Source organism: Salmo salar, chromosome 19 (genome assembly GCF_965601325.2).
Source record: "Salmo salar chromosome 19, fSalSal1, whole genome shotgun sequence".
In the NCBI taxonomy this organism is placed as follows: domain Eukaryota; kingdom Metazoa; phylum Chordata; class Actinopteri; order Salmoniformes; family Salmonidae; genus Salmo; species Salmo salar.
In genome coordinates this window covers 73,888,550-73,992,683 of record NC_138309.1, presented here as the reverse complement: position 1 = coordinate 73,992,683, position 104,134 = coordinate 73,888,550, and the positions used below count along the sequence as shown (strand labels likewise).

The 104,134-nt window shown below is 45.0% G+C and overlaps 2 protein-coding genes across 2 annotated transcripts; one reads left to right on the top strand and one right to left on the bottom strand.

Annotated features, from left to right (window-relative positions):
- Positions 1-4,797: 4,797 nt before the first annotated feature.
- On the bottom strand, positions 4,798-35,811 carry ccdc191 (coiled-coil domain containing 191). Its single transcript, XM_014159357.3, has 18 exons — positions 35,545-35,811; positions 34,419-34,457; positions 34,093-34,228; positions 33,851-33,997; positions 33,485-33,666; positions 33,062-33,279; positions 32,327-32,483; positions 31,797-31,987; positions 22,249-22,498; positions 21,513-21,645; positions 20,857-21,151; positions 12,998-13,089; positions 11,771-11,853; positions 11,419-11,520; positions 10,632-10,775; positions 8,045-8,197; positions 7,635-7,789; positions 4,798-5,299 (listed from the first exon to the last, which is right to left on the bottom strand). The coding sequence occupies exons 1-18, from the start codon at positions 35,617-35,619 to the stop codon at positions 5,131-5,133; spliced, it is 2,721 nt and encodes a 906-aa protein (XP_014014832.2). The 5' UTR covers positions 35,620-35,811; the 3' UTR covers positions 4,798-5,130.
- A 1,527-nt stretch (positions 35,812-37,338) lies between these two features.
- On the top strand, positions 37,339-95,061 carry qtrt2 (queuine tRNA-ribosyltransferase accessory subunit 2). The gene is given in 8 exon segments (XM_045701937.1): positions 37,339-37,529; positions 37,630-37,677; positions 70,526-70,610; positions 71,766-71,975; positions 72,133-72,329; positions 88,971-89,149; positions 94,479-94,596; positions 94,824-95,061. Coding segments are annotated over 8 exon segments (1,266 nt in total).
- Positions 95,062-104,134: the final 9,073 nt, after the last annotated feature.

Genomic DNA, 104,134 nt, shown 5'->3' with positions numbered 1-104,134 from the left:
TCTCTCGCCTTTCTAATTTTCCTCCCACAATTTTTTTCCAGGGTCCTTCCTTTTATTTCCATGACTGATCAAAACTCGTTTTCTCATTGCTCTCTCTTGTCCCTCTGAAGCAGATGAGCAATTTGATGAGGAATTTGTTTGGAACATCGAATCGCAACACATATCGTATCTGTACCTAAGTATCGTGATAATATAATATCGTGATGTCCCTGGCAATTCCCAGCCCTACTTAGTAGAGAAAACTACTCAAAGATAGGACCCATATGACCACTGCTAAGTTTTTCTTCTTTCTATCGCGCATTGGCAGTGCATTATTACATTCATAAACCATGTCCTGGGCCTTTCTAAAACTACTTGCGGTCCGCTAACCATTGTTTACAACTTGTTCAGTTAGCAAGCTAATAGACAGAAATAGTAATGCCGTCTTTTTGTAGGCAGTAATTCCACCATGGTTCGTAATCGCACTCCACACTGCCCTTTCTCACCTGGACAAAAGGAACACCTATGTGAGAATGCTGTTCATTGACTACAGCTCAGCGTTCAACACCATAGTGCCCACGAAGCTCATCACTAAGCTAAGGACTCTGGGACTAAACACCTCCCACTGCAACTTGATCCTGGACTTCCTGATGAGCCGCCCTCAGCTGGTAAGAGTAGGCAACAACACGTCTGCCATGCTGATCCTTAACACTGGGGCCCCTCAGGGGTGTGTACTTAGTCCCCTCCTGTATTCCCTGTTCACCCAACGACTGCATGGCCAAACACAACTCCAACACCATCATTAAGTTTTCTGACGACACAACAGTGGCAGGCCTGATCACCAACAACGATGAGATGGCCTATAGGGAGGAGGTCAGAGACCTGGCAGTGCGGTGCCAGGACAACAACCTCTCCCTCAATGTGAGCAAGACAAAGGAGCTGATCGTGGACTACAGGAAAAGGTGGGCCAAACAGTCCTCCATTAACATCGACGGGGCTGTAGTGGAGCAGGCCGAGAATTTCAAGTTCCTTGGTGTCCACATCACCAACGAACTATCATGGTCCAAACATACCAAGACAGTCGTGAAGAGGGCACAACAAAACCTTTTCCCCCTCTTGAGACTGAAAAGATTTGTCATGGGTCCCCAAATCCTCAAAAGGTTCTACAGCTGCACCATCGAGAGCATCCTGACCGGTTGCATCACCGCCTGGTATGATAACTGCTCGGCATCTGACTGTAAGGCGCTACAGAGGGTAGTGCGAACGGCCCAGTACATCACTGGGGCCAAGCTTCCTGCCATCCAGGACCTATAAAATAGGCAGTGTCAGAGGTAAGCAAAGAAATTTGTCAGAGACTCCAGTCACCCAAGTTATAGACTGTTTTCTCTGCTACTGCACGGCAAGCGGTACCGGAGCGCCAAGTTTAGGACCAAAAGGCTCCTCAACAGCTTCTACCCCCAAACCATTAGACTGCTGAACAATTCATAAAAATCGCCAGCGGACAATTTACATTAACTGTGTTAACCTCAGACATTATTTCAACGTTTATTCCAAAACCCTATTCCTTCCCCATAGGGATGGCTGAAGAAACCTGAGATAACTAATTTCCCGGTTTTAGGACTACAAGCTGCTGAGCTCTATAACCTGGTAACTTTACCAGAGTATCCAAAAATATGGGTGCACAGAATTAAATGAAAAGGGATAGCTTCTTCAGGAGATCAATGATCATATGAATAACTGATCTCTTGCATGCTGTTACTCACAAACATTATGTTCTTAAAGAGACAGCTCACACCTGACCGTGTTCAATTTTCAATGTAATGCATCTCAATAAGAAAATTGTTGTAAAAACGGCCAGCTCATCTCTTTTCCAAGACTCCAACTTTCTTTTAGTTTTCCTATTGGAATAAGGTCACGCCAATCATCATAATTATATTAGCCAATCAGCAGCCTTTTTCCCAGGGACTTACCGTAATACCAGTCTGTAGTTTTCATTCTGATGACCAAAATGTTTTTCTCTCCTGCTAGTTCTACCTTAGAAGAAAGGGCTTTTCTTTCTGATGTTTATTGTACGTGCAGGTAAATGTAAGTGGCAAAAAATCCTGATGTCTTGTTGTTTGGAGCTAAATAGTGTCTGTTGTAAATACAGTTGAAGTCAGAAGTTTACATACACTTAGAATCATTAAAACTTGTTTTTCAACCACTCCACAAATTTCTTGTTAACAAACTATAGTTTTGGCAAGTCGGTTAGGACATCTACTTTGTGCATGACACAAGTCATTTTTCCAACAATTGTTTACAGACAGATTATTTCAGTTATAATTCACTGTATCACAATTCCAGTGGGTCAGAAGTTTACATACACTAAGTTGACTGTGCCTTTAAACAGCTTGGAAAATTCCAGAAAATGATGTCATGGCTTTAGAAGCTTCTGATAGGCTAACTGACATAATTTGAGTCAGTTGGAGGTGTACCTGTGGATGTATTTCTAATTTCCAAACAATAGTATGCAAGTATAAACACCATGGGACCACGCAGCCATCATACCGCTCAGGAAGGAGACGCGTTCTGTCTCCTAGTCTTTAGACTATTGTCTGTACATATTGGTCCTAGCATTGTTGCTTCTGTCTGTAATAGTATGGGTTTAGTATGGGTTTATTCGCAACACTCCTACACAGCGTAGGAGAATAAACCCATACTAACCCATACTATTACAGACAGAAGCAACAATGCTAGGACCAATATGTACAGACAATAGTCTACTGCACATACTTTGGTGCGAAAAGTGCAAATCAATCCCAGAACAACAGCAAAGGACCTTGTGAAGATGCTGGAGGAAACAGGTACAAAAGTATCTATATCCACAGTAAAACGAGTCCTATATCGACATAACCTGAAAGGCCGCTCAGCAAGGAAGAAGCCACCGTTCCAAAACCGCCATAAAAAAGCCAGACTACGGTTTGCAACTGCACATGGGGACAAAGATCGTACTTTTTGGAGAAATGTCCTCTGGTCTGATGAAACAAAAATAGAACTGTTTGGCCATAAAGACCATCGTTAATTTTGGAGGAAAAAGGGGGAGGCTTGTAAGCCAAAGAACACCATCCCAATTGTGAAGCACGGGGGTTTCAGCATCATGTTGTGGGGGTGCTTTGCTGCAGGAGGGACTGGTGCACTTCACAAAATAGATGGCATCATGAGGTAGGAAAATTATGTGGATATATTAAAGCAACATCTCAAGACATCAGTCAGGAAGTTAAAGCTTGGTCGCAAATGGGTCTTCCAAATGGACAATGACCCCAAGCATACTTCCAAAGTTGTGGCAAAATGGCTTAAGGACAACAAAGTCAAGGTATTGGAGTGGCCATCACAAAGCCCTGACCTCAATCCTATAGAAAATTTGTGGGCAGAACTGAAAAAGCGTGTGCGAGCAAGGATGCCTACAAACCTGACTCAGTTACACCAGCTCTGTCAGGAGGAATGGGCCAAAATTCACCCAACTTATTGTGGGAAGCTTGTGGAAGGCTACCCGAAACGTTTGACCCAAGTTAAACAATTGAAAGGCAATGCTACCAAATACTAATTGAGTAAACTTCTGACCCACTGGGAATGCGATGAAAGAAATAAAAGCTAATAAATCATTCTCTTAACTATTATTCTGACATTTCACATTCTTAAAATGAAGTAGTGATCCTAACTGACCTAAAACAGGGAATTTCTTACTAGGATTAAATGTCAGGAATTGTGAAAAACTGAGTTTAAATGTATTTGGCTAAGGTGTATGTAAACTTCCGACTTTGCATGTACCATTTGTGTTAAACTTGCTAGCTAGCTCGTGTACTCCTGCAAGTGTTGTCAGCATTAGCATCATCATACGAAATGTATTACTATTTAGCGATTAGCATTTGTCTGTGGCGCTAATGTATTTTCGGTTGTAGAACGCTCATGCTTATTGTTTTATGTGTAGATATTTCGACATTGCTCTATTGTCCTTTGTGCATCTTGCATGTGTTTGGGTCCACACAGCCTGTTTAGTTGCTGACGTGGAAATATGCATTTTTTTCCCCATACTGTGCGATAGCCTAAGTTCTTTTTTCTTTACAGGACCACAATTAGGATCAGAGAGAGTGGTGTTGTATGTGTGTGCGGAGCTTAATTAAACCCTTGAACTGGAACTGCTGCTTCCTCGTGTTCCGAAGGACACCTTGTCGCCACCGGCCTAAAATCCAGCACCTCTAAGTTTATCCCTTTTTATTGGTCCTTTGAATTCATAAACAACCCATATTTTTCAATAGTGCACAATGTAAAAACATAATTCCACAAATGACAGGTAATGTATCAACATTTTTGCTTTTTATAATAAACAATGTCTTTAAAGGGTCATTCATTTCTAGGGCACAGCATGTGCTTCATAACTGGCTAGAATTCATAGAGGCTTTATCTCAATCCATTAAAACATATATTTTCTGGTGCTCCTACATTTTATTGTGCTACCCTGGTTGTAGTGCCTTTCTTTGCTGGGAGTGTGACAGCAAACAAACCACTTGACCCCAAAAAACCTAGGCCCCAGCCCAGATGTTCCTTTCAACACTGATTAACACTCCTGTAGAAAGGAACAGCTGTTGTCAATAGATGTTCTTTTTATGTGTAACTGTTCCTGTGAGCTTCAGAAATAGGCCATGGGTTTTTATTAAACAGCATCATGTTGATACATCTCTGTAGACTGAGGCTGGTCAGGATCAGGATCATTCGTGTTGTTGCATTAAGTGTAGTAAGCAACAAAAACAACTCTGACACACAAACCACAGTGCAACTTGCTTATGGTGATATGAATAACAGAATGCTTTTTATCCTTATTGATGCCTTAAAGCTTTGTCAAATTACATCAAACTGTGACTTCAATGATACACAAAATAAAACAAATTCAATAACCTGAACATACGCTTCAGTTTTAAACGAGTCAATGGTTTTACAAAAGTTTTACAAACGGTCTTCATTAAAAGTTATATCCAGCTCTCTGGTCATTAAGGATGACAAACAGCCTGTGTGTGTGTGCTTGTTACACCAGCAACAAGCCACATTTATTGGCTCCCATCTCCTGGATTATCGTGTATTGAAGTATTCCGTCTGTCTGCCTGTGTGCCCTGTAAGTCACAGCAGGGCTTGTCCCCATTGACAGTTCAGAGGAGAGGAGCGGAAGTCAGGTAGGACCTCTGCCACTCTGCGTCTAAGCTTCTCCCTCCTGGTTTCCCTCTCTCTCTCCTCACGCAGCCACCCTGGATACCGTCTCCAGGCCTGGAAACAGCTCCGCACCGCCCGCCTGGGACAGGGATGGAGAAGAGAGGAACAGACACACACACACACACACACACACACACACACACACACACACACACACACACAGAGGGAAGCAGACAGAACAACTTAGAAAAAGCCCTTACAACAACCAGCGGTTATACAGTAACAAAGTGAGCTAGTACATATGGAGCATGTCTGCATCTTATACAGCAGGTGTAAGGCTGAGACAGGGGTGAGGGCTGAGACAGGGGTAGGGGCTGAGACAGGGGTAGGGGCTGAGACAGGGGTAGGGGCTGAGACAGGGGTAGGGGCTGAGACAGGGGTAGGGGCTGAGACAGGGGTAGGGGCTGAGACAGGGGTAAAGGCTGAGACAGGGGTAAAGGCTGAGACAGGGGTAAAGGCTGAGACAGGGGTGAGGCCTGAGACAGGGGTAAAGGCTGAGACAGGGGTAGGGGCTGAGACAGGGGTGAGGGCTGAGACAGGGGTAGGGGCTGAGACAGGGGTGAGGGCTGAGACAGGGGTGAGGGCTGAGACAGGGCTGAGGGCTGAGACAGGGGTGAGGGCTGAGACAGGGGTGAGGGCTGAGACAGGGGTAGGGGCTGAGACAGGGCTGAGGGCTGAGACAGGGGTGAGGGCTGAGACAGGGCTGAGGGCTGAGACAGGGGTGAGGGCTGAGACAGGGGTGAGGGCTGAGACAGGGGTAGGGGCTGAGACAGGGCTGAGGGCTGAGACAGGGGTGAGGGCTGAGACAGGGGTGAGGGCTGAGACAGGGGTAGGGGCTGAGACAGGGGTGAGGGCTGAGACAGGGGTGAGGGCTGAGACAGGGGTAGGGGCTGAGACGGGTTGGGGCTGAGACAGGGGTAGGGGCTGAGACAGGGGTAGGGGCTGAGACAGGGGTGAGGGCTGAGACAGGGGTAGGGGCTGAGACAGGGGTAGGGGCTGAGACAGGGGTAGGGGCTGAGACAGGGGTGAAGGCTGAGACAGGGGTAGGGGCTGAAACAGGGGTGAGGGCTGAGACAGGGGTGAGGGCTGAGACAGGGGTGAGGCCTGAGACAGGGGTGAGGGCTGAGACAGGGGTGAGGGCTGAGACAGGGGTGAGGGCTGAGACAGGGGTGAGGGCTGAGACAGGGGTGAGGGCTGAGACAGGGGTGAGGGCTGAGACAGGTGTAAAGGCTGAGACAGGGGTGAGGGCTGAGACAGGTGTAAAGGCTGAGACAGGGGTGAGGCCTGAGACAGGGGTAGGGGCTGAGACAGGGGTGACGGCTGAGACAGGGGTGACGGCTGAGACAGGGGTGACGGCTGAGACAGGGGTGAGGGCTGAGACAGGGGTGAGGGCTGAGACAGGGGTGACGGCTGAGACAGGGGTGACGGCTGAAACAGGGGTGAGGGCTGAGACAGGGGTGAGGGCTGAGACAGGGGTAGGGGCTGAGACAGGGGTAGGGGCTGAGACAGGGGTGAAGGCTGAGACAGGGGTAGGGGCTGAAACAGGGGTGAGGGCTGAGACAGGGGTGAGGGCTGAGACAGGGGTGAGGCCTGAGACAGGGGTGAGGGCTGAGACAGGGGTGAGGGCTGAGACAGGGGTGAGGGCTGAGACAGGGGTGAGGGCTGAGACAGGGGTGAGGGCTGAGACAGGGGTGAGGGCTGAGACAGGTGTAAAGGCTGAGACAGGGGTGAGGGCTGAGACAGGTGTAAAGGCTGAGACAGGGGTGAGGCCTGAGACAGGGGTAGGGGCTGAGACAGGGGTGACGGCTGAGACAGGGGTGACGGCTGAGACAGGGGTGACGGCTGAGACAGGGGTGAGGGCTGAGACAGGGGTGAGGGCTGAGACAGGGGTGACGGCTGAGACAGGGGTGACGGCTGAAACAGGGGTGAGGGCTGAGACAGGGGTGAGGGCTGAGACAGGGGTGAGGGCTGAGACAGGGGTGAGGGCTGAGACAGGGGTGAGGGCTGAGACAGGGGTGAGGGCTGAGACAGGGCTTCTCAGACAGGTGAGAGGCTTCTAGGACAGGTAGAGGCTTCTAGGACAGGTAGAGGCTTCTAGGACAGGTGAGAGGCTTCTAGGACAGGTGAGAGGCTTCTAGGTCAGGTGAGAGGCTTCTATGACAGGTGAGAGGCTTCTAGGACAGGTGAGAGGCTTCTATGACAGGTGAGAGGCTTCTATGACAGGTGAGGACAGGTGTGAGGCTTCTTGGACAGGTGAAGGCTTCTAGGACAGGCGAGAGGCTTCTAGGACAGGTGGAGGCTTCTAGGACAGGCGAGAGGCTTCTAGGACAGGCGAGAGGCTTCTAGGACAGGCAAGAGGCTTCTAGGACAGGTATTATTGGTAAAGGAAGTAAGGCCCAGGTAAACACACCCACCTATCACTGTGTCCCTGAGCCTGCTGCTCCCGGTCCCACTCCACCATCCTCTCCTGGGTCACGTGATCTAGTAGCACGATCAGAGTCCTCCTCAGAGTGTGCGTGCGCCAGAACTGGTCGGCCCGCCCCTCCAGAACCATGTGGTGGTCCTTCAGCTGAGACAGAACGGGTCAAACAGAACGAGTCAGGTTTGGATACAGTACACATCATGGACAGACTGTCCATCTCATTGAACCAAATATACAAAAGACTATCCACTGCATCACTATTAAACTGTAATCAGTATTCAAATGTTTTGTGTGTTGGAAAAAAGACAGTGGCCATTCGTATGAGTTTCTACTTGTGCATGTGAGAGTTTGTGTTTGTGTGTGTTTATGACTGTGTGTGTATGTACATGTTCATGCACTAACCCTTTTCCAGTTGCCCAGGCTCCTCCGTAGCAGGATGTGTTGATGCAGTTGTTTGGCAGAGGCCCGTTTCTGAGCCAGGGACTCGCCTGTTACCTGCTGCCAGGACAGGGTGCACCGTTTCAGGAGAGACTGCCTGTGATGAGCCCTGGCCAGCTGGAGGGGAATTAAAATAATACTGTGTGTGCATCCACACCTATTCACATGTGCCAGGTAACACACAATGGCATGGTATAAAGGGATAAGGTGTCTTCTCACCATTGAGGCTGACAAGTGGTGAAAATATATTTAAGCAATAAGGCCAGAGGGGGTGTGGTATATGCCCAATATGTCACAGCTAAAGGTGTTCTAGGATACAGCTCTTAGCCGTGGTATATTGGCCATATATCACAAACCCTGAGGTGCCTTATTGATATTATAAACTGGTTACCAGCATAATTAGAGCAGTAAAACTAAATGTTTTGTCATACCCATGGTATACGGTCTGATATACCACGGCTGTCAGCCAATCAGCATTCAGGGCTCGAACCACCCAGTTTATAATATAAATTTGACCCTAGATGCTATACTGCATTCTTTTCTACCTTCATTTCAACCTCATGGTCTTTAAAGAAGTTAGGACTTTGACCACTACTAAATAAAGATAGTTGTCACGGTATGCTCAGGGAGTCAACGTATGCTGTTGGGAGTCAAGGTAAACCAGTAGCAGAATATAACATGAGATATTGAACGAGCTGTTCAGCTGCTCAAGGTTGCATACAGTAAATTGGAACATGCTGCTGAGATGTCACACCATCTATTTTCACTTCTACTTCACTTCCCTGTCCATCATTAATCTGTCCAATCATTCCTCTCCTGCAACCCCTCTCATCTCACTCTCTCTCTTCCTGTAGCCCTCTACTTTAGCCTCTCACTTCCTCTCTACCCCTCTAGCCTCTCACATCCTCTCTCCTCCTTTAGCCTCTCACATCCTCTCTCTTCCTCTAGCCTCTCCCTCAGCCTCTCTCCTCCTCTAGCGCCTCTCTCCTCTAGCCTCTCACTTACTCTCTCTAGCCTCTCACTCTCTCCGCCTCTCTCCTCCTCTAGCCTCTCTCCTCCTCTAGCCTCTCTCCTCCTCTAGCCTCTCTCCTCCTCTCCTCCTCTAGCCTCTCTCCTCCTCTAGCCTCTCTCACTTCCTCTAGCCTCGCACTTCCTCTAGCCTCGCACTTCCTCTAGCCTCGCACTTCCTCTCTCCTCCAATAGCCTCTCTCCTCCAATAGCCTCTCTCCTCCAATAGCCTCTCTCCTCCAATAGCCTCTCTCCTCCTCTAGACTCTAGTCCTCTAGCCTCTCACTTCCTCTCCTCCTCCTCTAGCCTCTCACTTCCGAGCCTCTCTCTCTAGCCTCTCACTTCCTCTCTACCCTCTCACTTCCTCTCTACCCTCTCACTTCCTCTCTACCCTCTCACTTCCTCTCTACCCTCTCACTTCCTCTCACTTCCTCTCTACCCTCTCACTTCCTCTCTACCCTCTCACTTCCTCTCTCCTCTAGCCTCTCACTTCCGAGCCTCTCTCTCTAGCCTCTCACTTCCTAGCCTCTCTCTCTAGCCTCTCACTTCCTAGCCTCTCTCTCTAGCCTCTCCTCCTCTAGCATCTCACCCTCTAGACTCTCACTTCCTCTCTCCTCCTCTAGCCTCTCTCTATCCTCTCACTTCCTCTTCTCCTCCAGCCTCACTTTCGCTCTCCTCCTGTAGCCTCTCATTTCCTCTCTCCTCCTCTAGCCTCTCATTTCCTCTCTCCTCCTCTAGCCTCTCTCTCTCTCTCTCGCTAGGCTCTCACTTCCTCCTCTCCTCTAGCCTCTCACTTCCTCTAGGCTCTCTCTAGCCTCACTTCCTCTAGTCTCTCACATCCTCTCTCCTCCTCTTGCCTCTCTTCCTCTAGCCTCCCACTTCCTCTCTCCCCCTTCAGACTCTCACCTCCTCTAGCCTCTCACCTCCTCTAGCCCTCTCCTCTAGCCTCTCACTTCCTCTCTGCCTCTCCTCTAGGCTCTGACACCCTCTCACTTCCCCTCTCCTCTAGCCTCTCACTTCCTCTAGCCTCTCACTTCCTTTCTCTTCCTCTAGCCTCTCACTTCCTCTTTCCTCCTCTAGCCTCTCTCTCTCTCTAGCATCATTCCATCTCTCTGCCTGTACAATTTGTCCTGCGGGTTCTAACAGACAGGTGGTCAAGCAGGTGCTCATACCAACAGCATCCTGTAAACATCATTACAGCTCTGACCGTGATGTCTGGGATTAGGGTGTGTGTCTAGGTGTTTGTGTGCTCGGTTTACGCTTTAGATACAGAGTGTGTGTGTGTGTGTGTCATATTTCCATTGGGAATTATGAGGGTGTTGGTTGGTAACTGAGTAAGATGACACCTTAAAGCATGTAGTTGTTTGAGGGAAAGAGTATTTTCCTTCTGTCTGTGTATTAGAGTGTAGCTGTGCATACATTAGTTCTGCTGTGTATGATTGGCTGTCCTGAGCTGTGTGACTCTACAGGAGAGAGTGTGAGTGTGTTGACAGTCTCTCTGTGCAGACTCTGATTGGCCAAGGCTGATGGCACTGGTGATTACCTGAGTGTTGGCTTGGCTCATGGCCACTCTGCGTTTCCATGGCGCCAGGCCTCGCCGTAGTAACAGAGTTCTATGGTAGTGTTGCTGGGCTTGGGTCTGGAGCTGCTGCTCTCGCTCAAACCTCCTCTGGTTCTCCTGCTCCCTCTGAATACATACACATCGTTATAGACACACACACACAACTTGTATTTATTGTTTTAATCTATAGCTATTGTTTTATGTTTGTACTTCAGCTGTTCTAAGATCAGAGCTAGGAGCCACATTTCAAAAGCTTCTCCCGTCTAAATTAGATGTGACCACCATGCCTTGACAGTGCGACGCAAGGCGAACATTATCACCCACGGCATTGAACAACCATTGCATCATTGCCTTGAACAGCTGCCATCAAAACATCACTTGTACAGATGTAAGAGAGTCTATTTTGAGAAATTCCAACTGCAATAAACCTGGACAGGAAAGAATGGACTGGGTATACGGTATGTATATTACATATAGAATTCTGTTTTGTATAGGTGATGATGACATCTATTATTCTGTATGGTCCCTGTGATGGAAATCTGGGTCTGTGGGTATCAGGTGTCAGAGTAGGAGGGGTGATCTAGGATCAGCTTCCCCCTGTCCATGTAATCATATTAATTGATCCCAAGTCAGCACTCCTACTCTAAAATGCTTGATACATATGGCCCCTGAAGTCCTAAATATACACTCTTAGTGAACTGACAGAGTTTCTTTCAAATATGAAATGAAAGTTGTCCCCAGGACAGTTTTCCTGTAAACATTGCATCACCTCTCTCTCTTGTCTCTTCTCCTCCCTTCTCCTTTCAGCTGCTCTACGTTTCTGTTCCTCCGCCTCCCTCTGCCTCTCCTCCTCTGCTGCTTTCAGCTGGGCCTGAGAAAATAAAAAGTTTCTTGATTTAATGCCTCCTGCACACTATCACACTTCCCCAAACTTGCTTCATTCGACCGCACACACTCTCCTATAAACCCTGTATACCTCTGCAAACACATTTTAATTGTACCCAATAACTTCATACAAAGTTGAATAGCCTCTTTAATTCCCCCCATCTGAAGACCTATACATATTTTTGAACACCAAACTATTCCACATCCCCCACTGGCCTAAACACTCCATTCCTCACTATTCTCTCCTCTTCCTTCTTTGTCTTCAGCTCCTCCACCTCCCTTCTGCGTTCTGCTCGCTGACGAGCACGTTCCTCCATGGCTGTTGAAGGGGGAGAGAGAGACAACGAGGAAGGGAGATAAACAGAAAAAAACAGGGGTAAAGGCTAGGTACTTACATTTGTGTTGTTCTGTGTCAAAATAGAGTGTTCTAAAGTATTGTGTGTGCGTTTGTCAGTATGTGTGTGTGTGTGTATCCGCAGGCCCTCTCCACCTTTCTCAAATCCCCCCTTCCTATTCCTCCCACGTAGAGGAAATTTTAGCCAAACAGTTTGAGTGAAACTGTATTCCTCCATGTAAGCTACCGTAAGTATGGCTCTATACAGCTACGGCTCTATAGGGGAGAGTGGGGTAAGTTGAGCCATTTTTTACATTCAGCATCACTCCGTCAAGGGAAATATAGTATCTTCATATTTCAGGACGTTGTGTCTCCCTGGAAATAATCTGAATTCATTTCAACTTACCCCGTACTGGATGAAATATTACCACTACCACTTTATTTCCCAAACACAATTCAACAGTGAATCACTTTTTTTTCTTGTAATAATTTAAAAAATGCTTTAACACATAAACACTTTGTACTTAAAAAAAAAAAAAAAACACTTTTAACATAGTCCAGGCCCTGTTGTTACCTCATATCCCAGCGATAATGCCTTACATTTTCTCATCTTGCCATTGGCTCAAGTTACCCCATTGGCTCAACTTACCCCAAGGCAAACATTTTGACTATATAATCCCACACAGCTACAAGGATGCATGTTCCTGCTAGGTTGAGGACCCAATATTGAAGCTCATAGAGACCAACTGATGAATAGAACAATTTTAAAATGACCAACTTTGGTTTAGATACAAGCATCATGAAACCTCTAACACAATACATTCATTTGAGTGGTGAAAATCTGTTTTTGTACTTAACTTGCTTAGCATTTTTTCCATGTGGTTTCTTCCAGACTATATGATATATTTGGTAAATGTTTTAATTTTGGGTATGATTTTCTAATAAATAAGGGTGGCTCAACTTACCCCACTCTCCCCTACATTTGACTCACAGCAATGAAATACATTTTATACTCTTTTCTATTATACTTCATAACAAGACCATTGTAAGATCAACCATCTGGAATGGATGCCTGTGTGTGTGGTTTAGCTCGTCAGAGCTAAACATGGAGGTGAAGGTGCTGACTGACCCATGACAGTGGGATGACAACATGGCAGACGGACGGCTAGTTTCCTGGAGGCCGAGGAGCGGCCATCGTTCCCCTGAGAGACACTCCCAGCCCTGGAACACAGAACATCACCCAGAAACACACATCCATTTTTACCCCTTTTTCTCCCCAATTTCATGGTATTCAATTGGTAGTTACAGTCTTGTCTCATCGCTGCAATCCCATACGGACTCGGGAGAGGCGAAGGTCGAGAGTCCCCCAAAACACCCAACCAAGCCCCACTGCTTCTTGACACAATGCCCACTTAACCCGGAAGCCAGCCGTATACCTGGCTACCGTGTCAGCGTGCACTGCGCCCGGCCCGCCACAGGAGTCGCTAATGCGCGATGGGACAAGCACATCCCTCCCCTAACCCGGACGACGCTGGGCCAATCCCCATGGGTCTCCCGGTTGCGAAAGAGCATGGACTCGAACCCAGAATCTCTAGTGGCACAGCTAGCCAGTCTCTCCAGGACTTCGCGATTCTGAGATCACATAATTCAATGCAAAAATCAACCAATCAGCGCATATTATGCGAGTGCTCGTAATTTTGACCAATTACTGCACTGTTACCGTGGAAAATGGCCCAATCAAACCACACGTCGACAAAGCGTATTCACGTGCGAAGATGATGGGTGATTGTTGATGGCTGACAGGCAGTACAAATGAACAGAAATCAATCTCATTTGCCAACAAAAATAACAGCTCAAGACCGTGTGAAACAATTTCCAAATGTTTTTGGAAACTAGAGAAAGTCGACATTCAAATCAGAGAATCAAATCAAAGAAATATGAGAACATTTCCCACAGCAGCGGCAGATCACCATGACTGAAGTGGTAGCAGGGAAGACTGACAAGCGCTGGAAGAATCAAGGTGAGTGGTCTTTTACTCCGCTAACCTTGGCTTTAGTAGGGTGGTCGGCACTCTGCTCTCCCCAGTCTGTCTATGGAGAGCGCTGCTCAAAGCACTGAGTGCAATATGTCAGCATTGCCGTTTTAAACTCTCTGTAAAACTTAATACGGATCACGAAAGCACAATCTTTCTGTATTTTTTTTAGAAATGGAATAATAATCAACCACAACTCTATTTTTCCGTGTTCTGTTCTTTATCTCCCTTACGACCCTTTCAGGAGAAAAAAAAATCACAATCAAGAATTTTAAAACAACTTATTAGAAAGAAATATCGATCCTGAAATTGAAAGTGATTGATCAGCTTTGAATCTATTTGGGTTTTTTTAAGAGCGTGAGAGAGAGTAGGAATTGGAGGTGCATCTCGTGTTGATAGCAAGCCACAAGCCTGATGGAGAGGAGAGGTGTGAGTGAGTGAATGTGTGAGTGGATTAAGACAGGGCTGTTTGTTCAGGAAAATAAACTAAATTGAGCACTTTAGATGTTTCTAATTGTTTGTGTATTATGTATTCTGCTTAAAATCCTCCTAAAACTGAGCACATACGACTTTTATTGCTTTACATGAAATTAAAGTTAAAAAAAAACATTGCAAAATGTGTCACAGAATTTCAGAAAAGCTGCAGCAAAAATCAAGCAATTTTGTCCGCAGAAATCACACAAAAATGTCACGAAATCCTGGAGGGACTGGCTAGCACTGCGATCCAGTGCCTTAGACCACTCTGCCACTCAGGAGGCCCGTAGAAACACACATCATTAGATATTCACTCTCTAATATAGATCTACTCAAATCCCAATTTCCCAGACTGACCCAACTAGCCCTGCACACAGGGGACATTCTAAGGACTTGTTTTTGTTTAAAGGGAGAGTACAAGAAGAGGATATCTCAGTAGTGATCAATGGATCAACTTTTAATGATTGAATCCTTCAGAAGACACATTGTCACACCTGGAATAATATGCAGGGAGAAGAACCCTTTTCTTATCATAGTACATTTTAAATTAGCCTGGGTTTTATTCTGAGGGAGGTGTGATACGTCATTTCCCGGTCACAACTTGTGGATTTGTTTACGTGCTGCTGTGGGTTTGTTGCTAACGTTACTTTGCTGCTGTGGGTTTGTTGCTAACGTTACTTTGCTGCTGTGGGTTTGTTGCTAACGTTACTTTGCTGCTGTGGGTTTGTTGCTAACGTTACTTTGCTGCTGTGGGTTTGTTGCTAACGTTACTTTGCTGCTGTGGGTTTGTTGCTAACGTTACTTTGCTGCTGTGGGTTTGTTGCTAACGTTACTTTGCTGCTGTGGGTTTGTTGCTAACGTTACTTTGCTGCTGTGTGGTTTGTTGCTAACGTTACTTTGCTGCTGTGTGGTTTGTTGCTAACGTTACTTTGCTGCTGTGTGGTTTGTTGCTAACGTTACTTTGCTGCTGTGTGGTTTGTTGCTAACGTTACTTTGCTGCTGTGTGGTTTGTTGCTAATGTTACTTTGCTGCTGTGTGGTTTGTTGCTAATGTTACTTTGCTGCTGTGTGGTTTGTTGCTAACGTTACTTTGCTGCTGTGGGTTTGTTGCTAACGTTACTTTGCTGCTGTGGGTTTGTTGCTAACGTTACCTGCCAACTTTACGGTTTTTACTTTTTAATTACCGTTTTATATATTTTTTTAAATTCCCCTTTCTTGACTTTTTCCATTCAACTTTTTCCCCCCGGACGCTTTATCTGGACATGGTTCGTCAGGACCTCCACATGCTGAAGCTAAGTAGTAACATTAACATTATGCCTTCTAATTGCGGTCACTGTACTCATAATATACAGGAGAACGACCGCCTTATTTTGAGGATATCCGTACCGCAAGCCCAGCTTCAGACGCAATCGTTAGGCAAGGGTCATTTCAGTGTAGGAAAGGATGAAACAGCGTCTGTGCCACCAATAAGTACAGATAGTAGTATAAATCCCTTCGCACGGTCCCCGCAGCTGGACAATTTTCTCATGGCTTCTGGAAGGAAATGCTGTAGGAATGCTCAACCGCAGTATTAGACTTAAAAATAGTTATCCTGCGATCCAACACTGTTTACCAGGGGGCAGGTCTACCGACGCTAATCTGAAGATGGTGCTGGCTAAAGTTAAAACTGGCGAGTGTAGAAAGTATAGGAATATTGTTATCCACATCGGCACCAACGATGTTAGGATGAAACCCTCTTTCTCTTGGTCCTCTTTCTGGGACTCACCCGCAAACAGGACCAAGCCTGGCCTGCTGAGGAGTGACGGGCTCCATCCTAGCTGGAGGGATGCTCTCATCTTATCTATGAACATGGACAGGGCTCTAACTCCCCTTGCTCCACAATGAGATAGCCAGCCTGCCATCTTAGTGGAGTCTGCCACTAGCACAGTCAGTGTAGTCAGCTCAGCTATCCCCAATGGAGACCTTGTCTGTGCCTCGACCTAGGTTGGGAAAAACTAAACATGGCGGAGTTCACTTTAACAATCTCACTGGAGTAAAGACCTCCATTCCTGTCATTATTGAAAGAGATTGTGATAATATCTCACATCCCAAAATATAACTACTTCATGTTAGATCCCTCACTTCCAAGGCAGTCATAGTCAATGAACTAATCACTGATCATAATCTTGATGTGATTGGCCTGACTGAAACATGGCTTAAGCCTGATGAATTTACTGTGTTAAATGAGGCCTCACCTCCTGGTTACACTAGTGACCATATCTCCCCACGCATCCTGCAAAGGCAGAGGTGTTGCTAACATTCACGATAGCAAATTTCAATTAAAAAAAAGACTGCGTTTTCGTCTTTTGAGCTTCTAGTCATGAACTCTGTGCAGCTACTCAATCACTCTTTATAGCTACTGTTTACAGGCCTCCTGGGCCGTATACACTAAGTTCCCTGAATGTTTATCGGACCTTGTAGTCATGGCAGATAATATTCACATTTTTGGTGACTTTAATATTCACATGGAAAAGTCCACAGACCCACTCCAGAAGGCTTTCGGAGCCATCATCGACACAATGGTTTGTCCAACCTGTCTCCGGACCTACTCACTGCCACAATCACACTCTGGACCTAGTTTTGTCGCGTGGAATAAATGTTGTGGATCTTAATGTTTTTCCTCATAATCCTGGACTATCGGACCACCATTATTACGTTTGCAATCGCGACAAATAATCTGCTCAGACCCCAACCAAGGATCATCAAAAGTTGTGCTATAAATTCTTGAATATCCCAACGATTCGTAGATGCCCTTCCAAACTCCCTCCACCTACCCAAGGACGTCAGAGTACAAAAATCAGTTAACCACCTAACTGAGGAACAAAATGTAACCTTGCGTAATACCCAAGATGCAGCATCACCCCTAAAAACAAACATTTGTCATAAGAAACTAGCTCCCTGGTATACAGAAAATACCCGAGCCCTGAAGCAAGCTTCCAGAAAATTTTAACGGAAAAGGCGCCATACCAAACTGGAAGTCTTCTGACAAGCTTGTAAAGACAGTACAGTGCAGTATCGAAGAGCTCTCACTGCTGCTCGATCATGCTATTTTTCCAACTTAATTGAGGAGAATAAGTACAATCCCAAATGTATTTGATACTGTCGCAAAGCTAACTAAAAAGCAGCATTCCCCAAGAGAGGATGGCTTTCACTTCAGCAGTGATAAATTCAAGAACTTCTTTGACGAAAAGATCATGATCATTAGAAAGCAAATTACGGACTCCTCTTTAAATCTGGGTAATTCTCAAAAGCTCAGTTGTCCTGAGTCTGCACAACACTGCCAGGACCTAGGATCAAGGGAGACACTCACATTTTTTTAATACTATATCTCTTGACACATTGATGAAAATAGTCATGGCATCTAAACCTTCAAACTGCATACTGGACCCTATAGCAACTAAACTACTGAAAGAGCTGCTTCCTGTGCTTGGCCCTCCTATGTTGAACATAATAAATGGCTCCCTATCCACTGGATGTGTACCAAACTCACTAAAAGTGGCAGTAATAAAGTCTCGAAAAAGTCAAACCTTGACCAGGAAAATATATATTAAAAAAACAAAAAAAACATTCGGCCAATATCGAATTTTCCATTCCTCTCAAAACACTTTGAAAAAGCTGTTGCACAGCAACTCACTGCCTTCCTGAAGACAAACAATGTATACGAAATGCTTCAGTCTGGTTTTAGACCCCATTATAGCACTGAGACTGCACTCGTGAAGGTGGTAAATTATATTTAATGGCGTCAGACCAAGGCTATGCATCTGTCCTCGTGCTCCTAGAGCTTAGTACTGCTTTTGATACCGTTGATCACCACATTCTTTTGGAGAGATTGGAAACCCAAATTGGTCTACACTGACAAGTTCTGGCCTGGTTTAGATCTCATCTGTTGGAAAGATATCAGATTGTCTCTGTGGATGGTTTGTCCTCTGAAAAATCAACTGTAAATTTCGGTGTTCCTCAAGGTTCCGTTTTAGGACCACTATTGTTTTCACTATATATTTACATCTTGGTGATGTCATTCGGAAACATAATGTTAACTTTCACTGCTATGCGGACGATACACAGCTGTACATTTCAATGAAACATGGTGAAGCCCTAAAATTGCCCTCCCTGGAAGCCTGTGTTTCAGACATAAGGAAGTAAATCGCGTCAAATGTTTTTTACTTTTAAACTCGGACAAAACAGAGACTCTGGACCCTGATCTCTCTGATGACGAACATATCAAGACTGTTTCAAGGACATATTTTTTCCATCTATGTAACATTGCAAAAATCAGAAACTTTCTGTCCAGAAATCATGCAGAAAAATGTATCCATGCTTTTGTCACTTCTAGATTAGACTACTGCAATGCTCTACTTTCCGGCTACCCGGATAAAGCACAAAATAAACTTCAGTTAGTGCTAAACATGGCTGCTAGAATCTTGACTAGAACCAAAAAATGTGATTAAATTACTCCAGTGCTAGCCTCTCTACACTGGCTTCCTGTTAAGGCTAGGGCTGATTTCAAGGTTTTATTGCTAACCTACAAAGCATTACATGGCTTGCGCCTACCTATCTTTCCGATTTGGTCCTGCCGTACATACCTACACGTACGCTACGGTCACAAGACGCAGGCCTCCTTATTGTCCCTAGAATTTCTAAGTAAACTGGAGGCAGAGCTTTCTCCTATAGAGCTCCATTTTTATGGAATGGTCTGCCTATCCATATGAGAGACGCAGACTTGGTCTCAACCTTTAAGTCTTTATTGAAGACTCATCTCTTCAGTAGTTCCTATGATTGAGTGTAGGCTGGCCCAGGGGTGTGAAGGTGATTGGAAAGGCACTGGAGCGACGGACCGCCCTGCTGTCTCTGCCCTGGCTGGTTCCCCTCTCTCCACTGGGATTCTCTGCCTCTAACCCTATTACGGGGGCTGAGTCACTGGCTTACAGTTGCTCTTCCATGCCGTCCCAAGGAGGGATGCATCACTGACGTGATCTTCCTGTCTGGGTTGGCGCCGCCCTCCGGTTCGTGCGGTGAGGGAGATCTTCGTGGGCTATACTCTGCCTTGTCTCAGGATGGTAAGTTGGTGGTAGAAGATATCCCTCTAGTGGTGTGGGGGCTGTGCTTTGGCAAAGTGGGTGGGGTTATATCCTGGTTGGCCCTGTCCGGAGGTATCGTCGGATGGGGCCACAGTGTCTCCCGACCCCGCCTCCAGTATTTGTGCTGCAATAGTTTGTGTCGGGGTCTAGGGTCAGTCTGTTATATCTGGAGTATTTCTCCTGTCTTATCCGGTGTCCTGTGTGAATTTAAGTATGCACCCTCTAATTCTATCTTTCTCTCTCTTTTTCTCTTAAGACCTGAGCCCTAGGACCATGCCTCAGGACTACCTGGCCTGATGACTCCTTGCTGTCCCCAGTCCACCTGGTCGTGCTGCTGCTCCAGTTTCAACTGTTCTGCCTGCGGCTATGGAACACTGACCTGTTCACCGGAAGTGCTACCTTGTCCCGGACCTGCTGTTTTCGACTCTCTCTCTACCGCACCTGCTGTCTCTAACTCTGAATGATCGGCTTTGAAAAGCCAACTGACATTTACTCCTGAGGTGCTGACCTGTTGCCCCTCTACAACCACTGATTATTATTACTTGATCCTGCTGGTCATCTATGAATGTTTGAACATCTTGGCAATGTACTGTTATAATCTCCACCCAGCACAGCCAGAAGAGGACTGGCCACCCCTCAGAGCCTGGTTCCTCTCTAGGTTTCTTCCTACGTTCCTATCTTTCTAGGGAGTTTTGCCATCATGCTTCTACATCTGCATTGCTTGCTGTTTGGAGTTTTAGGCTGGATTTCTGCATAGCACTTTGTGACATTGGCTGATGTAAAAAGGGCTTTATAAATACATTTGATTGATATTCTCTTAGCAGAAGTGGTGTGTTGCTTTAATTAAACAACTCCTATATATTCTCCACTGATGGCTCCCCCACCTCAATTAAGGGGACTACTTGAGTTAGTGTTTTTTATTTTTTTTATTTTATGATCCTAAAACCAAACCTGAGCCTTCACCAGGATAATGACTTGTATTCAGACCTGAGCACAAATTGAAAGCCTCTTAGACTCCAAAATGAGAAAATGCTTAGCTGCCTGCTTCAAGTCATGGATGAGTGTCCACAAGTCATGAGCTTTCGTACCAACTTGCGTTCACTGCATACTAAATGTTGCACTACCAATAAAAGTGTGCTGATCCCCTTGGGTCCTATGTAGACCTCTGACTGAAGTCAGCCACTTTCATCCACAATCACGTCATTCTGTCCAAGCGGAACCGTAATTTCTATGCAGTCCCACATGGTATCGATTGGCTTGGGTCTTGAGAAGACTCCAGAGGACCGTGCGTGAACACACCACACCCCCACACAGGCATCCTGTGGGCCTCTCCTAAGTTCCCATGGTAATGTGAAGAGGGGCCTACCTGGGTTCTTTGTGGTCAGAGGTCATCCCTCTGGGCCCTGGGGCTGCTGGGACAGCAAGCTGCGCAATCTGTGCCTCCTGCTTCAATCCCATCATGCCCCTACCCTCCTGCAGGCGTGCGATCTGCTCCTGCTGTTCCCGGAGGAGCCTCCTCTGCTCTGCGATGGTCTGCTGCTGGCTGGCGTGGCGACGCTCAAACCGCCCTCCACGCAACTCTGCACTACGAGAACGGGGGACAGCACCTACACCGCCGTCCCCACCTCCCTCACCCCTCTGCCGTGCTCGCCTCAGCTCATCTATTGAATAGAACAGAACTTTATCATCCATTGTGAAATGTTGCTCATCATTTTTTTTAAATAATTGGTAGAAGTAAAGGGTTTCCCCTAATCACTGATATATTTCAACATCTAGGTAGGAGTTTCCCCTAATCACCAATATATATTTCAGCTACCTTGGTTGGAACAATGGAACGGATCCCCAAAAAATTGTGGTTCTACTCGGAACAAACGATTGGTAAATAATTTAGGTTCAAACCCCTGCTTGATAGAACTAGAGGGTAGACAGAAGTTGCCCTTAACTAAGACACAGATTGAAATTTCCCCTAATCACGGATACAGGGTCATATACAGTATTTCAACTTCTACTTTGATCACTCACCTCCACTCAGTGCCGCGTGACGCCGTGTCACCTGCCAGGGAAGGGTGGGCGGGACCACAGCCCCCAGCTGTACGTTACCTTGACAGGCAGGAGAGGGGGCGGGGCCAGCAGGTCGTGACCCCCCCTGACCTTTCTGCAGAGACAGTTGAGGGTCACATGAAAATAGGATGAAGCTGATCATCTAGCTAGAAGCTGCTGTGCCTTTTCCACCTTTCCTAATTCTCTTTTCCTCTCTCCCTTAAGCTCTATTCAACTCTCTCTTTTTGTTAGCCCCTTCCTCTATCTCTCTCTGAGGAGAAAGCGAACCTTGCAATGCTGTGAATATCTCGTCATGCAGGGAACGTTTCTCTCCCCGGACAATAAACTCACAGTGAGAAAAGTGCGGGCCAACTCATGCGAGGAGAGGAACTCTGAAACAGAACTTGTTTATTCAGGAAATAGTGATAGACTAATATATGACTTCACCAAATGAATACAAAAAGCACATTTGCCTCGCAGATTCATTTGACCCTAAGCAGAATTAGCTAATGTTTATTTCATAATTACACATCGTTACCACCGTCGGGACTTCAGTCTCTAATGTGACACACTCCAGCAAATGTATATCCAATGGGCAGACAACACTGTGTGTGCAAGTATTTATCTGTCATGTTTTGTGTGTCCTCCTATGCATCTATGCCTGTGCTTTGTTTGTGTTCACTTTCCTCAGTGGGAGGGATCTACAAGTGTCACTCACCAGTTCTGTGGTCTGTGATTGGTCAAAAGTCTCAGGAAGGGCTGTAATTTGCTCAGGAGCAGGTGTCTCAGGAGCCTTGAGTTTCCCAGTTGCCACAGCATTGATCAGTGAGGCCATCTTGTACCGCGTCTCTTCCTGCTGTGCAAACAGCTCCCGGAGTCCTCTCTCCGCCCGACACCACAACCGCCAATCACTCAGGCATCGCCTTAGCATACGCCTCCGGTCACTCTCCATCGCCACCTGGCAGCGTCTACGAGGGATTACTACGATAAGCGCACTATTAGAGACAAACACCTGCTGTGACTGTGATGAGCTTGAGGAACAGATTTGCTAATTGTCTTCACCAGGTGTTTGCAGGCACCTATTTATTTGGCACGTTTTCTGTGGGTTCATGAGTCAGATTTGGTGTTATAAATGTAAACATGTAACATATTTGCATTAGTATACGCATCAAAAGTCCCAATGCAAAGTTACCTCACTTTTCTATTTTTCAAGTTATTACATAATACTGATCAGAGTTCAGAAGAATGCTGAAGTCATGCTGGAAAAAACATTTGCGGGCTGTGACGTAATATGGAGGACCCGGCAAGCCAGCCTATTCCCTATAATGTAAACTCCAACATAAATAACTTCAAATTAAACCATATTACACACAAGTGTGTAACCTGTACAAGTGTGAGGTGTGAAATGGAAATGTGTTTCTTGCATATGCCACTTGTTCTCAACTGGCCTGCCTGGTTAAATAAGGGTAAAATTAAAATGAATAAAAAGTTCTGCCTTGATTCCCTGGCTGTGATCCCACTCTCTGAGACTCCATCGGCCAAGATAAAGCTAAGCGACAAAAACAACAGAGTTACACATCAACAAACGTACAGTCAATAACACAAAAAAAATAGAAAAATCGACAGTTAAAGTCGGAGGTTTACATACACCTTTGCCAAATACATTTAATCTCAGTTTTTCACAATTCCTGACATTTAATCCTAATAACAATTCTCTGTCTTAGGTCAGTTAGGATCACCACTTTATTTTAAGAATGTGAAATGTCACTAATAGTAGAGTGATTTATTTCAGCTTTTATTTCTTTCATCACATTCCCAGTGGGTCAGAAGTTTACATACACTCAATTAGTATTTGGTAGCATTTCCTTTAAATTGTTTAACTTGGGTCAAACGTTTCGGGTTGCCTTCCACAAGCTTCCCACAGTAAGTTGGGTGAATTTTGGCCCATTCTTCCTGACAGAGCTGGTGTAACTGAGTCAGGTTTGTAGGCCTCCTTGCCCGCACACACTTTTTTAGTTCTGCCCACAAATTTTCTATAGGATTGAGGTCAGGGCTTTGTGATGGCCACTCCAGTACCTTGACTTTGTTGTCCTTAAGCCATTTTGCCACAACTTTGGAAGTATGCTTGGGGTCATTGTCCATTTGGAAGACCCATTTGCGACCAAGCTTTAACTTCCTGACTGATGTCTTGAGATGTTGCTTCAATATATCCACATAATTTTCCTACCTCATAATGCCATCTATTTTGTGAAGTGCACCAGTCCATCCTGCAGCAAAGCACCCCCACAACATGATGCTGCCACCCCCATGCTTCCCGGTTGGGATGGTGTTCTTTGGCTTGCAAGCATCCGCCTTTTTCCTCCAAACATAACGATGGTCATTATGGCCAAACAGTTCTATTTTTGTTTCATCAGACCAGAGGACATTTCTCCAAAAAGTACAATCTTTGTCCCCATGTGCAGTTACAAACCGTAGTCTGGCTTTTTTTATGGTGGGTTTGGTGCAGTGGCTTCTTCCTTGCTGAGTGGCCTTTCAGGTTATGTCGATATAGGACTCGTTTTATTGTGGATATAGATACTTTTGTACCTGTTTCCTCCAGCATCTTCACAAGGTCCTTTGCTGTTGTTCGGGGATTGATTTGCACCTTTCGCACCAAAGTACGTTCATCTCTAGGAGACAGAACGCATCTCCATCCTGAGAGGTATGACGGCTGTGTGGTCCCATGGTGTTTATACTTGCGTACTATTGTTTGTACAGATGAACGTGGTACCGTCAGGCGTTTGGAAATTGCTCCCAAGGATGAACCAGACTTGTGGAGGTCTACAATATTTTTTCTGAGGTCTTGGCTGATTTCCCCATGATGTCAAGCAAAGTGGCACTGAGTTTGAAGGTAGGCCTTGAAATACATACACCGGTACACATCCAATTGACTCAAATGATGTCAATTAGCCTATCAGAAGCTTCTAAAGCCATGACATCATTTTCTGGAATTTTCCAAGCTGTTTAAATACACAGTCAACTTAGTGTATGTAAACTTCTGACTCATTGGAATTGTGATACAGTGAATTAAGTGAAATAATCTGTCTGTAAACAATTGTTGGAAAAATGACTTGTGTCATGTACAAAGTAGATGTCCTTACCGACTTGCCAAAACTCTAGTTTGTTAACAAGAAATTTGTGGAGTGGTTGGAAAACGAGTTTTGCTCAAGGTCCTTTGGCAGTTCTATCTTGTTGGAAAATGTTATAGTTAGGGGATGGAAATTTCAGGATTTTTGGTGGCCTTCCTAAGCTAGGATTCAGACACGGCTAGGACATCCGAGTTGGCGGAGTGTGCTAAAACAGTGAATAAAACAAACTTTGGAAGGAGGCTTCTAATGTTAACATGCATGAAAGCAACGCTTTTACGGTTACAGAAGTCAACAAATGAGAGCGCCTGGGTAATGGGAGTGATGCTAGGGGCTGCAGGGCCTGGGTTAACCTCTACATCACCAGAGGAACAGAGGAGGAGTAGGATAAGAGTACAGCTAAAAGGCTAAAAGAACTGGTCGTCTAGTGCGTTCGGGAACAGAGTAAAGGGGGCAGGTTTCTGGGCACGGAAGGATAGATTCAAGGCATAATGTACAGACAATGGTATGGTAGGATGTGAGTACAGTGGAGGTTAGCCTAGGCATTGAGTGACGAGGAGAGAGGTTGTGTCTCTAGAGGCACCATTTAAGCCAGGTGCGGTCACCGCATGTGTGGGGGGTGGAACAACAGGGCTAGCTAAGGCATATTGAGCAGGGCTGGAGGCTCTACAGTGAAATAAGACAAAGAAATACTAACCAAAACAGCAATAGACAAGGCATAATGACATTAGGGAGAGGCATGTGTCGCCAAGTATTCATAGGGTCCAGTGAGTAGGTAGGCGAGCTAAGGCACGGAGATTCAGACAGCTAGCAGGCCGGGGCTAGCAGCAGGCTAGCAGATGGGCCTTGGGGACGTCGCAACGGAGAAGCCTGTTGAAACCTCCTCGGATGGTTAGTCGGCAGACCAGTCATGATGGATCGGCGGGGCTCCGTGTCGGCAGCAAAATATCCGGGCCAATTGGCAAAAGAGGTATTGATTCCTAGGGCTTATCTGATGGATTTATTTGGCTAGCCAGGAGATGGGCCAAGCTCGAGGCTAACTCCAGGCTAATTGGTGCTTACTTCGGGACAGAAACCCCCTCGGACGGTTACGTCGGTAGACCAGTCATGATGGATCGGCAGGGCTCCGTGTCGGCAGCAAAGGGTCCAGGCCAGTTGGCAAAAGAGGTAATTGAAGCCCAGGAATTGCTTGATAGATCTCTTCGGCTAGCCGGGAGATTGGCCTAGATTCAAGGCTAGCTCCAGGCTAACTGGTGCTTGCTTCGGGACAGACGTTAGCCAGGAGTAGCCACTCAGATAGCAGCTATCTAACTGCGATGATCCGGAGTAAAGCTTCAGAGCTTGCGGTAGGAATCCGGAGATATGGTGGAGAAAAGCAGGTTATACCTTGTTGGCTCGGGCAATCCATCCAGCAACCTTTCGATTTACAAGCCCAACGCTCCTAACCGCCAAGCTACCTGCTTACAAGTAAATATTTATTGTTACAAATCAACTTGCAAGGTTGCTAGCCAACTAACCTGCTAACGTTAGCCCTAGTAGCCTGGTAATGTTGCATTGGCATTGTGTGAGTCAGCCAGTTGCTATCAACGCTTAGTTTATAGCTACATTAAACTAAACCAAAGTTTTGGAAATAGATAACGCCATCTTACCAGTTATCAAATAATGTTACTGGTATTTGCAGTTATAACAGCCAGCAAGCCAGCCAGCTAAAGTTAATTATTTTAGCCTGCTAGCTAGCCTAGCTAGCTAACCACCACAGTCGACATAGCTAAGTAGCAAGCCTGCCTGTGTTAGAACAACAAGTCTACCACAGGCAGGAACCCACAGAACAACAACAACAAAAAGACAGCAGATATAAAGTAGAGTGCAGAGACTTACCATTTGATGGCTGAGTTAGCTAACAAAGTAAAAAAAAAAGAGCCAAGGAGAGGCTAATCCAATAGTGATATCGTGAGGTAAATCCACATTGAATTTAGCCAGTTTATCTCCATCACTGCTGATAGTTGCGATGCACCGGTAGGAAATAGAGGTTGCAGGCTTCACATTCACACTCGGCACAGCACCTGGTTTCAGTCAGTCTCATTCCGAATCCTGCCTTCCACTGATTATACTAAGTCCTCCAGGGGGGGAAATAAGCAACGCATACAGTAGACGTGTGCACGGTTCCCATATTCTAATCCGCTCGCTTCAACCGGACAACCCAGTCCCACTACAAAGAAAGCTTCTAATTTGAGTCGTAACCCCATCCTTGTGGGTATTACTACACTCGCTCGCTTGACTACCACTACCAAACGCATAGGAAAAGAGGAGATGCAGTTTTGCTCATGAATTTACATGGTTTCTTCTTCGTGGATGTACATAGTAGCTCACCCGCACCAACACTTGGTTTGGAATGGAATTACATACTAGTATGGCTAGTAGCTAATGTTAGCAAGTTGGAACTAGCTAGGTAGCACCGGTCCTCCATATGACGTTGAGAAATAGCGCATTGTGGGTAGTTCTGAAGATATCCGTAAATACAGTACATTCGGAAAGTATTCAGGCCACTTGACATTTTCCATATTTTGTTACAATACATCCTTATTCTAAAATTGATTAAATTGTTTTTTTCCCCTCATCAATCTGCACACAATACCCCATAATGACAAAGCAAAAACAGGTTTTAGAAATGTTTGCAAATGTACTAAAAATAAACTGAAATATCACATTTACATAAGTATTCAGACCTTTAACTCAGTACTTTTTTGGAGCACCTTTGGCAGCGATTACAGGCTTGAGTGTTCTTGGATATGACACTACAAGCTTGGAACACCTATATTTGGGGAGCTTCTCCCATTCTTCTCTGCAGATCCTCTCAAGCTCAGGTTGGATGTGGAGCGTCGCTGCGCAGCTATTTTCAGGTCTCTCCAGAGATGTTTGATGGGATTCAAGTCGGGCTCTGGCTGGGCCACTCAAGGACATTCAGAGACTTGTTCCGAAGCCATTCCTGCATTGTCTTGGCTGTGTGCTTAGGGGTCGTTGTCCCGTTGGAAGGTGAACCTTCGCCCCAGTCTGAGGTCCTGAGTGCTCTGGAGCAGGTTTTCATCAAGGATCTCTGTTCATCTTTCCCTCGATCCTGACTAGTCTCCCAGTCCCTGACACTGAAAAACAACCCCACAGCATGATGCTGCCACCACCATGCTTCACCGTAGGGATGGTGCCAGGTTTCCTCCAGACGTGATGCTTGGCATTCAGGCCAAATTAATATTTTATTTAACTAGGCAAGTCAGTTAAGAACAAATTCTTATTTACAATGATGGCCTACCCCGGCCAAACCTTAACGACGCTGAGACAATTGTGTGCCGCTGCTATGGGACTCCCAATCACGGCTGGTTGTGATACAGCCTGGAATCGAACCAGGGTCTGTAGTGATGCCTCTAGCACTAAGGTGCCATAGACTGCTGCGCCACTCGGGAGCCCAAATAGTTCAATCTTGTTTTCATCAGACCAGAGAATCTTGTTTCTCATGGTCTGAGAGTATTTAAGTGCCTTTTGGCAAACTAAAAGCGGGCTGTCGTGCATTTTACTGAGGACTGGCTTCCGTCTGGCCACTCAAATAAAATGTATTAGTCACATGCGCTGAATACAACAGGTGTAAACCTTACAGTGAAATGCTTACTTACGAGCCCCTAACCGACAGTGCATTTTCCAAAAATACGGGTAAGAAGAGATAAAAGTAACAAGTAATTAAAGAGCAGCAGTAAAAAAATAACAAAATATACAGGGGGGGTGCCGGTACAGAGTCAACGTGCGGGGTCACCGGTTAATTGAGGTAGTATTGTAGGTAGAGTTAGTTAAAGTGACAATGCATAGATGACAACAGAGAAGAGAGTGGTGTGGAGAGGGGAGGGCAATGTGAATAGTCAGGGTAGCCAATTGACTAGATGTTCAGGATAGAGGTCGACTGATTATGATTTTTCAACGCCGATAATGATTATTGGAGGACCTGAAAAAGCCGATACCAATTAATCGGCCGAATTTTTTTATTTTATTTATTTTTTTGCTAAATTTTTTTTATTTTTATTTTTTACAAATGTATTTATTTATTTGTAATAACGACAATTACAACAACACTGAATGAACACTTATTTTAACTTAATATGATACATCAATAAAATCAATTTAGCCTCAAATAAATAACGAAACATGTTCAATTTGGTTTAAATAATGCAAAAACAAAGTGTTGGAGAAGAAAGTAAAAGTGCAATATGTGCCATGTAAAAAAGAAAACGTGAGAACATATGAAAGCTGGTGGTTCCTTTTAACATGAGTCTTCAATATTCCCAGGTAAGAAGTTTTAGGTTGTAGTTATTATAGGACTATTTCTCTCTATAGTATTTGTATTTCATATACCTTTGACTATTGGATGTTCTTATAGGCACTTTAGTATTGCCAGTGTAACAGTATAGCTTCCATCCCTCTCCTCGCTCCTACCTGGGCTCGAACCAGGAACACATCGACAACAACCCTCGAAGCATCGTTACCCATCGCTCCACAAAAGCCGCGGCCCTTGCAGAGCAAGTGGAACAACTACTTCAAGGTCTCAGAGCGAGTGACGTCACCGATTGAAACGCTATTAGCACACACACCGCTAACTAGCTAGCCATTTCACATCGGTTACACCAGCCTAATCTCAGGAGTTGATAGGCTTGATGTCATAAACAGCTCAATGCTTGAAGCACAGCGAAGAGCTGCTGGCAAACGCACGAAAGTGCTGTTTGAATGAACGCTTACGAGCCTGCTGCTGCCTACTACCGCTCTGTCAGACTGCTCTATCAAATATCAAATCATAGACTTAATTATAACATAATAACACACAGAAATACGAGCCTTAGGTCATTAATATGGTCAAATTCGGAAACTATCATTTCGAAAACAAAACGTTTATTCTTTCAGTGAAATACGGAACCGTTCCGTATTTTATCTAACGGGTTGCATCCCTAAGTCTAAATATTGCTGTTACATTGTACAACTTTCAATGTTATGTCATAATTATGTACAATTCTGTCTAATTAATTACGGTCTTTGTTAGAAATAAATGGTCTTCACACAGTTCGCAATGAGCCAGGCGGCCCAAACTGCTGCATATACCCTGACTCCTTGCACGGAACGCAAGAGAAGTGACACAATATTAACTAAATATGCAGGTTTAAAAATATATACTTGCGTATTGATTTTAAAGAAAGGCATTGATGTTTATGGTTTGGTGAACCCGTTTGGCGAAGTAGGCTGTGATTCAATGATAAATTACCAGAAACCGCATCGATTATATGCAACGCAGGACACGCTAAACTAGTAATATCATCAACCATGTGTAGTTAACTAGTGATTATGTTAAGATTGATTGTTTTTTATAAGATAGGTTTAATGCTAGCTAGCAATTTACCTTGGCTTCTTGCTGCACTCGCGTAACAGGTAGTCAGCCTGTCACGCAGGCTCCTCGTGGAGTGCAATGTAAGGCAGGTGGTTAGAGCGTTGGACTAGTAACCGGAAGGTTGCAAGATCGAATCCCCGAGCTGACAAGGTAAAAATCTGTCGTTCTGCCCCTGAACAAGGCAGTTAACCCACCGTTCCTAGGCCGTCATTGAAAATAAGAATGTGTTCTTAACTGACTTGCCTAGTTAAATAAAGGTTAAAAAAAAATGTTTTCATCTTTAATATTTTTTGTATTTTTTAAATCGGCCACAATCCGTGTCCAAAAATGCCGATTACCGATTGTTATGAAAACTTGAAATTGGCCCTAATTAATCGGCCATTCTGATGAATTGGTTGATCTCTAGGTCAGGAGTCTTATGGCTTGGGGGTAGAAGCTGTGTAGAAGCTTCTTGGAACTAAACTTGGCGCTCCGGTACCGCTTGCCGTGTGGTAGCAGAGAGAACAGTCTATGACTAGGGTGGCTGGAGTCTGACAATTCTTTAGGGCCTTCCTCTGACACCGCCTGGTATAGAGGTCCTGGATGGTGGGAAGCTTGGCCCCAGTGATGTACTGGGCCGTTTGCACTACCCTCTGTTGTGCCTTGCGGTCGGAGGACGAGCAGTTCCCATACCAGGCAGTGATGCAACCAGTCAGGATGCTCTCGATGGTGCAGCTGTAGAACCTTTTGAGGATCTGAGGACCCATGACAAATCTTTTCAGTCTCCTGAGGGGGAATAGGTTTTGTCGTTCCCGCTTCACAACTGTCATGGTGTGCTTGGACCATGTTACCATAAAGGCCTGATTGGTGGAGTGCTGCAGATATGGTTGTCCTTCTGGAAGGTTCTCCCATCTCCACAGAGGAACTCTGGAGCTCTGTCAGAGTCACCATTGGGTTCTTGGTCACCTTCCTGACCAAGGCACTTCTCCCCCGATTGCTCAGTTTGGCCGGGGCGGCCAGGTGGTTCCAAATGTCTTCCATTTAAGAATGATGGAGGCCACTGTTTTCTTGGGGACCTTCAATGCTGCAGACATTTTTTTAGTACCCTTACCCAGATCTGTACCTCAACACAATCCTGTCTTGGAACTCTACGGACAATTCCTTCGACCTCATGGCTTGGTTTTTGCTATGACATGCACTGACAACTATGGGACCTTATATAGACAGGTGTGCCTTTCCAAATCATGTCCAATCAATTGAATTTACCACAGGTGGACTCCAATCAAGTTGTAGAAACATCACAAGGATGATAAATGGAAACAGGATGCACCTGAGCTCAATTTCGAGTCTCATAGCAAAGGGTCTGAATACTTATGTAAATATTGTATTTCTGTTTATTAATTTTTAAAAATTTCTAAAAATGTCTAAAACCTGTTTTCGCTTTGTTATTATGTGTAGATTGAGTAAAAAATGTAAGGGTCTGAATACTTTCCGAATGCACTGTAAGTTAATAAATACGTAAAAACACAACTATGTTTGTAGTTATAGGTAACTAGATGGTTACCTTTAACTAAGTTACTAAGTCTGATCACACTTTGTTGTTACTTTGGTGAGTAAAAACTCATACGCACCAGGCAGGTACTGCGTTTTCACGTTTTGAACTAAAGTGCCCTCCAAGCACACCGGGCGAGCTAAATCAAGTGTAATGATTGTATTATTGGGACCAGGCCGAGTCCATTCTGTGCTTACCTGTTCTGGATTTGTAGCTCCTCCTCTGTTCTCTCCGCCTCCCTCTGCTCTCTCCCTGCCCATACCAGCGCCCGCCAGGCTCGCCATGCCCTCAGCTCCCTCTTCCAATCACAGAGCGCCGCCGCCTTGCCCATCCGCACCCTCCTCTCCAACAGCACACAGTACCAGCCAGAGAAGTGCCTCTGTAGACACTGAAAATATACACACACACGTTTGTTTCACTATCCTTGTGGGGACCAAACAACTGATTCCCATTAAAAATCCTATTTTCCCTAACCTAACCCCTACTGTAACTCTAAACATAACCCTAAACCTAACGCATAAGACTAAAATAGGCTCTTTCCTTGTGGGGACCCGCAGTGGTCCGTATTTTTTATGTTTTACTATCCTTGTGAGGATTTCTAGTCCCCACAAGGATAGTAAAAACCAAAAGACACACACACACACGATGCTGTGAATACAAACACTAAGCATACACACACACACCAACCAATAGAACCACGCCCTTCCCCTCCACACAGTCTACTAACCTGCAGGTTGAGCATCGGAGTCCTGGCCTCTGCCTGCTGTAGTCTGTGTGACTGTGGTCTCTCTCTGTCCTGTTGTTTCTGTGTAGTAGAGAGTGAGGGGCCTGGCTGGAGCGCCAGAGAGCTCTTATTAGCTGCAGTCTTCCTGGCAACCCTCTCCCTGTGGGAGAGATCCAGAACGTCAGATCCACAGGACCCTGACCTAGCACTGAAATAGACTGGCTTATTTTAAAGACACAACATTCTAGCACTGAAATAGACTGGCTTATTTTAAAGACACAACATTCTAGCACTGAAATAGACTGGCTTATTTTAAAGACAACATTCTAGCACTGGAAATAGACTGGGCTTATTTTAAAGACACAACATTCTGAATAATAATAATAATAATAAGGTGGGTGCTTATATTTGTCCCATTTCAAAAATGGAAATATGTTTTTTGCATATCCCACTCCCCCTGACACACCCTCGGAGAGTGGGCTCACGGCCAGGGATCAGCCATTATTGACAGCGACCCTGGAGCCATTAGGGTTAAGTGCCTTTCTCAAGGGCACATCAACAGATCTTTCACCTAGTTGACTCAGGGATTAAAACCAGCGACCTTTTCGGTTACTGGCCCAACGCTCTTAACCGCTAGGCTACCTACTGCCCCGAATAAGAGTTTATTGCAGGGGCGTACTACAGGTGATTGTACCAGTGTGTGAAGTTATCCCTTAGTTTCCATGGTTACTCATTTACCTGGTTAGCTGCTCCAGGTTCCTCCTCTCCTCCATCTCGCGGCGCAGTCGCACCATCTCCTGCTGCACCATTTCCTCCTGTCTGCGCGCCTCCTGCCTCCTCCGCCTCTCCCCCTCCTGCTCCCTCCTCTGCGCCTCCTCCCTGGCCTGCCTCCGCGCCTCCCTTTCCCTATGCAGCCTCTCCCGCTCCGCATCCCGCGTTGCACGGTTCTCACGCACCTGGAATGAGAAAAAATAAGGAATTATGTCATAAAAAAGAGCAGGAAGTATGAATGGAAGCCAGCTGTTGTAGCAAACAGTTTCATTCATTTCAATTCACTGGGCGATTTGGCTCCCAATGCAGATACTACAGCCAGTGTAGCTTAAACTTTGTCGGGAATTTTGAGACTGTCCAATCCTGCTTTATGTCAATCTGGTTTTGTACCTGTCGTTGACGCGCCTCCATGGTGAGGCCCATCCCCCTCCTCTTCCTCCTGTCTCGCTCTTCAGAGTCTAGTGCCAGATCCTGCACTATCCCAGAATCCACCACTTCCCACTCCATGAGGTCTTGAAGGAAGTTGTTGACCACTGAGCTCTCCTCCTCCTCAGCCAGGTGGGAATACAGGTCTGAGAGAGAGAGACGGAGGGTATATGACGTATGGTCCCGATGGATCCACTAACTGTAGTATGATGTATTAACTGAACTTTAGAAAACGAGGTATAGCAGCAGGTGTGAGTTCCACTGTTTGCTAGAGAATGTCAGATGGAAGGCAAGAGTTAAGTGTTGTTCTGTAGGTTAATGTCTCTGTACCATCAAAGTTACTGTAGTCCAGGGAGACAGGCTGGGCAGGTGCCATGTCTGCTGGACTGTTCTTCTCAGGGGAGACAATCACATCTTCCTCCATCTCCAGTTCCAGACGCAACTTGCTGTTCATCCAATCACTAAGAAGAGCCTGAGCTACAGGAAAAATGTCCATAACACCATTTGTAAAGGCCTGTGATACTTGTGTGTGTGTGTGTGTGTGTGTGTGTGTGTGTGTGTGAATAGCCTACCTTCCCCGTATGATTCGTCATGATCCAGCAGCTGCTCTGTATTTTTTAGTGCCATTGTCTGGCTGCTTATCCCTGAATGGGGCTTCTTCAGGGAAAACACCTCAGTCAATGCAAAGCCTGAGGCCATTTCCACTGTCTGGGGACACAAAAGTACACGTCATGAATACATATGGCCTTATAGACAGACATAGCACAATAATATCCACTGCACGCACGCACACACACGCAAGCAGACACACACACACAAACACACACATACATACACATACAGTCCATCTCCAGTTTCAGGAGGTACAGTGAGACAAAGTGAAAGAAAGGGCTCTCACCTTCAGCCATGGATCAATATCCCCATTACTGTGCCTCACCTGTTATTGTAGAAAATTTGTGATGATTAGGATTATTAAGATTGTATTTATCAGGCAGAGAGTTCAGAGGAGGAGCAAAGAGGGCCTATCAAAAAAAAAAGTGTGGTGCTTTGTCACTTCATCTTTAGTCATTACTATGCCCAGGCAGGTTCGCAGACTGCGAGCGTGGTAAACAGGTGTCTGCAAAACCAAGAGTCCAGCCAATGCCTAATGTCTGAGGATTATTTTTAAGTAGAGCTCAGACAGTGCCTAATGTCAGCAGATTATTTCAGATGAATTTCCTATAGCAGTTGAAAAAAGTACTTATCTGACTAAGAGTGCTTCAAGTATCCCTGTGTCACCCTGATCACTACTAGTGGGTCTCAGAAAGGCCATTTAAACTTTAAGGGTTCTTCAGCCTTCTCCGGACACTGAGACATATAAATCCATATGTTCTGAAGCACCACTTTATTTCTAAAGATAGCTTTGAGGTCACTTTTATTATGTACATCCTACGTCGTTTTTTCCCAGTAAGGAAGTGTCTGAGCGATGGAGACAGAAAATATATAGAAAAGTTGTTTGCAGTCATAGACCGATGGGGGAACTATATTTTTAATAACCTTTTATTTAACTAGTCAAGTCAAATCCGTATTTACAATGACGGCCTACTGGGGAACACTGCCTGGGGCAGATCGACAGATTTGTACCTTGACGGCCTACCGGGGAACACTGCCTAGTGTTCAGGGGAACTAAGTGCCTTCCCTGTGGCTCAGTTGGCAGAGCATGGTGTTTACAACGCCAGCATGGTGTGTGCAACGCCAGGGTTGTGGGTTTGATTCCCACGGGGGGCCAGTACAAAAAATAAATGCATGAAATGAAATGGATGCATCCACTACTGTAAGTCGTTCTGGATAACAGCGTCTGCTAAATGACTAAAATGTAAAAAAAAAAAAAATTGTTCAGGGGAACTAGGCAAAGCTCTTACCTTTAGGCAATCTGCTGCCCTGTAATCAATGAATGATTTGTGCACCACTTTCTAGGTGACAGTCATCAACATTTTACTTTACCTCACACCTGTCAAAAGTACGCACAATCATTAACACCTTACCTTATTTGCAGTGGGGTTTTTAGTCTTCGTGAATCTTTTCCAGCAAAACATTTCAGGGTTATGCGAGTATGTCATTTTTTAAGCCAATAAATAGCTTGTACCTTTTACCTGGCTAATACAGAAAACCTAATGTATATACCTATATCAAAGTCATATTAACCACAACTTATAACACTAAACTTACAGAAAGAAATCGTAGAAGTCAATTTTTTTAAGCTAATACAAAAGTAATGTATTGCTAGCTGTACAGTTGCTGGTACTGCTACTGCTCAATGCGCTGAAATAGAACGAGGTGCGTGGGTAATGTAGTCAATTAGCCAGGTTCATCAAACGCACTGGCTGCTTGACAGTGGCATTAGTAAACTACAAGTTCCATTTCAACTTTGTGTCAACTGAAGCGTCTGGTAACTATAGTAACTTTGGACCCTTCCCCAAATGTTAAACATTTGAGTGTTGTAAAAAGACGCCAAAGTCAACGTTGAATGTGCGAAGTCCGCACAACAATATCATAGTCCCACAGAAAGGCTTTGCAGATCTTATAAAGTATGCACACACTCTCAGTAATGTTTATTCAACAGCAAATTTGATATTCTAATGATATCTTTGCAAACGCCCGAAATGATAACCTTATATAGAAGTGACCGAGGCGCGTGTTGCTCAATAATCCGCGACGTGCTTTGGTTTCTGTACTTAAGTAAAAAATACTTTAAAGTCGTTTTTTGGGGTATCTGTACTTTACTTTACCATTTATATTTTTGGCAACTTTTACTTCACCACATTCCTAAAGTAAATAATGTACTTTTTACTCCATACATTTTCCCTGACACCCAAAAGAACTCATTACATTTTGACAGGAAAATAGTCAAATTCACACACTTGTCAAGAGAACATCCCTGGTCATCCCTACTGCCTCTGATCTGGCGGACTCACTAAACACAAATGCTTAATTTGTAAATTATGTCTGAGTGTTGTAGTGTGCCACTGGCTATCTGTCAATAAAAATAAACAAATACAATTGTGCTGTCTGGTTTGTTTAATATAAGGAAGTTGAAATGATTTATACTTTTAATTTTGATACTTAAGTACATTTGAGCAATTCCATGTACTTTTGATACTTAAGTATATTTAAAACCAAATACTTTTAGACTTTTACTCAAGTAGTATTTTACTGGGTCACTTTCACTTGAGTCATTTTCTATTAAGGTATATTTACTCTTACTCAAGTATGACAATCGAGTACTTTTTCCACCACTGGTTTCTGGTAAGCAAAAATATGCTGAATGTCCTTAATTTATGTTTTAAAAATATCAAAATGTTATTTTCTGTTGCGCTTTGTCGAGGAATGCTTAAATCAGACAAATAGAAACCTTTGTTAGTCTGCCGGATTCTATAAAACTGCCAATGAATTGAACTAGTGCTAGCAATTGATAACATCCTCAAGCTAGCCAGTAGTTTGGCCATATAACATACGGATAAACATGAACGGAACACCTATTTGTTAACTGGTATATATCCGTTTCTAGCATATGCTATTACATGGTCTTCTGTAACATTTTTGCTTGCACCACAAATATTCTATCCTAAAATTCTTTACACTGACCATGTTTGACAGCATCAAATCCGTGATGCATTGTGGGTCTGACTGATGTACTAGTTAGTTGTTTATGATGCAATGTGATTTGTAGATCAGTCAGCCACCAGTCACGTGCAATGTCAGCTGCAATGTTGAACAAGCCCATTCTCTTTCATCCTCTTTCATCATCACCCTGTTTCCCTTGTCTTTCAGGCAGCAAGATGAAGTTGGAGCTGTCCCTGGTGGTGCATGGCTGTTGGGTGGGTGTGCTAACGGGACTCGGCAGGACAGCACTCCCTGGAGGTGTTTGCTGTATGTACACCCGCTGCTGCACCATGCCACAGCTCACCCATGACACTCTGCACACACTTAACAACCTGCCCTCCGTCATACAGCTCACCTTGGACACACTGTGCAAACCTATTACATTATCACACACCACACTCTCTCTCTTCCTCAATCCTTTAGCAAGAGAGTATTTAATAGACTTGCTTTTTGTGTCCTGCTTTTAGGACAGAACACCAGGAAGCATTGGAGGAGTTCACTGAATATTCCTATTGATAATATGCCGCTACACATACTGACCTATACATTTCTGACTGCACCATTGTATTAGGAAAGTCAAACACCAAAATTATTTTTATTTTTCAAGTCCATTTCTGCTTGATACCTGGTATGTCAAATTGCAGTGTGTTTTTTTGTAAATAAACTATGCAATTTATCTTATCTCCTTGGTGCTTGAGCTTTATTTTCTGAAAATATTTTGGATGTTCAACACTTATAGACCCAGATAATAAACTCAGCAAAAAAAGAAACGTCCTCTCACTGTCAAGCTTAACATGTGTACATATTTGTATGAACATAACAAGATTCAACAACTGAGACATAAACTGAACAAGTTCCACAGGCATGTGACTAACAAAAATTGAATAATGTGCCCCTGAACAAAGGGGGGGGTGTCAAATTCAAAAGTAACAGTCAGTATCTGGTCACCAGCTGCATTAAGTACTGCAATGCATCTCCTCCTCATGGACTACACCAGATTTGCCAGTTCTTGCTGTGAGATGTTACCCCACTCTTCCACCAAGGCACCTGCAAGTTCCCGGTAATCTCTGGGGGAAATGGCCCTAGCACTCAGCAGGTCCCAGACGTGCTCAATGGGATTGAGATCCGGGCTCTTCGCTGGCCATGGCAGAACACTGACATTCCTGTCTTGCAGGAAATCACACACAGAACGAGCAGTATGGCTGGTGGCATTGTCATGCTGGAGAGTCATGTCAGGATGAGCCTGCAGGAAGGGTACCATATGAGGGAGAAGGATGTCTTCCCTGTAACGCACAGCGTTGAGATTGCCTGCGATGACAACAAGTTCAGTCCGATGATGCTGTGACACACCACCCCACCTCCAAATCGATCCCGCTCCAGAGTACAGGCCTCGGTGTAAGGCTCATTCCTTTGACGATAAACACGAATCCGACCATCACCCCTGGTGAGACAAAACCGCGACTCGTCAGTGAAGAGCAATTTTTGCCAGTCCTGTCTGGTCCAGCGACGGTGGGTTTGTGCCCGACATTGTTGCCGGTGATGTCTGGTGAGGACCTGCCTTACAACAGGCCTACAAGCCCTCAGTTCAGCCTCTCTCAGCCTATTGCGGACAGTCCTGTGCAGGTGTTGTTACACGTGGTCTGCCACTGCGAGGACGATCAGCTGTCCGTCCTGTCTCTCTGTAGCACTGTCTTAGGCGTCTCACAGTACGGACATTGCAATTTATTGCCCTAGCCACATCTGCAGTCCTCATTCCTCCATGCAGTAATCCTAAGGCACGTTCACGCAGATGAGCAGGGACCCTGGGCATCTTTCTTTTGGTGTTTTTCAGAGTCAGTAGAAAGCCCTCTTTAGTGTCCTAAGTTTTCATAACTGTGACCTTAATTGCCAACCGTCTGTAAGCTGTTAGTGTCTTAACGACCGTTCCACAGACACATGTGTTTAAACCCTTTACAATGAAGATCTGTGAAGGTATTTGCATTTTTATGAATTATCTTTGAAAGACAGGGTCCTGAAAAAGGGACGTTTCTTTTTTTGCTGAGTTTATATTAATGAAAACAGTGACCCAAGTCTCTCCAGTATGTGAGTACTGTGTGAGTGAGTGAGTGAGTGAGTGAGTCTATTCATATTATGCTAAAGAATTCTAGTGAAGTAGCCCTTTGGACCATTGAAGAACTCTGGGTTAAGTGAATTATCACTTCTACCTCTTATCAGCAATCATAGGATTCATTCATGCTCCTTAGATGCCAGGTTAGGGTTACACACTAATTTTCTGTCACGGTCTATGGACCCCCTGAAGTAGCCTTGGCCCCCCATGTATAAAACTCTAGTTCCGTCACTGGTATAAAGGTCTCAGCGGGACTGATTTGGTCATCGTGCTCCCGCCCGCACACGTAGCTTTTCATACCGCACCCACCCGCTCCCACTGGTTTTCATAGCTGATTTTGAAAAGGCTTTTGATAAAGTACGACTGGAATTTATATATAAATGCCTAGAATATTTGAATTTTGGAGAATCTCTTATAAAATGGGTTAGTTATGTATAGTAACCCTAGGTGTAAAATAGTAAATAACGGCTACATCTCAGATGTTTTAAACTGGAAAACAAGGTTGTCCACTATCAGCATATCTATTTATTATTGCCATCGAAATGTTAACTGTTAAAATTAGATCCAACAAAAATATTAAGGGATTAGAAATCCATGGTTTAAAAACAAAGGTGTCACTGATGATTCATGTTTTCTTTTAAAACCACAATTAGAATCCCTCCACAGCCTCATAGAGTATCTAGATACTTTTGCTAACCTCTCTGGATGAAAACCAAATTATAATAAGTGTACTGTATTACATATTGGATCACAAAAAAAATTATACTTTTATGTTAACGTGTAGTTTACCAATAAAATGGTCTGACGGGGATGTGGACATACTCGGTATACAAATCCCGAAAGAAAGAAATGATCTCACTCCAATACATTTTTATAGAAAGTTAGCAAAAATAGATAAGATCTTGCTACCATGGAAAGGAAAATACCTGTTTATTTGTGGAAAAATCACCCTGATTAACTCTTTAGTCATATCACAGTTTACCTATTTGCTTATGGGTTTGCCTACACCTAGTGACCTGCTTTTTAAATTAAATTAGAGACAAAATTAAAAAGTGCCTATTTATATAACGAATATGAATTCGGAGGGCAGAAATTATTAATTATTAAAGCATTAGATCTCTCACTAAAGGCATCAGTAATACAAACGTTATACTTAAACCCCAAATAGTTCTCTGGTAAATTAATGTCTCACCCCATGTTCAAGAATGGTCTTTCTCCCTTTATTCAGAATACAACTGCTCACTTTTGGTTATTTGAAAACGAAATAATCTCCAAAATATCGTTATTTTTTAAACAAGCCTTAGAACGTTGGTTGCAATTTCAGTTTAATCCACCTGAAAAGACAGAACAAATAATACAACAAATGTTGTGGTTAAACTCAAATATACTTATTGATATAAAACATTTAATTAAATTATATCATAAGTAGGACTGGTGGAGTTATGTCACACATGCAGCTAACACAGACATTGAAATGTCTGCTCTACCCAAAATTACAACCAACTAATTGCAGCGTATCCACAAAAATGGAAGAGGCAAGTGGAATGGGGAAAAAGTAAGGAACTTGTCTGTCGGCCCTGCATTAAAGACCAAAACTGGTTAAAGAAAATAGTGATGAATAAAAATATATACCAATTTCATTGAAGGACCAAAAAAATTGACAGCTGTGCCATATAAATTGCAAAATAGTTGGGAAGAGATTTTCGATGTACCGATTCCATGGCACATGGTTTATGAATTTACACGCAAAACAACACCGGATTCAAAACTTCGAATTTTTCAGTTTAAATTATTATACAAAATTCTTGCAACCAATAGAATGTTATATACAGTTGAAGTCAGACGTTTACATACACTTAGGTTGGAGTCTTAAAACTCATTTTTCAAACACTCCACAAATTTCTTGTTAACAAACTATAGTTTTGGCAAGTCGGTTAGGACATCTGCTTTGTGCATGACACAAGTCATTTTTCCAACAATTGTTTACAGACAGATTATTTCACTTATAATTCACTGTATCACAACTCCAGTGAGTCAGAAGTTTACATGCACTAAGTTGACTGTGCCTTTAAAAAGCTTGGAAAATTCCAGAAAATGATGTCATGGCTTTAGAAGCTTCTGATAGGCTAATTGACATCATTTGAGTCAATTGGAGGTGTACCTGTAGATGTATTACAAGCCTACCTCTTTGCTTGGCATCATGGGAAAATCAAAATAAATCAATTGTGAAAAACAAATTCAAATGTATTTGGCTAAGGTGTACGTAAACTTCTGACTTCAACTGTATGTGTGCATGGGTGTGTATATATATTTACCCCCCAAAATATATGGGGGATTGGAAATGATGCAGACAATTACATTGTAACGGTTGTCTTCTGTAGAAATGGACCAAGGCGCAGCAGGTACGTGAATACTCATCTTTAATTAAAATAAAGGAGTAAAGCATCCACTTAACAATTCAAACAAAGTAACAAGAGCTACAGTTCTGCAGGCTAGAAACGCAGTGCAAAAAACAACCACCCACAACCCCAAAGAAAAACACACACACACCTATATAGGACTTCCAATCAAAGGCAACTATACACACCTGCCTTCAATTGGAAGTCCCAATCATCCACCCAACAATTAACCAATACAAACATGCCACGTCCTGACCCCAAAACTAAAACACTAGCTCCATCTCCCCTCGGGCTGGGCCGGAGAGCAGGAGGGCCCCTCGGGCTGGGCCGGAGGACAGGAGGGCCCCTCGGGCTGGGCCGGAGGACAGGAGGGCCCCTCGGGCTGGGCCGGAGGACAGGAGGGCCACTCTGGCCGATCCTGACAGGCCGGGCACCCTGGCAGATCAGGGCAGTCCGGCCACTCTGGCAGAACAGGGCAGTCCGGCCACTCTGGCAGAACAGGGCAGTCCGGCCACTCTGGCAGAACAGGGCAGTCCGGCCACCCTGGCAGAACAGGGCAGTCCGGCCACCCTGGCAGTTCAGGGCAGTCCGGCCACCCTGGCAGTTCAGGGCAGTCCGGCCACCCTGGCAGTTCAGGGCAGTCCGGCCACCCTGGCAGTTCAGGGCAGTCCGGCCACCCTGGCAGTTCAGGGCAGTCCGGCCACCCTGGCAGTTCAGGGCAGTCCGGCCACTCTGGCAGTTCAGGGCAGTCTGGCCACTCTGGCAGTTCAGGGCAGTCTGGCCACTCTGGCAGTTCAGGGCAGTCTGGCCACTCTGGCAGTTCAGGGCAGTCTGGCCACTCTGGCAGTTCAGGGCAGTCTGGCCACTCTGGCAGTTCAGGGCAGTCTGGCCACTCCGGCAGTTCAGGGCAGTCTGGCCACTCCGGCAGTTCAGGGCAGTCTGGCCACTCTGGCAGTTCAGGGCAGTCTGGCCACTCTGGCAGTTCAGGGCAGTCTGACCTCTCTGGCGACTGTTGACTGGCGGGCAGCTCTGACGACTGTTGACTGGCGGGCAGCTCTGACGACTGTTGACTGGCGGGCAGCTCTGACGACTGTTGACTGGCGGGCAGCTCTGACGACTGTTGACTGGCGGGCAGCTCTGACGACTGTTGACTGGCGGGCAGCTCTGACGACTGTTGACTGGCGGGCAGCTCTGGTGATGGTTGACTGGCGGGCAGCACTGACGACTGTTGACTGGCGGGCAGCTCTGGTGACTGTTGACTGGCGAGGCTGGGTTGACACACTAGACTCCTGATGCATGGGGCTGGTATAGGACGTGCCAGCCTGGAGACACGCACCTCCATGCTAGTGCGTCTGGCGGGAAACACCGGACCGAAAGGGCGCACTGGCGGTCTTGAGTGCAGGGTTGGCATCACCCCTTCCGGCTCGATGCTCCCCTTGCCCTGGCACCTGCGGGGCGCTGGTACTGGGCGAACTGGGCTGTGCGTCCGTATAGGCGAGATGGTGCGCACCTCAGCGTAACATGGCGCCCTCCACCTCGTACGCACCTCCCTGTAGTCACGGGTAGCTGGCTTACGGCTCTTCCCTGGCCTGGCCAAACTACCCGTGTGCCCCCCCCAAAAAAAATCTTGGGGCTGCCTCTCGGGTTTCCTAGCCAACCGTGTTCCAGCGTAACGTTCCCGATGGTTCCTCTGTCCAGCTGCCTCCACTCTCCTGAGTGCCTCCACCTGTTCCCATGGGAGGCGATCCCTTCCGGCCAGGATCACTTCCCAGGTGTAGGCTCCCTTGCCGTCCAGGACGTCCTCCCATGTCCATTGTTCCCTTTTTCTCTCCTGTGGCTTCCTCCTCTTCTGCTGCTTGGTCCTTTGGTGGGTGGTTCTGTAACGGTTGTCTTCTGTAGAAATGGACCAAGGCGCAGCAGGTACGTGAATACTCATCTTTAATAAAAATAAAGGAGTAAAGCATCCACTTAACAATTCAAACAAAGTAACAACAGCTACAGTTCTGCAGGCTAGAAACGCAGTGCAAAAAACAACCACCCACAACCCCAAAGAAAAACACACACACCTATATAGGACTTCCAATCAAAGGCAACTATACACACCTGCCTTCAATTGGAAGTCCCAATCATCCACCCAACAATTAACCAATACAAACATGCCACGTCCTGACCCCAAAACTAAAACACTAGCTCCATCTGCTGGTCAGGACGTGACAGTACCCCCCCCTCAAGGTGCAGACCCCGGAATGCACCTACCAACAAAAAAAAAACAACACAAAACCCATAAACAATAACCCTAAAACAATAAGGGAGGGAAGGGAGGGTGGCTGCCGTCACCGACGGCACTGTGCTACACCCTCCCTCCCCAACCCACCTATCCTGGAGGTGGCTCAGGTGCAGGGCGTGGACCTTGCTCCACCGTCGGCGTAGCCCACTTTGGTGGCGCTGCTAACTGCGCCGGGCAGATGGGCCACTTGGGCTGACCCTGGCAGATGGACCACTCGGGCTGGGCCGGAGGACAGGAGGGCCACTCGGGCTGGGCCGGAGGGCAGGAGGGCCACTCGGGCTGGGCCGGAGGGCAGGAGGGCCCCTCGGGCTGGGCCGGAGAGCAGGAGGGCCCCTCGGGCTGGGCCGGAGAGCAGGAGGGCCCCTCGGGCTGGGCCGGAGGACAGGAGGGCCCCTCGGGCTGGGCCGGAGGACAGGAGGGCCCCTCGGGCTGGGCCGGAGGACAGGAGGGCCACTCTGGCCGATCCTGACAGGCCGGGCACCCTGGCAGATCAGGGCAGGCGGGCACCTCTGGCAGAACAGGGCAGTCCGGCCACTCTGGCAGAACAGGGCAGTCCGGCCACTCTGGCAGAACAGGGCAGTCCGGCCACTCTGGCAGAACAGGGCAGTCCGGCCACTCTGGCAGAACAGGGCAGTCCGGCCACTCTGGCAGAACAGGGCAGTCCGGCCACTCTGGCAGAACAGGGCAGTCCGGCCACTCTGGCAGAACAGGGCAGTCCGGCCACCCTGGCAGAACAGGGCAGTCCGGCCACCCTGGCAGTTCAGGGCAGTCCGGCCACCCTGGCAGTTCAGGGCAGTCCGGCCACCCTGGCAGTTCAGGGCAGTCCGGCCACCCTGGCAGTTCAGGGCAGTCCGGCCACCCTGGCAGTTCAGGGCAGTCCGGCCACCCTGGCAGTTCAGGGCAGTCCGGCCACTCTGGCAGTTCAGGGCAGTCCGGCCACTCTGGCAGTTCAGGGCAGTCCGGCCACTCTGGCAGTTCAGGGCAGTCTGGCCACTCTGGCAGTTCAGGGCAGTCTGGCCACTCTGGCAGTTCAGGGCAGTCTGGCCACTCCGGCAGTTCAGGGCAGTCTGGCCACTCCGGCAGTTCAGGGCAGTCTGGCCACTCTGGCAGTTCAGGGCAGTCTGGCCACTCTGGCAGTTCAGGGCAGTCTGGCCACTCTGGCAGTTCAGGGCAGTCTGGCCACTCTGGCAGTTCAGGGCAGTCTGGCCACTCCGGCAGTTCAGGGCAGTCTGGCCACTCTGGCAGTTCAGGGCAGTCTGGCCACTCTGGCAGTTCAGGGCAGTCTGGCCACTCTGGCAGTTCAGGGCAGTCTGGCCACTCTGGCAGTTCAGGGCAGTCTGGCCACTCTGGCAGTTCAGGGCAGTCTGGCCACTCCGGCAGTTCAGGGCAGTCTGGCCACTCCGGCAGTTCAGGGCAGTCTGGCCACTCTGGCAGTTCAGGGCAGTCTGGCCACTCTGGCAGTTCAGGGCAGTCTGACCTCTCTGGCGACTGTTGACTGGCGGGCAGCTCTGACGACTGTTGACTGGCGGGCAGCTCTGACGACTGTTGACTGGCGGGCAGCTCTGACGACTGTTGACTGGCGGGCAGCTCTGACGACTGTTGACTGGCGGGCAGCTCTGACGACTGTTGACTGGCGGGCAGCTCTGACGACTGTTGACTGGCGGGCAGCTCTGACGACTGTTGACTGGCGGGCAGCTCTGGTGATGGTTGACTGGCGGGCAGCACTGACGACTGTTGACTGGCGGGCAGCTCTGGTGACTGTTGACTGGCGAGGCTGGGTTGACACACTAGACTCCTGATGCATGGGGCTGGTATAGGACGTGCCAGCCTGGAGACACGCACCTCCATGCTAGTGCGTCTGGCGGGAAACACCGGACCGAAAGGGCGCACTGGCGGTCTTGAGTGCAGGGTTGGCATCACCCCTTCCGGCTCGATGCTCCCCTTGCCCTGGCACCTGCGGGGCGCTGGTACTGGGCGAACTGGGCTGTGCGTCCATATAGGCGAGATGGTGCGCACCTCAGCGTAACATGGCGCCCTCCACCTCGTACGCACCTCCCTGTAGTCACGGGTAGCTGGCTTACGGCTCTTCCCTGGCCTGGCCAAACTACCCGTGTGCCCCCCCCAAAAAAAATCTTGGGGCTGCCTCTCGGGTTTCCTAGCCAACCGTGTTCCAGCGTAACGTTCCCGATGGTTCCTCTGTCCAGCTGCCTCCACTCTCCTGAGTGCCTCCACCTGTTCCCATGGGAGGCGATCCCTTCCGGCCAGGATCACTTCCCAGGTGTAGGCTCCCTTGCCGTCCAGGACGTCCTCCCATGTCCATTGTTCCCTTTTTCTCTCCTGTGGCTTCCTCCTCTTCTGCTGCTTGGTCCTTTGGTGGGTGGTTCTGTAACGGTTGTCTTCTGTAGAAATGGACCAAGGCGCAGCAGGTACGTGAATACTCATCTTTAATAAAAATAAAGGAGTAAAGCATCCACTTAACAATTCAAACAAAGTAACAACAGCTACAGTTCTGCAGGCTAGAAACGCAGTGCAAAAAACAACCACCCACAACCCCAAAGAAAAACACACACACCTATATAGGACTTCCAATCAAAGGCAACTATACACACCTGCCTTCAATTGGAAGTCCCAATCATCCACCCAACAATTAACCAATACAAACATGCCACGTCCTGACCCCAAAACTAAAACACTAGCTCCATCTGCTGGTCAGGACGTGACATACATTGATGAAAGCTACAATCTATCCACAATATTAACGCTGATCCACCCCCTGAATAAAAAATAAAATAATATATATATATATATATAATTTTAAAATAAAATATATATATATATAATTTTAAAATAAAATATATATATAATTTTATTTTTTATTCAGGGGGTGGATCAGCGTTAATATTGTATATATATATATTATTTATGTCTGTTTTGCATGTTAATTTGGAATTAAAACGTGCCACAGTTTGCAAACAATGTAAAAATCATTGAGTTAATAAAGCCGCATACAAACATGGTCTCTTTTTTGTTTTCTTGACTAAGGCAGCTCCAAAATGCAGGTATTTCAGCCTAGCTCAGTGCTTTCTGTGGTGGTGGGGCAGCCAGCGGAAAATACGGAGCATAGGGGTTAGTAATGTTCTCTAGTTATGCTGTGATTGGCTCAGTGTTCTGTCACTCATGAGCACATTATGTCACCGCAAAATCAACGGGGAGAGCAAAAAAGTTCAAGCCCCTTGGGTACTGCCATAGAGTTACATTAGAAGCCACTGCTTTTAATCAGGGCAAGGCGACCGGAAACATGACCGAATTCAAACAGTGTAGCTATTTCCTCCGCAAGGTAATCAAACAAGCTAAGCGTCAGTATAGAGACAAAGTAGAGTCACAATTCAACGGCTCAGACACGAGAGGTATGTGGCAGGATCTACAGTCAATCACGGACTATAAAAAGAAAACCAGCCCCGTCGCGGACCCCGATGTCTTGCTCCCAGACAAATTAAACAACTTCTTTGCTCGCTTTGAGGACAATATAATGCCACCAACACGGCCCGCTACCAAAACCTGTGGGCTCTCCTTCACCGCAGCCAACTTGAGTAAAGCATTTAAACGTGTTAACCCTCGCAAGGCTGCCGGCCCAGATGGCATCCCTAGCCGTGTCCTCAGAACATGCACAGACCTGCTGGCTGGTGTGTTTACGGACATATTCAATCAATCCCTATCCCAGTCTGCTGTTCCCACATGCTTCGAGGGCCACCATTGTTCCCGTTCCCAAGAAAGCTAAGGTAACTGAGCTAAACGACTATCGCCTGTAGCACTCACTTCCGTCATCATGAAGTGCTTTGAGAGACTAGTCAAGGATCCTATCACCTCCACCCTACCTGACACCCTAGACCCACTCCAATTTGCTTACCGACCCAATAGGTCCACTGACGACGCAATCGCAATCACACTGCCCTAGGAATACCTATGTAAGAATGCTGTTCATCGACTACAGCTCAGCATTTAACACCATAGTACCCTCCATACTCGTCATTAAGCACGAGACCCTGGGCTCGACCCCGCCCTGTGTAGCTGGGTCCTGGACTTTCTGACGGGCTGCGCCCAGGTGGTGAGGGTAGGAAACAACATCTGTCACTCCAGCATGACTTCTGCCACGTTCAAAACAACTGGAAACTCAGAAGTGGGAAATCTCAGACATCAGTGAGTTAAAAAAAAGCTTAGACTGGGAAAATATGTTTTGAATGGTCATCCAACTCAGAAGTCGGGAACTCTGGCCTCTTTCTAGAGCTCCGACATGAAGATCACTGACGTCATGATTTGACCTTGTTTTTTCCAGAGTTCCCAGTTGTCCTGAAAGCACCATAAATTCACAGAATGTCAGATTTTGATGTCAAAGTTTGTTGACAACATTTTCCCATGAAGGACCGCCATGCCACCTTCCTGTTCAAGTGAGCACAGCAAGGTGTATTGTATGTTGCTGCATAAATGATGTAATATGCCAGGGAGATATGTATTCTGTAGATAAGAAATGAATAGTAAGTGTATGTTGTGTAGTAAGCTGTTAATAGCCCATGTGCCTCACCCTAATAATTTGGTCCCTTTTCCCATCATGACTTAGCCTACTGTTCTGACTTGGTGGTGCACATGTAGCATATAGCCTGTTTTAGAGAAATGTAATCATTGAATATTGTAAGAGCGTTCATTGTCTGCTTATATGCCCCCTTTATTTATCCCACGGTGCTGACTTGGTGTTCAGGGAGAATACTGTAAGAATGGCCAATGTTCGGAATTCTGCCGGTGTACATTTAAAAAGTGCTGAACAAATAGTTATATTGACTACATCTGTCCTAGATCACTCATTAATGTCGAAATTACGGATTGTCTCTTATCTGCTTGTCGTCCCTTATGCCATAGTTTTTACATCTCAATTGTCAGTAGAAACCACATTTATTTAAGCAAATCAGACATATCAGCTGTTTTAAAAGGCAGTAAATGAGGCTGAATTAACTGTTTCACTGCCAGACAAGGGTCCGCTGATAGCCACGTGTAGCAGTGGTAAGGTGTTGGGACTCTACTGTTGGGACAGCTTTATGTAGGCCCTAACAGTTTGAGCGCACAGTTTGTCACCGTTTTTAGTGCAATGAATGTATTGTTTACTGTTGACCAGTGTTGTGTAGTGGCTTTGCTGGCATCATGCATCTAAAAAAGAATTTGGGGGAGTTTGCCCCACCAACATTTTCATGCTAAAATCGCCACTGACCCTAATAAAGTTTAAACGTTTGTGAAGGTTTGGTATGGTGTGGCTATTATTAAGCTTTAGCTACTGCAGTTTGGACACACCTAGTCATTCAAGGGGTTTTCTTTATTTTCACTATTTTTTACATTGTAGAGTGATGGAGCACACCACACACTTTTTTGGTTACTACATGATTCCATATGTTATTTCTTGGTTTTGATGTCTTTACTATTATTCTAGAATGTAGAACATAGTTCAAATAAAGAAAAACCCTTGAATGAGTAGGTGTGTCCAAACCTTTGACTGGTAATGTATATCTGACATTCTCTAGTTACCTTTCATTCACAGGCGTCCATCTCAATAAACCTGGGCGTACCTCGAACTACCACCACTCTCGTTGTCTGAGAGTCAGAGAATGCATTCGGCATCATGGCTGCAAGGATGAGGATTCTTGATAGACACACAGACTCAGTTCTTTGTGTGCATTGTGAACCAGTAGAGTTTTAATCTTGTTCATAAAATGGAACCTGATTCTGGGACATCTCAGTGTGCAGTAATTTAGATGAGATTGAACTACACCACAAGTAGAAGAAAGCCTGTGAAGACTGTGGCACACTGCTCTTGATTACGTTGTCAACACGTGTTCAAATAGAATGCATTGAAACACCTTGTATTGAAACAAAGAAATGTCAACAGAGCTTTTTCAGCACACAAATATACCTTCAAAAGTGTCTGCTGAGAACAGACATGTAAACAATTGTCTATGGAATTAAATGTAACTGTCAGAGTAGTTACACATCTTTCTGAATATAAATATTTCTGAACATTTTTACATCATTTAGGAGACGCTCTTATCCAGAGCGACTTACAAGTTGGTGCATTCACCTTATGATATCTAGTGGAACAACCACTTTACAATAGTACATCTCTATTTTTTTTTTTTTAAATGGGGGGGGGGGGGGTTAGAAGGATTACTTTATCCTATCCTAGGTATTCCTTAAAGAGGTGGGGTTTCAGGTGTCTACGGAAGGTGGTGATTGACTCCGCTGTCCTGGCGTCGTGAGGGAGCTTGTTCCACCATTGGGGTGCCAGAGCAGCGAACAGTTTTGACTGGGCTGAGCGGGAACTGTGCTTCCGCAGAGGTAGGGGGGCCAGCAGGCCAGAGGTGGATGAACGCAGTGCCCTTGTTTGGGTGTAGGGCCTGATCAGAGCCTGAAGGTACGGAGGTGCCATTCCCCGTTCCCCTCACAGTAGTGAACAATAGTACAGTCGTGGCCAAAAGCTTTGAGAATGACACAAATATAAATTTTCACAGTCTGCTGCCTCAGTTTGTATGATGGCAATTTGCATATACTCCAGAATGTTATGAAGAGTGATCAGATGAATTGTAATTAATTGCAAAGTCCCTCTTCGCCATGCAAATGAACTGAATCCCCAAAAAACATTTCCACTTGTACGTCCCTTCCGTCTTCAAGAGAGCGAGAGTTGCACCCCTTCTCAAAAAACCTACACTCGATACCCTCCGATGTCAACAACTACAGACCAGTATCCCTTCTTTCTTTTCTCTCCAAAACTCTTGAACGTGCCGTCCTTGGCCAGCTCTCCTGCTATCTCTCTCAGAATGACCTTCTCGATCCAAATCAGTCAGGTTTCAAGGCTGGTCATTCAACTGAGACTGCTCTTCTCTGTGTCACGGAGGCTCTCCGCACTGCTAAAGCTAACTCTCTCTCCTCTGCTCTCATCCTTCTAGACCTATCTGCTGCCTTTGATACTGTGAACCATCAGATCCTCCTCTCCACCCTCTCCGAGTTGGGTATCTCCGGCGCGGCTCACTCTTGGATTGCGTCCTACCTGACAGGTCGCTCCTACCAGGTGGCGTGGCGAGAATCCGTCTCCGCACCACGTGCTCTCACCACTGGTGTCCCCCAGGGCTCAGTTCTAGGCCCTCTCCTATTCTCGCTATACACCAAGTCACTTGGCTCTGTCATATCCTCACATGGTCTCTCCTATCATTGCTACGCAGACGACACACAATTAATCTTCTCCTTTCCCCCTTCTGATAACCAGGTGGCGAATCGCATCTCTGCATGTCTGGCAGACATATCAGTGTGGATGACGGATCACCACCTCAAGCTGAACCTCGGCAAGACGGAGCTGCTCTTCCTCCCAGGGAAGGACTGCCCTTTCCATGATCTCGCCATCACGGTGGACAACTCCATTGTGTCCTCCTTCCAAAGTGCTAAGAGCCTCGGCGTGACCCTGGACAACACCCTGTCGTTCTCCGCTAACATCAAGGCGGTGACCCGATCCTGTAGGTTCATGCTATACAACATTCGCAGAGTACGACCCTGCCTTACACAGGAAGCGGCGCAGGTCCTAATCCAGGCACTTGTCATCTCCCGTCTGGATTACTGCAACTCCCTGTTGGCGGGGCTCCCTGCCTGTGCCATTAAACCCCTACAACTCATCCAGAACGCCGCAGCCTGTCTGGTGTTCAACCTTCCCAAGTTCTCTCACGTCACCCCGCTCCTCCGCACACTCCACTGGCTTCCAGTTGAAGCTCGCATCTGCTACAAGACCATGGTGCTTGCCTACGGAGCTGTGAGGGGAACGGCACCTCCGTACCTTCAGGCTCTGATCAGGCCCTACACCCAAACAAGGGCACTGCATTCATCCACCTCTGGCCTGCTGGCCCCCCTACCTCTGCGGAAGCACAGTTCCCACTCAGCCCAGTCAAAACTGTTCGCTGCTCTGGCACCCCAATGGTGGAACAAGCTCCCTCACGACAGCGGAGTCAATCACCACCTTCCGTAGACACATGAAACCCCACCTCTTTAAGGAATACCTGGGATAGGATATAGTAATCCTTCTAATACCCCCCCCCAAAAAGATATAGATGTACTATAGTAAAGTGGTTGTTCCACTGGACATCTTAAGGTGAATGCACCAATTTGTAAGTCGCTCTGGATAAGAGCGTTTGCTAAATGACGTAAATGTAAAAATTTCAGCCCTGCCACAAAAGAACCAGCTGACATCATGTCAGTGATTCTCTCGTTAACACAGGTGTGAGTGTTGACGAGGACAAGGCTGGAGATCACTCTGTCATGCTGATTGAGTTCGAATAACAGACCGCAAGCTTCAAAAGGAGGGTGGTGCTTGGAATCATTGTTCTTCCTCTGTCAACCATGATTACCTGCAAGGAAACACGTGCCGTCATCATTGCTTTGCACAAAAAGGGCTTCACAGGCAAGGATGTTGCTGCCAGTAAGATTGCACCTAAATCAACCATTTATCGGAACATCAAGAGCTTCAAGGAGAGCGGTTCAATTGTTGTGAAGGCTGCTTCAGGGCGCCCAAGAAAGTCCAGCAAGCACCAGGACCATGTCCTAAAGTTGATTCAGCTGCGGGATCGGGGCACCACCAGTACAGAGCTTGCTCAGGAATGGCAGCAGGCAGGTGTGAGTGCATCTGCACTCACAGTGAGGCGAAGACTTTTGGAGGATGGCCTGGTCTCAAGAAGGGCAGCAAAGAAGCCACTTCTCTCCAGGAAAAACATCAGGGACAGACTGATATTCTGCAAAAGGTACAGGGATTGGACTGCTGAGGACTGGGGTAAAGTCATTTTCTCTGATGAATCCCCTTTCCGATTGTTTGGGACATCCGGAAAAAAACTTGTCCGGAGAAGACAAGGTGAGCGCTACCATCAGTCCTGTGTCATGCCAACAGTAAAGCATCCTGAGACCATTCGTGTGTGGGGTTGCTTCTCAGCCAAGGGAGTGGGATCACTCACAATTTTGCCTAAGAACAAAGAATAAAGAATGGTACCAACACATCCTCCGAGAGCAACTTCTCCCAACCATCCAGGAACAGTTTGGTGACGAACAATGCCTTTTCCAGCATGATGGAGTACCTTGACATAAGGCAAAATTGATAACTAAGTGGCTCGGGGAACAAAACATTGATATTTTGGGTCCATGGCCAAGAAACTCCCCAGACCTTAATCCCATTGAGAACTTGTGGTCAATCCTCAAGAGGCGGGTGGACAAACAAAAACCCACAAATTCTGACAAACTCGAAGCATTGATTATGCAAGAATGGGCTGCCATCAGTCAGGATGTGGCCCAGAAGTTAATTGACAGCATGCCAGGGCGGATTGCAGAGGTCTTGAAAAAGAAGGGTCAACATTGCAAATATTGACTCTTTGCATCAACTTTATGCAATTGTCAATAAAATCCTGGCACTTATGAAATGCTTGTAATTATACTTCAGTATTCCATAGTAACATCTGACAAAAATATCTAAAGACACTGAAGCAGCAAACTTTGTGGAAATTAATATTTGTGTCATTCTCAAAACTTTTGGCCACGACTGTACAACAGTGTCTGCTATGAACAGACTTGTAAACAACAAAAGGGTCAAATATAAAGTGTTTAGTGTAGACAAATATTTATGAGCAATATAAATATTTCGGAACAATAGCAAAACTGTCTCATGAACAGACATGTCAATAACAAATAATAATAAAATAACAAGTGTCTATGGAATAAAATGAAAGTGTCTAGTGTCTGACTCCTGAGATGTCTGAACAACAACAGAACAAGTTGTTAATTTCACTGTGGGCTGAGTGCACAAACTCATGCAGCTGGTGATTGAATTCTTCCCGGCGTTTTGGCAAGAGTTCGTCCATGAAATCAGCTATTAGTGCCAGGACACTGTGGAGAGGAAATTAGGAGTGTGAGGAGCAGTGTACATGGTGAGGTGAGGAGGAAAAAAGACACCAGAAGAGAGGAAAGGGGATTAGAATAAAGTCTGAAATTATTTGTATTTATTTACCTCTGGGACAAGCTGGTGGCTCGGTGCATGACGTTTTCCAGATCCATTCACTGGTGTTTATGCCTTGAAAATAAAAAAAGTAGAGAGCTATTTAGTACACATATCCAAAACAGTAATGAACATCAAATGTCATTAATCAAGAATACAATAGACTATTTAATGTTCCAAACTTCGAGCAGAGCTGTGTACCTGGCCTAGCTACTCAACTCTGCTCAAACATTTGCAACATTTTGACTAGCCAGACCCACCAAACTTTGACTTTGGTGTTATCAATGTGGGAAGCTTCTGACTTTTTTTCCATGACAACATTTTGTTTGATCAAAAGTTGTAAAGATCTTTAGTTTAGTTAGTTGGTTTGCTTACCCTACACGAGTATGCTGCTAGACTAGCCGCTAGCCAGCCAAGTAAATAGCGCTAGATATTGTAAGAAAAACATGGCTACTCTTTTCGTTGACTACAATAGAAAATACAACATACCCCATCCTTTGGTGAAGACAGCATGTTGCTTTCTTCCCATGCTTCACGTGCCGAACAAGCCAGCAGCAACATTTCTGGTGTCATAAGCATCGTAATGATCGGACCAAACTGCAGCAGGGATGTGAATCATCTTCTTGCTTTATTAAAGAACTGAACAAAACCACGACAAACCACAGTCCTGTAAGGTACATAGACTATACATGGAACAACCACCCACAAACACAAGAGAAAATAAACCCACTTAAATATGCTCTCCAATTAGAAGCAACGACAACCAGCTGCTTCTAATTGGAGGTCGTTCCCAAAACTAACATAGAAATAGACAAACTAGAAAACCCACATAGAAATAGAATACATAGAACATAAACCAAAAACCCCGAAACACACTAAACAAACACACGCCTGCCACGCCCTGACCAAACTACAATAACAAATAACCCCTTTTACTGGTCAGGACGTGACATCTGGAGTAGCCTTTCCACTGCCATCTCCACTGCGGCCCGGCCTTGTAATATTCATATGTGTAAAAATACTGAATTGTAATTGGATGCATTTTACCGCCGTATCATACTGTGCTATGATTGGTTAAGACCACCAAGATGGTTAGATCATGGTCAGTTGATCATGGTATGAGACACGTGGACATGCCAGTTATAGCTAGCTAATAAAGAGCTACGTTAAGAAATATCCTGTAGTACGGCATTTTATTATTTTGTACAAAGCGTGCAAAACAAGACAGGCCTTGTTTATTTTATTTTCCTTGATGAACTTGTCGTGAACACCAGCCCCAAAAAAGTGGTTGGGTATGGACCCCAGCGTCTCAGCAATCTCCCTCCATGAAATGGCATTTATGTGCTGGTCTTTATATAATGCATGGCTAAAATTGTACTGTTTAAGGTACTTTTGTACCTACTCGGTCAATCGATGTTCGAAGATGTCGGTCTCCATGTTGAATCCACACTGAGTTTTGGGCTGAATTGACAGTGAAGCAGAAACTCGCGTCACCCCTACAGTTGACCAATCACTGACGAAGGGGCGTAGACTTCTGCTTATGAACTTTGGCTGGCCAAACAGCCGACAAAATGCTACCCGAACTCCAAAATGAACAAAAACGTCACACAATGTTGTCATAATATGTCCACGAACTGTACCGATTGAATGTGGCTCATTTGGCCAACATCCCTTGTTTATTGATGATGCTGGCTATGCCAGGTTGGATCTGAATGCATATTGATGTCCATTAAATTTCTCAAATGTCTGGTTAATTAAAATCTTCCCTGTCATGTTGTCCGACGCCAAATTTTCCTAAAGTAAACTCTGAAATTGCATATTGTTTTTATTAATATTTTAGATAATTCAAATGAAAATCTGTTGCCAATTGAATGGAAACCTAGCTATATACACCCTAAAGCAGTGGTTTTCAACTGGTTTTCCCCGGGGACCCAACTTTAACAATGACAATTGAGTCGCGACCCAATATTATGGACTGTTGATGATTACATTTTATAATGTTGTATTGCAGCTGCCTTCTTGGGCAGGTTTCACTTTCACTCTGTCTCAAATATGGTATTAAAGAAAGTCATTACACAGCCATATTAACTGAGAAAACATTTAATATCAATTCAAGAGAATAAGCCATTTAATTGGACGACCAGATCAGGAGTGGGGTGTAATACATTATCAGACTGAGAACATGACATCAAAACCAGTCCAATAATGTTAATGAACAGTAACACATACCAGTCCAATAATGTTAATGAACAGTAACACATACCAGTCCTTAATGTTAATGAAGAGTAATACATACCAGTTCAATAATGTTAATGAACAGTAACACATACCAGTCCTTAATGTTAATGAACAGTAACACATACCAGTGTTTAAAATAGAAAAAACAACAATCATTTGGAATTCTTAATCATCAATAATCATGTTAATAGTTTCACAACCTTGAAAAGTGTTTTTAAAGGTGTACATTTTTAACCAGTTCAATAAAATGTAATATGAATGTCAGAATTAATTAACCTGTTTATTTAGTGTGTGTGTGTGTGTGTGTCTGTGTGTATGTGGCCTATCAGTGGGAAAGCTGGGGGTGTTTCTTGAGCTTGATAAGTTTGAAGTTTGGTTGACAGGGCAACTCGAAGGTCATGCTGGCTGTCCAGTTTGTTTCTGCTTTTAGTTTTCAGCGCGGATATAGCAGAGAAGCCACTTTCACACAGATAGCTAGTTCTGAACGGTAGCTTGATACTGATTGCATGACAGACGAGAGCAAGATACTCTCCCATTTCCGGGAAGCGCATGCTCTGTCCGCGATCAAACGACAGCTCCAACAGCAGAGCCTTTTCGTTGCTTGGCAACGTGACGCTTCTCATCTCCACTTGAAAGGGGTCCGGTATCCAGTCTTCTTGTCTCCAGTTCTCCTCCGGGAAGTAGTCGCAAAACTTTCCCCGCAGCTTGACAGATGCTGTTTAACGGTTTTTTTCAGTTTGTCGCTGTGCGCTTTGTTGATCAGATTCTGAATCTCGAAATCAGCATTGGGAAACATGTCAAACCTCCCGTTAGAAACATGACTTGCCCAAACGGTGAGCTTCATATTGAAGGCATTCACTTTGTCCCTCTGTTCAAATCGATTGTGCCACCTCCATTGCATTGACACATTGAGAGTATTCAGATGATCAAAAATATCCACCAGGTAGACAACTTGCGTGAACCATTCATCACAATCGAAATGTTCGGGCAGAGATTACTTGTTTTCTGAAAGAAACGCAGCAATCTCCGCTCGAAGCTCATAAAAGTGACCCAACACTTTACCCCTGGAAAGCCAGCGGACCTCTGCATGATAAAGCACATGCTGGTGCTCCCTCCCCATATCCCTGCCGGAGGCCTGAAACATCTGCTTTTCGTGGAACTCTTTTTGATATAGTTGGCACACTTGATCACATCCTGGAGAGAGGCGTGGAGCTCAGGCACCATGTCCTTCACTGCCAATGCCTCCCTGTGTAGGAAGCTGGGGTTCCAGGTCGCGCTCGGTGCTCTCTCCAGGATCCGCTTTACTACCCCGGAGTGCTTTCCCGTCATGGCAGCTGCCCCGTCAGTGGTCACACCGACGCACCCATCCCAGGCCAGTCCCACGGAGCCCAGGAACATATCCACTGTATTAAAGACAGTGTCTGCATAGTTGGTGTCTGACATAGACCATTAGCATGGCATGGTTAGCCACATCCGTGGATTCATCAAGCTGCAGTGGGTAATGGCCATTTGCACTAATGCTCTCTGATGTCTGGCGCGTTATGTCCTCAGACATGTCCTGGATTCTCCTCCTCGTGGTGTCATTGGATAGGGGGATGGTTTTAAGTTTGTTGGCGGCTGACTCTCCCAAGATTTCAATGCACATATCAATCGCAGCAGGGAGTATGAGATTCTCTGCTGGTGTGGGCTTTTTTGCACTTAGCAATGCGCTGGGCCACAAGGTATGACGCGCGAAATGCCTTTCCATATACCATGCATACCTTGTTCAATTAATCGTGTGAGGACTCCTGATATTGACATTTCCGTTTTAAAAAGTCAGACGTTTTATCTTTGTGGCTTGGATGCTTGGTGCCCAGATGACGTTTCATTTTGGAGGGTTTCATGCTCTCATTAGCTAACAGCTCGTTGCATAGGACGCACTACAGTCTACTCACCCTGTCTGTCTTCTATATATGGGTGTGTTTGTAAATTCATCAGCTATTCTGCGCTCTGGCACACTCAGACGAGTGTGCGCTGAAATCTGAGTAGATAGCCAGAGCGAATTTACGAATGCACCGTATTTGATGAAGTCGGGGTCGTATTTTATCTTACTGACAGGGACCGGGTTGTCTGCCTTGTTGTTGACATTGGAAGCAGCAGTAGATGAGAGAGCTGCACGTTTTAAAAACTTGTCCATGATTTTACTCTGACAGCTAGCCTACATGAGTTAAATGACAGATAACTATCCACATGTGCAATAACTGCAGAACAAATCTGCATAGTTATCTGTCAATCAAGCTAGCTGTCTGAAGAAGATCTGTATTATCTGATTGGACGTGTCACATTTAAAACTAAACAGAGAACGTTATTGTATTGGTCGATGAGCGAGTGCAGCGCATACTGAGTCCGAATTTAACTAGACGTTTAACTAGAATTTAACTGCGGACACACTGCACGTGTAAAGTCAACAACAATAAGGGGTGCAGAGGTATCCTTTCAAAATAATGTTTGTTTTATTTTATTTTACTTGCACAAGTCCCGCGACCCCTTAAAATCCTCCAGTTGAGAATCACTGCCCTAAAGACTCTGGCAAGTGGCTAGTCCAGTGTCCCTTTGGTTATGCCTGCATCACCAGTAGCCCCAAACATCTAAAGAATAAGCTACCAGCCAAACAAGCTTGTAAGAATTGTACTTAAACTGCCTCCTCACACTCATCTGGTGGTTGAGCAATTTTTTGTCTCAATCTCTGTAATGTGTCTGTATCTATGTAATGTGTCTGTGTCTCTGTAATGTGTCTGTATCTATGTAATGTGTCTGTGTCTCTGTAATATGTCTGTATCTATGTAATGTGTCTGTGTCTCTGTAATGTGTCTGTATCTATGTAATGTGTCTGTGTCTCTGTAATGTGTCTGTATCTATGTAATGTGTCTGTGTCTCTGTAATGTGTCTGTATCTATGTAATGTGTCTGTGTCTCTGTAATGTGTCTGTGTCTCTGTAATGTGCCTGTATCTATGTAATGTGTCTGTATCTATGCAATGTGTCTGTATCTCTGTAATGTGTCTGTATCTATGTAATGCGTCTGTGTCTCTGTAATGTGTCTGTATCTATGTAATGTGTCTGTGTCTCTGTAATGTGTCTGTATCTATGTAATGTGTCTGTGTCTCTGTAATGTGTCTGTATCTATGTAATGTGTCTGTGTCTCTGTAATGTGTCTGTATCTATGTAATGTGTCTGTATCTATGTAATTGTATATGTATTTATGTAATGTGTCTGTGTCTCTGTAATGTGTCTGTGTCTCTGTAATGTGTCTGTGTCTCTGTAATGTGTCTGTGTCTCTGTAATGTGTCTGTGTCTATGTAATGTGTCTGTGTCTCTGTAATGTGTCTGTTTCTATGTAATGTGTCTGTTTCTATGTAATGTGTCTGTATCTATGTAATGTGTCTGTATCTCTGTAATGTGTCTGTATCTATGTAATGTGTCTGTATCTATGTAATGTGTCTGTATCTATGTAATGCGTCTGTGTCTCTGTAATGTGTCTGTATCTATGTAATGTGTCTGTATCTATGTAATGTGTCTGTATCTATGTAATGTGTCTGTATCTATGTAATGTGTCTGTATCTATGTAATGCGTCTGTGTCTCTGTAATGTGTCTGTATCTATGTAATGTGTCTGTGTCTCTGTAATGTGTCTGTATCTATGTAATGTGTCTGTGTCTCTGTAATGTGTCTGTGTCTCTGTAATGTGTCTGTATCTATGTAATGTGTCTGTATCTATGTAATGTGTCTGTGTCTCTGTAATGTGTCTGTATCTCTGTAATGTGTCTGTATCTATGTAATGTGTCTGTGTCTCTGTAATGTGTCTGTATCTATGTAATGTGTCTGTATCTCTGTAATGTGTCTGTATCTATGTAATGTGTCTGTGTCTCTGTAATGTGTCTGTGTCTCTGTAATGTGTCTGTATCTATGTAATGTGTCTGTATCTATGTAATGTGTCTGTGTCTCTGTAATGTGTCTGTATCTCTGTAATGTGTCTGTATCTATGTAATGTGTCTGTGTCTCTGTAATGTGTCTGTATCTATGTAATGTGTCTGTATCTCTGTAATGTGTCTGTATCTATGTAATGTGTCTGTGTCTCTGTAATGTGTCTGTATCTATGTAATGTGTCTGTATCTATGTAATGTGTCTGTATCTATGTAATGTGTCTGTATCTATGTAATGTGTCTGTATCTATGTAATGTGTCTGTATCTATGTAATGTGTCTGTATCTATGTAATGTGTCTGTATCTATGTAATGTGTCTGTGTCTCTGTAATGTGTCTGTATCTATGTAATGTGTCTGTGTCTCTGTAATGTGTCTGTATCTATGTAATGTGTCTGTATCTCTGTAATGTGTCTGTATCTATGTAATGTGTCTGTGTCTCTGTAATGTGTCTGTATCTATGTAATGTGTCTGTGTCTCTGTAATGTGTCTGTATCTATGTAATGTGTCTGTGTCTCTGTAATGTGTCTGTATCTATGTAATGTGTCTGTGTCTCTGTAATGTGTCTGTATCTATGTAATGTGTCTGTGTCTCTGTAATGTGTCTGTATCTATGTAATGCGTCTGTGTCTCTGTAATGTGTCTGTATCTATGTAATGTGTCTGTGTCTCTGTAATGTGTCTGTATCTATGTAATGTGTCTGTGTCTCTGTAATGTGTCTGTATCTATGTAATGTGTCTGTGTCTCTGTAATGTGTCTGTATCTATGTAATGTGTCTGTGTCTCTGTAATGTGTCTGTATCTATGTAATGTGTCTGTGTCTCTGTAATGTGTCTGTATCTATGTAATGTGTCTGTGTCTCTGTAATGTGTCTGTATCTATGTAATGTGTCTGTGTCTCTGTAATGTGTCTGTATCTATGTAATGTGTCTGTGTCTCTGTAATGTGTCTGTATCTATGTAATGTGTCTGTGTCTCTGTAATGTGTCTGTATCTATGTAATGTGTCTGTATCTATGTAATGTGTCTGTGTCTCTGTAATGTGTCTGTATCTATGTAATGTGTCTGTGTCTCTGTAATGTGTCTGTATCTATGTAATGTGTCTGTGTCTCTGTAATGTGTCTGTATCTATGTAATGTGTCTGTGTCTCTGTAATGTGTCTGTATCTATGTAATGTGTCTGTGTCTCTGTAATGTGTCTGTATCTATGTAATGTGTCTGTATCTATGTAATGTGTCTGTGTCTCTGTAATGTGTCTGTATCTATGTAATTGTATATGTATTTATGTAAAACATAAGGACCACAATGGAAATAAGTCCCCAACTTTATTGTGCAATTAAAAAAAATATTTGTGTAAATATGTATTTTTTCTACTGAGAAATAAAAACAATCAATCCAAACTGTGCAGTGACCAATTGATGAATGGAAAGAAACATCTGTTACAAAACCCCAAAAAGTTGAATCATATTCAGAGATTGTCAAGCTAAGCCTTCGATACTGGGTTAGACTACAAGGTAGGGTGGGATGTATTTTCTGTTTGTCAAGATTCACATAGTCTATTTATGCTTTGTTTACTGGTTGTGTGGTGCATTGGCACAGAAACCTGTTGGTGGTCAATTCTTTGCATATATTTTATATAATTCTAAATATGGCATCAAAATATTGAACATCTGATTTCCCCCCAGTTGATCATTTCTGCAGCTGGCTCTGTAGCGTAATGAAACAGGCAGGGAGAGTGAGCTCATCTGTGGTGATCGGCGAACCATTCACTTTTGGCCTGTAGCCCTGCGTGGCATCGACTGTGCCACAAAGGCATGCTTAACTTAGGGATAGGCGTCCCGTCAACGGGACAGTTGTAAATCATGCAGCGCCGTGTGTCACGATCACATATTTTAGAGAAACAACAAATGTCGGTACATATAAGTGTCTTATATTGGCTGAAAGCTTAAATTCTCGTTAATATAACTGCTCTGTCCAATTTACAGTAGCTATTACTGCGGAAAAATGCCATGCTATTGTTTGAGGGGAGCTCCCAACAACAAAACACTTTTTTTCACCGCAATAGCTTTGATAAATTCACCTCTGAAGGTGAAATGTGTACTTACATTCTGAAATCTTGCTCTGATTTATCATACAAAGGGTCCCGGAGATAACATGAACTGTCGTTTTGTTAGGTAAAATCCTTTTTCATATCCTGAAAAGGTCCATATAGCATGCACGATCGATTTTGTATTTCCACTTGTTCAATTTGCAAAGAAAGGAATCTGTGAAAATCTCACCCTAAACGTTGTTTCAACCAGTCAAATCACGTTTGTATGTATTCCTCAGAGATCCTAGAAGGTAACAAGACTTCACTATATCATTAGGGGTGTAGTATATCCTATAGGACACCAAATGTGGTCAGAGAGCGACGCCTTCACGGCACGCCGATGACGCGGGCGGTCTTCACTTGATCGACTGTAACTTTGTCAAATAAGCACCAATCGGGTTCAAACAAAGCTAGCTAGATAGCCAATGAGCTGGGCTTTACGGGAGTATCAGGGGGGTAAGGGGGCTATCCCTAAGAAGTTTGTGGAAAAGTCGATATCTACGTTTATAAACACAGGTTTGCTACAGTTATTGTTATTTGTGCTCGTAAACATTTCTTTTGAGTTAATTCTATGAGGAGGGAGGGTGTTACATTTATTTTACAGTACAAGGAGAGGGTCATGTGAAATTATTTTAAACTTTTGGGAGGAGGGGTGCATTTTTTGAATGACACCTTGAGTTAGACCAGCTCCTCTCCCCCAATACATTTAGATCTGTCCGTAACTGTCCCTTGCTTCTCTGAGAATGCATAGGCAATAGCCTATTCTATTTAATTGAGACAACACACACATCTGATCTCCCACACCCAACTAGGAGAGGAGAGGTATGGCTAATTGTCACGTGTGCTCCGTCTCCGGCCTCTAGATCACCAGGCTGCTCGTTATGGCGCACACCTGTCACCATCGTTATGCATGTCAGCGCATTATGACACTCACCTGGACTTTTATTTCCTTCATCACATTCCCAGTGGGTCAGAAGTTTACATATACTCAATTAGTGTTTGGTAGCACTACCTTGAAATTGTTTAACGGTTCAAACGTTTCGGGTAGCCTTCCACAAGCTTCCCACAATAAGTTGGGTGAATTTTGGCCCATTCCTCCTGACAGAGCTGGTGTAACTGAGTCAGGTTTGTAGGCCTCCTTCCTCGCACACGCTTTTTCAGTTAAAATCAAATCAAATGTATTTATATAGCCCTTCTTACGTCAGCTGATATCTCAAAGTGCTGTACAGAAACCCAGCCTAAAACCCCAAACAGCAAGTAATGCAGGTGTAGAAGCACGGTGGCTAGGAAAAACTCCCTAGAAAGGCCAAAACCTAGTAAGAAACCTAGAGAGGAACCAGGCTATGAGGGGCGGCCAGTCCTCTTCTGGCTGTGCCGGGTGGAGATTATAACAGAACATGGCCAAGATGTTCAAATGTTCATAAATGACCAGCATGGTCAAATAATAATAATCACATTAGTTCTCGAGGGTGCAACAAGTCAGCACCTGAAGAGTAAATGTCAGTCGGCTTTTCATAGCCGATCATTGAGAGTATCTCTACCGCTCCTGCTGTCTCTAGAGAGTTGAAAACAGCAGGTCTGGGACAGGTAGCACGTCTGGTGAACAGATCAGGGTTCCATAGCCGCAGGCAGAACAGTTGAAACTGGAGCAGCAGCACGGCTAGGTGGACTGGGGACAGCAAGAAGTCATCATGCCAGGTAGTCCTGAGGCATGGTCCTAGGGCTCAGGTCCTCCGAGAGAGAGAAAGAAAGAAAGAGAGAAAGAGAGAATTAGAGAGAGCATACTTAAATTCACACAGGACACTGGATTAGACAGGAGAAATAATCCAGATATAACAGACTGACCCTAGACCCCGACAAATAAACTACTGCAACATAAATACTGGAGGCTGAGGACAGGAGGGGTCAGGAGACACTGTGGCCCCATCCAATGATACCCCCGGACAGCGCCAAACAGGCAGGATATAACCCCACCCACTTTGCCAAAGAACAGCCCCCACACCACTAGAGGGATATCTTCAACCACCAACTTACCATCCTGAGACAAGGCCGAGTATAGCCCACAATGATCTTCGCCACGGCACAACCCAAATGGGGGTGCCAACCCAGACAGGAAGACCACCTTCACAAGTGCAGTCTCAGTGCTATGATGGGGTCTAAAACCAGACTGAAGCGTTTCGTATACATTGTTTGTCTTTAGGAAAGCAGTGAGTTGCTGCGCAACAGCTTTATCAAATTTTTTGAGAGGAATGGAAGATTCGATATAGGCCGATAGTTTTTTATATTTTCTGGGTCAAGATTTGGCTTTTTCAAGAGAGGCTTTATTACTGCCGCTTTTAGTGAGTTTGGTACACATCCGGTGGATAGAGAGCCGTTTATTATGTTCAACATAGGAGGGACAAGCACAGGAAGCAGCTTTTTCAGTAGTTAGTTGGAATAGGGTCCAGTATGCAGCTTGAAGGTTTAGAGGCCATGATTATTTTCATCATTGTGTCAAGAGATATAGTACTAAAACACTTTAGTGTCTCCCTTGATCCTAGGTCCTGGCAGAGTTGTGCAGACTCAGGACAACGGAGCTTTGGAGGAATACACAGATTTAAAGAGGAGTCTTTCTCATGATCATGATCTTTTCCTCAAAGAAGTTCTTGAATTTATTACTGCTGAAGTGAAAGCCATCCTCTCTTGGGGAATGCTGCTTTTTAGTTTTTTGTTCTGCCCAAAAATGTTCTATAGGTTTGAGGTCAGGGCTTTGTGATGGCCACTCCAATTCCTTGACTTTGTTGTCCTTAAGCCATTTTGCCACAACTTTGGAAGTATGCTTGAGGTCTTTATCCATTTGGAAGACCCATTTGCGACCAAGCTTTAACTTCCTGACTGATGTCTTGAGATGTTGCTTCAATATATCCACATCATTTATCTACCTCATAATGCCATCTATTTTGTGAAGTGCTTGCAAGCCTCCCCCTTTTTCCTCCAAACATAACGATGGTCATTATGGCCAAATAGTTATATGTTTGTTTCATCAGACCAGAGGACATTTCTCCAAAAAGTATGATCTTTGTTCCCATGTGCAGTTGCAAACCGTAGTCTGGCTTTTTTATGGCGGTTTTGGTACGGAGGCTCCTTCCTTGCTGAGCGACCTTTCTGGTTTGTTGATATAGGACTCGTTTTACTGTGGATATAGATACTTTTGTACCTGTTTCCTCCAGCATCTTCACAAGGTCCTTTGCTGTTGTTCTGGGATTGATTTGCACTTTTCGCACCAAAGTATGTTTATCTCTAGGAGACAGAACGCGTCTCCTTCCTGAGCGGTATGACGGCTGCATGGTCCCGTGGTGTTTATACTTGTGTACTATTGTTTGTACAGATGAACGTGGTACCTTCAGGCATTTGTTAATTGCTCCCAAGTATGAACCAGACTTGTGGAGGTCTACATTTTTTTTCTGAGGTCTTGGCTGATTTCTTTTAATTTTCCCATGATGTCAAGCAAAGAGGCACTGAGTTTGAAGGTAGGCCTTGAAATACATCCACAGGTACACCTCCATTTTCTGGAATTTTCCAAGCTGTTTAAAGGCACAGTGAACTTAGTGTATGTAAACTTTTGACCCACTGGAATTGTGATACAGTGAATTATAAGTGAAATAATCTGTCTGTAAACAATTGTTGGAAAAATTACTTGATTCATGCACAAAGTAGATGTCCTAACCGACTTGCCAAAACTATAGTTTATTAACAAGAAATGTTTGGAGTGGTTGAAAAACAAGTTTTAATGAGTCCAACCTAAGTGTATGTAAACTTCCGACTTCAACTGTATGTCACCCCCTCTGGTTCCTTTCCTAGGTGTCATTGTTTCTGTTCCTGTGTCTTGTCTTCCCGACTCTCATTGCACATCGTTACACTAATTAACTTGAAGCAGTAAGAATGATTTGCAGGTACAGACAAATAAATTGGTAATCAATTATTGTAAAGGAAAATGTGCAATGCTCACTCACCATGATTTGTGTGCATTTTGCCTTTTCCTTTTCAATGATTATACGTTTTGTTGATTGCACCTCAACTCACGTTGGTTGAGCGCCCTCCACTACTTTCCATTATTGATATTTAAATCCAATCTAAGTTTATTGGTTGCGTACACAGATTTGCAGGTGCAGCGAAATGCTTGTGTTTCTAGCTCCAACAGTGCAGTAATAATACCTAGCAATGACAAAATCCAAAAAGTAAAAATTAAGAAATGTTATAAAGAGCAATATATACACTGAGTGTACAATACCTTATGAACACCTGCTCTTTCCATGAGATACTGACCAGATGAAAGCTATGATCCCACATAAGATGTGTCTTTGAACAGGATATGGTCGTAGGTGCCAGGTGCACCAATTTTTGTCAAGAACTGCAACACTGCTGGGTTTTTCATGCTCAACAGTTTCCTGCGTGTATCAAGAATGGTCCACCACCCAAAGGACATCCATCCATTTGGCACAACTATGGGAAGCATTTGAGTCAACATGGGCCAGCATCCCTGTGGAACGCTTTGGACACCTTGCCATTCCCCGACAAGTTGAGGCTGTTCTGAGGGCAAAAGGGGGTGCAACTCAATATTAGGAAGGTGTTCTTAATGTTTTCTACACTTGGTGTATATACAAGATGTTGAAAGAGTTCTCCAATGACTCCAATGCTTCCCCCAGTTGTCAAAAAGTGGATCTCTACTTTAGGGCTCCCGAGTGGTGCAGCGGTCTGAGGAACTGCATCTTAGTGCTAGAGACGTCACTACAGACCCTGGTTTGATTCCAGGCTGTATCAACACTGGCCGTGATTGGAAGTCCCATAGGGCGGTGCACAATTGGCCCAGCGTCATCCGCGTTAGAGTTTGGCCTGGGTAGGTTGTCATTGTAATTAAGAATTTGTTCTTAACTGACTTGCCTAGTTAAATAAATAGAATAGCTCATTCCATCTCATCCCACAGATGCTCAATTCATTTGAGATCTGGTGACAGGGCAGGCCACTGCAGGAAGCTGAATTCACTGTCATGTTCATGGAACCATTTCTGGACAATCCTAGGCTTGTGGCATGGGGCATTATCCGGCTGAAAAAAATCTATTTGCAGATGGATACACTGCTGCCATGAAGGGATGCACCTGACTGGCAATGATGTTCAGATATCCTGTGGCATTCAAATGTTGCTCCACTTTTATCAAGGGACCCAGTATTTGCCATGAAAACACACCCCACACCATCACACCACCACCAGCCTGCAATGTTGACAAGCGGCATGATGGATGCATGTACTCATATGGTTTTCCTCCTATCAGCGTGAAACAGCAGGAACCAGGATTCATCAGACCAGGCAATGTGTTTTCAATTCTCCAGTGTCCAGTGTTTTTGTTCCTTAGTCCACTGCAACCACAGTTTCTTGTTTTTTGCTGCAAAAAATGGAAGGTCGTCGGCTGCCATACCCCATTCGTGTCAGGGTACGACAAGTTGTGCATTCTTTTTATGGGTCTTTTGGCACCAATGGTGTACTGGACGGTCAGTTGCTTTACACAACACGGGAAACTGTTGAGTGTGAAAAACCTAGCAGCATTGCAATTCTTGACACACTCAAAACTACTGCCATACCCTGTTCAAAGGCACTAAAATATTTTGTCTTGACCATTCACCCTCTGAATGGCACACATACACAATCCATGTCCCAAGGCTTTAAAATCCTTCTTTAACCTGTCTCCTCCCCTTCATCTACACTGATTGAAGTGGATTTAACAGGTCACATCAATAAGGGATCATAGCTTTCACATGGTTAGTCTGTCATGGAAAGAGCAGGTGTTCCTAATGTTTTGTACACTCCGAGCTTGCAAGTGTCTTCACTGACATTTTCGACGTCTCCCTGTCTAAGTCTGTAATACCAACATGTTTCAAGCAGACCACCATAGTCCCTGTGCCCAAGAACACTAAGGTAACCTGCCTAAATGACTACCTGACCCTGTGGTGCAAAGACAACAACCTCTTCCTGCCATCCAGGACCTCTATACCAGGCGGTGTCAGAGGAAGGCCCTAAAAATTGTCAAAGACTCCAGCCACCCTAGTCATAGACTGTTCTCTCTGCTACCGCATGGCAAGCGGTACCGGAGCACCAAGTCTAGGTCCAAGAGGCTTCTAAACAGCTTCTACCCCCAAGCCATAAGACTCCTGCACATCTAATCAAATGGCTACCAAGACTATTTGCAAGCCCCCCCCCCCCCCACACTATCTATGCATAGTCACTTTAATAACTCTACCTACATGGTACATATTACCTCAATTACCCCCGCACGGTACCCCCACACATTGACTCTGTACCGGTACCCCCTGTATAGAGCCACGCTATTGTTATGTACTTTTTCTATTTAAATACTGTTATTCTTATCTCTTAACTGCATTGCTGGTTAAGGGCTTGTAAGTAAGCATTTCTTTGTAAGGTCTACACCTGTTGTATTCAGCGCATGTGACAAATACTGTTAGAGCCAAATAGCCAATTTGTATTTGTATACAATAACCAGAGCATTATTAGTTGAATTGTTATTGTGAAGCCGTTATTGCAGACGAATACCCCCCTTGCGGCCAGTGCGGTGGCTACGGGACAGGTTAGGACAGGTTATTTGAGGGAGGAAGTCGGGCCTAAGTGGAGTCTTGGTTAGATGGGGAGCGGTATAGTTTTTTGACCGCACTTGCTCGCACTTACTCACATTATATAGTGAATTTACTGCACACAATAGCCTTCATTTATTGCACTTATAAGTTATTAGAATTAGAGGAATTATAAGGAACATTTTCGTTTCCCCATCTTTTATATTAGAAAGTCTGTAAGTTTAAATTCTTGAACGAAGAAGCATCCTTTTGTTTGTAACTTGCAATCCGAAGTGGCACACTGCCATCATCTCTACGGACGTGCAGTAAAGCCTGCGGGGAGTGTGTGTCCGAATTAGCCCCTCTCTCGCCAGGGCAGTGGTCATATTTATTGGATGGAATCGAGAAAATATGCCACTACAAATACAATTTGATTTGATTTGAACACAACGTAACCACCCGATACAGACCACAACACACCTGTCCATGAATGCACAACAACACACAGTAGCCTCGCCTTTCAATACACATATAGTGTACATATCAAATTCAAACACGATAAAACATGTTTTCATCCTAAAAGTTGTCTGTCTGACTCACCCGCAACAAATGCAGACCTCTAGCTTAGTGTATATCCTATTATACATACAGTACTGAGTGACGATGCATTATTTAATGCAAATGCACGTTGGTAAATGTGTCTTTAGTTTCAAGCACACACTCATGTATGGAACATTGTATATGTTTTCTCACAGTTTAACTACAAAATGCTCAGGACATAAAGAGAAGAGTTACTGTGCTCCTGAATATTTATGAGGGGTAGAGGCAGAAGTGCGTTATTGAAAAGCACAACAATCCGCCTTAGACCGTTTCTAACTCTGAGTTCACATATACCGCTCAATTCTGATCTTTTTTCAAGTAATTGGTCAGTTAACCAATCCCATCAGATCTTATCACAACTTCACTTTTTCAACGTTGATCTGATTGGTCAAAAGATTGAAAGAAAGAACAGAATTGGGCTGCCTGTCTAAATGCAGCCTTTGAGCACCAAATATATTCCCCAGATAAATCCTGAATGGCTTTGAAACATCCCTCATGTTGGAGAGTAAAAACTCATCATGCTCTAACAGAGATGGCTAGCTTTAATGTGGCACCACTGAGCCGAATGTTTCCTGCCCCTGGGCAAGCCAAGTTGAAATGAGAAAATGTAATTATCGTCCCAGCACCTGTTGTTCACACGCAGGGAATTATTACATTTTGTCTTGAGGGGGGCAGGGAGGGAGCAACCTGATTGGCTAATTAAAAGTGAGTGTATCACTAGTGCGTGCTGTTGTTGTTTGGGTTCTGGTTTTGTCACCCTTTGATTTTCTCTCACAGCTGGCCTCTGTGATAAGGCCACGCCTCCTCTCTTTCACGCCATCCAGGTTCACTGTGTAATTAACAGAATGAACTAACTATGTGACATTACCACCAGCTCTATGTATCTGCCTCCTGCTGCTGTGTGCACTCTTACACTGTCTAGTTCAGTAGTCAAGGCACCTTTTACTCTTGCTTCTGTAAACATTGTTGCTGTGCTCTCTGTTCTGCAGTAGGATGAATGATTTGTAATGTTATGCATGCTGTAATGCTGCGGTTTACCTTTACAGGTCTTCATGACACAGTGTTGTACTGCTCTCTCCACGACCCTGTGACCTCAGGCCCCCCAGGTCACATCATCAACAAGGTTAGAGGTCATGTTTTGTACAGAGTCAATGTGGAGGCTGTATACAGGGGTACCGGTACCTAGTCAATGTGGAGGCTGTATACAGGGGTACCGGTACCTAGTCAATGTGGAGGCTGTATACAGGGGTACCGGTACCGAGTCAATGTGGAGGCTGTACACAGGGGTACCGGTACCGAGTCAATGTGGAGGCTGTATACAGGGGTACCGGTACCGAGTCAATGTGGAGGCTGTATACAACGGTACCGGTACCGAATAAATGTGCGGGGACACCGGTTAGTCGAGGTAATTGAGGTAATATGTACATGTAGGTAGGGGTAAAGTGACTATGCATAGATAGTAAACAGCGAGTAGCAGCAGCATAAAAAAGGGGGTAGGGGGCAATGCATATAGTCTAGGAAGCCATTTGATTAACTGTTCAGCAGTCTTATGGCTTGGGGGGAGAAGCGGTTAAGAAGCCTTTTGGACCAAGACTTGGTGCTCCGGTACCGCTTGCTGTGCGGCAGCAGAGAGAACAGTCTATGACTACGGTGGCTGGAGTCTTTGTCAATTTTTAGGGCCTACCTCTGACACCGCCTGGTATAGAGGTCCTGGTTGGCAGGAAGTTTAGCCCCAGTGATGTAGTGGACCATACGCACTACCCCCTGTAGCGCCTTGCGGTCAGAGGCCGAGCAGTTGCCATACCAGGCGGTGATGCAACCAGTCAGGATGCTCTCGATGGTGCAGCTTTTTGAGGATCTGAGGACCCATGCCAAATCTTTTCAGTCTCCTGAGGGGGAAAAGGCGTTGTCATGCCCTCTTGTCTTGGTGTGTTTGGACCATGATAGTTTGTTGGTGATGTGGACACCGAGGAACTTGAAGCTCTCAACCTGCTCTACTACAGTCCCATCGTTGAGAATAGGGGCGTGCTTGGCCCTCCTTTTCCTATAGTCCACGATCAGCTCCTTTGTCATTATCAGACTAAGCATTGTCTAGAGGCTTTACATGTCTGGGAGTTTACACAAATGTGTGCGTGTGTGTGTGTGTGTGTGTGTGTGTGTGTGTGTGTGTGTGTGTGTGTGTGTGTGTGTGTGTGTGTGTGTGTGTGTGTGTGTGTGTAGTTGTTGCTGCTGTATATGTCAGAGTTGACAGAGTTAACACTGTCTATTGTTGTCTCAGACGGTGTCTGTGTGGGGTAGTGGAGGTCGTATCAAGCTGACGGTAGCTAAGTTCGTTGCTCTCCAGAAGGCTGTGCAGCCAGACCTGTACCAGAGCATGGCAGACAGAGACACCTGGCAAAGCAACACGTCTCGCAAGAGGGTTCGCAAGTCAGTGGACCGCACCCTGGCCCACCTGGGCGACTGTCTGATACTGCACAACAAAACACAGGTCTGTCTGGGACTGATGCTGCTGCAAATTGATGATACTCCCAATATTAGAGGAATTAAAAAGTTCACTTCCATGTGTTGTGGCAGTCATGTATTAGCTTACTATACAGACACAGGCTACTTTTTGACACTGTCAAAATCATCTCTGTGCTCTCCAGGAGCTGAATGGGGTGTAGGTGTTGGGGGTGGTAGAGGGAGGGGATGTGCTGGAGGAGTGGGTGCGGTTGGTCAGGGAGATGGCCAAGCTGCCAGTAGGAGGATTCAGTCTGGACGGGCTCCATACTGCAGCCATGGAGAAACACCTCCGGACCCAGCTCATCACCGCCATCAAGGAGCTGCCTGAGGACAAACCCAGGTGTGTGTGGAGAGGAAGGGGTCCCAGGGGTCCCACTTTAAACAAATGACATTACATTTCCATTTTTCATTTGAGTCATTTAGCAGACGCTCTTATCTAGAGTGACTTACAGTCATAAATAGCACACAACGAGTTCTACTATGACTTTGGCAGTGCATGGCCGGATGAACCAAGTCTCGGACCCTGGGAAGGAACATTTTAATGGCCCATCTCTTGGCATAAGAGAGAAAAGATTTCATGCAAATTACCGGCAATTCTACACATTTTGTAATGGGGCAGAGATATTTTTTGTTGTTGCAGCTTCAAAGCTAAAATCCTGTAATTCTACACATTTTGCCATGAGGCAGAGAGAAAACATTCCAGTTTTAAAGCTTAAATTGCAGTGCATTTTTATAGAAATAAAACAAATTTGCTGAAATGCTATTGAGTTGAAAAATGTATAATTGGTGGAGCACTGTGGATACCAATATCCCTGTGATTCTCCCAGGCCCATGTTGCCCAGGGTTAAGAACATAAACTGTAGGTTAATAATTTTACATTGTATTGTATTGTATTGTATTCTACCCTCTCTAAACTTATTTCACGGATCCGTTAGCCTTGATGAGTTCTGGTTAAACTTGTAATAGTGTTAATTATCAGGTATCCTATTGAAATATTGAGTTGCTATAGTCTAGGGTCTACACCAGAAGCTAATGGTTATCTGTAGGAGGAATGTATATGGTGGCAGTTAAGCTTGGAATGTATTGAGTAAAGTAAGGGTAATCACATGTGGCAGGCACTGATAAGGGTGGAGAGATGTGGTTTAGTGAGGAAGGGGGTCGAGGTCAGGTCAGGTCACATTTAAGGGAGAAGGAACAGTTTATTGCCCGTATCACTTAACTTCCTGCCTACCACTGGTGGAAATATGTTTTTGTCTGTTCAGCTGTTCAATTCTTTGGGTGAATTACCTTGGTTGGAGCTATTATTGTGTCCGTCGATTTCTTACTCTGATATTTAGAACCTAACAGCCTAAATCCTTTTAAATCTGTAGTTGTATGTAATATTCATTAAAAAATAAATACATCTATAGCTAGAGGACTCATTATATCTCCAGTATTGATAAATATACACTTAACAAAAATATAAACGCAGCATGCAACAATTTAAAAGATTTTACTTAGTTACAGTTCATATAAGGAAATCAGTCAATTTAAATAAATCAATTAGGCCCTTATCTATGGATTTCCCATGACTGGGAATACAGATATGCATCTGTTTGTCACAGATAACTTAAAAAATAGTTAGAGGGGTGGATCAGAAAACCAGTCAGTATCTGGTGTGACCACCATTTTGGAAACATGAGGTGATGGAGGCAGATGAATGGCATGACAATGGGCATCAGGATCTCGCCACATTATCTCTGTGCATTCAAATTGCCGTCAATAAAATGCAGTTATGTTTGTTGTCCATAGCTTATGCCTGCCCATACCATAACCCCACCGCCACCAAGGGGCTCTCTGTTCACAACGTTGACATCATAAAACCGCTCACCCACACGACTGCCATCTGCCCGGTACAGTTAAAACCAGGATTCATCCATGAAGAGCACACTTCTCCAGCATGCCAGTGGCCATCAAAGGTGATCATTTGCCCACTGATGTCGGTTACGACACCGAACTGCAGTCAGGTCACACCCCTGGTGAGGACAACGAGCACGCAGATGAGCTTCCCTGAGACGGTTTCTGACAGTTTGTGCATAAATTCTTCGGTTGTGAAAACCCCCAGTTTCATTAGCTGTCTGGGTGGCTGGTATCAGACGATCCCGCAGGTGAAGAAGCCGGATGTGGAGGTCCTGGGCTGGCGTGGTTACACGTGGTCTGCGGTTGTGAGCCCGGTTGGACGTACTGCCAATTTCTCTAAAACGACGCTGGAGGCGGCTTATGGTAGAGCAATTAACATTCAATTCTCTGGCAACAGCTCTGGTGGACATTCCTGCAGTCAACATACCAATTGTAGCTTCCTTAAAACTTGAGACATCTGTGGCATTGTGTTGTGTGACAAAACTACACATTTTAGAGTGGCCTTTTATTGTCCCCAGCACAAGGTGCACATATGTGCTGATCATGCTGTTTAATCAGAATCTTGATATGCCACACATGTCAGGTGGATGGATTACCTTGGCAGATTACAAAATACTCACTAACAGGGATGTAAACACAACATTTGAGTGAAATAAGCTTTTTGTACGTATGGACAATTTCTGGGATCTTTTATTTCAGCTCATGAAACATGGGACCAACACTTTACATTGCATTTACATTTTTGTTCAGTATATATTAATTCTTAATCTGTTGTCTAGTACTATATTTTAGCTAGCTAGGACCATCTACTTTAAATCCTGCCCATCTTCCTAGTAGCCTACTTGGTGTGTGAACTGATGACTGCTCATAAGTTGCAGATGATTGTTGACACATCAACCAGGATTAAGGGGCAGGACAATTTGTGACTGTTGTGGTTTTGGTAATCGGTGTCAACTGGTCTTGTCGTCAACTAAGACCGTCGCCGAAACAAAGACTGTTCTGCCGAGATATTGGAGGAAGGAAAGAGAGGAAGGCTCCACCCCACTCTCTCACTTGATTATCTTACCTAGTTGTACACATCACGGACAAACTGAAATGGTCCACCCACACAAACAGCATGGTGAAGAAGGCGCAATAGAGCCTCTTCAACCTCAGAAGGCTGAAGAAATTTGTCTTGTCATCTAAAACACTCACAAACTTTTACAGATGCACAGTCGAGAGAATCCTGTCGGGCTGTATCACCGCCTGGTACGGCAATTGCACCACCCTCAACCGCAAGGCTCTCCAGAGGGTGGTGTGGTCTGCACAATGCATCACCAGGGGCAAACAACCTGCCCTCCAGGACAGCAACAGCACCTGATGTCACAGGAAGGCCAAAAAGATCATGTAAAAGTTTGTGAGTGTTTTTGGTGAGAAGCCAAATTTCTTCAGCCTCCTGAGGTTGAAGAGGCGCTGTTGCACCTTCTTCACCACGCTGTCTGTGTGGGTGGACCATTTCAGTTTGTCCATGATGTGTACGCCGAGGAACTTAAAACTTTCCACCTTCTCCACTACTGTCCCGTCAATGTAGATAGGGGGCTGCTCCCTCTGCTGTTTCCTGAAGTCCACGATCATCTCCTTTGTTTTGTTGACGTTATTCTGCGTCCCGTCAGAAAGTCCAGGACCCAGTTGCACAGGGCGGGGTCGAGATCCAGGGTCTCGAGCTTAATGACAAGTTTGGAGGGTACTATGGTGTTAAATGCTGAGCTGTAATCGATACACAGCATTCTTACATAGGTATTCCTCTTGTCCAGATGGGTTAGGGCAGTGTGCAGTGTGATTGTGATTGCGTCATCTGTGGACATATTGGGGTGGTAAGCAAATTTGAGTGGGTCTAGGGTGTCAGGTAGGGTGGAGGTGATATGATCCTTGACAAGTCTCTCAAAGCACTCCATGATGGCGGAAGTGAGTGCTATGGGGTGATAGTCGTTTAGCTCAGTTACCTTAGCTTTCTTGGGAACAGGAGCAATGGTGGCCCTCTTGAAGCATGTGGGATCAGCAGACTGGGATAGGGATTGATTGAATATGTCCGTAAACACACCAGCCAGCTGGTCTGCGCATGCTCTGAGGACGCGGCTAGGGATGCCGTCTGGGCCGGCAGCCTTGCGAGGGTTAATACGTTTAAATGTTTTACTCACGTTGACGGTGACGTTGACGGTGTTTTACTCACGTTCACGGTGAAGGAGAGCCCGTTTTGGTAGTGTGCCGTGTCAGTGGCACTGTATTGTCCTCAAAGTGAGCAAAGAAGTTTTTAGTTTGTCTGGGAGCAAGACATCTGGGTCCGCGATGGGGCTGGTTTTCTTTTTGTAGTCCGTGATTGATTGTATACCCTGCCACATACGTCTCGTGTCTGAGCCGTTGAATTGCGACTCTACTTTGTCTCTATACTGACGCTTAGCTTGTTTGATTGCCTTGCGGAGGGAATAGCTACAATGTTTGCATTCGGTCATGTTTCCGGTCACCTTGCCATGATTTAAAGCAATGGTTTGTGCTTTCAGTTTTCGAGAATGCTGCCATCAATCCACGGTTTCTGGTTGGGGAAGGTTTTAATAGTCAATGTGGGTACAGCATCACCGATGCACTTGCTAAGAAACTCGCTCACCGAATGAGCGTATACATCAATGTTGTTGTCCGATGCTATCCGGAACATATCCCAGTCCACGTGATTGAAGCAATCTTGAAGCGTGGAATCAGATTGGTTGGATCAGCGTTGAACAGACCTGAGCACGGCGTTTCCTGTTTTAGTTTCTATCTATAGGCTGGGAGCAACAAAAATTGAATCGTGGTCAGATTTGCCGAAAGGAGGGTGAGGGAGGGCTTTGTATGCATCGCGGAAATTAGAGTAGCAATGATCCAGAATTTTGCCAGCCTGGGCCACGCATTTGATATGCTGATAAAATTTAGGGAGCCTTGTTTTCAGATTAGCCTTAAAATCCCCAGCTACAATAAATGCAGCCTCAGGATATGTGGTTTCCAATTTACATAGAGTCCAATGAAGTTCTTTCAGGGCCGTCAAGGTGTCTGCTTGGGGGGGATATACACAGCTGTGATTATAATCGAAGATAATTCTCTTGGTAGATAATGCGGTCGGCATTTGATTGTAAGAAATTCTAGGTCAGGTGAACAAAAGGACTTGAGTTCCTGTATGTTGTTATGATCACACCACAACTCGTTAATCTTAAGGTATACACCCCCGCCCTTCTTCTTACCAGAGAGATGTTTGTTTCTGTCGGCGCGATGCATGAAGAAACCGGGTGGCTGTACCGACTCTGATAACGTATCCCGAGTGAGCCATGTTTCCGTGAAACAAAACATTTTACAATCTCTGATGTCTCTCTGGAAGGCAACCATTGCCTGGAAGGCAACCACTCTCTTGTTGTCAAGAGACTGGACATTGGCGAGTAGTATACTCCGGAGCGGTGAGCGATGTGCCCGTCTACGGAGCCTGACCAGAAGACCGCTCCATCTGCCCCTTCTGCGGCGCCGTTATTTTGGGTCGCCTACTGGGATCCGATCCATTGTCCTGGGTGGTGGTCCAAACAGAGGATCCGCTTCGGGAAAGTCGTATTCCTGGTCGTAATATTGGTACGTTGACATTGCTCTTATATCCAATAGTTCCTCCCGGCTGTATGTAATAAGGCTTAAGATTTCCTGGGGTAACAGTGTAAGAAAAAATACATAGAAAAACAAAATACTGCATAGTTTCCTAAGAACGCGAAGTGAGGCGTCCATCTCTGTCGGTGCCAAATCTCCCCCACCCGAGCCACTGCCTGTTCACCCCGTTATCATCCAGAAGGCGAGGTCAGTACAGGTGCATCAAAGCTGGGACCGAGAGACTGAAAAACACCTTCTATCTCAAGGCCATCAGACTGTTAAACAGCCATCACTAACATAGAGAGGCTGCTGCCAACATACAGACTCAAATCTCTGGCCACTTAAATAAACAGACTTAATAAAGGTATCACTAGTCAATAATGTTTACATAGAGGTATCACTAATCAATTTAAATAATGCCCCTTTAATCATGTTTACATATCCTACATTACCCATCTCATATGTACTATATACTGTATTCTACACTATCTACTGCATCTTGCCTATGCCACACGCCATCGCTCATCCATATATTTATATGTACATATTCTTATTCATCTCTTTACATTTGTGTGTATTTGTGTGTATAAGGTAGTTGTTGTGAACAGTTGTTGTGAATAGATTACTTGTTAGATTTTCCTGCATAGTCGGAACTAGAAGCACAAGCATTTTGCTTCACTCACATTAACATCTGCTAACCATGTGTATGTGACCAATAAAATTGGATTTAATTTGATGATCTCATTTTTGCTCTTTTGTAGCTTCAGCAACTCTGTGTGTTTTCGATCAGTTCACTCCTCTTCGTGTTGGCTTTACAGACACTTCCCACCCGTTGGCTGCAACCCTTCAAATTTAGTGTATTCCTGGTCTCCGGCAGCATTTGGAACTGCCGATCTGCGGACAAGAGCGCCAAGTTCACCTCAAACTATGCTGCCCTTCAGTCCCAAGACTTTTTGGCCTTGACATGGATCACCCCAGAGAACACTCCAGCTGCTCTCTCTTCATCTGACTACGTCTGAGAGCATGGTGGTGGCACAGGGCTGTTCATTTCTCCTAAATGGAGATTTTCTATTTTGGCCCTCACCAGTCCATCTCCTCATTTGAATTCCATGCTGTCCAACATTGTTGTTATCTATTGCCACCAGGTGCCCATAGAGAGTTCCTCAATGAGCTTGACACCTTGATAAGCTCATTATTGAGGATGACTCACTGCTCTTCGTACTCGTCGATTTCAACCTCCAGGGGTCTCCCTTCGATTCATTTCTTCCAAATCTCTTTTTCCCCTCCTTGCCTCTTTTGACCTCAGCCTTTCCCAGTCCCATCCCACTCAAAAGGCAAGCAATACACTAGACCTCATCTTTACTAGAGGCTGTTTGCCTCCTAATCTCACTGCAACCCTCCTCCAGGTCTCTGATCCCTACTTTCCTTCAAGTCTCCCTTTCCTCTAACCCTAGCAACTCAGCCCCTAACCAGATGGTCATGCGTCGTCACATTCTTTGCTCTCTCTCTCTCCCACTAATCTCTCCTCTTCTATCCACTCATCTCTCCTTTCTGTTAAAACCTACTCCCTCCTGTGTCCTGATTCTGCCTCTTCGACCCTACTATCCTTCCTTTCCACATCCTATGACTCGCGCTGTCCCCTTTCTTCCCGGCTGGCTCGGCCGTCCCCTCCTGCGCCGGGACTCATTGCAAGCTTACAGAACAGGGTTGCGGGCAGCTGAGAGACAATGTAGGAAAACTACATTTCCAGAGGACTTATCATCCTTTCACTCCCTCCTCTCTACCTTCTCTTCCTCTGTATCCGCTGCTAAAGCCACTTTCTATCACTATAATTTTAAGCTTCTGCCTGTAACCCTAGGAAACTCTTTGCCACCTTCCTTCTCCTCCTTAATCTTCCACCCCTCCCCCTCCCTCGTCCCTCTCTGCGGACGACTTTGTCAACCACTTTGAAAAGGAGCTTGATGACTTCTGCTCTTCATTTACAGCCTATTGAATCCACTGGTCCCACTCACGCAGAACTACCCTACGCCTTGACCTGTTCCCCCCTGTCTCTCCAGATGAAATCCTGCGACTAGTGAGGTCTGGCTGCCCGACAACGTTCTCCAGACCATCTCTGGAGACCTTCTCCCATTCCTCACTTCACTCATCAACTCATCCCTGACCACTGGCTGCATCCCCTAAAATGGCCTGAGTCACTCCCCTCCTTAAGAAACCAACACTCGACCCCTTTGATGTAAAAAACTGCAGACCGGTATCCTGGAATTCTTTCCAAAATACTTGAGCGTGCTGTCTCTGACCAACTCTCTCATTATCTCTTTCAGAATGATCTTCTTGACCTTAGCCAGTCAGGCTTCAAGGCGGCTCACTCAACCTAACTGCTCTTCTCTGTGTCACGGAGGCTTTCCACACTGCCAAAGCTGACTCTTTCCTCTGTTCACATCCTCATAAATTTATCCGCTGCCTTCTACACCGTGAACCATCAGATCCTCCTCTCCACCTTCTCAGGGCTGGACGTCACAGTCTCTGCACACTCTTGGATTGCATCCTACCTGGCAGGTGGATCATACCAGGGCTCCCCTCTTCTCTTTGGACATCAAGTCACTCGGCTTCGTCATATCCTACACGGTCTCTCCTATCATTGCTATGTGGATGACACTCAACTACTTTTCTCCTTCCCCCTTCTGACACCCAGGTGGCGACACGCATCTTAGCTTGGTGTCGGCCCACCACCTCAAGCTTAACAAGACAGGCCTCCCCCGGGAGGAAGAACAGCTCTACCAACTTCAAGACCTCTCCACATTGTCCCCCTCCCAGAGTGCAAAGAACCTTGTAGTTTTCTGCAAACATCAAAGCAGTGACTCACTCCTGCAGGTTCATTATTTTATAAATGTTATCACACCCTTATTTTACCAGGTCAATTGACTGAGAACATATTCTCATTTACAGCAACAACCTGGGGAATAGCTACAGGGAAAAGGATGAATGAAAGCTGGGGATGATTAGCTGGCCATGATGGTATGAGGGCCAGATTGGGAATTTAGCCAGGACACCAGGGTTAACACCCCTACTCTTATGATAAGTGCCATGGGATCTTTAGTGACCACAGAGAGTCAGAACACCCATTTTAACACCCCATCCGAAGACGGCACCCTACACAGGGCAATGTCTCAAATCACTGCCCTGGGGCATTGGTATATTTTCTTTTAGGCCAGAGGAAAGATTGCCTCCTACTGGCCCTCCAACACTACTCCCAGCAGCATTTCGTCTCCCATTCTGGGACTGACTAAGACCAACACTGCTTAGCTTCAGAGGCAAGCCAGCAGTGGGATGCAGTGCGGTATGCTGCTTGCTTGCAACATATGACACTACCTCACACAGGAAGCGCCGCAGATCCTAATCCAAGCACTTGTCATCTCCTGTCTAGACTACTGCAACTCGCTGTTGGCTGGGCTCCCAGGTTTTGCCATCAAACCCCTGCAACTTACCCAGAACGCTGCAGCCTGCCTGGTGTTCAAACTTCCCAAATCCCATGTCACCACGTTACTCTGCACACTCCACTGTCTTCAAGTCGATGCTCGCATCCACTAGAAGACCTTGGTCCTTGCCTCTGGAGCAGCAAGAGGAACTTCCCCTTCTGCTCAAACCCTACACCCCAACCCGAGAACTCCGTTCTGCCACCTCTCTTGGCCATCCTACCCCTATGGGAGGGAAGCTCTCACACAGCCATGGCACCCCCAATGTCATGGCACCCCCAATGAACCAGCTTACCCCTGAAGCTAGGACAGCAGAATCCCTGCCCATCTTCCAAAAATGTTTGAAGCACTACCTCTTCAAAGATTATCTTAAATAATCCCACAGCACCCCCCCCCCTAAAATGAATGCACTAACTGTAAATCGCTCTGCTAAGTGACAAAAAAACGTAAAATAAAGGTATAAAGGTATGTATGTGTGTACACTTTTGAAAAAAAACTATTTTCTACATTGTACTCCCTGTATATAGCCATGTTATGTTCTACTTCCTATATATAGCAATGGCGATGTTATTTTCTCCTCCCTACATACTTTCTTCTTTTTTTTACTCCCTATATACAGTACCAGTCAAAAGTTTGGACACACCTACTCATTCAAGGGGTTTTCTTTATTTTTACTTTTTCTACATTGTAGAACAATAGTGAAAATATCAAAACTATGAAATAACACATATGGAATCATGTAGTAACTGTCACGACATCCAACGAAGTCAGCTCCTCTCCTTGTTCGGGCGGCGTTCGGCGGTCGACGTCACTGGCCTTCTAGCCATCGCCGCTCCATTTTTCATTGTTCCATTTGTTTTGTCTTGTTTTCTGCACATCTGGTTTACATTCCCTAATCACATTGTGTATATATATTCCTCTGTTTCCCCCATGTCCTTGTGTGGAATTGTTTTTGTTACATGTTCAGTGTGCCGCGCCAGGCTGGTTATTTCCCCCCTGGGTATTCTTGTGTAACCCATGGGAGGTTGGATTATTACGTTTGTTTTGTGACGCTATTTTGCGCATTTCTCTTTTGCTTATTTTCTGGAGATTTTCACGCTGTTGCATCCGTTTGTTGTGCTTCTGCCCAAATAAAGAGTGCGCCTGATCACAACTCTCTGCTCTCCTGCACCTGACTTCAACACCAGTACGCTGACAGTAACCAAAAAATGGTTAAACAAATCAAAATATATTTTATATTTGAGATTCTTCAAAGTAGCCATCCTTTGCCTTGCACACTCTTGGCATTCTCTCAACCAGCTTCACCTGGAATGCTTTCCCAAAAGTCTTAAAGGAGTTCCTACATATGCTGAGCACTTGTTGGCTGCTTTTCCTTCACTCTGTGGTTCAACTCATCCCAAACCATCTCAATTGGGTTTCGGTTGGGTGACAGTGTCACCAGAAAAGCACCCCCACACCATCACACCTCCTTCTCCATGCATCATGGTGGGAACCACACATGCGGAGATCATCCTTTCACTTACTCTGCATCTGACAAAGACACGGCAGTTGGAACCAAAAATCTCAAATTTGGACTCATTAGACCAAAGGACAGATTTCCACCAGTCTAATGTCCATTGCTAGTGTTTCTTGGCCCAAGCAAGTCTCTTCTTCTTATTGGTGTCCTTTAGTAGGGGTTTCTTTGCAGCAATTATACCATGGAGGCCTGATTCACGCAGTCTCCTCTGAACAGTTGATGTTGAGATGTGTCTTTTACTTGAACTCTGTGAAGCATTTATTTGGGCTGAAATTTCTGAGGCTGGTAACTAATGAACTTATCCTCTGCAGCAGAGGAAACTCTGGGTCTTCCTTTCCTGTGGCGGACCAGTTTCATCATGGCGCCTGATGGTTTTTGCGACTGCACTTGAAGAAACTTTCAAAGTTCTTGAAATTGTACGAATTGACTGACCTTCGTGTCTTGAAGTAAAGTAATTTCTCTTTGTTTATTTGAGCTGTTCTTGCCATAATATGGACATGGTCTTTTACCAAATAGGGCTATCTTCTGTATACCAACCCTACCTTGTCACAACACTTTTTTGGTTACTACATGATTCCATGTGTTATTTCACAGAATGTAGAAAATAGTAAAAATAAAGAAAAGTAAAGAGTAGTTGTGTACAAACTTTTGACTGGTACTGTATATACATACACACAGTAAAAATTGCCTTTTTTAGGTCAGTTAGGATCACCACTTTATTTTAAGAATGTGAAATGTCAGAATAGTAGAGAGAAGTATTTATTTAAGCTTTTATTTCTTTCATCACATACCCAGTGGGTCAGAAGTTTACATACACTCAATTAGTATTTGGTAGCATTGCCTTTAAATGGTTTAACTTGGGTCAAACGTTTCAGGTAGCCTTCCGCAAGCTTCCCACAATAAGTTGGGTGAATTTTGTCCCATTCCTCCTGACAGAGCTGGTGTAACTGAGTCAGGTTTGTAGGCCTCCTTGCTCGCACACGCTTTTTCAGTTCTGCCCACAACTTTCCTATGGGATTGATGTCAGGGCTTTGCGATGGCCACTCCAATACCTTGATTTTGTTGTACTTAAGCGATTTTAACACAACTTTCGGAGGTATGCTTGGGGTCATTGTCCATTTTGAAGACCCATTTGCGACCAAGCTTTAACTTCCTGACTGATGTCTTGAGATGTTGCTTCAATATATCCACATAATTTTCCTACCTCATGACGCCATCTATTTGTGAAGCGCACCAGTCCCTCCTGCAGCAAAGCACCCCCACAACATGATGCTGCCACCCCCGTGCTTCACGGTTGGGATGGTGTTCTTCAGCTTGCAAGCCTCCCCCCTTTTCCTCTAAACATAACGATGGTCATTATGGTCAAACAGTTCTATTTTTGTTTCATCAGACAAGAGGACATTTCTCCAAGAAGTACGATCTTTGTCCCCATGTGCAGTTGCAAACCGTAGTCTGGCTTTTTTATGGTGGGTTTTGAGCAGTGGCTTCTTCCTTGCTGAGCGGCCTTTCAGGTTATGTTGATATAGGACTCATTTTACTGTGGGTATAGATACTTTTGTACCTGTTTCCTCCAGCATCTTCACAAGGTCCTTTGCTGTTGTTCTGGGATTGATTTGCACTTTTCGCACCAAAGTACGTTCATCTCTAGGAGACAGAACACGTCTCCTTCCTAAGCGGTATGACGGCTGCGTGGTCCCATGGTGTTTATACTTGCGTACTATTGTTTGTACAGATGAATGTGGTACCTTCAGGTGTTTGGAAGTTGCTCCTAAGGATGAACCAGACTTGTGGAGGTCTACAAATTTTTTTATGAGGTCTTCACTGATTTCTTTTGATTTTCCCATGATGTCAAGCAAAAAGGCACTGAGTTTGAAGGTAGGCCTTGAAATACATTCACAGGTACCCTCCAATTGACTCAAACGATGTCAATTAGTCTCTCAGATGCTTCTAAAGCCATGACATCATTTTCTGGAATTTTCCAAGCTGTTTAAAGGCACAGTCAACTTCGTGTATGTAAACTTCTGACCCACTGGAATTATGATACAGTGAATTATAAGTGAAATAATCTGTCTGTAAACAGTTGTTGGAAAAATGACTTGTGTCATGCACAACGTAGATGTCCTAACCGACTTGCCAAAACTATAGTTTGTTAACAATACATTTGTGGAGTGGTTGAAAAACGAGTTTTAATGACTCCAACCTAAGTGCATGTAAACTTCTGACTTCAACTGTACATACACTGAGTGTAGAAAACATTAGGAACACCTGCTTTTTCCATGACATAGACTGGCCAGGTGAATCCTGGTGAAAGTTATGGTGGCTTATTGATGTCACCTGTTAAATCCAATCAGTGTAGATGAAGGGGAGCAGACCGGTTAAGGAAGGATTTTTAAGCCTTGAGACAATTGAGACATGGATTGTGTATGTGTGTCATTCAGAGGGTGAATGGGCAAGACAAAAGATTTAAGTGCTTTTGAACGGGTATGGTAGTAGGTGCCAGGCGCACCAGTTTGAGTGTGTCAAGCACTGCAACGCTGCTGGGTTTTTCATGCTCAACAATTTCCCCTGTGTATCAAGAATGGTCCACCACCCAAAGGACTTCCAGCCAACTTGACACAATTGTGGGATGCATTGGAGTCATCATGGGCCAGAATCCCTGTGGAACGCTTTTGACACCTTGTAGAGTCCATACCCTGAATAATTGAGGCTGTTCTGAGGGCAAAAGGGGTGCAACTCAATATTAGGAAGGTGTTCCTATTGATTTGGCTGCAGACCCCTGCAGTACCTCCGTGGACTCCACTTTGAGGACCTCTGTTATAAAGAATGTATAAAGCGTGATATAACAGCTCCCACTGTAGGGTGCATTGGCAAAAATGACATTATAACCTGTCTATTACGACTATACCGTCAAATCACAACAGCCATCTGCGGTTCTTCCCCCGTGCTGTTTCTCAGCATCGTGAGTGTTTGTGTGTGTGTGTGTGTGTGTGTGTGTGTGTGTGTGTGTGTGTGTGTGTGTGTGTGTGTGTGTGTGTGTGTGTGTGTGTGTGTGTGTGTGTGTGTGCTGCAGCTCTTCTTCCTGTTCATCAGGCAGCTGCTCTCTATTTCTCTCTTTCTCTCCCTCTCTTTCTCCTGCTCTCATCCCGGCTGCTTCACTGCAGTTAAAGTTAGTGGCTAAATTTATCAAAAACTCTCAGATTAAAAACTCTGAGGCTGCCTTAAAATTATCTGAATATGTTGCTAATCGTTTTCAGGGGAGGAAAAGTAGCTGGCAGGGATCTGAAGATCAAAGCTGCTGAGTTGGCTACCCTGCCCTTTAACTCTTCATAGACTCTAGCTAGCAGAGGTTTGAGTGCCCCTCTACACCAGCTCCAGTTGGCAGATGTAACCCTTTTTACACTTTCTCTGTCTGCACCCACACTCCCCTAAATATAATATGAATGCTCTTTCATTCCACCCCACTCTTACTCCTTCCCTCACTCCTCCCCTTACAGATCAAATTATTTATTTGTCTCTCCTTCCCTCACTCCTCCCCTAACAGACCCAATTCTTTCTTTGTCTCTCCTTCCCTCTCTCCTACCCTTATAGACCCAATTCTTTCTTTCTTTCTCTCTCCTTCCTTCTCTCACTCCTACCCTTACAGATCCAATTCTTTCTTTCTCTCTCCTTCCTTCTCTCACTCCTACCCTTACAGACCCAATTCTTTCTTTCTTTGTCTCTCCTTCCCTCACTCCTACCCTTACAGACCCAATTCTTTCTTTCTGTCTCTCCTTCCCTCACTCCTACCCTTACAGACCCAATTCTTTCTTTCTTTATCTCTCCTTCCCTCACTCCTTCACCCCCTAAAGCAGCATGCTTTTCAAAACAAGACATACCCCCCTTAATGCTTTTTATTTATCTCACTCTTTTCTCCTCTCTGCATTCTGTCTCTCTTATCTCTCTCTACTTCTCTCTGTTTATTCCCTGCTCCTGTCACATCCTGACCAGTAAAGAGGTTATTTGTTATTGTAGTTTGGTCAGGACGTGGCAGGGGGTGTTTGTTTAATGTGTTTCGGGGTTTGTTGGGCAATGTTCTATGTTAGTCTATTTCTATGTCTGTGTCTAGTTTATCTATTTCTATGCTTAGTTTATTGGTTTGACCTTCAATTGGAGGCAGCTGTTTCTCGTTGCCTCTAATTGAAGGTCCTATTTAGTAGGGGTGTTTTTTAATGGGTTTTTGTGGGTAGTTGTTCCGTATGTGTGTAGCTGTGTGCCTCACAGGACTGTTTTTCATCGTTGTTTTTGTTTAAGTGTTTGTTTTGTTTTTTCTTCACAATAAAGAAGATGAGCATACACATTCCCGCTGCGCCTTGGTCCCATCTTTACGACGAACGTGACAGCTCCAGTGTGTCTGTGTGTCTGTAGGTGTCTCTCCTCACCTCTCACTCACAGACATATTACCAGGTGATGGGAGAGGACAGGCTGGCCAATTAGTGGCTCTAATTGAGTTGAGTGATCATGTGACACCCCCCCACCACCATACAGGTCCTACCTTTAACCCCTCTCCTGTTATAAGTTATTAACCCCCCCCACCCCCCACACACTCAACCCTAAGACCCCCTAGCATGCTGATTTTACTCTCAGTGGGAGACTAAGAAAAATACAGATTCCCCTCCCTCCCTTCCCTCTCTCTCCCATCACTCTGTGCTCATTGTGCTCACTCCAGAATCCCCAGGAAACCATGGCAACCACTGACTTCCCTCCTGGGAGCCATGGCAACCCCACTCCTCTTCCAGCTGCACTGGGAATACTGGCCTGGCGGAGTGTAGACTCAAACTTCCCCCAGAGCTCCCAGTGCCCCAGCGTTTGGGAGACCTCTGTCCTATTCCCCCTTGCCCTGGAAGTAAGGGAGCCGACTGGGGATCTGGGGTGGCGAAGGGGCAGTGGAGAGAGAGCCAGATGCCGTATCCGAGACCCCCAGATGCTCCCTTTGAGGCCATACTGGGATTCCTTAATGAAAAGAGGCTGTGCTTGGTCAGACTGCCCCTGGGTTGTGGTGGCACTGGGAGATACACAGCCTCCCTTTAGGCACCATGGACTCATTATGGGATGGTAAATTGTGTTTGGCCCTGGAACCTCAAGGCAGAGGGCCAGAGAGAGACGGTTAACTGAAACCTAAGTGAGAAAGACAGAGAGATTGAAAGGGAGAGCGAGAGAGAGGGGAAAATAAAGAGTGATTTTAAGAGTGGGGTGGGTTGAGGTGGCTTGGAGGAGGATGAGGGATGATGGGGGATGCAATCTGTTTGTCTGCTGTGTGAGCATGCATCTGCTCTGTGTGTGGATGTTCAATGTTGGTATTGATTTTGTTGTTTACGTGTGTGTGTGTGCGTGCGTGCGCTGCGCACGTGCGTGCGTGTGTGTGTGTGTGCGTGTGCGTGCGTGTTAGAGCGAGAGATGCTGCATCTGTAGTGCTTCAGGGATAGCACTGCTAGATGAGATAGATAGGTAAGAGTCTGTCAGTTTGTCTGATAGACTGCATACTGCCTAATAAGTCAACCATTGATCATTGATCAACAGAGTAATACATTTATATCTGTTTGTCTGCCTGTTTGTCTGCCTACCTGTCTGTGTATATGTGTTTGTCTGTAGCAGGGTTTCCATTAGCCAGTAATAGCCGGCTTTTGGACAATAAAAAAAATAGAAAAGCTGATAAATACCAGTTGATGGAAATAGATGTGACTGGTCATGCTTATCGGTCTATAGCTTAATTTGCATCATTTAGTGGATATTTCCTTCCCTGTCACATGAAACGGCTTGCATGTGTGGTGTGCTTTTGACAACGGTGTTTTCCCGCTAATTGTATTATGGAACGAACATTCTCACATAGCCTCCTGCCTTGTGTTCATTGCTGCACTGATAATGTGAAGAAATAATAGTTTATCAACATTTTAGGCAAAACGTTCTGATCTGTTGCATCAGACTCATTGCTTTTTAAAGTTTTGTTATGTAGTCTAGGCCTACTGGTTGAATGTGGGATCTATCATCCCACAACTGTCCCAGAGTGTTTGGAGTAGGCCATCTGTTTCTCAACAAGCTGACCAATAGAATAGGTCAACGTTTCTACTATGGGGATAATAGAATGATATAAGCTGAGGGTTTTGCTGTTCGTTACTCGTCTTGTTGACTAAGGGAAAGTTGTTCTAACATGTTCAAAGTTTACATCAGAATTGAGTAAGAAGGTCCGCATATCATTGCATCCTCAACTTGCATGTTCTGTTAATATTAATGACCATAATATCATCTAAATGTGATTTCTGTCATTCTGAGCAACATGGTTGGATGGCCTAATCAGGTTCCACAGCCAATTCATATGGGTCCGGTAAATTTCTCAAATGTCCGGTAAATTAAAATGATACTGGTCAAATGTCCGGCGCCACATTTTACTAACAGAAACCCTGGTCTGTTTGTATGTGTGTGTCAGGCTGATGCATGGCTTGGGGCGGCCAGACGAGGCGCTGGCGTGCGTGGAGGTGGAAGTGGATCTGTTTGAACGCTTCTTCTCCTTTCAGGTGACAGAGCGAGGCTGTGCCCTCTCCTTCCCCTTCAACATCACCACTGATCCAGAATCCGCAGGTGCTGGTGTAGAGGCACCCCCAACTGGTCAGGGTGTTCCATAAGCGCCAACTTCCAGCAAAGCCACTACACAACACAACACAACACTAAACAATACATGAATTGCACTATAACGGTGACAAAGCCCCAACAGCAGAGTCCCAACAGCAGAGTCCCAACTCCTTACCACTGCTACACCTGGCTTTCAGCGGAGCCTTGTCTGGCAGCAAAACAGTTAATTCAGCCTCATTTACTGCCTTTAAAAAAAACATAGCTGATAAGGCTGACTTGCTTAAACAAATGTGATTTCTAATGACAATTGAGATGTACGAACTATGGCATAAGGGGACGACAAGCGGATAAGAGGCAATCCGTAATTTCGATTAAGACATTAATGAGCGAGTGACAATGGACGTAGTCAATATAACTATTTGTTTAGCACTTTTGAAATGTACAGCGACAGAATTCAGAACATGGGCCATTCTTACAGTGTACTCCCTGTACAACAAGTCAGAACCGTAGGATAAATAAAGGGGCATATAAACAGACAATGATAGCTCTTACAATATTCTATGATTACATTTCTCTAAAACAGGTTATAGTCTACATGTGCACCACCGAGTTAGAACAGTAGGCGAAATTAAGAGGTGAAAATAGACCAAATTATTAGGGTGAGGCACATTGAACGGCGTTTGGGTCTTTGCGTATAAAGAAAGATACACGTCATATAACACTATTTGACGCGTTAAATAAGATTCTAATTTGACATGTGGAATAACAGAATTCTATTATAGATGTTGTGTGTGCTGAATTTTTACTTGCAAGCCAAGCGCCACCACTACTATCAGTAGCACTGTCAAGCTGTACAATACCGCATTGGTGAAAATAGACCAAATTATTAGGGTGAGGCACATGAGCTATTAACAGCTTACTACACAACATACACTTAGTATTACTTTCTTAGCTACAGTATACATATCTCCCTGGCATATGACATCATTTATGCAGCAGCATACAATACATTTTTGGACTCACCTTGTGAAGGTGGTGTGGCGGTCCTTTGTGGGCAAAGTTTGTCATCAAACTTCGTCATTAAAGTCTGTCATTCTCTGGATTTATGGTTGGAACTCAGAAAAAAAAACACACAGCCACTCTACTGAATAGCAGGCTAGTGATTGCTTTGCAATGCTTGCAGTTAGCCACTGATTCCTTCCAAACCACTCATTGTTGAATTAGCGATTTCCAACTTGTGTAATGTTAATCTTTATGTCCAATAGCCGATGAGCACCGATTCATTTACAATTTCTCTTTATTATTTATCTTCATATGACAAGGATTATAAATTATTTGCCAGTAGATTGTCAACTTTATTCATGATGACTGCTAGCTAAAACTTTGAAAGGAAGACGTTGACATGTTCCTTCCAATCAAGCTACTGTACTTATAACGTGATTTTACCAAATTTTATCTGTGGCCAATGACCTTGAGCCTTCTTGGAAGGGTACTCTATGGCAGGACCCAAAGGGCTGACATTTTGGATGTCTACCCTTACTAAGGACTTTAACTTGGCGAGGACGTAGTGTCCCCATGAGTGACAGAACACTGAGCCAATCATGGCGCAATGCTCCTATTTTCTGGTGGCTCGCCCCACCACCACAGAAAGCACTGAGCTAGGCTGAAACACCTGCATTTTGGAGCTGCCTTACTCAAGAAAGCAAAAACGAGACCGTTTGTATGCGGCTTTATTAACTCAATGATAAATATCAGTGTGCAATCTGATATGTGACACATATTAATGCCAAAATAACATGCAAAACAGGCACCCCCCAAAATAAAATAATTATATATACATTTATTTTTGTTGTTATTATTAATACAAAAAATTGCAAAAAATGTGGGGCTCTGTCACGGTTGTCGTAGGGTAAAGTGGACCAAGACGCAGCGGGGAAATGTGCACTCATCTTTTATTTAAACGGACAAAGAAGGTAAACCAAAATAAATATGTACACAAAAAACACAACGACAAATAACAGGCCGGTAAGGCACAGAGCTATACACAGCACAATCTCCCACAAATACTAAAACAAACACATACCTATATATAGGACCCTCAATCAGAGGCAACTAGAAAACACCCGCCTCCAATTGAGAGTCCAATACCCAATTAACTAAACATAGAAATACAAAGAACTAGACAAAACATAGAAATACATTAACATAGACCAGTGCCCAAAACCCGGAATAATAAATCAAACACACCACTAAACACACAACCACCCCAAACCACATAAAACAAATACCCTCTGCCACTTCCTGACCAAGCTACAATAACAAATAACCCCTATTACTGGTCAGGACGTGACAGGTTCAAAACAGAATGACGGGTCGCCACTGACTGCCAGCCAAATAGCTTACTTCTAACCCTTATATGGCTGGCTACTAAAATGACTTTAACACATTGGATGTAGGTCCATTATCATTCCTACAAAGTTTTGATTTGGTTCTAGTCATTTTAAAGTATATTGAGTTTGTTTCCCTCCCAAGAAGAATGGGGCCCAGAATTCCCTGAGGGACACCATTGTGAATAAGTTCTGCGGACAATACTGAACCACCCGTGCTCACTGAGAAATGTCTACCACATACAGTAGATATTACTTGAACCAGTCGAAGGCAAAGCCTAAGATTCCCACCCATCTTTCCAGCCAGTCAACAAAGATGTTATGATCAATAGTATCAAACACGGCACTGAGATCCAATAGAACTAAAGCATTCACCGGCGTCAGCACCCAACAGAAGAAGTCCTTACTGACTTTCTATAAAGCAGTTTCCGTGCTGTGAAGTGAGCGGAAGCCACTGGAATTTTTCGAATAAGTTGTTCATACTCAAATAAGCCACCGATTGCTTGAAAACAACTTTTTCTAAAATCATGGATTAAAAAAAGGAAGTTTAGAGAGGGGTCTATTACTACTCAGTGAGGAGAGGTCTAGATTGGGTTTTTAAGGAGAGATTGGACTAGAGCAGTTTTAATAGATAGAAAGTGTCTGTTTCTTTTTGTAACGCCCTGGCCATAGAGAGGGGTTTTTAAGGAGAGATTGGACTAGAGCAGTTTTAATAGATAGAAAGTGTCTGTTTCTTTGTGTAACGCCCTGTCCATAGAGAGGGGTTTTTTGTTCTTTATTTTGGTTAGGCCAGGGTGTTACATTGGGTGGGCGTTCTATGTTCTTTTTCTAGGTTTTTGGTATTTCTTTGTTTTGGGCCGTGTGTGTGTGTGTGTGTGTGTGTGTGTGTGTGTGTGTGTGTGTGTGTGTGTGTGTGTGTGTGTGTGTGTGTGTGTGTGTGTGTGTGTGTGTGTGTGTGTGGCTCCCAGTCAGGCACAGCTGAAGTTCGTTGTTGTTGATTGGGAGTCACACATAAGGAGCAGGTTTTTCCTTTGGGTTTTGTGGGGGATTGTTTTCTGTTTTGTTCAGTTGGGACCAGACAGGACTGTTTGCTGTCGTTGCTATCGAGTGTTTTGTTCATTTTTGTAGCGTTCTCTTGTTTTTTGAATTAAATACCAAGATGAACACACAACCTCCGCTGTATCTTGGTTTTCTTCCGACGACAGCCGTTACACTTTGTAATTGTGCCTCGCTGTCTGTGTGACCACAAATATTGACGTTGTTTGTTTGAAGGAGTAAGAGGCAGTATCAGTCAAATAAAATAACTGGGTGAAGAAACAAACCCAATGGGTCAGATGGTGAAATGAAATCAATGGACGATCTCACTGTTACCCCAGTAAACTGATAACTATTGAATTATGCTTGCCGTTACTCTCTGATAAAGGAAAAGAAAACTCAATATGATTAAAGCGTTCTTGAGGGAAATTGAACCCTCCCGTGAGAATTATACATATTCTGGTTGATAGCTGTAAAAGTTTCTATATCAGGCCAAAGTAACAGATTCTGATTTAAAAGTTGGGGATCAGACTCGTTTAGACAGACAGCAGTAATAAATTCTGTACGGGGGAGTGTAATGGGGTTCACTGGAGGTGAGTGTGAGGACAAGACTGGGGTCCATCAGCTAAAGAGGCGAGAGCGTCCAAATCCCCTCTCAGCCAATTAGAGGGCTCCATGGGGAGGTGGCGTCACAGCCATCTTCTCTGGCACCACAGGCCCTGGTTTAATCCACCTGCCATCCTTCCCCTCTCTTTTAATCCCTCTGTCTGTCTGTCTGTCTGTCTGTCTGTCTGTCTGTCTGTCTGTCTGTCTGTCTGTCTGTCTGTCTGTCTGTCTGTCTGTCTGTCTGTCTGTCTGTCTGTCTGTCTGTCTGTCTGTCTGTCTGTCTCTCTCTCTCTTCAAATCACTCCCTCTATTCTCCTCTCTTCACTCTCACTATCCCTCTCTTTCCTCTGCCTCCTTCTCTCCCTCCATCTGTCAAACTCTTTCTCCCTTTCTTTACGATCCACCCCTCGTTTGCCTTGTACATCCCTCTCCCCCCTCTCACTCCCTCCCTCCCATATCCAATTTTACCTCTCTCTTTGCCCACCTCCTTTGTCCCCTCATCCCCCCTTCCTTGTCATGTTTGTTCTCTTCACTCTTGTTTTCATCTTTATCCATCCCCTTTCACTCTCCTCCCTATTTATTATATACATGTGCTCTTCTCTTCTCCATCTCCACCAATCTCTGTTTTGCTATGCCCTTTCATTCTCTCTCTCTCTCTCTCTCTCTCTCTCTCTCTCACTCTCTATCTCTCTCTCCATTCCTATCTCTTCTCTTCTTTGTTTCTCTCTCTCTAACAGGATCAATCAGTTTGTCCTCTCTCCCGCTATCTGCTCCCTCTTTGTTTATGTCCTCTCTCGCTCTCTCTCTCTCGCTCTCTCGCTCTCTCGCTCTCTCTCTCTCTCTCTCTCTCTCTCTCTCTCTCCCTCTCTCTCTCTCCCCCTTTCTCTCTCCCCCTCTCTCTCTCCCTCTCTCTCTCCCCCTCTCTTCTTTGTTTCTCTCACTTTCTCTTTCTATCTCTTTCTTTCTCCTTTTCTCTATACCTCTCTCCATGACTGGATCATTCTGTTTGCCCTCCTGTTGACCTCAGCTGCTCTCTCTGGGTGGTGGTGCCTGATAACTCTTTGTGTGTGACTTAGTGTGTGTGTGGGGGGTTGGAGGGTTTTGGGTTTTGGTGGACGGTGGCTGGAATTCAGCAAATACTGATATTCCTTTGTCGGAGAGGAGAAGAGTGTGAAATTAGAACACAAAGGGCCATAATTGGTTTAGGATGTATGGTTTTAGGGCATGATCTGACTGCTGTGGATTTTGGAATGTGTGGGTTTAGTGAAAATATAAAATTGGTGTAGTTTAATGGGTGTGGCATAAGGGATTGATTTGATTGGTGCGTATTTTGGCAGTTGTGGAGTCGGACAAGGACAAGCCAAATGCTGGCGTAGGTGAGACGACTGGAACTGATAATCCCCAAGAAAACCAAAGCAAGATGACTCCTTTTAAAATCAACCTGAAAGATGAGAGGTTTATGTCCATGAGTGTCACTTAGTGTGTGTACTGTACACATGTGCCTCTGTCCCTTGCACTCTACTCAAAGGAACATGGTGTGTGTGTGTGTGTGTGTGTGTGTGTGTGTGTGTGTGTGTGTGTGTGTGTGTGTGTGTGTGTGTGTGTGTGTGTGTGTGTGTGTGTGCACATGTATGTGTGTGTGTCTGTTTGTCTGTCTGTGACCCTTGACCTCTGCTCTCCAGGTACAGAGATGACTTCAGTCCGCTAGTGGAGGGGTGTGGCTGCTACCACTGCAGGAACCACAAGAAGGCGTGTCTACTCCACCTGCTAGTGACCAATGAGCTGCTGGCTGGAGTCCTGCTCATGCTCCACAACATGGCCCACTACTGCGCCTTCTTCACCGCCCTGAGGGGGGTGCTGGCCAGCAACAGGCTGGGCCTCCTCAAGAAGAGAGTACTACAAGAACTAGGCAGGCGGTGAGCAGGGAGGGGGCTGGGGAGAAGGATAGGTAGATTAGTTAGAGAGGTAAAGGTAGGGAGGGGCATGGGGAGAGGGTGGAATGGAGAGGAGAGGAAATAGAAGGGTTATTGGGAATGGGGAAGATAGAATAAAAAGGAGGGAGTGTAGAGGGATCCAGGTGAAAGTGTAGGGAGACCTTTCTCTCCTTCTTTCAAGAGTGATCAGTGGGTTTGACAGTTGGCTAGATGAAAGCAACGTTACCATTGAATTGCTCTCACCTATCCAATCATGTCAGATCAGTCATTCATTCCAGGCAGTCAGGATGCATTTTTAGAGAACTCTAAGGGGAAATTGGCTTTGCAGTGGGCGGAAGTCATCCATAAAAACAAAACAAGCATGTCAACAAATCAAAACAATATGACAAGAGGGAGGGCTGGAGGGAAACCTGGGGTGAGGAGGAAGGAAGATGGAAGGAGTGGGAGGTGAAAAGAGCCAAGGAGGACAGTTGCGTATCGTTTTGACTATGGGCTCCCTCTCCCAGTGAGCCTGCCTGCTGCCACCAAGTCCAGGTCAGAGGATGAGTAAGTTCCCCAGGACTCATTAACATAACGGGAAGTGGAGCGCAGACCAGTGGGACAACAAACAGCCCAAATAGAGTTTGGAAGAAAGAGGCAGGAAACCTCCCTGGCCCTGCTTCTCTCTGAAATACATTAACAAGATGCGTACGAAACAAGCCCGCTTCAGGCTAGGGCAGTGGCTATGGTAAAGAGGAAAGGAAGCCACTACAGACGTGTTGATCTTTGGTGTGTGGCCTGGCCTCCGTTGAGCACTACCTCTGATGCTGTCAGCGCAGTCAGCTACTGCTTTATTTATCTGGTTTTCATTTACATCAACCTCACGTCCCTTTTTTTCATATTCTTCACACTCGATCCAAGTATCTGATGTAGGATGGGGATGTGATTTTCCCCTGTCTAATACATTTTATGAGATGAGCCTGCTGGTTTTATTCATTGTTTTCCAAATGCAAACACACACACACACACGCACACAGACGTGTACGTAACAATAACTACACTGGTATACACCCGTGGAGAATGACTCACTGTTGGGGCACGTCCATGTGGGATACTCTATCTGGTGCCTTATGTATGCATTCATACGTTCCCTGCGTGCATACCACAGGCAGCTGGTGGCATCTTAATTGGGGAGGATGGGCTCATAATAATGTCTTGAATGGAATGTATGGAATGGTATCAACAACATGGTATCTATGTGTTTGTTACCATTCTATTCCAGCCATTACAGTGCCTTCAGAAAGTATTCACACCCCTTGACTTTTTCCACATTTTGTTGTGTTACATCCTGAATTTACAATTGATTAAATTGAGATTTTTTGGGCTCACTGGCCTACACACAATACCCCATAATGTCAAAGTGGAATTACGTAGATTTTTTTTTTTTTTACAAATTAATAAAAAAAATGAAAAGCTGAAATTTTTAGTTAAAAAGTATTCAACCTTTTTGTTATGGCCTAAATAAGTTAAGGAGTAAAAATGTGCTTAACAAGTCACATGAAAAGTTGCATGGACTCACTCTGTGTGCAATAATAGTGTATAACATGATTTTTGAATGACTACCTCATCTCTGTACCCCACATATACAATTATCTGTAAGGTCCCTCAGTCGAGCAGTGAATTTCAAGCAAAGATTCAACCACAAAGACCAGGGATGGTTTCCAATGCCTCACAAAAAAGGGTTGAAAAAACAGACATTGAATATCCCTTTGGATGGCGTATCAATACACCTAGTCACTACAAAGATACAGGCGTCCTTCCTAACTCAGTTGCCGGAGAGGAAGGAAACCACTCAGGGATTTCACCATGAGGCCAACGGTGACTTTAAAACAGTTAGAGTTTAATGGCTGTGATAGGAGAAAACTGAGGATGGATCAACAACTTTGTAGTTCCTCCACAATACTAACTTAAATGACAGAGTGAAACAGAAGCCTGTACAGAATAAAATATTCTAAAACATGCATCCTGTTTTCAACAAGGCAAAGCAATTCACTTTTTGTCCTGAATACAAAGTGTTGTATTTGGGGCAAATCAAATAGAACACATTACTGAGTACCACTCTCCATATTTTGAAGCATAGTGGTGGCTGCATCATGTTTTTGGTATGCTTGTAATCATTAAAGAGTAAGGGGTTTTTCAGGATAAAAAATAAACGCAATGGAGCTAAGCACAGGCAAAATCCTAGAGGAAAACCTGGTTCAGTCTGCTTTCCACCAGACACTGGGAGATTAATGAATCTTTTAGACCAAATCTACACTGGACTTGCTTAAAACCTGTTGGGGCTAGGGGCAGTATTTGCACGGCCGGATAAAAAACGTACCCGATTTAAACTGGTTACTACTCTTGCCCAGAAACGAGAATATGCATATAATTAGTAGATTTGGATAGAAAACACTCTAAAGTTTCTAAAACTGTTTGAATGGTGTCTGTGAGTATAACAGAACTCATATGGCAGGCCAAAACCTGAGAAGATTCCATACAGGAAGTGCCCTGTCTGACAATTTGTTCTCCTTCTGTGACATCTCTATCGAAAATACAGCATTTCTGCTGTAACGTGACATTTTCTAAGGCTTCCATTGGCTCTCAGAAGGCGCCAGAAAGTGGAATGACGTCTCTCCTGTCTCTGGGCGAAAAACAGCAGGAGATTTTGTGAGTGGTCAGGCTGGAAACAGTGACACTGGAGATTCCAACCGGGCGCGTTCATGTGAATTCTCAATTTTTTTCTTTCAGCCTTTGAATGAATACAACGTCGCCCGGTTGGAATATTATTGCTATTTTACGAGAAAAATAGCATAAAAATGTATTTTAAACAGCGTTTGACATGCTTCGAAGTACGGTAATGGAATATTTTGAAATGTTTTGTCACGCGTCACCCTTCGGATAGTGACCTGAACGCACGAACAAAACGGAGGTATTTGAATATAACTATGGATTATTTGGAACCAAAACAACATTTGTTGTTGAAGTAGAAGTCCTGGGAGTGCATTCTGATGAAGAACAGCAAAGGTAATCCAATTTTTCTTATAGTAAATCTGAGTTTGGTGAGGGCCAAACTTGGTGGGTGTCAAATTAGCTAGCCGTGATGGCCGGGCTATGTACTCAGAATATTGCAAAATGTGCTTTCGCCGAAAAGCTATTTTAAAATCTGACACCGCGATTGCATAGAGGAGTTCTGTATCTATAATTCTTAAAATAATTGTTATGTATTTTGTGAACGTTAATTGTGAGTAATTTAGTAAATTCACCGGAAGTTTGCGGTGGGTATGCTAGTTCTGAACATCACATGCTAATGTAAAAAGCTGGTTTTTGATATAAATATGAACTTGATTGAACAAAACATGCATGTATTGTATAACATAATGTCCTAGGAGTGTCATCTGATGAAGATCATCAAAGGTTAGTGCTGCATTTAGCTGTGGTTTTGGTTTTTGTGACATCTATGCTTGCTTTGAAAATGGCTGTGTGATTATTTTTGGCAGGGTACTCTCCTGACATAATCTAATGTTTTGCTTTCCCTGTAAAGCCTTTTTGAAATCGGACAATGTGGTTAGATTAACGAGAGTCTTGTCTTTAAAATGGTGTAAAATAGTCATATGTTTGAGAAATTGAAGTTATAGCATTGTTGAGGTATTTGTATTTCGCGCCACGCGATTCCACTGGCTGTTGACAAACGTCCCACCTTGCCCAGGGAGGTTAACAAGAAGACATGGAATGTTCCTGAGTTGCCGAGTTACAGTTTTGACTTAAATCTGCTTGAAAATCTATGGCAGACTTAAATGGTTGTCTTGCAATGATCAACTACCAATTAGACAAGAGCTTGAAGAAATGTAAAAAGATTAATGGGCAAATACTGTACAATCCAGCTCTTAGAGACTTATCCAGAAAGACTCACAGCTGTAATCACTGCCAAATGTGATTCTAATGTGTTGACTTATGGGTGGGAATACTTATGTCAATTAGATATTTCTGTATTTCATTTTCACAACCTTTGCAACATTTGAAAAAAACATGTTTCACTTTCTCATTATGGGGTATTGTGTGTAGATGGGTGAGAAAAAATATAAATTTAATCCATTGTGAATTCAGGTTGTAACAACAAAATGTGGAATAAGCCAAGGGGTATGAACACTTTCTAAAGGCACTGTATTATTAGCCTATCCTCCTCTCACCAGTCTCCTGTGATGCATACAAATGCGCTGGTTTTGGCTGTGTCGGTTGTTCTGTTCCCCAGAGTTTTGGTTGAGGTTACCTGGATGGTTTTAGTTTTCAGCTCCATTGCAGCTCCTGCTGAGAACATAAAGATATGGCAGCCAGTCAGCGGTTTGGGATGGAGAGAATACCAGAGCCTTTTGAAGGATTGTGACTAATTGAATGTGCGTATGGACGTGTGGGGTGGGTGGGTGGATTTATTGTGAGAGCATTGGTGTGTAACTGTGTGTGTGTGTGTGTGTGTGTGTGTGTGTGTGTGTGTGTGTGTGTGTGTGTGTGTGTGTGTGTGTGTGTGTGTGTGTGTGTGTGTGTGTGTGTGTGTGTGTGTGTGTGTGTGTGTGTGTGTGTGTGTGTGAATGTCACAGAATTTTGTGTGAGTGAGCATTAATGCAGGTGGGCACATGTGTCACAGTGTGAGTTTGAGTTATAGTGTGAATGTGTGTGTGTGCTCAGGTGTCTTGTGTAAGATTTTAGTGTGTGTGTGTGTGTGTGTGTGTGCCTCGCTATGGGATTGGTAATGTGATTGAGTGTGATTGACGGCGGGCAGTATTTACATTTAAAAGGGGTTCGTGAGGGACACACGCAGCAGGTGGGACCCACAGCTCGTTTGAACTAATTACACCGACAGAGCGACTCCAGCGGATCATTAAAAGTTTCCTCCGCTCTCCACAACTTTCGCTTGTGAGGTCTCACACATCGGTTTTGGACTTCACATGCCAGCCAGATTGCTATCAACTTCAGTGGCAGCAGCACGCTGCTGAGAAGAATGGGCCCTCTTCTTTAACCTCTGTTTGACAGAGCTAGGAAGGTTGTGTGTAATAAGGATTAAAGCCATGGAGGTTTCAGTTACACAAGGCGCTGTTTTATAGTTAGGCCATTTCAAAATAAAGCCATTACAAGGGCTTCTAAGTGCCTATGATGTTGAGCAGAACTGGTGTTGTCAGACTGACACTGAGGAAGTGCCTGACAGCTGGCAGACAACAGTTTCCTAGTAGCACTACGCACCACCAAGTCAACTTGTGTATCTGATGATTTGACATAGTGTCATTATGGTCAGTCAGGGTTTTCTTCATCTCAGAAAAACCATATTCACTCAACACACTGAGTTAAACTGCCAGTTTTCATAACCAGAACTAATTTCACCCAATGGGAACCGAGCAGGACATCTCTAACTGACGTGGCAACTGTTTCCTAAGGTATCTCCCTGACGACCTGACCCCTACCATCCCCATGGTAACACCTGACCGTTGGCAGTTAGTAAATGGCTGTTGAGCTGTAGCCGTGACAGTCCTGGGTGTTTTAACTGGCCTGAATGATGGATGAAGAGGGAAGAGACCCAGGGGCCAGTTGTCATGATTACTCCACTGATAGGGCTCAGGATTCATTTAGCCATGTAGAATGGTCACGAAGCATAGCTCTGAATCCACAGGGATCCTCTGCTGCCCATCTCTGCCTATGGGATCAGTATACCTCCCCACCGTTAATGTTTTATCACGGGAGCTCTGGCTTGCAGAATTAAAATGGATAAGGTTTGAGCGCTATGTTGAAAGGTTGTAAGACATTACCACTCAAAGAGCTCTGGGTTAATGCATCCCAAGGCCCTTTGCACTCGCCTACTGCAGAAGTAGATCCACATAGGACTTGATGGGAAATCTCCATTGGCCAACCTGTTCTTTTGTGCTCCAGACAGCAAGGTGTAGTCTGCCTCTCACTGGATATGATAAAAATACATTATTGCTGGATATGGTAAAAATACATTACTGCTGGATATGGTAAAAATACATTAATGCTGGATATGGTAAACATACATTACTGCTGGATATGGTAAAATACATTACTACTGGATATGGTAAAAATTCATTACTGCTGGATATGGTAAAAATACATTACTACTGGATATGGTAAAAATACTTTACTGCTGGTGACAAGTTCTACCAATTCTAGTACTAAGATTCCCTATAGTGGAGAGGGGCAGGGAAGGGAGTGCTGTACATCTGGCCTTACTCACTGGAATTTCATTGTTTGAATGTAGGCTGTATGTATACCAGTACTATGTTGCTATGGTTACTTGGTCAGGCCCTCGCCTCCAGGCCTTGGCATTCCGCGGCCTCAGATGTCACAGGAAGAAGTATGAAAGGTCAAAGTGTCTTCTGTTGCAGGAGCCAATGAAAAGGTCTCATAGGTCGTAAACGTTTTCCTAAGCAGCTCACTGTCATCCAGCAGCTCATGTCTGGGTTGGATGGAGAAGTGATATGATAGGAGGGAAGAGCATAAATAGTATTGTGGAGGGAAGTTATGTGCTTTGACAAATGATTAAGATGCCTTTAATGGTCCAAACGAAATATGACTTCACGTTTTTAACCCAACCCCTCCGAAAGACACACATACAGTGTACATTTTTTTGAGAGGTGCTGTCACATTGGGCGCCCAGTGTTGTGTGGGATTAAGTACCTTGCTCAAAGGTACAGCAGCAGGAAATGGCATCTAGGATGTGATACCAGCAACCCTCTGGTTGTCAACTCACTTCTCAACAGTTGGACCTGGGATTCAAACGGTTGCCAGCTCGCCTCTCTAATCACTAGGCAACCTGCCGCCCCAATAGTTATTAGCTACAGGAGTTCCACCCTGAGCCATCTGGAGACTTGTTACCCCATTGAGCATGATCTATAGGAGCCTAAATGACCCCTCATATCCCCCAAGTAATTCATCACGTGAGCCATAGAGATCCTACATGTAAGTGTAAGACATGAGCACACTCCTGAGAACCACTTTAGTTCTGTTGCACAATGATTGGTAATTCATGCATAATGAGGGCTTCACACGAGAGTGTCATGTATAGCCTACATATGTTCCAGGACCCACTGTGGATGTCGTGTGTTTACGCCATAGGCTCGGCAGGCAGGGGGATTAACATGTTGTCTGTGTGATGATGATGCTCATGATGAGGCTTATATAAAACAGGACTAATTACTTCTGATTACCATGTTCGTAGTTAATGAGCTTCCAATCCCCATGGAAACCAGCGTGACATAAAAGTTCTGGCCTGGGTTTCCTAAAAGCATTGTAGCACTAAGGTCATCTTAATTCCAATTAAACTAAATGGACAAAAGATTTGATCATCTTTCCCTTGATTCAAACTAGGTTATTTAGTCTACCCTTTACTAAACTACTGTAAACTTAGGCAGCATATGACTTAATCATATGTAGCCTATCAAATTATAATTATAGTGTCCCTGTGTGTTACGACTTCTGCCGAAGTCGATGCCCCTCCTTGATCCATATTTAACCCTCTGTTTCCCCTCATGTCCTTGTCAGAGATTGTTTGTTGTTATGTGCTCGTGTTGTTGGATTGGTGCGCGACGGGTTATTGCACCCATGTTTATTTTGTTATGTACTTTGGTTTTGGAGTTTGTTTTTACTTTATTAAACTACTCCAGTTACACCAAGTTTGTTTCTCCTGCGCCTGACTTCCCTGCCACCTACACACACGACGTGACAGAATCTATGACCCTAATATGAAGTCAGCAGGAGAAGGTACCTCGGACATGGGAGGTGGAGGAGCGCGTCCAGGAGCATGCGGAGAAGCTTCACCATCTGTGCGCCGCCATGGATCACGTTGTCCAGAATATGGACTGCTGGGAGAGACAGGGAGTTCTTCCAGTGCCTCCACCAGCCCAACCGGGGTCTATCCTGAGCGCCCCTTTTCTGCCTGAACCCAGTGGGATCCGTCTCTCCATGCCACAGGGGTACGACGGAAGTGCTGCCAACTGCCAGGGTTTCCTCCTCCAATTAAACCTTTATCTGGCCACGGTCCACCAAGCTCCATCGGACTGTGAGAAGGGTTTCGCTCGTCTCGTGCCTCACCGGGAGAGCCCTGGAGTGGGCCAGCGCCGTGTGTGGAAAGGGAGATGCGGCGTTGGACCATTTTGAGGAGTTCACCCGCCATTTTCAGGCGGTCTTCGACCACCCACCCAGGGGCAGAGCAGTGGGTGAGCGCCTCTACCATCTGAGGCAGGAGACGAGGAGCGTCCAGGAGTTTGCCCTGGAGTCTAGGACCCTGGCAGCCGGCGTGGGATGGAACCACAGGGCCCTGATCGACCATTACCGCTGCAGTCTGCGCGAGGACGTCCATCGGGAGCTGGCCTGCAGAGACACCACCCTCTCCTTCGACCAGCTGGTGGATCTGTCCATCCGGCTGGACAACCTGCTGGCTGCTCGCGGACGTCCAGATCGGGGTCTGGTGGTTCCATCCTCCCACACCCCATCTCCAATACCCATGGAGCTGGGAGGGGCGGTGCGCAAGGAGACCGGAGGGGGTTCCCGCTCGTGCGCCATCTGTGGCCGCAGAGGTCACACTGCTGGTCGGTGCTGGGTTGGTTCCTCTGGGAATCGAGACAGCAGGCAGGACGCTCTGGCGTCACCCCAGGTGAGCTGGCACCAGTCTCACCCAGAGCCCTCTGTTGCACATATATTTGTCAGTCACTTTTCCTGAATTTTCCCCGCGTTCCCAGCATAAGGCGCTAGTAGATTCAGGTGCGGCTGGGAATTTCATTGATAAAGCGTTTGCTCATAGTTTAGGGACCCCCATTGTACCCGTGGATGTGCCTTTCCCCGTTCACGCCTTAGATAGGTGACCATTAGGGTCAGCATTTATCAGGGAGGCCACCGCTCCTTTGAGTATGGTGACGCAGGGGGGGTCACACGGAAAAGATTAGCCTTTTCCTTATTGACTCTCCTGCGTATCCCGAGGTGCTGGGCCTACCCTGGTTAACTTGTCATAACCCCACCCTTTCTTTGCCAAAGAGGGCTCT

What these genes read in the sequence shown, in the direction of transcription:
- ccdc191 (XM_014159357.3), bottom strand. Translation starts at nt 35,619, where the DNA reads ATGACATACTCGCATAACCCTGAAATGTTTTGCTGGAAAAGATTCACG. An exon ending in ATATTGATCCATGGCTGAAG is followed by an intron (nt 34,229 to 34,418) that starts GTGAGAGCCCTT and finishes TTGTGTCCCCAG; the next exon opens with ACAGTGGAAATGGCCTCAGG. An exon ending in TGAGCCAAGCCAACACTCAG is followed by an intron (nt 8,198 to 10,631) that starts GTAATCACCAGT and finishes ATTCCCCTCCAG; the next exon opens with CTGGCCAGGGCTCATCACAG.